This window comes from Hevea brasiliensis, chromosome 10, assembly GCF_030052815.1.
Source record: "Hevea brasiliensis isolate MT/VB/25A 57/8 chromosome 10, ASM3005281v1, whole genome shotgun sequence".
NCBI lineage: Eukaryota > Viridiplantae > Streptophyta > Magnoliopsida > Malpighiales > Euphorbiaceae > Hevea > Hevea brasiliensis.
Window position 1 is genome coordinate 60056060 of NC_079502.1, and position 144179 is coordinate 60200238.

Below are 144179 nucleotides of genomic sequence, written 5' to 3' on the forward strand. Positions count from 1 at the left end.
TCTGATACCAATAAATGTGACAACCCTTACCCGTCTACAGTATAGCCGAGTAAGATATGTCACACAGTGTACTGGAACACCCTTTTTTTTTTCTCAATCATTTTTTATTCATCTTTAATTTATTTTTATCATAGTTATGAAGTACAATACATTTCAATTAAGTCATTTATTGAAATTATATTTTATTTGAGGTTTCGCAAATTTTATAGAAAATCCGGCAGAGTGCCGGCTAAAAATGGATAAAACAGTTCTTCAGAACCTGTAAAAAATACTTCCAAATTTTTGAATCAATCCCAAACTCCATTTCATCATCAAAATCTTAATATTTTTCAACAACATTTCCATTTCTCAATCATCATTTCATATGATATTCGTATACAAGTCATACATAAATATTCAATTTTTTTCATTCATAAACACAATTCTCACTATTTACATTAATACCAAAATACATTACATGAGTTTCAATTGCACATGAGAAAGTAAAAGTTAATTACAAAATATCAAAATAAAATCTAGTGTCCTACCAATGCACTGATGACGGTGAGGTAACACGGACACTATGCAGAGCTGCAGGAGGTCTCAGCCAGTCTGTGGTCTACTGGGCTCTCGGTCGGTCTCTCCAAAACCTACGCGTGGCAAAAAGCAACGCACTAAGCAAAAATGCTTAGTGGTGCTAATAATAAAATAAAAATAAATAACAGTAAATAAATATGCAGTGCATGTCCTGATGTCTTATGCTGACAATTTTTCGATCATTATTGGTAATCTTATTTATTTTGTACTTGTTATATTCATAATTTCATTAAATTTATCCACTTTCATTTTTGGTTGCCCAAGTAACCTATACTGGACGACTAAACTAGATAAATGGGTAAACTGGCACTGGGTATCAAGTACCTCAGGCTATCACACCATCGGTCACAGATGTATCTCCCGGTGTACAACTGAACAGCTAATAAGCTGTAATAACATTAGGCACAAGGCCAAGTATCAACATAATGTCAAAATGGCTACAAATCATGAAATCACATAATGGCATAATGCCATGTGCAGTACTGCTAACTGAACCCTATTGGCATGCCAACCTATCCAAACCAATCTTGCTAGGTGTACTAGGTCATGTTACACTTTTAATTTTTTCAATTCTTGAAATTTAAGTTTAGGTGTTACTATTCATTTCATTAGTCAACTAAAATATTGACTTTTGCATAGAAAATAGGTACATTGGTTCTAATACTCTCAGCATACCACATTTTGCATTCTAAAGTTGTTGGTATTGGTTACCAATACCATTTCTAAGCTTAGTGTTAATTATTCACAATTTTCAGATTTCAAGCCTTATATTTACTATTCCAATGGTCATTTGTACAGTAGGAATTTGGCAAAGTTGTCTTCATGAAAGTTGTTCCTTATTTTGTCTAGTTACATTTTCTTTTTTGAATCACTCCATTTGGAATTTTGCAACTCAAGTTATGGCCTAAAAATCATAACTGGCCGGATTGGACAGAATCCAAAATTCTCTACAAAACTGGTTCTGCCAGAATTGGTAACCTAAGTTTGGTTGGCAATTTGACCAGGTTATGTCAGAATTTGGATGTGTGTTCTTCATAAAAGTTGTAGGTCTATGTCTTAGCTTTCTTCTGGTAAAATTTTAGGTCAATTGGACCTTTCAACACCGAGTTATGACCAAATGAATAAGAACTGTTCATTTAGTCATTTTGCCCAGGCAGAATGCAAGTCACCCTGATTAGGGAAATTTTTAGGTCAGCTTGGTTTGGTTTTCTGGGCAAGGTTGCTTCACTAAAATTGTGCCATTATGTGTCCAGTTTCATGTCCAATTATCCTTGCACCAATTGAACATCTACAACTCCAGTTATTGCTGCCCAAACCTGCTAGACTCATACTCAGTAATATAGGTCAGCCATGGCAGCTCACCTAAACTCAAATCCAACATCCTTACTCACTTCAATTCCTTCTCACACACATTCAAATGGTCACTAATTGACCATTACAAGGTTAATAAACCATTACATGAGCAAACCCTAACTAGCCCTAGCTGCCAAAATTTTTAGAGTGCACATACACACATTTTTATCTTGTTTTCTTATATTTCCTACTTATTTCATGCCATTAAATATGAATTTAATCAAAATAGCAAAAGTTTGGACACTAACCTTGATTTAGCTAATTCCCAAAGCTTGAGAACTCCTTTTTTTCTCTTTCTTTTTGCTACCTAAGACTTGCTCTAGGTGTAAGGGTAAATATTTGTGAAGGGAAGGTAGGGTTTTGGGGTGATTTGGGTGGTGAACTCAAGCTTGGTGAAGCTTTAATGGAGTTTTCCTTCCTCTCTCTCTCTCTCTCTACGTTTTTGGCTGCCCCAAAGGTTGAAGATAGCTGTTTATTTCTTTAATTTTTATCTCCTTTTATTCATTTTTAGGTAGTTTATAATGATGTGTCAAAATTTGGTTGAGTGGGAGGATGTTTAATGACATCATAATGATGTTATAATTCAAATTTCTTTCCTTTTCTTGTCTACTTAATTTCAATTTAATTTTTAGCAATATTTATTCACATTTTGTGTCATAATAATTATTTACTTAACTAGACAAGTCGACCAAGAATCACCTCTGAAGGCGAAATGACCAAAATGCCCTCCGTTTAGCTTAACAGACCAAAATTGTCTGTACCAATTGAAAAAAAATTTTAAGCATTTTCTTGGAATTCTAATGCCATAGGAACCTCAATGACCCTTCTCTGGAGTCCCAAAAATTATTTTATGAATTTTTCCTCGGGTCTAGGACTTCTAGTTGTGAGAACCGCAACTTCCCACTATGTTACCCATCGCTAGGGCACCGGCTCATTTAACTTGTATTTTATTTCTAAAATTTTTCCTAAATTTTTCTTATTAATATTTGAGTTAATTATGGTTCCTCACTTTAGTTTAAATATTTTTCCGAATGTTCTAGCTGTCCGGACCCACATTGGTCACCAGAACAGTAGAATGTACGGAGTTGCTACAGTGAGGGTGTTACATACTTGGTACCTAGTGCCAGTTTACCCGTTTATCCAGTCTAGTCATTCAGTATAGGTTACTTGGGCAACCAAAAATAAAAGTTGATAAATTTAATGAAATAATGGATATAACAAGTACTAAATAAATAAGACTACAAATAATAACCAAAATTTTGTCTGCATGAGACGTCAATATACACATTGCACATTTATTTTCTTTTAGTTCTTTTTATTTTATTATTAGCGCCACTAAGCATTATTGCTTAGCGCGTTGCTTTTTGCTACGCGTAGGTATTAGAGATACGAAGCGCGATCCCAGTAGACCCCAGTCAGGGTGAGAGAGTCAAATCTGCTAGTGTCTTGTGTCACCTCTCAACTACAGTTCATTAGTAGGATGCTAGGCTTCATTTTATATTTTGTGTTTTATATCTTTGTAAACTTTGTAATTAAACTTTTATTTTGTCATGTATATTGAAACTCATGTGATTATGTATTAATGAAAGTATCTATAAATGGTGTTCATAAATGAAAATTAAGTATTTATTTATGATTTGAGTATAAATATGATGTGAATTGAATGATTGGAAAGTTTGAGAAATTATTGAAAATTGTTGAGACCATGTTGATGGTGAGAATATGGATGAATATTTGGGAGTGTTTTTCACAGGTTCTTAAGAACTGTTTTCTCCATTTTTAGCCAGTACTCTGCCGGATTTTTTATAAAATTTTCAGAACCTCAAATAAATTTATAATTTCAATAAATGACTTAAATGAGTTAAATTTCACAAATTGCAATTCATAACCATAAAGAAATAAATTAAGAAAGTTTAAAAAAATAATTGAAAAAAAATATGGTGTTCTGGTACACTGTATGGCATATCTTACTCGACTACACTGTAGACGAGTAAGGGGTGTCACACAAAGTGTCACACCTTACTCCTCCGCAAGGCATAACATGATCCCTTAGTATACCTAGTGAGTTATCGAACTTCACCTATCGATAACCCATTAAATATACTACAAGGGATTTTAAACCAAATTCAATTCATTTTAAAGTGAAAAGTGATGTTAAATCATTACTAAAAAGCCTTTAAATTCAATTTATATCATAAGTTAACTTTTTGGTTAATCCAGCTTTCTGTAAATTTTATAAAAATTTTGGCAAAGTGCCGGCTGTAATTTGAGAAAACAGTTTTTCAAAACCTGAAAAGAAAACACTTCCAACAAAATTTTCTCAATCTCAACTTCAATATTCCTCAATTCAACACAATCTCAATACATTTTCAATATCCATCAATACTCAATTCAACACATTTTAAAATAAATATCAATTTTAATTAATGTATTCAATATAAACGGAAAAGTCTAAATTTTACAGAAAGAAAACAAAAATAATATCATTATAATTTATACTGTACAACTGCTCAACTAGTACAAAAGATACATATGAACAAAAATATTTACATCAAACTAAATTACAAAGGGTATAAATAATATACCCGTACAAAAATCCTCAAACGGTGCTCCCCTATCATTGTAGTAGCTCACTCTGCTACTTTGTCCTTTCCCCTATCTGCGACAGCAATAAAAAGCCATCGCTGAGCAAACACTCAGTGATTCACAATAAAATTTTAAAATAGCTGAACATAAAAAGAATACATCGATAAACACATTTTTAAATCCTTTCACAATCACACTTCATGAAATTGATATCAACTTTTACAATACCATTTTATTAAAATAATTTATAAATCACTATATTGCCAATCAATACACAACTTAGGTTATGACACAAAATTTACAATCAATGTCGTGTTGTACACCATGACAAAGCAATCTCAACCCCATTAATTGAAATCAATAAGGGAGGTAGCTAGCTAGCTATATGAGTACTCATCCAATCTCAACCTCAAACTGGCAAGTCAAAGAGGGAGGAACATAGTCTATCTCAACCCCATAAATGGAGGACGAATATAGTGATATTGCCATGCCAAGTGTGAATCCAAAACCAAATTCAAAATCATAGTGTTCAAACATTTCATACAAAGCACTAATAAATTTTCATTCCAAATTTCCATTTACAAAATAGGCAACACCACATTTCTCAAAGCTATAATAAACAAAAATTGCTCATAATACATCTTAAAATAAATTTTTAAGTAGAAAATGAGAAATCAAAAATTATTGTGCACAAATCTCATATATGAGCTTTTCCTTCACTCCCGTCTAGTTCCTTCTTCGGAAGGCCCTTTCTCCACTGAAATACAATATTAAGGTGTTTTAATATTTATTCAAATTTTTTCTAACCATAATTCTAGTAATTATATTTTGCATTTGAAAGTGACTTATTGAAGGAGCGGAAGCATGAAAATTATTAGATTAGAACATTGAATTAAAAAATTTTCTTCTAGGGTCTCATGCATCATGCAAGATTCAATTTTTACCTATTGATATCAATCTTCAATTGCATATTAAAACTCTTTTAATATGTATGTGGATCTATGTTTGCCATTTAATATTTTAAAATTAACAGATTAATTCATTAGAACCCTAGATTAAATCAGGAACATGTGTACTAACCTTTTGATGCACTGTAGTTGTGTTTGGTACCTTTGTGAAGCACCTAGGACCCTAGATGTTGTCCCTCTAGATTGTCCACACCAAGATCACTAATGGCAGCCCCTTGAACAGCTTCTAAAGTCTTGCCAACCAATTAAAAAATAGGGATTTGCCTTTAGGAAGGTTGTAGATGTATATAGGACACTAGAAACAATTTCTAGCAATTTTAATTCAAGAGAATATTAGCAATTCTCTTTGAATTGATGAGAGATGAAGAAGAAGAGAGGAAGAGAGGCTCAAAGGTGGTGGCACATATGAGAGAATAGCATATTATTCTTTTACTCTTTCATAACATCACATTATATAATTAGGTCATCACTTAAAACCCTTGCCACATGTCATCTTTTGATTGGCCAAAATTTTAATTGACCTAATCACATTAAGCCAAGTGTCAAAGCTAGATTTAATCTTGACTTTGATCATCTTGATTGGAAGACAAATGGCAAGCTTATATGGTGCCATGTGTCACCATCTCATGTTGCCACATGTCACCCTGTGAAATGGCCAAATTACCCTTGTGTTGTAATTTTGAGTTCTCAACCCAAAATAATTATTTCTCCTCTTCTAATCAATTTATATAAAATATAAATTAATTAATTAATCTTTATTAATTAATTTCTCATAATTAAGTTCATATTTAAATACTAAATATAAATTTAACTTATACTATACATCCAATAACCTAGATTTGGTTTCAAGCCATGCTAGGGACTTTGCAATCTTATTACAAACCAAACCTATTTAATTAATCAATTAAACTCTTTAATTAATTAATTAAATCACATTTAATTTAGTAATTACTTGTACATGTGTATGACTCACTAGGCTCATTACTAATTGACAATGAGATATGATATTAACTCTTAATATCATCAGAACTCTTTCTTACCATAAATGATTTCTCTAAATCATTTTAGGCACCTCATAAATCACGGTTAACACCTAGCATAGCATGCCATAGCCACCCAATTAGTAATAAGGAATACCTTAAATGAACCTTTTATCATATGTTATCATGCACTAGAATCTCTCTGTTGCAAAATCCCAATTCGAGCTAGAGTCATGGTTTATGTCAAACCCCATTTGCTATGAATATTATGTTATCTTTTAATTCCAATTCTTGATTAAAAAGATTTTCTCATCAGAAACTTTTTTCTGATTAAATCTATCTGTCCTGGCCAGAAACTTGAAACATCAAGAACAATTAAATAAACATAGGATTTTATCCCTATTTACTTAGGGTAACAGATTCCATCTTGATCAACACCTATCTCCATATATAACTAGTAGGAGCCAACACATGCCCATATACCCATACACAATACAAGTATGAAAGCAGTATCAAACTCAAACCACATATATATAAGAAAACTGTGCTATCTCAGTTCTAAAGATTATATATACTAATGTGATTTATGACAATGCATTGACAAGAGTAAACTCCATGCGCTTGTCATAAGTGTCACTGGTTCAGTCTACCTATCATGCATAAGTGCCTATCATGTTTGTTATATGGCATGAGCTCACCATTCCATCTTATTTACATCTCATATAAGTAACTTGAGAACAAACATGATTACAATCTTTCTGGATAAGTCATGTCCTTATTGTGAAGTATCCTTAATTGTGAACCAATTTATGATACTTTGTGCTAGAAATACTGTCACTCATATTCTTAACAACTTAAGAATAAAATTTCTAACAAAATATCAATGGACCTTTTCTATTACACATAAATATATTATGTAAATGGAAAAGTGAAAATGCCTTTTTATTAATAAAATATGTACAAGATACATACTAAATGATATGCTCTAGGGCATACTACTAACACTTATAAGGCCTTATAAGTAGAGCTCTTTTTATTCTTGGTTATGGAGGTTACTATTCATTTGACCAATTGGGTAAAATGTTGACTTTTTGATACTTAATAGGTATACTAGTTTTAATTGCACCCATATACCACATTTTGGATTACAATTATGTTGGCATTGATTGCAAATGTAATTCTAAACTCCCTAAGTAAAATTCCAAAATTTCAGTTTTGGGTCACTTGGTTCTACTGTTCCGTTGGACCTTCTAGAGTGAAAATTTGACCAACTTTCCTTCATCAAAGCTTTTCCTTAATGTCTTAGCTTTAATTCCCTTTTTGAATCACTCCAATTGTAGTTTTGTATCTTAAGTTATGATATTTTTACCATAACTAGCCAGATTAGTCATTTCCAAATTCTGGGCAATTTAGGATTCTGGCAGTTTTGGTGACCAAACTTATGCTAGCAATTTGATTTGGTTAGAGGCCAAAATGGGTTCTGAGTTCTTCATGAAAGTTGTTCTACTATGTCTAAGCTTTCCATTGGTGTAAAAATCAGGTCATTTGAACCTTCCTACACTAAGTTTTGACCATTTGAACAAGTACTATTCATATGCGCAATTTTATACAGTGGCAGGGTACCTAATTCGGATTCAACTCAATTTTTCACGAACTTGTGGTCAGTTTTAAGGCAAGGTTTCTACATGAAAATTGTTGTTTTGGTCTTAATTTTCATCTCTAATTGGCTTCACACTAATTAGAGTAACAAAATTTCAATTATGGCCATTTAAGTGGACCATGGTCAGGCTATCCAGAATTGGACATTATCATTCACAACTCAATTCCAATTTTGATCATTCCATCACACTCCAAATGACACCAATTGACCTAATTGAGGCAATTGACCAATTTAAGCCTCAATTAGGTCAATTGGCATCAATTCACTAAACTTCCAAATTTTCCCCCAAATTTCCAATTGTCAAGAACCCTAATTATGCATTTACCATAATTCATGAAATTAAAGTAGTCCATTAGCATCTACTCACTCATTTGGACTTATATACATGGTTGATTGAAATAAAACAAATCATCTTCCCCAACATCCCATGGCTACTGAAATTCAAAGAATTCCCTAACACGTCATTTTTATTTCATTTTCAACAAATTCTAACTTAGTTCACTTGCCTAAGCATGAATATAGAGAGAAAATTGGAAGATTCATTACTAACCTCTTTGTTGGATTTTCCCAAGTCTTCAACTCTTCAATTTTCTTCTTCCATTTTGTTCCCAAATTGTCTAGCAAGATCTAAGGATGAGTTTTAGTGTTGGGACTTAGGGAAATTATGGGAGAGAATTGGAGAAATTTAAGCTTGCAAAGCTTTAACAATGGTGAAATTTGGAGAAATGAGAGAGAGAAGAGAGAGAAGGTGACAATAAGGAGAAGAAAAGAAGAAGTAATTTTTGTTTCTTTTAAATTTAATTTTTTATTTGTGTATTTATCTCCATAATTACATAATTAAAAATTAAAATGATTAATTGTGTCATGCTTACCTCACCTTGATGATGTCATAATGCTTTTATTTCTATTTTCTTTTTCTTTTCTTTCCATAATCTCTTCACTTCAAATCGATTTTCCATAAATTTATTTTCCTACTTTTTAATGGACATTTAGGCTAAAAGTCACCTCTAAAAGTGAATTGACCAAATTGCCCCTTACCAGTCTGATCTGTTTCCAATAACACTAGATTGTTTCCTGAATATTTATTCAATTATTTGAGCTTGTTCTCAATTCTTTTCTGTGGTTTTCACATTTCTCCTAGCTTCACAATTATCTCTAGGCCTGGAGTGTCACAGTGTCCCATATAGAATTTGAGTAGCAATTTAGCTCGCAGTCACTTCCCGGCACGGTCATCCATCGCTGTGACTTTGGCTCATTTAACCCATTATGCTTTGTTTTCTTTATTTCCATTTCACCTTCATATAATTTCTATTAATTTTTTTTATGGCTTTTCTAGATGACTTAATTATGGATCTAAGCCTCTTGACTGTCCGAACCAACACTGGTCATCGGAATAGTAGAATGTATGAAACGACTGAACATAGGGGTGTTACACAAAGGTTGCCCGTTGAGGATTCAGGGGTATGAGTTCTCGGTAAACCTAATTGAATTGCCCTTATGTGGGTCCAGTGGCCTATAGGCTAGCTTTACCACTAGAGCTGGACAAGATCTACAATGTATTTCATGTGTTTATGCTGAGAAGATACCGCTCAGACCCTTCACATGTCATCTTTGTAACACTCTCACCGTAGGTAGTCTATACATCCTACTGTTCTGACAACTAATATTTGTTCGGACAGCTAGAATGTCTGGAACTAAACTTAAATTAGGGTGAAGAGACATAAATTGGTGAAATAAAGACCAAGAAAAATTAAGAAAAAATAAAAGAAATGAAATGTAACTAAGTTAAAGGAGCCAGAACCACAACGATAGGTGACCGTACAGAGAAGTCACTGCATAGACAGTTGATGACCCCAGACCTGTGTGGAACCCTAGGAAATAATTTCTGGGACGTAATTAAAGGTTTACTGAGGTATAAATGACATTGAAAATATCGAAGAAAATTTAGTTAATTTGTAATGCCCTCACCGTAGGTAGCCCGTACATTTTACTGTTCCCACAACTAATGTCTGTTCGGACAGTCAGAATGTCTGGAACTACAATTAAACTATAGTGAGGAGACATAAATTGATGGAATAAATATTAAGAAAATATAGGAAAAATTTAGAAAAAATAAAAAAAAATTGGAGAATTTATTAATTGGTACAAAAATAATAAAAATAACCCGATGAGCACCACGAAGGGCATTTTGGTCATTTCACCCCATAGGTGAATTTTGACTTAAATGTCAAATTAAAATTTGAGAGAATAAAATAATTAACATAAGAAAAAAATTTATGAATTTAATTAGGAAGAAGAAGAAGAGAAAAGAAAAAGAAAAGAAAAGAAAAGAAAAGAAAAAGACTTATGACAATTTAAAAATCTAAAGTACAAAAATTATATATATACAAATAGCCACAAGAGACAAAAATTCACCAACCTAACTCATATTCTTTTCCACGTCTTCTCTCTCTCCATGAGTCGGCTGCTTTGGTATTCTTTTCTACAATTTTTGTTCAAGCTTCAAGCTTGAATCTTCCCTCACTCATCAAAACCCATAGTCTCCTTCACTAAAAATCATACTCATTCCATAAGGAAGCTTTAGATACCTTTAAGAAGCAAGAAAGTTGAAGTTTGAGGTTGGGTCATAAGAGGTAAGTGCAAGATACCACTCCCTCTCTTCTCTAAATCTTGTAAGAATGATGAGATGAGTGAGTATCACATGAAAATGAAAACAAATGATAAGAAAATTAAATACCCTAATTTCAGCAGCCATGGAACCCTTGGGTTTTGATGCTTTTAAATGATGAAAATGAGTTCCATAAGGATTGTTTGATAAGTTGATATGATTAGGAGTTGAATGTGTTGTGTTTGTATAAATTGGATAATTGAAACTAGGGTTTGTATACATGATTTGAGGATTTTCTATAATTATTGAGATTGACCTAATTGAGATGAGATTGTTGCTTATAGAAGTGCTATGTGTAACACCCCTATGTTCGGTAGTGTGTTCTACTGTTCCGGTGACCAGTGTTGTCCGGACAGCTAGGATGCCTAGAACTATACTTAAATATTGATGGGGAGACATAAAATAATGAAATACAAGAGAAGAAAATACAAGAAAAATAAAAGAAAAATAATAGCAATGAAATGTAACCAAGTTAAATGAGCCGAGAACCATAGCGATGGGTGACCGCACCGGGAAGTTGCGGCGTGGACCGTTGACTAGCCCTGGACTACGAGGAACCCTGAAAAATATTTTTAGGACTCAAATAAACATCTATTGAAGTATAAATGTCATTAGAAATATCAAAGAAAAATTAAATAATTAGTACAAAGGAAACGAAAAATCGAGAAAACGACAAAACTCGATGTTACCGAAAAATCAGGAATGTAACCCAAACAGGGGCATTATGGTCATTTGATACCCCGAGTTGTCTTTTGACCTAAATTTCCATTAAAAATAAATGATATTACACTTGAAAATGTCATGAAAAATTTAAATGGTGGTACATAATCTAAATAGCAAAAGATAGGAGGAAAATGTGCAAAAATTGGAAATTAAATAAATAATCATTAAAACCTTTACTAGTGCTCCACTAACTTCAGCAAATGGACACCTAAAGGGACACTTGGGAAGTGCAGAATTCATCTTCAACCTTTGGAAGAAAAACAAGCCGAAACCTTGGGAGAAAGCCTCCATGGACGTCCACGCTCCAAGCTCCATGCAAGCATGCTCTAGCTACATTTTCCATTAGGTTCCTTCACTAAAGTTGTTCTATACAACTTGGGCAGTAGATAGGCAGCAAGAAATTTAAGTTTTGGTGAGGTTTTGAAGAATTTCAAAAGTGGTAAGTATGTATTTTTTATTCTTATTTCATTAAACTTTGAATGGATGTTGTGGGTAGTTAATTTGTGGAAGAATTTTTGAAGTTTGATGTTTTAATGGAGATGTACATTTTGGCAGCCATGAAACCTCAATAAGAACAGCTTATTCTTGCATGTAAATAGTGGTTTGAATGATGATTTAAATGTTTGATTGTATTATAGTTGAATTCTATGAGTAAGGTTTGATTTGTAAGCTTGAAAATTGCAAATGGAGGTTGATGGGTATGTGTAAACTTGTGGCAGCCTCATAAAGAAGATTAAAGTATTTGAGTTCATGAAATATTGTTGAATTATGTTGTCATGGATGGCAGCATGTGTGTGTGTTTAATTGTTAGAATTTGAACATGGAAATGAGGTATGTTCATGTGGTTGAATTGTGGTAAATGGGACTTTAATTGTTGTAATTGGGCTTGGAAAAATTCTGAGTTATAAGGTGTATGTTGAGAGTAGTTACAAGCTACCAAAATGACCAAAAATGTGTTGCTAAATGTGTTAATGTTATGGTACAAACTAGAATTGGCATGGAAGAGTGAACTTGGTAAGCATAGGATGTGTAATTGGTAAAGGATGAACAAATTGTAATAGGACAGTGTATGTTTTGGCTTAGAACCTTAAGTGTGTGACTCCAATTGGTATGAGACCAATTGGAGGTGAAACTAGGCACAAAATGTGCTAACTTTCATGAAGGAAGCTTACCAAAATTTTGCTTAGAAGGTAATTTGAAAAATGACTAAATCCGGATTAGTGCTTTGAAAGCCTGAAAATTGACCATTTGGGCAGCAGTTAGTGTTTTAACCATAACTTACTCAAAACAGGTCCAATTGACCTGAAATTTTTAGCATGAATTTGAGACATATATCTACAATTCTTATGAAGACACCAAAGCCCAGAAATGGCTAGAACCAAGCCAAATAGCTTGCACAAGTTCAGGTCCAAAAACTAGCCGAACCAAAAATGACCTAAAAATGACCTAAAGTTACCATTTTGGTGCATTCTGTCCAGCATTGGTAAATTGACCATAACTTGGTCTACACAACTTAGAATGATCTGAAATTTTGCCCCGCGTGTAATAAGACATAGACCTACAAGTTTGTAGTTTGGACTGAAACCCGAAAATTGAGGAAACTAGGTCATCCGGTTAGGTTAAATTAGTATACCGAAATCTGACAAATTGCAATAAAATGCAATATAGATGAAAATGAATTTGGTAACATGTACCAACACTAAAAGGCTATAAAATGTGATATATTGGTAACATTAAACCTAATTCACCTAGAGTGCATCGAGAGACAATATCTTAGGTTGACTAAGGAAAATAATATAATTCAATAAATTAATTATTGAACATTATTGTTAGAGACAGTATAAATGAGTACTGAAACATTTCAAATTGTGTGTTTCAGTTAGCAAAGACTCAGGGAGAGGGAAGGAAACACTGAGTGAGGGCCAAGAGACATTTATCAGAGGTTTGTGCACAACAGTTATTTCTTTTGACTTTTCAATTGAAATAAATTATGAGAATTTTGTATGTTATTGTTTTGAATTGTGAAAAATAATTTGAATGGAAATTTGATGGATACTTATTGTTTGAAAATATTGCAATTGGTTTGAAACCACAGCTATCATGTATATTGATTGAATTCCTCGCTAGCTTGTCTAGTGGGATGAATTAACTTTGAATTCCCTCTCTGGCTGAAGTGTTGAGGTGTGTGCTTGTTGAGGACGAATAGAATGATTACTCATATTATTGCTAGCTAGCTATATTATTCCTCACTAGCCATGGGCTCTTGGGATGAATTGGACTTTGGAATATGATTAAGCTGTGTGTACGATTTATTGATATTTATTGTTATATTGTGAAATGGAGTTTAAATTCTTTATGACATTCACTGTCTTTGAATTTAACTATGGTTTTAAGTATCCACTATTTATATGACTTATGATTTGTGATTTAAAGTTGCATTGTGTTAATGTTGTGCACCACTAAGACATTGGCTCAACAATAGCTTTTCACTGCTATCGCAGGTAGACAGACTGACAGGGCAGTAGACTAGGCTGCTAGTGCTTCATTGAGAGTTCATCGGGTATATTCAGTATACCATATTTTGCATTTTGTATTGTAATGTATGTTCACTGTATGTATATATTGTTCTTGGTTTTGAGCAGTTGTAAATTAAAATTGTACATTAAAGTTGTAAACTAAATTTGTAAATCATTTTGGTTTGTAAATATTGTGATATATTCTTTTGTCTCAGCTTTTGAAAACACTGGAAAATTATTATGGATTTGAGTTGACAATTGTTGAGAAACTTATTGTGTTGATTGAATATTGGAGTTTGGGGAATGAACAAAATAATTGAAGTACTTTTTACAGGTTTTTGAAGAACTGGTTTATTCAAAATATAGATGGCACTCTGCCAAAATTTTTACAGAAATTATTAATTCTTCAAATGTATTATCTGGTTTCACTTCAGTAAAAAAAATTTTTTAACACCTGTAAATAGTGCTCACCACTGTAAAAAGAAGTAAGAAAAGTTTTAAAATCTCTTGTAGTGTATTTAATGGGTTATTAGTAGGCGAAGTTTAGTAATTCATTAGGTATACTACGGGATCATGTTATGCCTTACAGAGGGGTAGGGTGTGACATGTTTTAGTGGTATCAAAGCCTAGTTTTTAAATTCTGTTTTCACCTATAATTTGAATATTCTTTCTTCATAGTACAACTGCTCAATGTCATTGTTTGATACATATAGTACATTACATTATAAATATGCACTAACGGGAGGAAATCTCCTTGTGTTATTTGTTCAGGAGGTCTAAGATCCTCGAATTGATTATGGAAGAGGGTGATCGTTCAGTCGATCAATCAATAGAGGCTGAGGTACAAGGGGATGCCCCAGCCCTACATAATGTCAGTGGATCAGCAGCACCAATTTCAAGATCGCAGCTTTTCGCTCGGCCAGATGGTCGCAATGTTCCAACAGATGGTTGGTAACATGCCTACTCAAGTCCCACTACAAGTCCCACTACAGACACCAGTGGTACAACCACGCCTCTTACAAGCAAGATGACAAATTAATGAAATATGGGGCTACTGAGTTCAAGGGGACAGTAGATCCTCTAGAGGCAGAACAGTGGTTAGAGAGAATGGATGTCACACCTTACCCCTCTGTAAGCTATAACATGATCCCGTAGAATACCTAATGAACTACCAAACTTCACCTACCGATAACTCATTAAGTACCCTACAAGGGATTTTAAAATAAATTTCTTATTTTTGATAAGTGGTGAGCATTTTCCAATAGGTATTTAAAACATATGATTAAAAGTAAATCAAATTAATATTTTTGGTCCATTATGTTTTTACGAAAATTTTATAAAAATTTTGACAGAGTTCCCTCTGTATTTTGAGAAACCAGTTCTTCAAATACCTGAAATAAAAGCACTTCCAATAATTTTCTAACCACTGCTTCAAATTCATACTCAATCTCAACCAATTTCTCAAATTCACAAGTTCAATAATTCTCAAAATACTGTCAATCAATATCATTCATATTTCCTTAGAAACAAAACAATTTAGATACATCATTACAAGAAATTTACATTAAGAAAATTCAAACTAAAATTTATTACAACTTTATACAAACTTTATACAAGCTGCTCAAGACCGATTTTACATGTCCATACAATTACGTGCAATACATACATCAAAATGAATATTTATAGTCAGGGTATAAAATTATACCCGATAACTTCTAGCAGGTAGCTCCCCTATCCTCAGCAGCTCAATCTGCTGCTCCTCTAGTCTCTATATCTCATGACAAAGATAACAAGCTATCGCTGAGTAGTGAACTCAGTGGTACACAAACTAACAATTTAAAACTTAATACAATTTATGCTTGACAATTCATAACAAATAGAATTTTAAAATTTCTAAATTCTTCAAAATCCATGACCTTCAGAAATCAACATTTTCATTCATGCAAATTATTCATTCGAATAACATTTTGATAAAATAGTAACTATTTATTTACATTTCTTTTAAATTCCGAGACAATGCAAAAATTTTTGAATCATTGACAAATTATTTATTTCAATCACAATTTATCAAATCATGCATAATTTAAAGGGCGTTACCAACAATACACACAGTCGAACCCATGACCCAAAATTCGAATAGATGCCGTGTTGTACACCACGACATTTCACATACTCCCAATAACCGAGGCTAAAAGGGAGAAACAAAGACTAGCTAGTATATATGAGTACTCATTCACATCATTCCCCAACTGGCAAGTTAGAGAGGAAGAAACTCGCCCCATCAAGTGGAGGAGTTATCTCACTAGACAAGCTAATGAGAATTCACATCATATTTTGTCATGTCAACTGTGGTTTCAAATCATATTCAAAACAATTTCTATTTAAAAAGCATTTACAAATCAACATTTTTAATCATCATAAATTCATGCTCAAGGTTGGCAACACATCAAATTTAAAATTTACAATCCTCAAAACAATGCAATAATTCCTTAAATGCATAAGAAAATTTGTATTCAAATTATACAATTTCATTCAATAAGTTAAAATTCTCAACACAACAAAAATCATAAATCATACAATAAATTTATTTCAAATCAATTTGGAATTGAAAAATAACAAAAGAGTTAGTTGTGCACAAACCTCAAGCGAGTCGTCTGTTGGCCTTGACTCGACTCCTCGGGTTCTGTCCCGGTATTCTTTTCCACTGAAACACACAATTTTATAGTGTTTTAGTACCATAATTTAACATAAATCCAAAAATAAATTTAACTTCACTTTTACCTAGCTCTAACGTGCTAATTTCAACGTTCTTGAAATTTTTGTGTTTCGGGTTACTATTCACTGCACTATTCAAGTCAAATAGTTGACTTTCTAAGGCTTAATAGGTATGGGAACTCCAACTTCACCCACATACCACATTTTGGTCATTAAACTTGTTGGTTTTGGTCATTTTCTCCAAGCTTAAGTCATTTTGGCAAAATTGCCAATTTTCGGTTTTGGTGCTCCGAAGTTACACTGTTCCATTGGTCAATCTACTGTTGGAATTTGGCAAAACTTCCTTCATAGAAAATGTTCCTTATTGTCTTAAGTGTATTCTCATTTTTGGATCACCCCAATCGGAGTTTTTTAGCTCAAGTTATGGCCAAAATACAATTACTGTTCACTTGCACTGTTCATACTAGTATTTTGGTTCTGGCAGATTTTTTTGTCCAACTTTGTTCAGTAATTTGATCAAGTTAAGTTCATAATTTGGTCTAACTTTCTTCATATTAAATGTTTTACTATGTCTTAGATTTCCATTGGTTCAAGAATCACCTAAATCCGAGTTTCCTAGAGAGAGTTATAGCCCTTCAAACATTACTGCTCAAATGGAATTCTGCAGAATCGCAGGTACAGTAACTCAATTTTGCTCAATAATTTGAGTGGGTTAATGGCATAATTTGGGTTTGTGTTCTTCATAAAAGTTTTAGATCTATATCATATCTAATTTCTGGTAAAATTTCAGGTCATTTTGACCTTCCTAACTCGAGTTATGACCAAATGAACAGTTACTATTTATTTGGTTAGTTTGGTGCAGTGGCAGCCTGCTCTCATTTCACTTTGGTCAATTGGTTCCACCAGTTTTGGTCTGTTTTTGGGCATGGTTCTTTAATGAAAATTGTGCCCTTTTATGTCTATTTTCATCCCCAATTGGTGGCATATCAATTGGGCTTGTAAAAGTCCCATTTTGGTCCTTCAAAGTAGGTTTGGTCATGCTGCCAGCAGCATGACCATTTGACCTACGAATTTGGTTTTCATTTCAACAATTCCCACACATCTCTTTTGGTCATTATTGACCATTTTTCATCTCATAATAGAATAAAGTCACCATTTAAGCATTTCTCCAAAATTTGGTTAGCAAACCCTAGCCTCCTAACCCTAATCTCACTTAATTGTTTCATTTAACCAATTTAATGCCTATATACATGCTTCTTTAACTCTATCAAGCTCATATACACCTTAAAGTCCATCAAATTCATGCACACACATCAAGCCCTAGCTAGCCTAAATTCAGCTTTGATCCCTCACAATTATTTTTGTTTCATTTTAAGTTACTTTCTAAGTTAATTAAACTAAGAACATAGAAATTTAGTAAAAGAATTCAAATTTATATACTAACCTTTGTTTGATTTTCCAATCACTAATTTTCTTCTCTTTTTTCTTCTTTCTTGCTTCTTCAATCTCCTCTTCTAGTAGCCCAACCAAAGCTTAATCATAATTTAATAGAATTTTCGGAGAATTTATGGGGTTGATTCAAGCTTTGAAAGCTTGAATTTCATGGTTATGGAGAAAACTAAGGAGAAAAGAGAGAGAGAGGAGAGATACACGTTTTTGAAGAAGAAGAATGATTTTTTTTTCTTTTCTTTTATGTTTTTATCCCTTTTTGAAGACCAAAATTCCCAAATTAATAAAATAATTTAATTAATCTTTTATGACATAATTCATGATGTCATCACCTTTGACTTTTCTAACTTCTTTCTTTTCTTTTTTTTTTCTATTTTTTTTTTCTATTAGTTCTTTAATTTTATTCTCGATTCCAAAATTTTCTTTTCTCTGATTTTATTTGACAGTTAGGTCAAGAGTCAGCTCTCGGGGTCAATTGACCAAATTGCCCTTTGCCGGTTCAACCCGGTTTGCAAATAATCCAATATTTCTTTCGGCACCCTGACCTAATTATTTGACTGGCTTAACAGTTCTTTTTCGTGATTTTCTCTTTTTCACTGTGTTTATAAAGGTCCTAAGGACCGCAGCGTCACTTTTTACGGTTCGAAATTTGAGTTTAAAACGACTTGTGATGCGTTCGAGGAGGTCACTCATCGCTGTGACTCTCGGCTCGTTTAACTTCTTATGTTCTGTTTTTCTTATTTATAGTTAACTAATTAAACATTACTAATTATTTGTGTTTATGGCTTCTCAAGTTGTCTTAAGTATGGTTCTAATCCCCTTAATTGTCCGGACCGACGCCGGTCACCGGAACAATGAAATATACCAGGCTATACCAATAGGGGTGTTACAATTCTCCCCCCCTTAAAATAATTTTGTCCTCGAAATTCTGTTCACTATCTGCCCTCAAATAGTCATACATATTGTTTTCTCGTGTTTTTCTCACATTTCTGCGTAGCTTCATAATCAGAATAATGGTCTATAGCACTTTAACCAGCACTATTTACTCATCAATTGCTTACCTCGTGTGCCAAGTTTCTTATGAGCTTCTGTCATAAGTTAGATTCAATTTCATTTCAGTTTTAGAGGTAAGCAAATCTGTGTGCTAGTGGATCCACTCTTTCTAGGACCTCGTATGATCCTATGGGTGAGAACTTAGTTTTACTCTTTTCTTATCAAATCTCTTGATCATATGATGCATCCTTCAGTTTAGTTTAAAATATTTTAGTCTTTTCTTGTTGTTAATTTAGCAATTATTTTCCTTTGTAGTTTTTTTTTTCTTAAATAACCATGTTGGTCGTATATGAACTGCTTATCTCTTTCTTGGCCATAGGTCCATAACCATTATCTTACCATATCCATTTATGACCACGACCTATGTGCCATTTTGCACTATCTTGTTTGCTTTTGTTTAACTTATTTCCTTCTTGATAAAATAGTTCGGGATATCGTTACGCATCTTAAGTAAGTTGTTTACCTTAGTAGCAATTCCTCATCTAGTGTTTTCCTTATTTCTTAATGTTCTATTTGTTTCTTTTCATTCCACAACTTAACTTTAATTATTTTATTCCTCAATCTTATCTTCTTCCTTAACTTGGCTGTCAAGTCGTAATTTAGTACCTCTTATCATCCCTAATAAATCCACTATACTTCAATATTACTTGATTTGGTCCTCTGACCATTCTAGTCAACACTTTAACTAATATTCATAATGTTTATTTATTACATTCGCACTAACTATTCTAATTTTTACTTCCACAACTCTTTTATCTATCAATATTTCCGCTGGTTTGTGATCATTACCTATTTTTTTTTTTTTTAACCATAAACAATTCTTTAATCTTAAGAAGGGAGTCTACCGGACTCTCCTGTTTCCCATGCTATTCAAAAGTTCCACTTGAATTCTAATCTAATCCTTATGATCCGCACAATAAAATTGTGCTCTTCCTAAAGAATACCTGGCCAACTAGTTCCTATCGAATTACTGTTGTTAGTAGAATATCATTTCTTAACTGTTTTATAAGTTATAATTGTCATCCATAGCATCCTGTCTCTTCTAGGGAAACAAAATTATATTTTGTGTCTTACCGTTACACAAATAGAATATTGTTCCTTACTAAACTTTGAGCAAAAGATCCATTGCAATATCAAAACAACTATAAACCCCATATCGGAGACTGGATGACTTAGCCCTATAGGTGTTATTTTTAAATTTTTACCATGCTAAAATCTCTAGTCCCATAATAATTCTTGATGTATTGTAATTCGTACTAGGGTAACGGAGTCTTCAATTCTCACTACCGTGCAACCATGATATTTTGATATTCTAATTATAGAGTTTTAAATCCTGAATTAGGATTTTCAAACTCAGTTCTAGTAATAAAACTCTATTCTGGCATATTTATACCAGAGCGAAAATCATTTATAACTATTCTTATCCTTATGTACTATTGGGTAGTACGTAGCTCTACACAATAAATCTCAAGTCAATACTGTAATCTGCAGCTTACAGCACAAACATCAAGAATATTGCATAGTTACTACGATACATCCCAATAGATCAAACTTCCCTATGTCTTATTTCTTTCAAATCCACTAATATCTTAAACTTATTTTGATTATGGTACTTATTGACATCTATCAACAGTAATACCTTTACTTCCATCTAGGGCATATATATTACTATAACTTACTTTTAGGTCATCTTGCCTTACCTAATTAGGTTTACTAATTAATTTTATAATTTATCATAGTCTAGGAGATGTCCCTCACTAGAAACTTTTCCAAAATTAATTCCAATCATGCTTATTATCGCAATTCTTATCCTAAAAGACTAATTACTAACACATTAAAATTTATCTCCATGCAAGGGAATAGCAGTAGAACATATAATTTTGCATTAGCATATAAACAAGTAGAGCCGGAATCAAATAGTACATAATTATTCCTTTCACAAGTTAAGAACATACTGGCAACTACATATGAAGTCTCTACTTCTTCCCCTCGATGCACGGCGTTCCCCCTTTTTAGTGTATTCCTCTGCTCGGGTTGGTCCATTGTACGATGATTACCCGAAGTGTTGTCTCTACTTCTGCCTCTGCCCCTACTGACTATTAATGAGCCTCTAAAATCAGAACCTTGGACTTGTCACACCCCCCACCCGACTACAATGTAGCCGAGCAAAGTGTGCTACATTCGGTGCCGGAGCACCCTATCTTATCTTACTTTATTCCTTTCATAATTTGATCTCATTATATTTTAATATTAATTATTTTTCGACGGAGAAACCAGCGGAGTTTCCCATATTTTATTAACAGTTGACGTATTTTACTATTTACCTATTTGAAAATTTCAATAATATTTTACAAATAAAATCTCATCAATTATTTTCATAACCATCTCATAATTCACATCTCATTCATATATCTCAATTTCATATTCATTTCCATGCATTGTCTATATATTTCAAATATGTCTTCGAATCCATACAATCTCATTTATGCTCAAATCACATAAGTAAAATTTTCAAATTTCTTTAATTTACATAATTTCATAATTTACATGATATATAAATTAATTACATATGAAAAAACTAATTTATTAAATTACATTACATTTCTATTAATTACCTGCTCATAATCTACATTATAATACAATATTTAGCATTTTATACTAAATACAAAATATGATCTATATGGGCCCTATCTGCATGCATTGCTGAGGAGGTGACAACCTTGAATGCTCCAGCCACTTCTGCAGATATGGACTCCAAAAATCTTAGTCAAAGTACCTGCGCGAGGAAACAAATCCATCGCGCTAAGCATTGCTGCTTAGTGGTGCAATAATAGAACAAGAAAATAAAATATACAAATAAAGAAAGAACGAAGCATAATTTGAATATTTAAGAATCTATTTAATTTAATACAAGGTGTCTAATATTAATTATCTTTTATTCTCATTTGTTTCGCTTTGGAAGCGTTTAATTTCGAAATTCACAGTGATAATATACAACATACAGAATTAATAAAAATACTCAGTTTATATTTATATGGCAATAGAAGGTACATTTAAAATATTTAGTTAAGTTATACCTATTTTTGCAACTCTTTTATCATTTTACTTAACAATTTTTTTTTTTTATGTGGTTTGGATCATTTCATAATTCTAACTAATTCTTTTGAAGTCTTATTAACTCATTTATTTGATTTCTAATATTTTTAATTACTAATAGTCTTAATTTATTTCAATAGATTACACTGCCCAAGTAACCTACGACAGGCTGACTAAACTGGATAACGGGTCTTTGGCACTAGACACCGCGGTGCCTCGGGCCGTCATTCCATGGGACGCAGAACGTCAACCACGTATGCAGTCAGTATGGCTAAAAAGCCATGATAACACATAATGGGGCATAAAAGCCATGAATGTTGGCATAAAGCCATGAATACGGGCATAAAGCCATGAATACAGGCATAAAGCCTTTCGCAGTACTGCTAAAACAATACCCTATTGGCATGCCAAACTATCCAATCTGACACACATGTCTAGGCAATACAAGGGCACATAATATCATTAAATATTAATATATTGTATTTTATGAGTTTATTATTTCATGATAAATTTCAATTATAATTCATACATTCATTTGATCATTTATATGATCACAATTCACATCAATTATCCTTTTATATTATTGTGCTCAAAATACTTCTCCTCTCTACAATAATGAGAACTAATGTCTCATTCATACATTAATATGGTTCATTTATTCATTCATTATGTTATTCATATTGATCACAATTCTAAACAATGGTTCACATGTTCCATTGTATTCAAAACATTTTTCCTTTCTCATTTATACATTCAAGAATCTACTTATGTAATTACAAATTTTATATTTCAAGTTGAGTTACTAATATTTTATGAATTCCATTTGTGATGGGCATATAAGCCCTAACTATCTATTCACATCAATTAGGTGACTTATTTTTCATGTTTCAAGTAATCCATGAATATTTCATGGATTTCAAATTTATAGCCTTAATTTCTTTTTAACAAATTTGACTAGGATGCATAGTCCACATTTTTCATACAATTCTAAGCATTTAAGCTTAGAATTGGTTCTAGGTCTTCATCTTAATTTACTAATCATTTTGATTACTATTCACCTTACTAGTCAACTAAAATGTTGACTTTTTTTATACTTAATGGATATATTAATTCTAATTACACCAAGATCCCACATTTTTAGTTTTACATTTGCTAGTATTAATTGCCAATTGCAATTTAAAGTCCCCTAGATGCATTTCTAATTTCAAATTTTGAATTTTCAAGTTTTGGTGTCACTATTCACCTTATTGGTCAACAAAAATGTTGACTTTTGGATAGAAAATAGGTACATTGGTTTAACACACCCAACATACCACATTTTGCATTGAAAACTTGTTGGCATTAAGCATTAATACCATTTCTAAACTTAAACCAAGGGAAGCAGAATTTTCAGTTTTTGAATCCTAACTTTACTATTCCATTAAGCACTGTTGCAGTGGGAATTTGAGGAAATGGTAAACATGAAAGTTGTTCCTTATTTTGTCTAGTTGAATTTATTTTTTTAAATCACTCCATTTGGAGTTTTGTAGCTCCAGTTATGGTCCAAAAACCATAGCTGGCCTGATTGGAAAAACTGCAGAATTACCAAATCTATAGTACCATGAACAGTGACTGCCACTGTCTTGTTGGATAGGTTATGGTCATAATTTGGGGTAGGTTTCTTCATGAAAGTTGTTTGTCTATGTCTTAACTTGTTGCTGTAAAAATTTCAGGTCAATTGACCATATCTACAGTGAGTTATGGCCAAATGAACAGTTACTGTTCATTTAGTCATTCTGCAGAATTGGTTTGCAGGGTACCCGGATTGGGGCCAATTTTTGGTCCTCTTGCTTTGGTCTTTTGGGCATGGTTTCTTCAGTAAAAATGTGCCATTATAAGTCTAGTTTCATGTTCAATTGGCCAAACACCAATTGGACCAACACAGCCAAAGATATGGCAGTCCAAGTGGGCTGGAATCACAGCCATCCTGCTGCACTCACTAGGCAGCATACTCATTCACTTTGCCATGCTATATTTCAGTCCAAATTATGGTCAAATTTCCTCAAATGGTCACTAATTGACCATTAGAATGTTCTTTAACAATTTCATAAGCCAAGTCAAATTTTCACCCCCAAACCCTAGCCCAAATTCAAGGTTCACCCATATTACCTTAGTTTAACTCACTAATTCATTATCCACATGTATATATTCTTTAATCATGATCTTTAGTCCACTTTAAGTCCATCAAAACAATCACTCTTATCGCTTCCTTAGGGCTGCCAAAATTCAGGGCATGCATACACATAAATTTCATTCATTTGGCTTTCAAATTCTTACTCCCTTTTAAGTCTTTAACATGAAAATAAAGAGTTCTAAGTATATATGTGCACTAACCTTTAAGTGGCACTTCTTGGACTTGTATTGTAACACCCCTCACCCAACTACAGTATAGCCGAGCAAAGTGTGCTACATTCGGTGCCGGAGTACCCTATCTTATCTTACTTTATTCTTTTCATAATTTGATCTCATTATATTTTAATATTAATTATTTTTCGACGGAGAAACCAGCGAAGTTTCCCCTATTTTATTACCAGTTGACGTATTTTACTATTTACCTGTTTGAAAATTTCAATAATATTTTACAAATAAAATCTCATCAATTATTTTCATAACCATCTCATTCATATATCTCAATTTCATATTCATTTCCATGCATTATCTATATATTTCAAATCTGTCTTCGAATCCATACAATCTCATTCATGCTCAAATCACATAAGTAAAATTTTCAAATTTCTTTAATTTACATAATTTCATAATTTACATGATATATAAATTAATTACATATGAAAAAGCTAATTTATTAAATTACATTACATTTCTATTAATTACTTGCTCATAATCTACATTATAATACAATATCTAGCATTTTATACTAAATACAAAATATGATCTATATGGGCCCTATCTACATGCATTGCTGAGGAGGTGACAACCTTGAATACTCCAGCCACTTCTGCAGATCCGACTCCAAAAATCTTAGTCAAAGTACTCACGAGAAAACAAATCCATCGCGCTAAGCATTGCTGCTTAGTGGTGCAATAATAGAACAAGAAAATAAAATATACAAATAAAGAAAGAACGAAGCATAATTTGAATATTTAAGAATCAATTTAATTTAATACAATGTGTCTAATATTAATTATCTTTTGTTCTCATTTGTTTCGCTTTGAAAGCGTTTAATTCAAATTCACAGGATAATGTACAACATACAGAATTAATAAAAATACTCAGTTTATATTTATATGGCAATAGAAGGTACATTTAAAATATTTAGTTAAGTTATACCTATTTTTGCAACTCTTTTATCATTTTACTTAACAATTTTTATGTGGTTTGGATCATTTCATAATTGTAACTAATTCTTTTGAAGTCTTATTAACTCATTTATTTGATTTCTAATATTTTTAATTACTAATAGTCTTAATTTATTTTAATAAATTACACTGCCCAAGTAACCTACGACAGGCTGACTAAACTGGATAACGGGTTGTTGGCTCTGGACACCGCGGTGCCTCGGGCCGTCATACCATGAGACGCAGAACGTCAACTACGTATGCAGTTAGTATGGCTAAAAAGCCATGATATCACATAAGCGGGCATAAAAGCCATGAATACGGGCATAAGAGCCATGAATGCGGGCACAAAGCCATAAATACAGGCATAAAGCCTTTTGCAGTACTGCTAAAACAATGCCCTATTGGCATGCCAAACTATCCAATCTGACACACATGTCTAGGCAATACAAGGGCACATAATATCATTAAATATTAATATATTGTATTTTATGACTTCATTATTTCATGATAAATTTCGATTATAATTCATACATTCATTTGATCATTTATATGATCATAATTAAAATCAATTATCCTTTTATACCATTGTACTCAAAACATTTTTCTTTTCTCATTTATACATTCAAGAATCTACTCATGTAATTACAATTTTTATATTTCAAGTTGAGTTATTAATATGTTATGAATTCCATTTGTGATGGGCATATAAGCCCTAACTAATTATTCACATCAATTTGGTTACTTATTTTTCATGTTTCAAGTAATCCATAAATATTTCATGGATTTCAAATTTATGGCCTTAATTTCTTTTTAACAATTTTGACTAGGATGTATAGTCCACATTTGTCATACAATTCTAAGCATTTAAACTTAGAATTGGTTCTAGGTCTTCATCTTAATTTACTAATCATTTTGATTACTATTCACCTTACTAGTCAACCCAAAATGTTGACCTTTTTATACTTAATGGATATATTAATTCTAATTACACCAAGATCCCACATTTTTAGTTTTACATTTGCTAGTATTAATTGCCAATTGCAATTTAAAGTCCCCTAGATGCATTTCTAATTTCAAATTTTGAATTTTCAAGTTTTGGTGTCACTATTCACCTTATTGGTCAACAAAAATGTTGACTTTTGGATAGAAAATAGGTACATTGGTTTTAACACACCCAACATACCACATTTTGCATTGAAAACTTATTGGCATTAAGCATTAATACCATTTCTAAACTTAAACCAAGGGAAGCAGAATTTTCAGTTTTTGAAGCCTAACTTTACTGTTCCATTAAGCAATTTATAAAGTGGGAATTTGAGGAAATGGTAAACATGAAAGTTGTTCCTTATTTTGTCTAGTTGAATTTATTTTTCTAAATCACTCCATTTGGAGTTTTGTAGCTCCAGTTATGGTCCAGAAACCACAGCTGGCCGGATTGGAAAAACTACAGAATTACCAAATCTACAGTACCATGAATAGTGACTGCCACTGTCTTGTTGGTTAGGTTCTGGTCATAATTTGGGGTACATTTCTTCATGAAAGTTGTTTGTCTATGTTTTAACTTGTTGCTGTAAAAATTTCAGGTCAATTGACCATATCTACAGTGAGTTATGGCCAAATGAACAATTACTATTCATTTGGTCATTTCTGCAGGTGCTGTTGCAGGGTATCCGGATTGGGGCCAACTTTTGGTCCACTTGCTTTGGTCTTTTGGGCATGGTTTCTTCAGAAAAATTGTGCCATTATAAGTCTAGTTCCATGTCCAATTGACCAAACACAAATTGGACCCACACAGCCAAAGTTATGGCTGTCTAAATGGGCTGGAATCACAGCCTCATTGCTACTGTCTCTAGGCAGCCTTCCCATTTCAATTTGCCATACATTAGCTCACTTCAAATTATGATTAACTTGCCTCAAATGGTCACTAATTGACCATTAGTATGTCCATTAATCATTTCATAAGCCAAGTCTAATTTTTCACTCCCAAAACCCTAATTTTCCCTTTCAATTCACCCATACACCTAGTTAAGCACTTTCATTCATTCTATATGTGTATATACACCTTAAACATAATCTCTAATTCATTTTAAGTCCATTAAAACCATCAAAAACACTCCATCATTGTTCCTTCCTTAGGGCTGCCGAAATTCATGGTGGACATACACATATATTTGGTTCATTTAATTCACAAATTCTTACTCAATTCAAGTCACTAACATGGAAATAAAGAGCTTAAGGTATATAAGTGCACTAACCTCTTGTAGGGCAGAATTTTCCAAGCTCAAACTTCACTTTACTTCCTTTTCTAGGCTGCCAAACACTTCCCCAAGAGGTATGGACAAGTTTTAATGAAAGGTGTCTAGGGTTTTATAGTGGAAATTCATGGGAAAATGGAAGTGATGCAAGAAATTTTTTTTATGGAGGGCTATGGAAGAGAGGTCACGTTTTGAGGAAGAAGAAGAAGAAGATGACCAGAATTTTTGGTCCATTTTGTATCTTTTAAATGTTTTAAGAATGCTTGTTAACTTGTGATTGGTTGGGAGTAAGATAATGACATCATGTGATGTCATTATCCCTAATTTTCTTTATTTTTCTTTTCTTTTCTTTTCTACTAACTTTAAATTAATTTTTCATCAACCTTAATTCATATTTTATGTCATAACAATTATTTACTCAACTGGACAAGTCGGCCAAAAATCGTCTCTGAAGGCGAAATGACCAAAATGCCCTCCGTTTGGCTTAACGGGTCAAAATTGTCTGTACCAATTGAAAATTTTTTCTAAGTATTTTCTTGGCATTCTAATGCCATAGGAACCTCAATGACCCTTCTCTGGAGTCCCAAAAATTATTTTATGAATTTTTCCCTGGGTCTAGGGCTCCTCGTTGCGAGAACCGCAACTTCCCTCTGGTTACCCATCGCTTGGGCACCGCTGCTTAACTTGGTTGTATTTTATTTCTAAAATTTTTCCTAAATTTTTCTTATTAATATTTGAGTTAATTATGGTTCCTGACTTTAGTTTAAATATTTTTCCGGATGTTCTAGCTGTCCGGACCGACACCGGTCACCGGAACAGTAGAATGTACGGAGTTGCTACCGGGAGGGTGTTACATGTATTCTCCTTAGAATTTCTCCTCTTTGTGGCTGCCTAGAGCTTCCTTAGGGTGTGTGGATAAGTTTTAGTGAAGGTGACTTAGGGTTTTGGGGTGAGGAAAGCATGGAAATTGAAGCTTTAGAAAGTTTGTTAATGGAGGAGTGAGGGAGGAGGTGTAAAACGTTTTGAAGAAGAAGGAAAAGGGCTGCTGTTTTTTTCACTTCAATTTTCTGCCCATTTGACTCATTTTAATTGGTTTATGGACATGTGTCACAAGGTGATTTGGTGAGAGTGCTTAGTGACATAAGCATGAGGCCAAAATTACAATTTTAATTCATTTTCTTTTCTTTTCTTTTCTACTCATTTTCAATTCAATTTTTAGCAATATTTATTCACATTTTATGTCATAATAATTATTTACTCAACTGGACAAGTCGGCCAAAAATCCTCTCTGAAGGCGAAATGACCAAAATGCCATCCGTTTGGCTTAACGGGTAAAATTGTCTGTACCGATTGAAAAAATTTTCTAAATATTTTCTTGGCATTATAATGCCATAGGAACCTCAATGACCCTTTTCTGGAGTCCCAAAAATTATTTTATGAATTTTCTCTCGGGTCTAGGGCTCCTAGTTGCGAGAACCGCAACTTCCCTCTGGTTACCTATCGCTTGGGCACCGGCTCGTTTAACTTGGTTGTATTTTATTTCTAAAATTTTTACTAAATTTTTCTTATTAATATTTGAGTTATTTATGACTCCTCACTCTAGTCTAATTATTTTTCCAGACGTTCTAGCTGTCCGGACCGTCACCGGTCACAGGAACAGTAGAATATGCAGAATTGTTACAGTGAGGGTGTTACAATTCTTCCCCTCTAATTTAAATTTCGTCCTCGAAATTTACTGGGTGTTTTGGATTATGAGATAATTCTTTTAGCTTTCTTTTGCTCCCTCTGTCTACTTCTTTTATATATATGGTACTATTTAGTTTTTTTTTTGAATCTATTATTATACACTTAGGCATATCATAAAGGAAATACTTTACCTCAAATTCACATCTGGGGCTTCTTGTTCCTCTCTGACTTGGGTAACATTTGGAAGTGGTGTTACTGTTGTACTTGGTCCTTCCACGACCTCTGTCTGGGTCCGTGGTAAATTCCTCTTAGGACAATCTTTCAGACGATGGTCTATGGCCCCACATCTATAACAGGCTCCAGTCAATCCCCTACATTCACCTTTATGCCACTTGTTACAATGGCCACATTTTCTTGCTAATCCTGACGCACTCACTACTAGTATTTTTGGTTGATCTCTTCTGGGTATAGGCCTGGGTCTGGATCTCCTACTTTGATCAAATGTCTGACTTAATTGTTCTCTCGGCCTCTTATTACTAGACTGTCCAAATTTCCTCTTTTGCTGATCACCACTCCTCTTCTGTTCCTCTTCATGAACACAGCTAATATATTTCTTTCTAAACTCTATCAGCAAGAATTCCCAAGTTACGTCAGCTGGTGGCACTACCTTGGTTACGACATCCCACCATCGATATGCAGCTTCTTGTAACAATGAAACTGCACACTCCAAACTCTGTTCTGGTGTGCAATGGAGCTGCTGCAGGACTCTTTCAGTCCTTTCTAACCAATACTCAGCTGCTAAAGAATCTTCTTCCTTTTTACCATTGAAATCTACAGCTCCATACTTCTTAATTTTTCCTAGAGGTGATTTTCGCTGAGGCAGTGGTGGAATAACCCCAGTCATCTGTCGAAAGAATTCAGTCATCTACTCAAACAAGGCTGGTTGGGGTTGTACAGGTACCTCTTGCACTGGTAAAGCAGAATCTCCCTGATTTCCAATATCAATCCCAGTCGGAATACGACTTACTACTTCTTCTTCTACTGCCCTCTGCGATTCTGAGTCCATACCTTAACCTAAAATAACCAAGAAAATAGATCTGCATTAGTGTCACCTCAACTCATATGAATGCAATGCATGTTATGCACACAAACTTATTCTATCTATCTATGCCTAGGAACGCCTAAACTGCGCTCTGATACCAATAAATGTAACACCCCTCACCCGACTACAGTGTAGCCGAGCAAAGTGTGCTACATTCGGTGCCGGAGCACCCTATCTTATCTTACTTTATTCCTTTCATAATTTGATCTCATTATATTTTAATATTAATTATTTTTCGACGGAGAAACTAGTGGAGTTTCCCCTATTTTATTACCAGTTGACGTATTTTACTATTTACCTGTTTGAAAATTTCAATAATATTTTACAAATAAAATCTCATCAATTATTTTCATAACCATCTCATAATTCACATCTCATTCATATATCTCAATTTCATATTCATTTCCATGCATTGTCTATATATTTCAAATCTGTCTTCGAATCCATACAATCTCATTCATGCTCTAATCACATAAGTAAAATTTTCAAATTTCTTTAATTTACATAATTTCATAATTTACATGATATATAAATTAATTACATATGAAAAAGCTAATTTATTAAATTACATTACATTTCTATTAATTACCTGCTCATAATCTACATTATAATACAATATTTAGCATTTTATACTAAATACAAAATATGATCTATATGGGCCATATCTACATGCATTGCTGAGGAGGTGACAACCTTGAATACTCCAACCACTTCTGCAGATCTGGACTCCAAAAATCTTAGTCAAAGTACCTGCGCGAGGAAACAAATCCATCGCGCTAAGCATTGCTGCTTAGTGGTGCAATAGTAGAACAAGAAAATAAAATATACAAATAAAGAAAGAACGAAGCATAATTTGAATATTTAAGAATCTGTTTAATTTAATACAAGGTGTCTAATATTAATTATCTTTTGTTCTCATTTGTTTCGCTTTGGAAGCGTTTAATTCCGAAATTCACAGTGATAATATACAACATACAGAATTAATAAAAATACTCAGTTTATATTCATATGGCAATAGAAGGTACATTTAAAATATTTAGTTAAGTTATACCTATTTTTGCAACTCTTTTATCATTTTACTTAACAATTTTTTTTTATGTGGTTTAGATCATTTCATAATTCTAACTAATTCTTTTGAAGTCTTATTAACTCATTTATTTGATTTCTAATATTTTTAATTACTAATAGTCTTAATTTATTTCAATAGATTACAGTGCCCAAGTAACCTACGACAGGCTGACTAAACTGGATAACGGGTCGTTGGCACTGGACACCGCGGTGCCTCGGGCCGTCAGACCATGGGACGCAGAACGTCAACCACGTATGCAGTCAGTATGGCTAAAAAGCCATGATAACACATAATGGGGCATAAAATCCATGAATGTTAGCATAAAGCCATGAATACGGGCATAAAGCCATGAATACGGGCATAAAGCCATGAATACAGGCATAAAGCCTTTCGCAGTACTACTAAAACAATACCTGTGACACCCCTTACCCGACTATAGTGCAGCCGAGCAAGTTATGCCACTCAGTGTACCGGAGCACTCTATTTTATCTTAATTCATTTTTATCATAGTTTTGAAAATAACTTGTGAAATATAATTCATTTATTGAAATTGTAATTTATTTGAGGTTCCGAAAATTTTATAGAAAATCCGGTGGAGTACCGGCTAAAATTGGAGAAAACAGTTCTTCGAAACCTGTGAAAAACACTTCCTATGTTCATATTCAATCAATCCCAACTCCAATTATCAACAAAGTCTCAGAATAATTTCATCAATTTCATTTATTTCTCAATCATTCATCTCATGGTACTCATATACAATTCACATTTTGTATCACATCAAGTTACAGCAATTTCTTAACGATTCCTCTATTTGTCATTTCACATCATCATTAGACTCAAATCATAAATAAATTCTCACATGTGATTTATAATCACAAATTACAAGTACTTACATTAATACAAAAATGATATTACATTTGTTCAAATACATATGATAAAATAAGAGTTTAATTACCAAATTTACAAAAATCTCAAAATACAAAATGGGACCTAGTGTCCTACCAATGCACTGTAGTCTGTGAGGTGACACGGACACTATGCAGACTGTGAACGGCCTTACCCAACTGCGTGGTCTATCGGGCCCTCTGTCCAAATCTTGATTACCTACGCGTTGCAAAAGCGACGCGCTAAGCATAAAGCTTAGTGGTGCAAATAATATAAGAAAATATAATATGCAAATAAAAATAATAATTTCCTTGCTATTGTGTTCATAAGAAATGAATAATTACTAACTTATTGTTTAGTCGAGGGCTAATCATGTTTTATGATATTAACTTCTTCATGCATTTCATTAATTATTTTCTTCATGATCTTGAGCTTCTTTGTATTTTTGTAATCATTCCTGATTCTTAATTTTCGTATTTTCTTTAATAATTAGTTCAATCACAGTTATACTTTTCCATGCCCAAGTAACCTATCTTCGACGATCGGATCGATAACGGTCGTTGGCACCGACACCGCGTGCCTCGGGCCGTCATACCATGGGACGGTAACGCCTACCACATATGCAGTCAAGATGGCTAAAAAGCCATGATATCACATAATCGGGCATAAAAGCCATGAATACGGGCATAAAAGCCATGAATACGCATAAAGCCATGAATACAGCATAAAGCCTTTCGCGATCGCTAAAACAATACCCTATTGGCATGCCAAACTATCCAATCCGACACACATGTCTAGGCAATACAAGGGCACATAATATTATTAAATGTTCATAAGTTTTATTATTTCATTTTATGTTCCAATTATCGTTCATAGTATTTTAATTTTATTTATAGTAGAAGCATAAATCTTCAAATCTCATTTTTATATAATTTATGCATTCATCATACCATTCACGTTAATTGTAATTTACATCAATCGATTTTCATGTACCATTTGTACATCGAAATATTTCCATTTCTCTCATGATGAGAGCAATTAACCCATTTTCACATCCATGTGATTCATCTAATCGTTACAATATTTATATGAATTAGTATTCACATTATTACCTCTCATGTACCAATTTTTGTACAAGGTATTATAATCCTATTTGAAATAAAGACGTAAATCCTAATGATAACTTTATCTCATTTATACTCTAAACAATCCATTTGTGTTAATTACATTTTATATTTCAAGTTGTATTACTTATGTAATATGTGTCATTTTGTTTACTATTCACCTTTCTAGTCAACCAAAATGTTGACTTTTTCATACACAATAAATTTATTGAACCTAAGTTCTCAAAGATACCACATTTTGCATTTAAAACTTGTTGGAATAAGTCACAAATACCATTTCCAAACTTAAAACCAAGAGGGCAGAATTTTCAGTTTTTGTGACCCAAATTTACTGTTCTATTAAGCCCTATTGTAGTGGGACTTTGAGGAAATGGTAAACATGAAAGTTGTTTCTTATTTTGTCTAGTTGAATTTCCTTTTTTGAATCACTCCATTTGGAGTTTTGTAGCTCCAGATATGGTCAAAAAACCACAGCTGGCCGGATTGCCAAACTGTAGAATTGACCATATCTACAGTAACATGAACAGTGATTGTGAGTACATGTTTGAATAGGTTCTGGCCATAATTTGGGGTAGGTTTCTTCATGAAATTGTTTCTCTATGTCTTAACTTGTTGCTGTACAAATTTCAGGTCAATTGACCATATCTACAGTGAGTTATGGCCAAATGAACAGTTACTGTCCATTTAGTCATTTCTGCAGGTGCTGTTGCAAGGTGTCTGGATTGGGACCAACTTTTGGTCCTCTTACTTTAGTCTTTTGGGCATGGTTTCTTCAGCAAAAATGTGCCATTATAAGCCTAGTTTCATTTCCAATTGGCCAAACACCAATTGGACCAACACAGCCAAAGATATGGCAGTCCAAGTGGGCTGGAATCACAGCCTCCCTACTGGTTACCCTAGGCAGCCTACCAATTCAGTTTGCATCACTCTAAATCCCTTCAAATTATGGTGAACTTACCTCAAATGGTCACTAATTGACCCTTATAAGGTTCACTTACCACTTCATAAGCCAAAACCAAATTTCACTCTCCAAAACCCTAGTTTCCCATTGTGATTCACACTAGTTACCCTAGTTAATACACTAACTCATTATCCATGTATATAAATACCTTAAACATCATATTTAGTCCACTCTAAGTCTATCAAAACAATCAATCCTATTCCTTCCTTAGGGCAGCCGAAATTCATGGTATAGATACACATGAGTTTAGTCCATTTAATTTACAATTTCATACTAAGTTCAAGTCCCTAACATAGAAATAAAGAAATATTTGTAAAAGTAAGCACTAACCTCTTGTAGGCAGATTTTTCCCAACTCAAAACTTCACTTTCCTTCACTTTCTAGGCTGCCAAACACTTCCCAAGAGGTAGAGACAAGCTTTTAGTGAAGGGACTTAGGGTTTTATAGTGCAAATTCATGGGAAAATGGAAGTAATTAAAGAAAACTTCCATAGAGGGTTATGGAGGAGAGGATCACGTTTTGAAGAAGAAGATGGCTGCTTGTTTTTGGTCTTCCTTGGTCTTTATTTATCTCTTTTATTAATTATTCAAATGGTTACTTAATTGTGATTGGTGGACAATTTTAAATGACCTCATAATATGTCATAATTGGCATTTTATTGTATTTTCTTTTCTTTTCTCTTCTACTAACTTCAAATTAATTTTTCATCAACATTAATTCATATTTTATGTCATAATAATTATTTACTCAACTGGACAAGTCAGCCAAAAATCGTCTCTGAAGGCGAAATGACAAAAATGCCCTCCGTTTGGCTTAACGTGCCAAAATTGTCTGTACTGATTGAAAAATTTTTCTAAATATTTTCTTGGCATTCTAATGCCATAGGAACCTCAATGACCCTTCTCTGGTGTCCCAAAAATTATTTTATGAATTTTTCTCCTGGTCTAGGGCTCCTCGTTGCCAGAACCGCAACTTACCTCTGATTACCCATCGCTTGGGCACCGGCTCATTTGACTTGGTTGTATTTTATTTCTAAAATTTTTACTAAATTTTTCTTAGTAATATTTGAGTTAATTATGGTTCCTCACTTTAGTTTAAATATTTTTCCAGAAGTTCTAGCTGTCCGGACCGACACCGGTCACCGGAACAGTAGAATGTACGGAGTTGCTACCGGGAGGGTGTTACAATACCCTATTGGCATGCCAAACTATCCAATCTGACACACATGTCTAGGCAATACAAGGGCACATAATATCATTAAATATTAATATATTGTGTTTTATGAGTTTATTATTTCATGATAAATTTCAATTATAATTCATACATTCATTTGATCATTTATATGATCACAATTCACATCAATTATCCTTTTATATTATTGTGCTCAAAATACTTCTCCTCTCTACAATAATGAGAACTAATGTCTCATTCATACATTAATATGGTTCATTTATTCATTCATTATGTTATTCATATTGATCACAATTCTAAACAATGGTTCATATGTTCCATTGTATTCAAAACATTTTTCCTTTCTCATTTATACATTCAAGAATCTACTTATGTAATTACAAATTTTATATTTCAAGTTGAGTTACTAATATTTTATGAATTCCATTTGTGATGGGCATATAAGCCCTAACTATCTATTCACATCAATTAGGTGACTTATTTTTCATGCTTCAAGTAATCCATGAATATTTCATGGATTTCAAATTTATAGCCTTAATTTCTTTTTAACAAATTTGACTAGGATGCATAGTCCACATTTGCCATACAATTCTAAGCATTTAAGCTTAGAATTGGTTCTAGGTCTTCATCTTAATTTACTAATCATTTTGATTACTATTCACCTTACTAGTCAACCAAAATGTTGACTTTTTTTATACTTAATGGATATATTAATTCTAAATACACCAAGATCCCACATTTTTAGTTTTACATTTGCTAGTATTAATTGCCAATTGCAATTTAAAGTCCCCTAGATGCATTTCTAATTTCAAATTTTGAATTTTCAAGTTTTGGTGTCACTATTCACCTTATTGGTCAACAAAAATGTTGACTTTTGGATAGAAAATAGGTACATTGGTTTTAACACACCCAACATACCACATTTTGCATTGAAAACTTGTTGGCATTAAGCATTAATACCATTTCTAAACTTAAACCAAGGGAAGTAGAATTTTCAGTTTTTGAAGCCTAATGGGAATTTGAGGAAATAGTAAACATGAAAGTTGTTCCTTATTTTGTCTAGTTGAATTTCTTTTTTTAAATCACTCTATTTGGAATTTTGTAGCTCCAGTTATGGTCCAAAAACCACAGCTGGCTGGATTGGAAAAACTGCAGAATTACCAAATCTACAGTACCATGAACAGTGACTGCCAATGTCTTATTGGATAGGTTCTGGTCATAATTTCGGGTAGGTTTCTTCATGAAAGTTGTTTGTCTATGTCTTAACTTGTTGCTATAAAAATTTCAGGTCAATTGACCATATCTACAGTGAGTTATGGCCAAATGAACAGTTCATTCTGCAGAATTCGCTTGCAGGGTACCCGGATTGGGGCCAATTTTTGGTCCTCTTGCTTTGGTCTTTTGGGCATGGTTTCTTCAGCAAAAATGTGCCATTATAAGTCTAGTTTCATGTCCAATTGGCCAAACACCAATTGGACCAACACAGCCAAAGATATGGCAGTCCAAGTGGGCTGGAATCACACCATCCCATCGCACTCACTAGGCAAAGATACTCATTCACTTTGCCATGCTATATTTCAGTCCAAATTATGGTCAAATTTCCTCAAATGGTCACTAATTGACCATTAGAATGTTCTTTAACAATTTCATAAGCCAAGTCAAATTTTCACCCCCAAACCCTAGCCCAAATTCAAGGTTCACCCATATTACCTTAGTTTAACTCACTAATTCATTATCCACATGTATATATTCTTTAATCATGATCTTTAGTCCACTTTAAGTCCATCAAAACAATCACTCTTATCCCTTCCTTAGGGCTGCCAAAATTCAGGGCATGCATACACATAAATTTCATTCATTTGGCTTTCAAATTCTTACTCCCTTGTAAGTCTTTAACATGAAAATAAAGAGTTCTAAGTATATATGTGCACTAACCTTTAAGTGGCACTTCTTGGACTTGTATTCTCCTTAGAATTTCTCCTCTTTGTGGCTGCCTAGAGCTTCCTTAGGGTGTGTAGATAAGTTTTAGTGAAGGTGACTTAGGGTTTTGGGGTGAGGAAAGCATGGAAATTGAAGCTTTAGAAAGTTTGTTAATGGAGGAGTGAGGGAGGAGGTGTAAAACGTTTTGAAGAAGGAAAAGGGCTGCTGTTTTTTTCACTTCAATTTTCTGCCCATTTGACTCATTTTAATTGGTTTATGGACATGTGTCACAAGGTGATTTGGTGAGAGTGCTTAGTGACATAAGCATGAGGTCAAAATTGTAATTTTAATTCATTTTCTTTTCTTTTCTTTGCTACTCATTTTCAATTCAATTTTTAGCAATATTTATTCACATTTTATGTCATAATAATTATTTACTCAACTGGACAAGTTGGCCAAAAATCGTCTCTGAAGGCGAAATGACCAAAATGCCCTCCGTTTGGCTTAACGGGTCAAAATTGTCTGTAACGATTGAAAAATTTTTCTAAATATTTTCTTGGCATTATAATGCCATAGGAACCTCAATGACCCTTTTCTGGAGTCCCAAAAATTATTTTATGAATTTTCTCTCGGGTCTAGGGCTCCTAGTTGCGAGAACCGCAACTTCCCTCTGGTTACCCATCGCTTGGGCACCGGCTCGTTTAACTTGGTTGTATTTTATTTCTAAAATTTTTACTAAATTTTTCTTATTAATATTTGAGTTATTTATGACTCCTCACTCTAGTCTAATTATTTTTCCAGACGTTCTAGCTGTCCGAACCGTCACCGGTCACAGGAACAATAGAATATGCAGAATTGTTACAGTGAGGGTGTTACAAGACTGATTCCTTTGGTGTAGTATGTGGCATAACTCGACATGCGCTAGTACAATCTCGGGCGAAATGTCCAATTCCACCACAATTGAAGCAGGCTCCAGTGACCCTATGGCATATACCTCCGTGTAATGTCCCACAAACATCACAGAAACGGGTAGGATAGGAACTTCTGGTTCTTTGACGATGGTTCTTGATTGCTTCCGCCCTGAAGATCTGCCTCTGTCATACTTGAGAGCTCGGGGTCCCTCAAAATCTTTTCTCTTTCCCAAATTACTACTCGAACTTTGACCGATGGGTTTCCCACTTTTCTCTTTTTCATTCTACTCTTGAGGGGGTTGGGTTTGTACTTGGGCCTGGGCTGACAGATTATCAGCCATTTGCTGAAAGAACATGGCCATCTGCTGGGCCGTTTGAGCAGTAATTTGTATAGGAGGGATTGGTGCAGTTGGACCCCCAACGCTCTGTGAAACTGGGGTCTCTCTTTGTACGTTAGCTGTATCGCATCGCTTCTACAATTTTATCCCTCTTGTCCATATCTATTCACAGGATTTTTTTTTTTCAATTTCCTGTACACCCAACACAAGGAGATTTCTCCCCGTTAGTTCATATTCATGATGTAATGCACGGTATGTAACAATTATGGACATTGAGCAGTTGTACATAACAAGGAAAGACACAAATTCACAATTTAAAACATACTTCAAAAACTTGCTCTGATACCACTAAAACATGTCACACCTTACCCCTCTATAAGGTATAACATGATCCCGTAGAATACCTAATGAACTACCGAACTTCACCTACCGATAACTCATTAAGTACCCTACAAGGGATTTTAAAACAATTTTCTTATTTTTGATAAGTGGTGAGCATTTTCCAATAGGTATTTAAAACATATGATTAAAAGTAAATCAAATTAATATTTTTGGTCCAATTTGTTTTTACGCAAATTTTATAAAAATTTTGACAGAGTTCCCTCTGTAATTTGAGAAATCAGTTCTTCAAATACCTGAAATAAAAGCACTTCCAATAATTTTCTAACCACTGCTTCAAATTCATACTCAATCTCAACCAATTTCTCAAATTCACAAGTTCAATAATTCTCAAAATACTGTCAATCAATATCATTCATATTTCCTTAGAAACAAAACAATTTAGATACATCATTACAAGAAATTTACATTAAGAAAATCCAAACTAAAATTTATTACAACTTTATACAAACTTTATACAAGCTGCTCAAGACCGATTTTACATGTCCATACAATTACGTGCAATACATACATCAAAATGAATATTTACAGTCAGGGTATAAAATTATACACAATAACTTCTAGCAGGTAGCTCCCCTGTCCTCAGCAGCTCAATCTGCTACTCCTCTAGTCTCTATATCAGCTACAGCATAACAAGCTATCGCTGAGTAGTGAACTCAGTGGTACACAAACTAACAATTTAAAACTTTATACAATTTATGGTTGACAATTCATAACAAATAGAATTTTAAAATTTCTAAATTCTTCAAAATCCATGACCTTCAGAAATCAACATTTTCATTCATGCAAATTATTCATTCGAATAACATTTTGATCAAATAGTAACTATTTATTTACATTTCTTTTAAATTCCGAGACAATGCAAAATTTTTTGAATCATTAACGAATTATTTATTTCAATCACAATTTATCAAATCATGCATAATTTAAAGGGCGTTGCCAACAATACACACAGTCGAACCCATAACCCAAAATTTGAATAGATGCCGTGTTGTACACCACGACATTTCACATACTCCCAATAACCGAGGCTAAAAGGGAGAAACAAAGACTAGCTAGTATATATGAGTACTCATTCACATCATTCCCCAACTGGCAAGCCAGAGAGGAAGAAACTCGCCCCATCAAGTGGAGGAGTTATCTCACTAGACAAGCTAATGAGAATTCACAACATATTTTGTCATGTCAACTGTGGTTTCAAATCATATTCAAAACAATTTCTATTTACAAAGCATTTACAAATCAACATTTTTAATCATCATAAATTCATGCTCAAGGTTGGCAACACATCAAACTTAAAATTTACAATCCTCAAAACAATGCAATAATTCCTTAAATGCATAAGAAAATTTGTATTCAAATTATACAATTTCATTCCATAAGTTAAAATTCTCAACACAACAAAAATCATAAATCATACAATAAATTTATTTCAAATCAATTTGGAATTGAAAAATAACAAAAGAGTTAGTTGTGCACAAACCTCAAGCGAGTCGTCTATTGGCCTTGACTCGACTCCTCGGGTTCTGTCCCGGTATTCTTTTCCACTGAAACACACAATTTTATAGTGTTTAAGTACCATAATTTAACATAAATCCAAAAATAAATTTAACTTCACTTTTACCTAGCTCTAACGTACTAATTTCGACATTCTTGAAATTTTTGTGTTTTGGGTTACTATTCACTGCACTATTCAAGTCAAATAGTTGACTTTCTAAGGCTTAATAGGTATGGGAACTCCAACTTCACCCACATACCACATTTTGGTCATTAAACTTGTTGGTTTTGGTCATTTTCTCCAAGCTTAAGTCATTTTGGCAAAATTGCCAATTTTCGGTTTTGGTGCTCCGAAGTTACACTGTTCCATTGGTTAATCTACTATTGGAATTTGGAAAAACTTCCTTCATAGAAAATGTTCCTTATTGTCTTAAGTGTATTCTCATTTTTGGATCACCCCAATCGGAGTTTTGTAGCTCAAGTTATGGCCAAAATACAATTACTGTTCACGTGCACTTTTTATACTGGTATTTTGGTTCTGGCAGATTTTTTTGTCCAACTTTGTTCAGTAATTTGATCAAGTTAAGTTCATAATTTGGTCTAACTTTCTTCATATGAAATGTTCTACTATGTCTTAGGTTTCCATCGGTTCAAGAATCACCTAAATCCGAATTTCCTAGAGAGAGTTATAGCCCTTCAAACATTGCTGCTCAAATGGAATTCTGCAGAATCGCAGGTACAGTAACTCAACTTTGCTCAATAATTTGAATGGGTTAATGGCATAATTTGGGTTGGTATTCTTCATGAAAGTTTTAGATCTATATCATATCTAATTGCTGGTAAAATTTCAGGTCATTTTGACCTTCCTAACTCGAGTTATGACCAAATGAACAGTTACTGTTCATTTGGTCAGTTTGGTGCAGTGGCAGCCTGCTCTCATTTCAATTTGGTCAATTGGTTCACCCAGTTTTGGTCAGTTTTTGGGCATGGTTCCTCAATGAAAATTGTGCCCTTTTATGTCTATTTTCATCCCCAATTGGTGGCATATCAATTGGGCTTGTAAAATTCCCGTTTTGGTCCTTCAAAGTAGGTTTGGTCATGCTGCCAGCAGCATGACCATTTGACCTACGAATTTGGTTTTCATTCCAACAATTCCCACACATCTCTTTTGGTCATTATTGACCATTTTTCATCTCATAATAGACCAAAGTCATCATTTAAGCATTTCTCCAAAATTTGGTTCACAAACCCTAGCCTCCTAACCCTAATCTCACTTAATTGTTTCATTTAACCAATTCAATGCCTATATACAAGCTTCATTAACTCTATCAAGATCATATACACCTTAAAGTCCATCAAATTCATGCACACACATCAAATCCTAGCTAGCCTAAATTCAGCTTTGATCCCTCACAATTATTTTTGTTTCATTTTAAGTTACTTTCTAAGTTAATTAAACTAAGAACATAAAAATTTAGTAAAAAAATTCAAATTTATATACTAACCTTTGTTTGATTTTCCAATCACTAATTTTCTTCTCTTTTTTCTTCTTTCTTGCTTCTTCAATCTCCTCTTCTAGTAGCCCAACCAAAGCTTAATCATAATTTAATAGAATTTTTGGGGAATTTATGGGGTTGATTCAAGCTTTGAAAGCTTGAATTTCATGGTTATGGAGAAAACTAAGGAGAAAAGAGAGAGAGAGGAGAGATACGCGTTTTTGAAGAAGAAGAATGATTTTTTTTTTCTTTTCTTTTATGTTTTTATCCCTTTTTGAAGACCAAAATTCCCAAATTAATAAAATAATTTAATTAATCTTTTATGACATCATTCATGATGTCATCACCTTTGACTTTTCTAACTTCTTTCTTTTCTTTTTTTTTTCTATTTATTTTTTTCTATTAGTTCTTTAATTTTATTCTCGATTCCGAAATTTTCTTTTCTCTGATTTTATTTGACAGTTAGGTCAGGAGTCAGCTCTCGGGGTCAATTGACCAAATTGCCCTTCGCCGGTTCAACCCGGTTTGCAAATAATCCAATATTTCTTTCGACTCCCTAACCTAATTATTTGACTGGCTTAACAGTTCTTTTTCGTGATTTTCTCTTTTTCACTGTGTTTATAAGGGTCCTAAGGACTGCAGCGTCACTTTTTACGGTTCGAAATTTGAGTTTAAAATGACTTCGCAGTCGTTCCCAAGGAGGTCACTCATCGCTGTGACTCTCGGCTCGTTTAACTTCTTATGTTCTGTTTTTCATATTTATAGTTAACTAATTAAACATTACTAATTATTTGTGTTTATGGCTTCTCAAGTTGTCTTAAGTATGGTTCTAATCCCCTTAATTGTCCGGACCGACATTGATCACCGAAACAATGAAATATACCAGGCTATACCAATAGGGGTGTTACAATGGATAGGGTGTTCAAGAAGCTACATTATACAGAGGAGCTCATATTTGAATATTCAGTATCTCTGCTACAGGGGGATGCATATGACTAGTGGAAAACCATTCCCCATAGTCTGGTGGAACCTTTAGTGCTAACATGGAATGATTATCTACGGGAGTTCAGATAAAAATATGTCTCTGATGCTTATGTGGACCAGAAGCTGCAAGAGTTCCTAAGTCTGAAATAGGGGAGTAGATCAGTGGCTGATTATGAAAGGGAATTTTCCCACCTGAGTCATTATGCAGTAAGTCTACTTTCTACCAGTAGGGAGAGATTTAAGAGGTTTGAAACTGGCTTGAAGCCCAGTATCAGATTATAAGTGGTCGAATTCAAACATACTAACTTCTCTGAACTTATTTCTCAAGCATTGGAATTAGAAAGAATTGAGTTAGAAGCGGCCCCAGAGAAAAAGAAGTCAGAGAAGACAGAAAAAAGAGGGAAAGTTAGTAGAACAGAGTTCCAGTGGTCCTACTGGAAAGAGGAAGAACCATGGGGGACACAACAGAGGTGGTAAGAAGTCTGGTAGGGGAAGATATTCAGGACAGAAACCTCCTCTATTTGGTCAGCAGAGTATCAGAAGTTCCTACCCTCCCCACCAATGTGAAACTTATGGAAGAAATCATAGTGGGTGTGCTACAAGGGCATAGGAGCCTGTTATAACTGTGGAGGCACAGGGCACTTTGCCAAGGACTGCACCAGTACTCACAGAGTTAGACCACCTCCTACTACTGCTGAAGGGTCAGTTCAGAGTCCTGTCACCAGAGGTTCACAACCACCTAGCAGAGGTAGAGGCAGGGATAGAAGTAGTCCAGCAGGCAACCAAGGCACTATGAATCAATCAGAGCAAGGCAGTGCTCCAGTCAGAGTCTATGCAATGAGACAAAGAGAAGAGGCCGAGACATCTGATGTTGTGGCTGGTATCTTCTCAACTTTTAATCAAGATGTGTTTGTGTTATTTGATCCGGGTTCTACCCATTCTTATGTGAGTGCTAGCATCATTGATTACATTGCTGTTCCATGTACAAAAATGGACTTCGAGGTGCTAGTAACAAGTCTGTTAGGATAGGAGGTCAGGGTCAATAGAATGTATAGGGATTGTCCTTTAGTGATCCAAGGACACACTTTTTCTGTCTGATCTCATTGAAATACCCTTAAGAGATTATGATATCATCTTGGGCATGGATTGGTTAGTCAAGCATCACGCCATGATTGACTGTAGACTAAAGATAGTCACTTTTGGTCTCCCTCAGTACAGTGATGTGGTAATACATGGGGAGAGGCAGCTATTGCCATCAAACGTCATTTTGGCTACACTAGCCAGAAAAATGATCAGAAAGGGGTGTGAAGCATACTTGGCATATGTGGTAGACACCCAAGTGGGGAGTCTAGCATTGAGGGACATCCCTACAGTATATGACTTTCCAGATGTGTTTCTTGATGAATTGCTAGGATTACCTCCAAAAAGAGAGGTGCAGTTTGACATTAATGTTATGCCTGGTGTGGACCCAATCTCCATAACACCATACAGAATGGCACCAGTAGAGTTGAAGGAGTTGAAGGTACAGTTGCAAGAACTACTTGAAAAGGGCTTCATCTGCCCTAGTGTGTCACATTGGGGAGCGCCAGTATTATTTGTTAAGAAGAAGGATGGCACTCTTCGCTTATGTATTGACTACCAACAGTTGAATAAGGTGACAATAAAGAACAGATATCCATTGCCTTGCATTGATGATCTGTTTGATTAGTTGAAGGGTGTAGCTGTATTCTCCAAAATTGATTTGCGATCTGGTTATTATCAGTTGAAAGTGCAAGAGCAGAATATTCCAAAAATTGCTTTCAGAACTCGATATGGCCACTATGAGTTTTTGGTAATGCCATTCGGGTTAACTAATGCTCCAGCTGCTTTTATGGATCTGATAAACATTATCTTCAGACCATATCTCAACCAATTTGTGGTGGTGTTTATTGATGACATTTTAATATATTCGAGGAATGCAGAGGAGCATGACAGACATCTGTGGATTATACTGCAGACTTTAAGGGAGAAACAGCTATATGCTAAATTGTCGAAATGTGAATTTTGGCTAAAAGAAATCTCCTTTTTGGGACATGTTGTGTCAGCTGAAGGGATCAAGGTAGATTCCAGCAAGGTAGAAGCTATCTTTAATTGGAAGTTGCCCAGGAATATCACAGAAATTCATAGTTTTTTGGGTTTAGCTAGATATTACCGTCGATTTGTAAAAGGGTTTTCTATGTTAGCTTCTCCACTGACCAAGTTGCTTCGGAAAGATGTAAAATTTCAGTGGACTGATAAATGTTAGCAGAGTTTTGATGAGTTGAAGAGGTGTTTGACTGAAGCTCCAGTCCTTACTTTACCTATCCTGGGTAAAGAATACACAGTTTATAGTGATGCTTCTCATAATGGGTTAGGCTGTGTACTGATGCAAGATCAAAATGTGATTGCTTATGCATCAAGCCAGCTGAAATCGCATGAGAGGAACTACCCAACACATGATTTGGAGCTTTGAGCTATCGTTTTTGCTCTGAAGATCTGGAGACACTATTTGTATGGAGAGAAATGCTACATTTACACAGATCACAAGAGCTTGAAGTACTTGGGTACCCAGAAGGAATTGAACTTGAGGCAGAGGAGATGGTTAGAACTAATTAAAGACTATGATTGCTTAATAGACTGTCACACCCTACCCCTCTGTAAGGCATAACATGATCCCGTAGTATACCTAATAAATTACCAACTTCGTCTACTAAAAACCCATTAAATACACTACAAGGGATTTTAAAACTTTTCTTACTTCTTTTTATAGTGGTGAGCACTATTTACAGGTGTTAAAAACCTTTTTGAACTGAAGTAAAACAACTAACACACTTGGACTATTAATAATTTCTGTAAAAATTTTGGCAGAGTGCCATCTGTATTTTGGACAAAACAGTTCTTCAAAAACCTGTAAAAAGCACTTTAATATTTTTCTCAATCTCAAACTCCAACATAATTCAACACATTATGTTTTTCAACTCAAATCCACAATAATTTTTCAAAGACTGAGATAAAAGAAATACAGTACAAATTTTACAAGCCAAAATAACTCATAATTTACTTTACAACTTCAATGTACAATTTTAATTTACAACTGCTCAAAATCAAGAACAATATATACATATAGTGAACATACATTACAGTACAAAATGCAAAATGTGGTATATACCCGATGATCTCTCAATGTAGTACTAACAGCCTAGTCTGCTGCCCTGTCAGTCTGTCTACCTGCGATAGCAATGAAAAGCTATCGCTGAGTAAAATTTACTCAGTGGTGCACAATAACAATTTGAAATGTGATATATATAAATCTTTTATTAACAATTCACAAATCAAATAGTTCACAAAATTTACAAAGTTCATATAATACAAATTTGATCAAATAACTGAGTAACACAGTTTTGCCAATCAATAACACAATTTGATCAAATAACTAAATAATACAGTTTTGCCCATCAATAACACAATTTGATCAAATAACTGAATAATATCGTGTTGCCGATCCATATCACAATTTAAGCCATGACACAATTTTTCCACACATGCCGTGTTGTACACCACGACAAGACACACTCACCCTAATAATCGAAATCAATGAGGGAGGAAGCTAGCTGAATAATGAGTACTCATCCACACTCACCTCAGACTGGCTAGTCAAAGAGGGAGGAATATAATCACACTCACCCCAGACTGATAGATCAAAGAGGGAGGAATATATCACACTCACCCATAAATGGAGGAGGAACATAGTAACAGTGTCATGCCAAGTGTGAATCAAAATAATTTCAAATCATAATATTTCATACAAACCATAAATCACATTTTATCTCAAAATTTCCATTTGCAAAGTTGGCAACACAATAATTTCCAAATAATATTCCTAAAACCAAAGCAATCAAAACTTATTCATAACTCATTTCTCCAAATAAATTTGCTAGTAAAAGCAATGAATATAAAAGTATTGTGCACAGACACAATTTAAAACTATAATGTTCAATTAAATTTTTAAGTAGAAAATGAGAAGTCAAAATTATTGTGCACAAGCATAATTTAAAACAATGACATACAAATAATCATAATTTATTTCAATTGAAAAATACAAAAGAAATAACTATTGTGCACAAACATAATTTAAAACAATGACATACAAATAATCATAATTTATTTCAATTGAAAAATTCAAAAGAAATAACTATTGTGCACAAACCTCTGATAACTGTCTCCTGGCCTTGACTCAGTGTTTCCTTCCCTTTCCCTAAGTCATTGCTAACTGAGAAACACAATTTGAGGTGTTTCAGTACTCATTTAAACTGTCTCTGATGATAATGCTTGATAATTAATTCGCTGAATTCTATTATTTGCTTAATCACCTAGTATGTCGACTCTCAATGCGTTCTAGGTAAATTAGGTTTTAATGTTACTAATATGTCACATTCGATAGTCTTTTAGGGTTGGTACATGTTACCAATTTCATTTTCATGTATACTGTGTTTTATTGCAACTTGCTGGATTCCGGGTTACTAGTTTGACCTAGCCGGACGACCTAGTTCCCTCGGTTTTCGAGTTTCAATCAAAACTACAAACTTGTAGATCTATGTCTTATTACACGCAGGGCAAAATTTCAGGTCATTCTGAGTTATGTAGACTAAGTTATGGTCATTTTACTATTGTTGGTCGAAATGCATCAAAATTGGTCACTTTAGGTCACTTTAGGTCAATTTTGGTTCGGCCAGTTTTTGGATCCGAACTTGTGCAAGCTGTTTAACTTGCTTATAGTCATTTCTGGGCTTTAGTGTCTCCATAAGACTTGTAGATATAGGTTTTAACTATTTATGGTCAAAATTTCAGGTCAATTGGACCTGTTTTGAGTGAGTTATGGCCAAAACACTAACTACTGCCCAAATGGTCAATTTTCAGGCCTTATTTGCACTTAATCCGGATTTGGTTATTTTTCAAGCTACCTTGCAAGCAGAATTTTAGCAAGCTTCCTTCATGAAAGTTGGCACATTTTGTGCCTAGTTTCACCTCCAATTGGTCTCATACCAATTGGAGCCACACTCTTAAGGTTTTAAGCCCAAAACACAAACTGCCCTATTACATTTTGTTTATACTCATCAAGATCACCTTTAATACTTACCAAACTTCACCTTCATGCCAATTCTGGTTTGTACCCTAACCTAAACATATTTTACCACATATTGTTGATCATTTTGGCAGCTTACAATCACATTCAACATACACCATAAAGTGCAGAATTTGTCAAACTCATTTATAACAATTTAATCACCTATTCATGCTCATTTACATGTCCAACTTCACACCATCACACATATACCTAAACTGCCATAACAATTAACACAATTCAACATTAATATTCCATAATCCAAATGTGAAATAACATCCTTAAGGTTCACCAAACCAGGCTACTGATTCATGCATTACATTCCCTAAATTTCCAAGCACTCAAATTTCAATACACATTCACATATACTAAGTATACATCACCCAAATAATTTCTTACACACATAAACATTTAATCAATCCTTTAATCCACCATTTACAAGCAAAAGTAAACTGTCTTCAAGGAGTTTCCATGGCTGCCAAAAGTACACATCCCTATTCAACATCAAACCTCAAAAATCTCTCCATAAAACAAATACCCATAACATCCTTACAAACTTTAACAAAACAATAATCAAAAACACAAACTTGCCTATTGATGAGGCTTGTTAAATCTTCACCAAACTCCTTAAATTTAGTATCTACTTCTTCCTTGTGAGGTGGGGATCAAGATTGGTGAAGTGACTTTGGCGTTTGGATGTGAAAATGGAGGAGATTTGGAAGCTTGAATAAATGCGGCAATGGAGGATTTGGAACTCTTCTTTTCAGCATGGAAGAATGGATGAAGATGGTGAAGTGTTTAGTGGAAGTACACCTGCCCATATGATGTTTATTTAATCCCCAAAGTGCTCCACTCACCAATATTTAATTACATTATAAGTTAAATGTGTTAATTACTCAATTTGAATCCCATTTTTGCTATTTATATTAGGTACCCCTAATTTAATGTTTCATTATATTTTTCAAGTGTAATATCATGTATTTTCAATGGACATTTAGGTCAAAAGACAACTTGGGATGTCAAATGACCACAATGCCCCTGTTCAGGTTGCATTCCCGATTTTTCGGTAACACCGGGTTTTGTCCGTTTTTCGATTTCTCACTTTTCCTTGTACTAACTATTTAATTTATATTTAATATTTCTTATGGTATTTATACTTCAATAGGGGTCTATTTAAGTCCTAAAAATATTTTCCAGGGTTCCCCGCAGTCCAGGGCTAGTCAACGGTCCATACCGTGACTTCCCGATGCGGTCACCCATTGCTAGGATTCTCAGCTCGCTTAACTTGGTTACATTTCTTTGCTATTATTTTTCCTTTGTTTTTCTTGTATTTTCTTTTCTTCTATTTCATTATTTTATGTCTCCTCACTCATATCGAAGTGTAGTTCTAGGCATCCTAGCTGTCGGGACAACACTGGTCACCAAAATAGTAGAACGCACTACCGAGCATAGGGGTGTTACATAGACTATCAGCCAGAAAAAGCAAATGTGGTGGCTGATGTCTTAAGTCGTAAGACTATGGTAAGTCTCATAGTTTCTCCTTTGTCCATGGTACATAAGTTGAAAGCACAACATGTTAGTTTGGAGATCGATGATGAGGGACAGACAGTAGTTGCATGGCATGTACAACCAGTGTTGATTGATCAGATCAGAATGATTGCTCAGAATGATGAAAAATATCAGAAGCTACTGAAAGAAGTCCAGCAGGGCAAGAAACCTAAATTCTCTGTGAGAGATGATAGTTTATTACTACATCAGGGCAGAATGTGCGTTCCTAATGATGTTGACTTGAGACAGATCATTATGAAGGAAGTACATGAGTCTCCTTTTGCTATGCACCCTGGTGAAACTAAAATGTACAGAGGGCTGAAAGAACATTACTGGTGGATGGGTATGAAGAGGGATATAGCTGAATTTGTTTCCAAATGCCTAACTTGTCAGCAAGTAAAGGCAGAACATCAAGTACCAGCAGGTTTGTTACATCCATTGCTAATACCAGAGTAGAAATGGGAACGGATAACTATGGATTTTGTGATGGGACTTCTAAGGACACAGAATAGTCATGATGTAGTATGGGTTATAGTTGATAGACTAACCAAGTCTGCTCACTTCTTGCCAATCCGGATGGATTATAGCCTAGAAAGATTGGCCAGATTGTACATAAATGAGATTGTAAGACTGGATGGAGTGCCAGTATCGATTGTATCTGACAGATATCCTAGGTTTGTAAATATTGTGATATATTCTTTTGTCTCAGCTTTTGAAAACACTGGAAAATTATTATGGATTTGAGTTGACAATTGTTGAGAAACTTATTGTGTTGATTGAATATTGGAGTTTGGGGATTGAACAAAATAATTGAAGTGCTTTTTACAGGTTTTTGAAGAATTGGTTTATTCAAAATATAGATGGCACTCTGTCAAAATTTTTACAGAAATTATTAATTCTTTAAATGTATTATCTAGTTTCAATTTAGTAAAAAAAAATTTTTAACATCTGTAAATAGTGCTCACCACTGTAAAAAGAAGTAAGAAAAGTTTTAAAATCCCTTATAGTGTATTTAATGGGTTATCAGTAGACGAAGTTTGGTAATTCATTAGGTATACTATGGGATCATATTATGCCTTACAGAGGGGTAGGGTGTGACACTATGTATGCAAATTGAAGTAAGGAAGTTGGAGGAGAATGAATATTTGGGAGTGCCATATTCTACAGGTTGGGACTCAATGAGTCCAGTGTGTTTGATGAACTATAACTGAAATTATGTGACTCCAATTGGTATGAGGCCAATTAAAGGTGAAACAAAACCCAAATAGCCCATTTTTCGTGAAGACAACATGCCCAAATTTCATCAAATCTGACCAATTTTCTGCCCAAATTCGAATGAGCCTACACAAAACCCAGAAAATGACCAAATAAATAGTACATATTCATTTAGTCATAACTCCCTCTATACTGGTCCAAATAATATGAATTTAATACCATTAGAAAGCTTAGATATAGGGCTACAATTTTCATGAAGACCATTAAACCCAGAAATGCCAAAAATAAAACCAAATTGCTGGCCCAAGTTGGGTCACAAAACTGTCCAGAACTAGGTTGTCCAGAAACTGCTAAACATAAACTTACCCAACCAGTTTTGGCAAAATGGCCATAACTTGGTCTACAAGAACTCAAATGTAATGAAACTAGTGGCAAAATGTCCAAAAGACATAGACCTACAAAATTGGTATTTTGACCAAAACCCAAAAATTAAGAGAACTAGGTCAAATAGTTAGAACAATTCACTGCATCAAAACCTGAAATCTGACAAAACTTCATTTGACCCCAGAATAGTCTTTTAGTCATATCTCCCACTAGAAAAATCTTATTGGGATAAGCCATACCTTTACAGAAACCTAAGAAATAGGGCTCCAACTTTGTTTCAGAAATATCCCTCAAATTATGGCTATAAGAACCTTAAAAATTGACCTGTAATCACTTACCATAACTGAAATCCTGTTGGCACAGGGTACATGAGTCCAGGTTAGTTAATTGGCTATAAATAATTCCAAAAAACTTGAAAAATTGTTATTCAAATTTCTCAATGATCATAAGACATAGGAAAACAATTTTTGTGAAGATCACCATGTCTAAAAGTAAATGCAACATGTTCCATTAATTAGGTAAACTTTAAGTCCAAAAGCTGCCTAGTTAAGGAACCAGAATCTGGAAATGAATCAGTTATGGTTATCTAACCATAACTTGAGTTTTAAACATCCAATTGACATGATTCAAGAAGGAAAATAAAGTCAAGACATAGAGGAACAACTTCCATGAAGAAAGTATGGCCAAACAATGGCTACAAATTGATAAAATGGATAGGTAAATGTTAGTGCAAAAAAAACTGGGAATGGTACAATTGACCATTAAACTCAGCATATTCATTTAAGCATATTTCCCACTAGAAGTATTCAATTGAAATGAGCCATACCAATCTGAAAAGCTAAGAAACAGACCTAAAACTTTGTTTTAGACATCATTCTCAAATTGTAAATGTATGAAGCCTAAATTTAAGGTCAAATCTGTTGACCTAAATGGAAAGCATATTAATATAGGCTATTTGAATTCAAGCCAATAATGTGACTATAAATAATTCCATAAGGCTTGAAAAATTTCAATTAAAATTTCTAAATGACTATAAGACATAGGGCAACAAATCCTATAAAAAATACTAGGCCTAAATGTTACTACAAGCTGTTCAAATTGATTTGCAAAAATTAAGATACAAAAAAAATAAAATAAACTTAAAGAAATGTTCTTGAAATAAATGATTGACTTATTCCTAATAAGTCAATATATGCCAAATCACATAAAATAGTTATGTGGGACTCATTTTCCCACAATACATGGACATATAAATTCTATTAAATAATTATTAATACTTAATTGTCTATAGTAAACCTAGGCTTATATTTATATAGTTGGATCGATTGGTATACCAATTAGGGACTACAGATAGCAGTACTGCCTACAGAGGAAATCATGAACTGACAATATATGTTTGGTATGATTGTTCTACAGGCTATATGCCTACTTATTGGCCATTGTGTCTAACTTTATTTCTGGCTTCACAAGCCTGACAGCTAGCCTCGTGCCTGACAGATTTATATTGGGTAGACATATGGTTGTCTAACCCGTATACTCCTATGTATCCAGCATTATAGTTTGTTATAGGTTACTTGGGCACAAATATACAAATATGACATGAAATACACCGATATGACATAAAATACACTGATATGATTCCAAAGACTGTAATATGAGTTTAAAAAGCCAAAGAATGAAATTAATACAAAGAAAAGATACTGATAATTATTTTATTTCCAAAGTACAAAAAAGTCATAAATGACTTAGACTATATAAGAAATGAACAGAAAAGATACTGTTAAATTTAACTGTTCCCAAAGTATAGGAAATTTATAAATGTCTTAGAATTGATGACAATTTCACTTATATGAGTTTAAAGAGACTAAAAATGAAATATATACATAGATAAGATCCTGAAATATATATTGATTCCAAAGTGCTACAAAATATGCAATTGACCTAGAATTATGAAATTACACGTATTATTGTCATTCTAAATCATTTAGATAAAATGCTTTAAGATTATGCACCACGAAGCAATTTGCTTAGTGCTTTGGATTTTCCATCGCGTAGGTATTGGAGACCAGACCCAACAGACATAGTAGCAGCCACCACAGTAGTGTATCAACTACACGCTGACCAGATCTGCTACAGCTACAGCTCAGTGTCCACTTCAGCAGTGTTTTTTTTTGGTAGGGCCTATGTAACTAGGATTTTGAATTTTGTATCATGTACAGTCTAATGTATATTAGGTTTGAACTCTATAATAAATTGTAATTATATTTTGAGACTGTAAATGTATGTATATAAATTTCCATATGAATGAATGAATGAAAAGTATATCCACTTGAAATTGTATGAGTAAGAAAATATATGTTATATGACAATATGAATAGATATGAAATTGTTTTTAACAGGTAGCTAGTAGAACTCGCCAGATGTTAATAAAACAGAGGAGACTCTGCTCGGGTTTTCACAGAAATAAATTGTGATATATAAAAAAAAAATTTCACATGTTTTTTATAAAGTTAAAAATTAACAATGGATATGACAGGATAAGATAGGGTGCTTCGGTACTGAATGTTGCACTTTTCGCTAGGTTACACTGTAGACGAGTGAGGGGTGTCACATTTAGTGGTATAAGAGCAAAGGTTTAGGCGGTCCTAGACCTAGATAGTTGGAAATAGATAGAGTGCATCACATGCATGGGCCTTTAAATAGAGTTGAGGTGACACTAATGCAGATCTGTACCTTGTTTGTTTTATAGGATCGATGGCATCTGATCCATCAGAGCACGGGTCTCCAAGACAGACAGAGGAAGAGGTAGAGAGTCACACACCTGCATTGTGACACCCCTTACCCGTCTACAGTATAGCCAAGCAAGATATGCCACACTGTGTACCAGAACACCATATTTTATCTCAATTATTTTTATTCTTCCTTAATTTATTTCTTTATGATGATGAAATGCAATTTGGGAGATTTGACTCATTTAAGTCATTTATAGAAATTATAAATTCATTTGAGGTTCCAAAAATTTTATAGAAAATTCGACAGAGTACCAGCTAAAAATAGAGAAAACAGTTCTTCGGAACCTGTGAAAAATACTTCCAATAATCATTTTATTCTACAACTCCCAATTATCACATTAATTTTCAACAATTTATCAGCAATTTCTCAAACTTTCCAATCATTCAATTCATATCATATTTATACTCAAATCATAAATAAATCCTCAACTTTCATTTATGAACACCATTTACACATAATTTCATTAATACATAATCACATAAGTTTCAATATACATGACAAAATAAAAGTTTAATTACAAAATTTACAAAAAAATACAAAACACAAAATACAAAATGTAGCCTAGCATCCTACCAATGCACTGTAGCTGAGAGGTAACATAGGACACTAGCAGATCTGACTCTCACCCTAACTGGGGTCTACTGGGATTGTGTTCCGTATCTCCAGTAACTACGCATAGCAAAAAGCAGCGCGCTAAGCAATAATGCTTAGTGGTGCCAAAATAAAATAAAAAGAACTAAATAAAATAAATATGCAGTGTGTATATTGATGTCTCATGCAGACAAATTTTTGATAATTATTTGTAGTCTTATTTATTTGATACTTATTATATCCATTACTTCATTAAATTTATCAACTTTCATTTTTGGTTGCCTAAGTAACCTATACTAGATGACTGGACTGGATAAACGGATAAATTGGCACTGGATACCAAGTACCTCGGGCTGTCACACGATTGGTCACATATGTATCTCCCGGTGTGCAACAGAACAGCTAATAAGCTGTAATAATTATTAGGCACAAGGCCAAGTATCACTACATTATCAGAATGGCTAAAAGCCATAAAATCACGGAATGGCATAATGCCATGTGCAGTACTGCTAATTGAACCCTATTGGCATGCCAACCTATCCCAACCAATCTTACTAGGTGTACTAGGGCACATTACCAAGTTATTGATTGAATTTTCATGCTTTACATGTAAGGTTACTATTCATTTTACTATTTTGGTCAAATTATTGACTTTACAATGCATAATATCTACACAAGTCCTAATCACATAAATTTACCACATTTTGGTTTCCAAAAGTGTTGGTATTAATTACCAATCCATACTTCTAACCAATGGTGAATAAATCAGAAATTTCAGTTTTTGGTGCTAGAGTTCACTATTCTATTAGGCCATTCTACAGTGAGAATTTGGCCAAATGTTCTTCATCAAAGTTGTTCCTTATTGTGTCTAGTTAAATTTCACTTTTTGAATCACTCCATTTGGAGTTTTGTAACTCTAGTTATGGCCTAAACACCATAGCTGGCCTGATTGTAATATTTCCAAAATTTCTGAGTAGAATCAATTTTGCAGTTTTTATACACTGACTGTAGGTCAGTTTTTGGACATGTTATGGTGAAAATTTGGGTTTGTTTTCTTCATGAAAGTTGTAGGGCTATGTCTCAGATTTCTATTGGTATAAAATTTAGGTCAATTGGACCTTTCTACACTGAGTTATGACCAAATGAATGAACACTGTTCATTTGGTCATTTTGCCCAGGCAAAATGCAAGTCACCTGGATTTGGTCAATTTTTAGGGCATCCTATGTTTAGTTTCTGGACAGAGTTCCTTCACCAAAATTGTGGCATTATGTGTCTAATTTCATATCTAATTGGCCTTGCACCAATTGAACGTACAAAACCCAAGTTATAGCTGCCCAAACATACTAGACTCACATCCAGACCTGTAGAGCACTCAAGGCAGCACAACCAACCTCAAATCCAAAGCTACAATTGACTTCAAGTCCTCATCATACATATCCAAATGGTCACTAATTGACCATTAAAACATCAATCCCTCATTAATTACATAAACCCTTAAATTTTGAGTTTAAAATCCTAACCACAAATTCTCAATTGCACATGTCACATGTTATTGATTTAATTCTTCCATTCTAACTCATTTATGTGCAATCTCCATCATCTATAATATGTTTAAGCCTATCAAACACATCAGCCCAACCACACACCAAGGCTGGCTGAATTTAGGATTACACATACATGAAGATTTTAGTTCATTTTTTTTTTGCAATTTATAGCTTAAATCAAGTACCTAAACAAGAATTTAGAAGAAGAATGGAAGAATTTGGCACTAACCTTGCTTGAGTCAATTTCCAAGCTTGTAAAACCTCTTTCCCTGCTCTTCTTTTTGCTGCCCCAAGTTTTCCCAAGATGCAAGGAGTGTTTTTAATAAAAGGAGCAAGGGATTTATGGTGTAATTAAGTGGGAAGGAACCTTGGTTGGGATAACAATGGTGGAGTCTCTTTGGTGTGTGGTTCCGCCAAGGAAGAAAATGGGTAAGGGAGCAAATTTCTTTTGTTCATTTTTGTCTCATTTATACCATTTTAATGAGTTTGCTTAATTGTGATTGGTGGAGAGTTATTTAATTACCTCATGCTTATGCAATATTTAAGTTTAATTTCATTTGTTTTCTTTTTCTTTCTTCCATCTTTTACTTATTGTCAATTAAATTTTTATCAATATTAATTCACATTTTATGTCATAATAATTATTTACTTAACTAGACAAGTCGGCCAAAAATCATCTCTAAAGACGAAATGACCAAAATGCCCTCCGTTTGGCTTATCGAGCTAAAATCGTCTGTACTGATCTCAAAAAATTTTCTAAGTATTTTCTTGGCATTCTAATGCCATCGAAACCTCAATGACTCTTCCTTGGAGTCCCAAAAATTATTTCATGAATTTTCTCCCGAGTTTAGGGCTTCTAGATGTGAAAACCGCAACTTCCCATTGGGTTACCCATCGCTAGGGCACCGGCTCATTTAACTTGGTTGTATTTTATTTCTAAAATTTTTTCTACATTTTTCTTGTTAATATTTTAGTTAATTATGGCTCCTCACATTCGTCTAAATATTTTTCTAGACGTTCTATCTATCCAAACCGACACTGGTCACCTGAACAATAGAGTGTACGGAATTGCTACAGTGAGGGTGTTACATGCACCTACGTCTAGTCGGGGGCATAGTAGCAGTAGAGCAGAACCATCGTTGGGTACTTTAGTAAGGACACAGCAGGCCTTCCTAGAGCAGATGACTCAATTGCTCTGTCAGGTCACCAAAGCTATGCCACCACCTCCCCAGCCAGTATATAGGACCCCAGTAGAGAGAGTTAGAAATGATGAGCAGTTCAGGAGGGATAGGCAACGCAAGAGAGGGTCTGGACCTGGCAAGTCCAGCACAGTTTCTATAGAGAGCAAGATACCCAAGGCGTCTCGGGGTCAGATTCAGAGCAGAGAACAGAGGTAGAGGTTCCGGTTTGCCCTGAGGAGAGGAGGTCAAACGGCTGTATCAGTTGGCAGCTCTACAGGTCCTATAGCATGGAGATCAACCTCGGTGCTAGTTTATACACATTGTGGGAAGAACCACAGAGGAAAGTGTAGACTGCTGATGGGTGGATGTTTCAGATGTGGGTCCACAGAGCATTTTTTTTGATAGATTACCCACAAAGGAGTGCTCCCACAACTCCACCACAGACTCAGAGGTCTGCCCCAACAGTATAAAGGGGTAGAATACTGATGAAACCAGAGACAGCTGGTACATCATAGAGGGCTTCTGAGACTATAGAACAGCCCAAGGTTGAAGTAGCACCCCGAGTGTATGCTATGGCTTGGGAGGAGCCAAACCTGGTAGATGTTGTCAGAGGTACATTTTCTAATTATAATACCTTTAAATATGTATTGATAGGCCCTAATTATATTCACTCCTATATATGCATTGTAAATCCTGTTGGAAGAGGATAAAGATAGATGGGTTAAAAGATGACATACTTGTCACCAACCCTTTAGGTCATCAGGTAATTGTAAATTATCAACCGAAAAGGATCGTGTTAAAAATAATGGATGGAAATAAGAAAGAGACTGTATATGAGATGAAAGTGGATGAGTGCATAACTGATTGAGGATAAGTATAAAAAAAAAATCTGATCTATTGGGATATACCATTGTAACTATGCAATATTCTTGATATTTGTGCTATAAGCTGCATATTACAGTACCAACTTGGGACAATTATGTAGAGCTACATATTTTCGATAGTAAATCAAGATAGTGATAAGATTATAGAGTTAGATCTAGTAAGACAAACTAAGGATTAGTAGAGATCTACATAGCTGAGATAGTGCAGTTACACTGAGTGTCGATATCTCTCATATCTGATCAAGACCTGAGAATTACTTTGACAGAAGTTACAGGGATCATTGGGCACTCAACTGCACTTCAGTATGGCTTTTTATCCCCAAACGGATGGACAGTCTAAAAGGGTGATATAGGCAACCCTTAGAACTTATTAAATTTATTATAGATGTTAAAGACATGATAGTAATGATATGGCATGAATTATATGATAGGTGTTGGAAAATATGTTAAGAAGTTGTGTCATCAATTGCGAAGGGAATTGGGAGAAATATCTTCCTTTGGTAGAATTCACTTACAATAACAACTACCAAGCCAGTATAAAGATGACTTCATATGAAGCATTGTATGCAGAACTCCCTTATGCTAGAGAGAGATAGGTGAAGAAAAAGTAGTGGGCCCAAACCTGGTGAGACAGACAAAGGAAAAAGTGATACTTATCAGAGATAACTTGAAAGTTGCCTCAAACAAACAGAAGTTCTATGCTGACCTGAAAAGAAAGGACATAGAGTATAAGGTCAGAGATAAGGTGTTTCTTAAGGTATCACCTTAGAAGAAAGTGTTAAGATTCGGCAAGAAGGGTAAGTTAAACCTTAGGTTTATTGGTCCATACGATGTCATTGAACGTATGGGTCTAGTAGCCTACAGGCTAGCTTTACCACCTGAGCTGTACAAGATTCACAATGTATTCTATGTGTCAATGCTCAGGAGATACAGATCAGATCCTTCACACATCATTTCAGTAGAGGAGATAATTGTGCAACCTGATTTGACATATAAAGAAGAACCAGTCAGAATCTTAACGCGGGAAGTGAAAGAACTCAGAAACAAAAGGATCCCATTAGTGAAAGTCTTATGGAGACACCACAACATAGAAGAAGCGACATGGGAGAGCGAGGAAACAATGAGGCAGCAGTTCCCTCAGCTCTTCACATCAAGTAAATTTCAAGGACGAAATTTTTATTTAAAGGGGAAGAATTGTAATGCCCTCACCGTAGGTAGTCTTTACATTTTACTGTTTCGATAACTAATATTTGTTCGGACAATTAGAATGTCTGGAACCACACTTAAACCATAGTGAGGAGACATAAATTAATGGAATAAATGTTAAGAAAATATAGGAAAAATTTAGAGAAAATAAAATAAAATTTAGAGAATTTATTAATTGGTACAAAAATAATAAAAATAATTCGATGAGCACCACAAAGGGCATTTTGGTCATTTCACCTCCAGAGGTGAATTTTGACCTAAATATCAAATTAAAATTTCAGAGAATAAAATAATTAACATAAGAAAAAAAATTTATGAATTTAATTAGGAAGAAGAAGAAGAGAAAAGAAAAAGAAAAAGAAAAGAAAAGAAAAGAAATGGACTTATGACAATTTAAAAATTTAAAGTACAAAAATTATATATATATATATATATATATATATATATATATATATATATAGCTACAAGAGACAAAAAATTCACCAACCTAACTCATCTTCTTCTCCACCTCTTCTCTCTCTCTATGAGCCAGCTGCTTTGGTCTTCTTTTCCACCATTTTTGTTTAAGCTTCAAGCTTGAATCTTCCCTCATTTACTCATCAAAACCCATAGTCACCTTCACTAAAAATCCTCCCCACTCCAGAAGGAAGCTTTAGATACCCATAAGAAGCAAGAAAGTTAAAGTTTGAAGTTAGGTCACAAGAGGTAAGTGCAAGATACCACTCCTTCTCTTCTTTAAATCTTGTAAGAATGATGAGATGAGTGAGTATCACGTGAAAATGAAAACAAATGATAAGAAAATTAAATACCCTAATTTCGATAGCCATGGAACCCTTGGGGTTTGCTACTTTTAAATGATGAAAATGGGTTCCATGAGGATTATTTGATAAGTTAATATGATTAGGAGTTGAATGTGTTGTGTTTGTATAAATTGGATAATTAAAACTATGGTTTGTGTACATGATTTGAGGATTTTTTGTAATTGTTGAGATTGACCTAATTGAGATAAGATTGTTGCTTACAGAAGTGCTATGTATACAAATTGAAGAAAGGAAGTTGGAGGAGATTGAATATTTGTGAGTGCCATTTTTTGCAAGTTGGGACTCAATGAGTCCAGTGTGTTTGATGAACTATAACTGAAATTATGTGACTCCAATTGGTATTAGGCCAATTAGAGCTAAAACTAGACCCAAAATAGCCCATTTTTTGTGAAGACATAATGGACAAATTTCATCAAAATCCTGACCAATTTTTCTGCCCAAATCTGGATGACCCTGCACAAAAGCTAGAAAATGACCAAATGAACAGTACATATTCATTTGGTCATAACTCCCTCTAAAAGGGTCCAAATAACCTGAATTTGATACCATTGGAAAGCTTAGATATAGGGCTACAATTTTCATGAAGACCACTGAACCCAGAAATGCCAAAAAACCAAACCAAATTGCTGGCCCAATTTGGGTCATAAAACTGTCCAGAACTAGGTTGTCCAGAAACTGCTGGACATAAACTTATCCGACCAGTTTTGGAAAAATGGCCATAACTTGGTCTACAAGAACTCAAAAGTAATGAAACTAGTGGTAAAATGTCCACAAGACACAGACCTACAAAATTGGTATTTTGACCAAACCCAAAAATCAAGAAAACTAGGTCAAATAGTTAGAAAAATTCATTGTATCAAAACCTGGAATCTGACCAAACTTCATTTGACCCCAGAACAGTCTTTTAGTCATATCTCTCACTACAAAAATCCAATTGGGATGAGCCATACCTTTCCAGAAACCTAAGAAACAGGGATCCAACTTTATTTTAGAAACCTCACTCAAATTATGCCTATAAGAACCTTAAAAATTGACCTACAATCACTGACCTGAATTGAAATTCTGTTGGCATAGGGTACATGAGTCCAGGTCAGTTAATTAGCTCTAAATAATTCCAAAAAACTTGAAAAATTGAGATTCAAATTTCTCAATGATCATTAGAAATAGGAAAACAATTTCTATGAAGATCACCATGTCTAAATGGGCTTAATTTGATTTTAAGAAGTCTTTTATGTAATATTCATATCATGCTGATACTATTTTCATACTTTAATAAAATTAGTGTTTCAAAAATGGTAATAAAAATTTGGCAAGGTGCCGTCTGTATTTTGGACAAACTGTCTTTCCAAACCTGTTAAAAATAGTTCAATATGATAATATCAAAATCTCAACTATTTCACAGTCTCAATATTTCAATACAGTCCATTGATTTTTACAATCATCAAAACACTATCCATAGGAGTTTAATATATACAAATTATTACAAACTTTAAAGTTTTATGATATCTATACATATTACATAACAAAATGTCAAAATACATCTGATAGCCATTACACAAGATCCTAAGTCCTACCATGTATGCAGTATAGTGCAGATGATTCTGGACTCCTGTGTAGATCTGATGTCTCACCCGATCGTAGGTCTGCTGGGCTCTCCAGCTATGTCTCCAATACCTACGCGTTACAAAAGCAACGCGCTAAGCAATTTTGCTTAGTGGTGCCAAATATAAAGAAACATACACTAAAATAAAGTAAATGAATTTATGACATCGGTATTCTTTACAATTGTTGATTCTACCTTTATTTGCTAATATTTCAATATTTGCTAATTTTGGTAGTGCTGTATGTCAAAAGACTAGATTTAGCTATTTGAATTTAATAGTACTTTAATTACTGCCCGTGTAGCCTATATACTGACTAGACTGGATAAACGGATATACTGGCACTGGGTACCTAGTACCTCGGGCCGTCACACCATCGGTCAAAAAGTGTCTCCCAGGGTGTAACAGTGTGGCTAAAAAGCCATATAGTCAATCTGGCAATAAGCCAAGTATAAATACACAATATGTATAGTCGTAGGCTATTAAAGTCACAGTGCGGCATAATATGCCGTAAAAAAACAGTTTGGCATAAAGCTATTTACAGAACAACTGTCAGAATCCTATTGGCATGCCAACCTATCCAAACTAGACAACTAGGCAAACTAGGGCACATTATAAATCAATTGTTTAATTCTTCAATTTTTAGAGTTTACTAGTTATTATGTAATTCATAAGTCAATGCATATGTTTACCTCTTTAGGTACTATGGATAAGTTGTTTCTAGCATCAACGTGTCACAAATTGTAATTCAATATGCTGCCAATATAGTACAATTTACCATTTTTACAAGTTGGCATTCATTGCCAAATTGCTTCAAGCATCATTGTATGTAAATGTCAAATTCTCAATTTTTGTGTGCTAGATTAGTCTAGCTTAAAGTCCTATTTCTCTTGGTTTTTAGCTTCTGGTCAAAGAAGAAAAATTGTAGCTCTATGTCTCATTGCACTCGGGGAATATTTTCAGGTCATTCTGAGTTGTATAGACCAAGATATGGTCAATTTACTAAAGCTGGACAGATTGCACCTTTAGTGCAAAATTTAGTCAATTTTAGGTCACTTTTAATTCTGGCAGTTTTGGTACCCGAAATTGTGCAAGCTATTTGACTTGGTTCTGGCCATTTCTGGGCTTTTGTGTCTCTCATAAGAATTGTAGCTCTATGTCTAAGCTATCCATGGTAAAAATTTCAGGTCAATTGGACCTGTTTTGAGTGGGTTATGGTCATCCTAATGATTACTGTTCATATGGTCAAAAATCTGGGTTGCAAGGTTGCTATTCCGGATTTGGTCATTTTTAAGGTCAGTTTCTAGGTAGAATTTTGGCAACATTTCTACATAAAAGTTGGCCTATTTGGTGTCTAGTTTCACCCCTCATTGGCCTCATACCAATTGGGTTTACAGTTTGGCACTTATGACCTAATTTAGGTACTACCATCAATACACAACCTGCATGAAACACTTACACTTCCAATTTGACATTCCTTCTCCTCCTCATTACTTCATTATTCATGCATAGCACTTCTACAAATATTAAACACAATTCCAGCAAGCAATTTTGAGTAGAACATTCAAGTGCTCAATACACACAATTCACCATTAAAGTCCAATATTCAATGCCATCGAAATACAACATGCCTCAACACTAATATTTCACATATACATCCATGACAACTACACATGCTGCCCACTATTTAACACCATTACATTTCATCTATAATTCAATAAACTCACATACGAATTCATGATTTATTAGGCTACCAAACATGGCAGTTTACCAAAGTATTAAGACCCATTTTCAAACCCTTAATTCAAGGACTAACATGCACGTCATTGGATATTAACTTACTACAACTTCCATTTGAGTTAATCAACCTTAATTTCCGTCCATTAGAAGTAAGAAAAACTCAAACACTACAAACCTTTAGGGTTCCAAAAATGGCTCAATTCCAATACTCAACATTTCTATATATTTTCTTCACCAAACAACATCCCTTAACTCAAGCATCACTTTCACTAAAGAAAGTAAAAGAATTGGACACTCACTTCTTTTTGTAGTTTGCTCAAACCTCACTAAACTTCTTCTTTTTTTGCTACCAATGTCTTCCCCAAGCTGAGTATGCAAGGTTTAATGAAGGAACCAAGTGGAAAGAGTGGCTAGATCAAGGTTGCATGGAGCTTGGACAATTTCGGCCATGGGAGCTTTCATGGAGGACAATTCGGCTGGTTTTTGCTTGAGGTTGAAGATGATGAGAATGAGTGGAACCTGCTGTCCCAAAGCTTGTTTTGGTGTCCCAATATTCAAGTTAGTGGAGCACTAAGTTCATTTTAATGTTTAATTAGTTAAAGTTTCCTTATTTGCTCATTTATCTCAATTCTTTCACTATTTACATAATGTATCTCATTTTAATTTTTTATGATATTTTCTAAGTGCAATATCATTTATTTTTAATGTACATTGAGGTCAAAAGGCAACTCTAGGTGTTAAATGACCAAAATGCCCCACTTCAGGTTATATTTTCGATTTTTCGGTAACACTGATTTTTGTCTATTTCTCGATTTTTTATTTTTCTTTGTACTAATTTATTAATTTTTCTTTGCTAATTCTAGTGTCAATTATATTTCAATAAACCTTTACTTATGTCCTGAAATTTAATTTCGAGGGTTCTCCATGATCCTGGGGTCGACAACGGCCTTCCCGATGCGGTCACCCATCGCTACGGTGCCAGCTCGTTTAACTTAGCTTCATTTTCTCTCTTTCATTTTTCTTTGATTTTTCTTGTATTTTCTTTTTATTTAATTCATCATTATATATCTGTTCACTATCACCGAAGTGTAGTTCCAAACATCCTGACTTACCTGGACAGATATTTGGCCACTGGAGCAACAGAATGTACAGAACACGTACAGTGGGGATGTAACAATATATGTCTGGTATGATTGCTCTACAGGCTATATGCCTACTTATTGGCCATTGTGCCTAACTTTATTTCTGGCTTTACAAGCCTGACAGCTGGCCTCATGCCTGATAGCTGGCCTCGTGCCTGACAGATGTATACCGGGTAGACATATGGCTGTCTAACCCGTATAATCCCGTGTATCCAGCATTATAGTTTGTTATAGGTTACTTGGGCAAAAATATACAAATATGACAAGAAATACACCGATATGACATAAAATACACTGATATGATTCCAAAGACTCTAATATGAGTTTAAAAAGCCAGAGAATGAAATTAATACATATAAAAGATACTAATAATTAATTTATTTTCAAAGTACAGAAAAGTCATAAATGACTTAGACTATATAAGAAATGAACAGAAAAGATACTGTTAAATATAACTGTTCCCAAAGTGTAGGAAATTTATAAATGTCTTAGAATTGATGACAAATTCACTAATATGAGTTTAAAGAGACTGAAAATGAAATATATGTATAGATAAGATCCTGAAAAATATATTGATTCCAAAGTGCTATAAAATATGCAATTGACCTCGAATTATGAAATTACACATATTATTGTAATTCTAAATCATTTAATTATTATACTTTAAGATTATGAACCACTAAGCAATTTGCTTAGCGCGTTGGATTTTCCATTGTGTAGGTATTGGAGACCAGACCCACCAGACATAGCAGCAGCCACCACAGTAGTGTATCGACTACACGCTGACCAGATCTGCTACAGCTACAGCTCAGTGTCCACCTCATCAGTGTTTTATTTTGGTAGGCCCCATGTAACTAGGATTTTACATTTTTTATCATGTACAGTCTAATGTATATTAAGTTTGAACTTTGTAATAAATTGTAATTATATTTTGAGACTGTAAATGTATGTATGTAAATTCCCATATGAATGAATGAATGAAAAGTATATTCACTTGAAATTGTATGAGTAAGAAAATATATGTTATATGACAAGATGAATAGATATGAAATTGTTTTTAATAGGTAGCTAGTGAAACCCACCAGATGTTAACAAAACAGAGGGGACTCTGCCCAGGTTTCCAAAAAAAATAAATTGTGCTATAAAAAAAAATTTACATGTTTTCTATAAAGTCAAAAATTAACAATGGATATGACAGGATAAGATAGGGTGCTCCGGCATCGAATGTGGCACTTCTCGCTCGGTTACACTGTAGACTAGTGAGGGGCATTACATAATTGTTATAGGTAAAAATAAAAATAAAAATGAAATAAATAGTATAAAATTAAAGGAATCATCGGGTCAGAAATTTACTCTGTATTACTGAAAAAAAAAAATTAACTATAACCCGAAGAGGGGCATTTTGGTCACTAGACACCTAGAGTCGAGTTTTGACCTAAATGTCCATTAAAATGAGTGATATTAAAAATTTTGAAAATCCCATGAAAACATGAAAACTATATGTAATGTAATTAAAGGAAACATGAGGGGAATTATTAGAATTATTAACACTTTAATTATTATAATGAATAAACAAATTGTAGTGGAGTGTAAATAGGCATAAGGTGACAAATTTATCCACTCAAACTTCATCTTCTTCTTCAACATTCTTCCATAGCTGAAATCAATGCCCCCATTCTCCTCCATGGATTTCTTCTCACAGTTAGTGGTTGCAACTCTCAATGTGGAGAGAGTACAATGTGATGAGCAGTGTAGGAGGGACAGACAGTGTAAGAGGGGTTCTGGAAAGGGCCAGTCTAGTACACCAGCTATTGATAGTAAGAGGCCCAAGGGTTCTCAAGGCCAGAGAGGCCAGTCAGGCATATCTATGGCCAGTTCTCCTGGTATCCAATAAGGGAATCAGTCCTAGTGCCAGAGTGTACACACTGTAGGAGAAGGCACCAAAGAGAGTGCTGACTATTGACTGGGGGATGCTTCAGATGTGGATTTATGAATCACTTTTTGAGAGATTGTCCATAGAGGACTGCTTCCATTGCCCCACCACAGACTGAGAGATCTACCCCTGCAACACAGAGGGGTAGACGACCTGCGAGAGTAGAGACAGCCAGTACATCACAGAGACCTACTACAGAAACTATTGAGATGTCCGAGGCCAGAGTAGCACCTCGTTTATACACTATGAGGACTCAAGAGGAGCTAAATTTGACAGATGTTGTCAAAGGTACATATTCTAATTATAGTACCTTTGTATATGCATTGATAGACCCTGATTCTACTCATTACTATATGTGCATTGTACCCCTGTTGATAGAGAGATATAGATAGATGGGTTAGAAGAGGACATACTTGCCACTAACCCTTTAGGCCATAGGGTGATGGTAGATTATCAACTGAAAGGGATCACATTAAAGATAGTGGATGTAGATGAGGAGACTATTTATGAGATGAAAGAAGATAAGTATAGAACTGGTTGGGAATAAGATTGTAGAGCTAGATCTAGTAAGATAGACTAAGAAGAAAGTGAAGCCTTATAACATGGAAAAGTGGAGAAGCAAGGAGATAGTAGTTCCTCAACTATTTACACAGGGTAAATTTTGAGGACGAATTTTTTATTTAGAGGGAGAGGATTGTAATGCCCTCTCTTTAGGTAGTCCGTACATTCTACTGTTCCGATGACTAACGCCTGTTTGGACAGCCAGGATGTCTGAAACTACACTTAAACTAGAGTGAGGAAACATAAATTGACTGAATAAAGACTAAGTAAAACTAAGGAAAAATAAAAGAAGCGAAGTGTAGCTCGGTTAAATGAGCTGGAGGTCACGGCGATGGGCAACCCTAACTGGAAACGACTGTGAAGACAGTTGCCAACCCCATACTCATGGGGAAATCTTGTAAAATAAATATTGGGACTTAATTGGGGGATTTATGAAGTTTAGATGACAATAAAAAAATGTCAAAGGAATGCAAGGAAATAAAGCCAATCGGCACAAACAATTGTAACCCAATGAACCCAACAAAGGGCATTTTGGTCATTTCACCCTCAAGGTTGAATTTTGACCTAAATGTCAATTAAAATGAGAGAGATTAAAACACATAAAATAAATTAAAGTTATGAATTTTGTAATGGAAATGGTAAAAGAAAGAAAAGGAAATGAAAATAGAATTATTACATAAGCATTACTTCATGATGACCTAAGCATGACTTAGGCATGATGACAAAAATGACTTCATTAAAATTTTATATAATTACCATAGGATAAATATATGTATATGAGACAAATTAACATTAATTAAAAAGCTATCTTCTTCCTCTTTATATCCTCTTGGCCGAAACTCCATGGAAGGCACCTCGACCATATTTTCAAGCTTTCTAACTTGAATTTCTTCCTCACCTCACACCAAAAATCCATACCTCCCTTCACTAAAAATTGATCTTGCACCTTAGAGAAGTGATTGGCTGCCAAGAAAGTGGAGGAAAATTTAAGTATAGCAATTCAAAGAATTGTTCTATCAAGGTTAGTGCAATATACAACCTTTTCCTTTCTTTAAGCATTGTTAGCTCATTGAATTGAGTTGAAATTTTATGAAATTGAAAGAAAATGATGGGGGTATGAAAAAACTAAATTTTGGCATACATGGGGAAATTAGGGTTTGATGGTTTTCAATTGTCCTAAACTTGCTTAGCAATAGTACTAAATGTGTATATGTTAATTTTGTATGAGTTAGTATGAGTTTGCATGAAAGATGATTACGGGAGTTAGGGTTTTGCATGAAATTTGGGAATTTTGTGTATGGCATGAAATTGATGATGTTGAGATCAATTTTTTACTATTAGAAGTGCCATGAATGTGAATTGAAGTTTGGGAGCTGGATGGAATTGAAAATTGGGAGTGTTACTTTCATATAGGACTTTTAGACCTACGAGTCCAATATGGTTTTAAGGCTATAAGTAGAGTTGTGTTGCTTCAAACGGTATGAGGCCAATTGGAGATGAAACTAGGGTTATAATGCCACATTTTTTATGAAGAGACCATGCTAAAAAACTGACCCTAACTTGGCATAAAATTGGCTTGAATCTGGGTTACCAAAGGCTGGACCTGGAAAAATGACCATATGAACAGTAAATGTTCAAATGGCCATAACTCACTCTAGGAAGGTCAGAATGACCTGATTCTTAAACTCTTGGAAAGGTTAGACATAGGAGCACATTTTTCATGAAGAACATAGAACCCAGCTCTACCTCTAACCCAACCAAATCGCTAGTAAAATTTAGGTCAAGAATTATGACCAGAACCAAAACTGACCTGAAATTCTAGGTTTAGACCTACCCGACCAATTTTAGCAAAAATGCCCTAACTTGGTCCACAAAACTAAAAATGTAACACTTCTATTTGCATAGCCTGGAACATTTCACTGTTTCGGTGATCGGTGTCAGTCCGGACAATTAAGGGGATTAGAACCACGTCTAAGACACCTAGTTAAGCCTTGAACACAAATAATTAGTAATTGTCAGATAGTTAAGTATAAAGTGTTAGTAGTATGCCTTAGAGCATATCATTTTAGTATGTATCTTATACATGTTTTTATTAATAAAAGGCATTTCCACTTTTCCATTTACATAATATATTTATGTGTAATAGAAAATGTCCATTGATATTTTGTTAGAAATTCTATTCTTAAGTTGTTAAGAATATGAGTGATAGTATTTCTAGTACAAATTATCATAAATAGGTTCATAATCGAGGATACTTCATAATAAGGACATGACTTATCCAGAAAGATTGTATTCATATTTATTCCCAAGTTATTTATATGAGATATAAATAAGATGGAATGGTGAGTTTCATACCATATAACAAACATGATAGGCACTTATACATGATAAATAGGCTGAACCAGTGACACTTACATTAAGCACATGGAGTTTACTCTTGTCAATGTTTTGTCATAAATCATATCAGTGCATATAATCTTTAGCCCTGAGATAGCATAGTTATCTTGTATATAGGTAGTTTGAGTTTGATACTGCTTTCATACTTGTACTGTGTATGGGTATATGGGTATGTGTTAGCTCCTACTAGTTATATATGGAGGTAGGTGTTGATCAAGATGGAATCTGTTCCTCTAAGTAAATAGAGATAAAATCCTATGTTTATTTAATTATTCTTGATGTTTCAAGTTCCTGGCCAGGACAGATAGATTTATTCAGAAAAGAGTTTCTGACGAGAAAATCTTTTTAATCAAGAACTGGAATTAAAAGAGAACATAATATTCATAGCAAATGGGGTTTGACATAAACCATGACTCTAGCTTGAGTTGGGATTTTGTAACAGAGAGATTCTAGTGCATGGTAACATATGATTATAGGTTCATTTAAGGTAAACCTTATTACTAATTGGGTGTCCATGGCATGCTATGCTAGGTGTTAACCATGGTTTAAGAGTTGCATAAAATGATTTAGAGAAATTATTTATGGTAAGAAAGATTTCTGATGATATTAAGAGTTGATATCATGTCTCATTGCCAATTAGTGATGAGCATAGTAAGTCACACACATACACAAGTTATCACCTATTTAAATATGATTTAATTAATTAATTAAAGAGTTTAATTGATTATTAAATAGGTTTGGTTTGCAATTAGATTGCAAAGTCCCTAGCATGACTTGAAACCAAATCTAGATTATTGGATGTATAGTATAAGTTAAATTTATATTTAAAGTGTTTAAATATGAATTTAATTAATGAGAAATTAATTAATAAAGATTAATTAATTAATTTATATTTGATATAAATTAATTAGAAGAAGAAAAATAATTATTTTGGGTTGAGAACTCAAAATTAAGACACAGGGGCATTTTGGTCATTTCACAGTATGACACGTGGCACCATGAGATGGTGACACATGGGATTACACATAAGCTTGCCAAATGTTTTTTAATCATGTAAGATGATTAAAATCAAGATTAAATATAGGTTTGACACTTGGCACAATGTGATTGGGTCACTTAAACCTAGAGCTAATCAAAGGGTGACATGTGGCAAGGGTTTAATGTGTTAACCTAGCTATATAAGTGTTGTTATGAAAAAAAAAATACAACTAGAAGCCACTCGTCCTTTGTTACGCCATTTTTAGGCTCTCCATCTATTCTTCTTCATCTCTCATCAATTCAAAGAGATTAGCCATCAACCTCTTGAATTAAGAACACTAGAAATTGTTTCTAGTGTCCTGTTTACATCTCTAATCTGTTAAAAGGCAGAACTTGAATTTCTAATTAATAGAAAAAGCTTTAGAAGCTGTTCTGTAACACCCCCGTTGTATAGCCTGGTATATTTCACTGTTCCGGTGACCGGTGTCGGTCCGGAAAATTAATGGGATTAGGGCCACACTTAAGACAACTTGAGAAGCCATAAACACAAATAATTAGTAATGTTTAATTAGTTAACTATAAATAAGAAAAACAGAACATAAGAGGTTAAACGAGCCGAGAGTCACATCGATGAGTGACCTCGTCGGGAACGACTGCGAAGTCATTTTAAACTCAAATTTCGAACCGTAAAAAGTGACGCTGCGGTCCTTAGGACCCTTATGAACACAGTGGAAAAGAGAAAATCATGAAAAAGAACTGTTAAGCCAGTCAAATAATTAGGTCAGAGAGCCGGAAGAAATATGAAATTATTTGCAAACCGGGATGAACCGGCGAGGGGCAATTTGGTCAATTGACCCCGACAGCTGACTCCTGACCTAACTGTCAAATAAAAACGGAAAAAAAAAATTTCAGAATCAAGAATTAAATTAAAGAACTAATAGAAAAAAATAAATAGAAAAAAAAAAGAAAAGAAAGAAGTTAGAAAAGTCAAAGATGATGTCATAAAAGATTAATTAAGTTATTTTATTAATTTGGAAATTTTGGTCTTCAAAAATGGATAAAAATAAAAATTCAAAAACATTTTTTTTGCTTCTTCTTTTGCTTTTCCCGTAGCTCTCTCCTCTCCCTCTCTTCTTATGTTGTTCCACCATTTTTAAGCAAGAAAAGCTTAGAATTCTTGGTTCCTTTCCATAAATCCTCTAAATCCCAACCTAGAAATTTTATTTACCAACCTTAAACCTTGTTGATTTCCCTTGAAAGGAAGTTTGAGCAAGATTAGGAAAGAAAAAAAAAAAGGAGAAAATTGAGGAAGAGGAATTTCAAGTGAGGTAAGCAAGCTAAATTGCAAATTTTAGTTTATTGGTTATCTTTGTGGTTTGAGTAATCTAGAAATAAAGAAATGAAATAAAAAAAAAAAAATTGTGAAGGACAAACTGAAATTTGGGCAGCTTGAGAGGAGTATGATTTACATGAATTTGATGCATTAGAATAAGTTTAAAAGCTTTGATTAGTGAATGGTTAAGGTTAAGTGCACTAGTTGTGATTTAATGCATGAGATGGAAGAGCTAGGGTTTGAATGTTAGGGTTTTGAGGCAAAATTTAGGAGAAATGCATAAATGGCATGTTTAACCTATTGTGAAATGAAATAATGGTCAATTATGACCAAATAAGTTGTGTGGGAATTGTTGGAATAAAAATCAAATTCGTAGGTCAATGGTCATGCTGCTGGCAGCATGACCAAACCCACTTTGAAGGACCAAAACTCAAATTTTACAAGTCCAATTGATATGCCACCAATTGGAGATGAAAATAGACATAAAAGAGCACAATTTTCATTAAGGAACCATGGCCAAAAACTGACCAAAACTTGGTGAAACAATTGACCAAAGTGGATTGATTGCAGGCTGCCACTGCACTAAACTGACTAAATGAACAGTAACTGTTCATTTGGTCATAACTCGAGCTAGGTAGGTCAAATTGACCTGAAATTTTACCAGCAATTAGATATGATATAGACCTAATACTTTCATGAAGAACACCAACCCAAATTAGGCCATTAACCCTTTCAAAATCATTGAGCAAAATTAAATTACTGTACCTGCAACTCTGCAGATTTTCAGTTGAGCAGTAAGGTTTGGATGGCTATAACTCTCTCTAGAAAACTCGGATTTAGGCGATTCTTGAACCGATGGAAACCTAAGACATAGTAGAACATTTCATATGAAGAAAGTGAGACCAAATTATGAACTTAACTTGATCAAATTACTGACCAAAGTTGGATCAAAAATCTGCCAGCACCTAAATTGCAGTATGAACAGTGCACGTGAACAGTAAACTTATTTTGGCCATAACTTGAGCTACAAAACTCTGATTGAGGTGATCCAAAAATGAGAATACACTTAAGACAATAAGGAACATTTTCTATGAAGGAAGTTTTGTTAAATTCCAACAGTAGATCGACCAATGGAATAGTGCAACTTCGGAGAACCAAAATCGAAAATTGGCAATTTTGCCAAAATGACCTAAGCTTTAAACAAATGACCAAAACCAACAAGTTTGGTGACCAAAATATGGTATGTGGGTGAAGTTGGAGTTCCCAAACCTATTAAGCCTTAGAAAGTCAATAATTTGACTTGAATAGTGCAGTGAATAGTAACCCGAAACACAAAATTTCGAAAACGTCGAATTTAACACGTTAGAGCTAGGTAAATGTGAAGTTAAGTTTATTTTGGATTTATTTTAAGTTTTAGTACTGCAACATTGGAAAATTTCGTGTTTCATTGGAAAAGAATACCGGGACAGAACCCGAGGAGTCAAATCAAGGCCAACAGGCGACTCGTTTGAGGTTTGTGCATAATGTATACTTTTATAATCATCTTTTGCATAATGTTTTGAATAATGTGAAATATTGGATTATAGCATTTTTATGATGTTTGATTTAAATTGTGAAAGTTATCGTGTATATTTGAAATGACAATGTTTAGCAAATTGTTAAGATAAGTTTTGAAACCACAGTGTCATGACCATATATTTGAACACCTCACTAGCATGACTAGTGGGGGTAATTAGTTTCGAATTTTGATTCCTTCTCTGGAGAAGTGTTGAGGTGTGCCAGTAGAAGAGGATGTGAATGGATATCCATATATTTGAGCTAGCTAGCCTTGTGATATGATTTCTCTTTAGCCTCTGGCTATTGAGATTCTATTTGTTTCGAATGGCGTGATCTAACTGTGGGTTTTATAAAATGTGTTTTGATACTTTGAAATGAACTTGGTTTACATGTAAAATCTCACAATGCATGATTGTATTTAATTTTCATGTTTAGCCAAATTTTTGAATGAATGTGCTTTAAGTTTTGCATAAAGATTATTTTAGTATATTGTGTACCACTGAGTCCTAGTACTCGTGATAGCTTTATTCTTTGTCGCAGATACTGAGACTAGAGGAGCAGCAGATCGAGGCTTGAGGTGTGAGAAGCTACTGACCTAAAGTTTTCGGGTATAATTTATACCCTAACTGTAAATATTTCTTTTGATGTATATATTGCACATAAATGTATGGACATGTACATGGGTCTTGAGCAGCTTGTACAAAGTTTGTATAAAAGTTGTAATAAATTTTAATTTGGACTTTTTGAATGTAAATTTTAGTATGATGAATATATAAATTGTTTATCTTGAATGGAATATGAATAAATGATATTGATTGACAGTATTTTGAGAATTTTTGAACTTGTGAATTTTGAGAAATTGGTTGAGATTGAGTATGAATTTGAAGCAGTGGTTAGATAATTATTGGAAGTGCTTTTATTTCAGGTATTTGAAGAACGGTTTTCTCAAAATACAGAGGAAACTCTGTCAAAATTTTTATAAGATTTGCGGAAAACTAAAATGGCGAAAAATATTAATTAGTTTTAATTTCAACTAAATGTTTTAAATACTTATTAGAAATGCTCACCACTTGTCAAAGATAAGAAAATTGTTTTAAAATCCCTTGTAGGGTACTTAATGAGTTATCGGTAGGTGAAGTTCGGTAGTTCATTAGGTATTCTACGGGATCATGTTATGCCTTACAAAGGGGTAAGGTGTGACATGTTCAATGGCTGCCATAGGTGTTCTTGGTGTGGACAAGCTAGAGGGACAACATCTGGTGTCATGAAGACGAATCTCAAAGGAACAGACACACTGCAGTGCATCAAGAGGTTAGTGTAATCGTTCTTGATTTAATCTAGGGTTCTAAAATTAATCTGATTAATTTAAAAATCTTCAATGGAAAATACAGATCCAAAAACATATTAAAAGAGTTTTAATATGTTGTTTATCATTGAAATCAAATACATAAAAATAAATCTTGCATGATGCATGTGATCCTAGGTGAAAATTTTTGAATTCAATGGTATAAACTTGTGTTTTTCATGCTTCTGTTCCTTCAATTGGTATCAGAGCCACTATATTTGCCATTTAGATTGTTGATTATATGATTTAATTGTGTGTTGTGATCATGAGATTATTTATCCATTGCTGGTTGCAATGGAGGTTTGGCGGCATGCTTGAAAAACACCATCAATGTTGCGCATGGTTTGGCTTCCATGGGTGGTTCAAGGTTTGGCTTTTAATTCTACAATTGTTGCATGATCTAAGGCCTATTCTTTGACTAATTAAAGTGTTTAATTAGTAGTTTTAATCACACAATTAAATTATGATTCAAATCAGAATTTTAAAAATTGTTTGAATGTGATTCAAATCTGAATTTTTAAAAGTTGTTTGAATGTGATTCAAATCTGAATTTTTAAAGTTGTTTGAATCATATTTGAATTTGATTTTTTAAATTTGATTGAATAATATTCAGATCTGATTTTTTAAAAAATGTTTGAATGTGATTCAAATCTGATTTTTTTAAAAATGTTTGAATGTAATTCAAATCTGAGTTTTTAAGGTTGTTTGAATGTGATTCAAATCCAAATTTTTAAATTTGTTTGAATGAGATTCAAATCTGAATTTTAAATTTATTTGAATCATATTCAAATCTGGATTTTTAAGTTGAATATGAGATATTCAATTTAATTTAAGTATGTATGTTTTATTTAATTATTAAATAGTGATATGCATGATGGATGATCATGGACTATAAAAGACCAATGTGATTGGATTTATTTCTTTTATGTTTCTTTGAGATTGTAAATTAATTAATTTATTTTAATTTATTTTGAGCATGTATTATTAAGTTTGTAATAATTTTTGGGTTGTAATTTCATTTATTTAAGTTCTTGTAAATTCGCCTTGGTATGCCAAGAATTACTATGTAGTATTGGATTGCAAGAAGTTCAAGGAGGTCAAGAGCATTGGTGGGACTAGTGGGAGGAATTCAAGATCAAGTGTTGATTATGTACTCCTTCAGCAACTCTTGTAAAATGAATGAATGAAATGCACCTAGGAATGCCCTGATTCAATTCTTGGTGGCTCAGAATTGAATCCCTTCGAAAGTCCATGATCATACCATATTTACTGTTTATCCATGAATGTATGAGATGTATGGGAATGTATGCAATTATATGATATATGCATGCTAAATGGATAATGTGCAAAGTGAGACCTAAATAGTAATTAGGATGACCATAAAATCTTTCAAACAAATGATTAAGTTGGAAATGCTATAATTAAAGTAATTATAACATAGGCCCTCTATTGGGGCAATTATTTTAAGAAATTTTAAATAGTTGCATAAGATGCAATTAATTTAAGAGATTTTCTTAAGAATAATTGTTAAGCATGAGATGTTGTAAATATGTAAATGGTTTGGTGGCCAATATTAGATGTACCTGAGGACATTAAAATTATTTGCATAATTACTGGCTCAATGGGATCAACTTAACTAATGCAAGATAAGTCAATAATGGATGTACCTGAGATTTTGAGCATTAGGGACTAAGTAAAGGATTGAACCTCACATGAGATGTGATGGGCAAGGAGTTGCTCACTTATAGTTTATTGTAATTCCAATAATGGATGTACCTAAGGATGATCAACAGAATTATAAGAATTTAATCACCCACTAGAAATCCATCCAACTAGGATTTCTGTTTTCTACTTTGGAAGTGTAGGATTCGCTAAGTTAGTGGGAGGACCAATTTGATTAAAAGACCATAATCATTTTGGTTAATTACATGATACATTTACTAATTAATATAGTTATTTTCTGCAGTTAATTTTCTGATAAAAATGAGCACAGAACAACCACCACCATCCAATATCCTTGCAAGCATACTTGATCGCAACAGGTTGACAGGACCTAATCTGTCTGATTGGCTAAGAAATTTGAAACTTGTCCTGAACCTTGAAAATATAGGATATGTTCTATATTCATTTGTTCCTAGTCCCTTACCTCCAGAGGCCACACAAGAGGAACATGAAACTTTGGACAAGTGGAAGGAGCATGATATGAGAGCTAAGTGTTACGTGCTTGCTTCCATGAGTAATGAGTTACAGAAGCAGCATGAGAACATGTTGAGTGCGAGTGAGATCCTCCTTCACCTACAAGAGTTATATGGTGAGCATAGTAGGAATGCTAGGTATGAGATATCTAGACAACTATTCCGTATAAGGATGTCTGAGGGACAAAATGTTGGGGATCATGTCCACAAGATGATTCGGCTGATTGAGTAGTTGGAACATCTTGACTTTAACATGGATTTCCAACTACAGACGGATTTGATCGTTCAGTTCCTTCCTGAGTCTTTTGGGAATTTTGTGACAAATTTTCATATGACTCAACAGGAATGCACCTTAGCTGGTTTACTAAACATGCTGGTTATTGTCCAAAAGAATATGCCGGGCAATAAAGGAAAAGAGGTAGCTTCGATTGCATCTTCTTCTGCTGGAAAGTCCAACAAGAAGAAGGGCAATAAGAAAAAGAAACCTCAGAATCTTGGTCCTTCCAAGAAAATAGCTAAACAGAAAAGGAAGACTAAAGCTGATGGAGGCAAAGGAAAGTGTTTCCACTGCCAAAAGGATGGGCACTGGAAAAGGAACTACCCAGTGTATCTTGCTTCTCTGAAGGACAAGAAGGATACACCTTCGGAATGTATGTCCATATCTTGTTATTTAGATTCTGATGATACTCATAGTTCATCTATAGCTTGGGTTTTAGATATTGGTGCCAGTTCTCACATGTCTAATGATATGCAGGAACTAGAAAATAGTAGTAGCTTGCATTCTCAAGATGTTAGAGTTCGGATTGGCAATGGCTCACTGTTGAAGCTTTAGCCATAGGATCTAAATCTTTTTACATGTTTGGACATGTTTTGTGTTTGGATAATATTTTATATGTACCTGATGCTTTTAAGAACATCATTTCTATATCTAGTTTGACTAGAAATGGCTATGAATTTTAGTTTACAGATGATGTTTGCAATATTTATTTTGGAAATAAATATGTTGCTTTGGGTTATATGAATGATAGTCTTTATTTTTTGGATAATAACGACAAACACAAATTGAATGCAAGTGATCTAAAAGAATGCAATACCATAGTGAAAACCAACTCAAGTTCAAAATATATTTGGCACTTAAGGTTATGTCATGTTGCAGAAGATAGGATTGCAAAATTGGAGAAAATGGGGATTCTATCCTCATTGGGCTCTGAGCCTACTCCAACTTGTGAATCTTGCCTTCAGGGTAAAATGACTAAATCACCCTTTGTTGGACAAGGGCTAAGAGCTAAAAATATTTTGGAGCTAATACATAGTGATGTATGTGGTCCATTTAAAGAAATGGCTAGAGGGGGCTTTCATTATTTTATTACCTTTACTGATGATAAATCAAGGTTTGGGTATTTGTATTTGATGAAATACAAACATGAATCCTTTGAAAAGTTCAAAGAATTTAAATCTGAAGTAGAAAATCAAATAGGAAAGAGTATTAAAGCTCTTCGATCAGATCATGGAGGTGAATATTTGAGTACTGAATTTGATGAATACTTGAGAGAGCATGGCATTGTTTCCCAGCTGACTCCTCCAGGAACGGCACACCTGAATGGTGTATCTGAAAGGAGAAATTATACCCTATTGGATATGGCACGTAGTATGATGAGCTATATTGATATGCCAATCTCCTTTTGGGGATTTGCATTAGAATCAGCTTTGTATATTCTGAATAGAATTCCATCAAAATCAGTTTCTTCCACACCTTATAAGATATGGCATGGAAGAAAACCAAGTCTTAAGCATGTTAAGATTTGGGGTTATCCAGCTTATATCAAAAAGCTGAACACTGATAAATTGGAGACCAGATCAGAAAAGGGTCGATTTGTTGGATATCTAAAAGATAGTTTTGGATATTATTTTTATTTACCTACTTCACAAAAGGTTGTGATAAGTAGAGATGCCACATTTCTTGAATAACAATTTGTTCAAGAAGGAGGCAAAGGAAGGCAAATACATTTAGAATTGGAGAATTTTGACCAACCAACAGATCAGATGGATATAGATCCATCTAGTCAACCTATACCCGTTGATGAAACATCTAAAGCTGTTCCTCGTAGAACAACCAGTGAGATATGGTTTCCTTCATGAAGAAGAACAAGAGTTGTCTACTCATGAAGAAGTAGATCATGGAGATGATCCACTTACCTATGAAGAAGCTATATCAGATATAGACTCTTCAAAATGGATTGATGATATGAAATCCGAGATTGATTCCATGTATAAGAATCAAGTTTGGGATCTTGTTAACCCACCTGAAGGTATTGTACCTATAGGGAACAAATGGGTTTTCAAGAAGAAAATTGGTTCTGATGGAAAGGTAGAGACCTATAAGGCAAGGCTAGTAGCGAAAGGGTTTTGCCAAAGGCAAGGAATCGACTATGAGGAGACTTTCTCGCCTGTTGCCATGCTTAAATCAATTAGGATTTTATTAGCAATAGCTGCATACTATGATTATGAGATTTGGCGGATGGATGTCAAAACAGTTTTTCTCAATGGATGCATTGAAGAAAACATTTTCATGGAACAACCTAGGGGTTTTGAATCCCAAGATGGTTCCAAGGTATGCAAGCTAAAGCAATCCATTTATGGGTTGAAACAAGCTTCGAGGAGTTGGAACATCCGTTTTGATGAAGCCATTAAATCCTTTGGTTTTATAAAAAATAAGGATGAGCCATGTGTATATAAGAAGGTTAGTGACAGTGCTATCACTTTCCTTGTCTTATATGTGGATGACATACTATTGATGGGTAATGACACAAGTATGTTGATAACTGTAAAGGTATGGTTGTCAAATACATTCTCCATGAAAGACTTAGGGGAAGCAACCTATATTCTTGGGATTCGCATCTATAGAGATAGAGCGAAAAGAATAATTGGTTTATCCCAAAGTCTATATTTGGAAAATGAGATGTCTCCAAAGACACCTGAAGAAAGAGATAAGATGGCCAGAATTCCATATGCTTTGGCTATTGGAAGTTTAATGTATACAATGTTGTGTACTAGGCCGGATATCGCATATACTGTTAGTTTGACTAGCAGGTATCAATCCAATCCAGGTTTGGAACACTGGATAGCTGTCAAGAATATCCTTAAGTACATGAGAAGAACTAAGGATTTATTCTTGATATATGGAGGTGGAGACTTGCAATTGGATGGTTATACTGATTCTGATTTCCAATCAGATATCAATGATAGAAAGTCTACCTCTGGATATGTGTTCATTTGTAATGGAGGTGCAGTCAGTTGGAAGAGTTCCAAACAGAGCATGACTGCAGATTCCACTACAGAGGCTGAGTATATTGCTGCATCAGATGCTGCAAAGGAAGCTGTTTGGATAAAGAAGTTCGTGACAGAACTTACAGTAGTTCCTTCCATTGAGTCAACAGTTCCACTACACTGTGACAACAATGGAGCAGTCATACAGGCTAAGGAACCAAGGTCTCACCAGAAATCCAAACACATAGAAAGGCGCTACCACATTATCAGGGAAATAGTTGGACGAAGCGATGTAGCCATGCAGAAAATAGCATCAGTTGAAAATCCAACTGATCCATTCACTAAGCCTATGTCACAGACTCAGCTAGACCGACATCTTGAGAAGATAGGTATAAGATATTGTAATGAATGGCTCTAGTGCTAGTGGGAGATTGTTAGTGGTATGCCTTAGAGCATATCATTTAGTATGTATCTTGTACATGTTTTTATTAATATAAGGCATTTCCACTATTCCATTTACATAATATATTTATGTGTAATAGAAAAGGTCCATTGATATTTTGTTAGAAATTCTATTCTTAAGTTGTTAAGAATATGAGTGACAGTATTTTTAGTACAAAGTATCATAAATAGGTTTATAATCGAGGATACTTCATAATAAGGACATGACTTATCCAGAAAGGTTGTATTCATGTTTGTTCCCAAGTTATTTATAAGAGATATAAATAAGATGGAATGGTGAGTCTCATCCCATATAACAAACATGATAGGCACTTATACATGATAAGTAAGCCGAACCAGTGACACTCATGACAAGCACATGGAGTTTACTCTTGTCAATATTTTGTCATAAATCATATCAGTGCATATAATCTTTAGACCTAAGATAGCACAGTTATCTTGTATATAGGTAGTTTGAGTTTGATACTGCTTTCATACTTGTACTATGTATGGGTATATGGGCATGTGTTGGCTCCTACTAGTTATATATGGAGGTAGGTGTTTATCAAGATGGAATCTGTTCCTCTAAGTAAATATAGATAAAATCCTATGTTCATTTAATTGTTCTTAATATTTCAAGTTCCTGGCCAGGACAGATAGATTTATTCAGAAAAGAGTTTCTGATGAGAAAATCTTTTTAATCAAGAATTGGAATTAAAAGAGAACATAATATTCATAGCAAATGGGGTTTGACATAAACCATGACTCCAGCTTGAGTTGGGATTTTGTAACAGAGAGATTCTAGTGCATGGTAACATATGATTATAGGTTCATTTAAGGTAAACCTTATTACTAATTGGGTTTCCATGGCATGCTATGCTAGGTGTTAACCATGGTCTATGAGTTGCATAAAATGATTTAGAGAAATCATTCATGGTAAGAAAGAGTTCTGATGATATTAAGAGTTGATATCATGTCTCATTGCCAATTAGTGATGAGCCTAGTAAGTCACACACATACACAAGTTATCACCTATTTAAATATGATTTAATTAATTAATTAAAGAGTTTAATTGATTAATTAAATAAGTTTGGTTTGCAATTAGATTGCAAAGTCCCTAGCATGACTTGAAACCAAATCTAGATTATTGGATGTATAGTATAAGTTAAATTTATATTTAAAGTGTTTAAATATGAATTTAATTAATGAGAAATTAATTAATTGAGATTAATTAATTAATTTATATTTGATATAAATTAATTAGAAGAAGAAAAATAATTATTTTGGGTTTAGAACTCAAAATTAAGACATAGGGGCATATTGGTCATTTCACAGTATGACATAGTACCATGAGATGGTGACATATGGGATTACACATAAGCTTGCCAAATGTTTTTTAATCATGTAAGATGATTAAAATCAAGATTAAATATAGGTTTGACACTTAGCACAATGTGATTGGGTCACTTAAACCTAGAGCTAATCAAAGGGTGACATGTGGCAAGGGTTTAATGTGTTAACCTAGCTATATAAGTGTTGTTATGAAAAAGAAAAATACAACCAGCAGCCACTCCTCCATTGTCATGCCATTTTGAGGCTCTCCATCTATTCTTTTTCATCTCTCATCAATTCAAAGAGATTAGCCATCAATCTCTTGAATTAAGAACACTAGAAATTATTTCTAGTGTCCTGTTTACATCTCTAATCTTTTAAAAGGTAGAACTTGAATTTCTAATTAATAGAAAAAGCTTTAGAAGCTATTCAAGAGCTGCCATAGGTGTTCTTGGTGTGAACAAGCTAGAGGGACAACATCTAGTGTCCTGAAGATGAATCTCAAAGGTACAGACACGCTGCAGTGCATCAAGAGGTTAGTGTAATCGTTCTTGATTTAATCTAGGGTTCTAAAATTAATCTGATTAATTTAAAAATCTTAAATGGCAAATGCATATCCAAAAACATATTGAAAGAGTTTTAATATGTTGTTTATCATTGAAATCAAATACATAAAAATAAATCTTGCATGATGCATGTGACCCTAGGTGAAAATTTTTGAATTCAATGGTATAAACTTGTGTTTTTCACGCTTCCTTTCCTTCATAAAGAAGAAAAACAAAGCATAAGAAGTTAAATGAGCCAGGAGTCACAACGATGGGTGACTTTCTCAGAAAATGACTGCGAGGTCAATCTTAACTCAAATTTTGAACTGAAAAATGTGACACCGCAGTCCTTAGGACTATTGCGAACACAGTAAAAAAGAGAAAATCACAAAAAAGAATTGTTAAGCATATCAAATAATTAGATCAGGGATCCAAAAGAAATATCGAATAACTTGCAAATTGGATTGAACCAGCGAGGGGCAATTTGATCAATTCACCCCTAGAACTGACTCTTGACCTAACTGTTCAATAAAATTGGAGAAAGAAAATTTCGGGACCAAGAATTAAATTAAAGAAGTATGGGAAAGACAAAAGGAAAAGAAAATTAAATTAAAAAGACTTATGACATCATCATGGTGATGTAAGCATGACCTCATTCTTATTATAATTGTAAAATATGAAAAAGTGAGGATAAATATTAAAAAAATAAGATAAAAAAATAAAAAGAAAAATTGGTCTTCTTCTTCCCAAAAAGTTACCACCCACCTCTCTCACCTCTCTCTTTCATTTTGTTTTCTTTCCACCATTGTTACACATTTTCAAGCTTTTAAAGCTTGATTTTGTCTTCTAAACCCTAATCAAACTCCATAGAAAACCTCTAATTAACCCTAGATTAGAAGATTGGGAGAAGAAAAGTGAAGAAATTGAAGAAGAATTTGAAGATTGGAGAGCTCAAGTAAAGGTAAGTTCTTCTAAGCATGATTAATTGTATATTAGTTAAGTTTGAGTGAAATTGAGTAGAGATAACATGAAAAATTAAGAACATAATGTATGAGAACAAAGGTATAAATTTTGGCCAGCCATGGGGTTGTGAAGCATTGATATGTTCTAGTTCAATTAAATGTGTATGCAAGCCTAATTGAGCATGCAGATGTGATTGGCACACTTTGATTTGATGAATTTTGATAAATTAGAAATTAGGATTTATGGCACTTAGGGTTTGGGTGAAAAATTGTAGAAAATGGTCAATTGATGCAAATGACCTTATTTGAGTTGAAAAATAGTCAATTGTGACCATTTGTGGTGTGTGTGAATTGTTAGAAATAAGTTTCAATTCAGATTGGTTAGGGTTAGTCTGTAGGTAGCTTGACCTAGGTCCTTTTCAGGGACCAAAACTGAAAATTTACCAACCCAATTGGTGTGAGGCTAATTGAGAATGAAACTAGACACAAAATAGCACATTTTTCATTCAGGAATCATGTCCAGAAAATGACCATAACTTAGTAAACAATTAGGCCAAATCCGGAATTGGGCACACTGACCTATACAAAAATGACCAAATGAATAGTAGCTACGTAAATGACCATAAATTGGTCTAGGAAGGTCCAAATGACCTAAATTTTATACCGATAGAAAGTTGAGACATAGCCCTACAACTTTCATGAAGGAAACAAAACTAAATTTTGACCATAACCTGTCCAGAAACTCACCTGCAGTCAATGTACAAAAATTGCCAAAATCCAGGAAATGCCCAGAATTCTGGGTCACCAAATCCAGCCAGCCATATTCAAATGGCCATAACTAGGGCTAAAAAACTCCAAATGGAGTGATTTAAAAAGGGAAATAAAGTTAAGAAAATAAGGAACAACTTCTATGAATAAAACTTAGCCAAATTACCACAGCAACTTGACTAATGGAACAATGTAAAATAAGGCAACAAATCTGAAATTTAGAGATTTCACCTAAGAGACTTAAAATTTGAGGAAACAACCAAAACCAACAAATTAGGTAACCAAAATATGGTATGTGGGTGAAATTAAAATTCCCATACTATTAAGCATTAGAAAGTCAACAAATTGACTTGAATAGTGTCATCAATAGTAATCCCAAAATACAAATTTTAAAGAACGTTAAGTTAAGCGTATTAAGCTAGATATAAATAGATTTGAATTTATTTTTGGACTTATGATAAATTATGATGCTTAAACACTGTAAAATTGTGTGTTTCAATTGAAAAGAATACCGGGAAAGAACTCAAAGTATCGAGTCAAGGCCAAGAGGGGACTCGCGTAAGGTTTGTGCACAACATAAATATCCTTTAAAATTCCTTTGCAAAGTGCATGAAATGATTTGTGTTTACTTATATTGCAAAATGATGATTGAAATGTACACTGTGATTTTGATCTAAATTGTTGGAAATTTGATGATATGTGATTTGATTGTCAGTAAATGTTTGATAAATTGTTAAGATAGTTTTGAAACCACAGTGTCATGACCATATCTTTGAATACCTCACTAGCATGACTAGTGGGAGGAAATAGTTTTGAATTTTGATTCCCTCTCTGGTTAAAGTGTTGAGGCGTGTGCCAGTAGAGGAAGAAATTTGAATGGGTACCCATAGTTTGAGCTAGCTAGCCTTGTGATTTCTCATAAGCCTTCGGCTATTAAGATGAATATTATTCTGAATAGCATGATATAACTGTGTTTTTATGAAATTCTCTTTGAGATTTCCTAAATGAGATTGTTTGGACTAAAAATTTACAAATCACATTTTGTATCTATTTTTCATGTTCAGTATCATATTTGAATAATAGTGATTTGAATTATGCATAAAATGTTATTTTAGCATGTTGTGCACCACTGAGTCATAGTACTCAGCGATGGCTGTTATTGCTGTCGCAGATATAGAGACTAGAGGAGCAGCAGAGTGAGCTGCTGAGGATCTTGGAGCCACATCCCTGAAATTTTATCGGGTATATTTTATACCCTAATTGTAATATTTATTTTGGTATATGTAAATGTATGTACATGTGTAAACTAGTCATGAGCAGCTGCATAGAGTTTGCAATAATATTATTTTGGATTTGCTAATATAAAGTTTGGTTGATGAATGTAAATTGATTTTACTTTAATGAAATATGAATAAAATTATTTAGTATTATTTTTTATGATAATTGAATTGAGAATTATTTGGAATTTTGGAGTTTGGAAAAAAAAATTTGTGTTGATTGTGTTAGTTGTGATGGATTTTGATGAAAAGAATTATAAGAAGTGTTTTTACATGTTTTTGAAGAACTGTTTTCTTAAAATACAGACGGCACTCTACCGAAATTTCTCCAAAATTTTCAGACAAATAAAAATGAATAAAAATTTTAACTAGCTTTTAAACTTCTATTAAATGTAAGAAAATGCTCACCACTTCCAAAAAGTAAGAAAATGGTTTTAAAATCCCTTGTAGGGTACTTAATGAGTTATCAGTAGGTGAAGTTTGATAGTTCATTAGATATTCTACGGGATCATGTTATACCTTACAGAGGGGTAAGGTGTGATAGAAAATGCAGTAAACCCAAAACCAAAATCTCCATAAGACCTAGAACTACAGTTTTTGTGTTTTGACCAAAACCTAGAACCTAATGGAACTTAGCCAAATTATTAGAAAATATCAGCCACCCAAATCCTGAAATTGAACGAAATAACCACTTGACCCCGGAACAGTATTTAAACCATCTCTCCCACTAGGAAACTCCAAATGGGAAGAGCCAAACTGTTATTGAAACCTAAGAGACAAGGCTCCAACTTTTATTTATGAACTTTCCCCAAATTTTGAGTGTGAGGACCCTAAAATAGGAACTAAAGGCACTGACCTGAACTTGAAATCTTAAAAGCACAGGGTTCATGAGTCCAAGTCAATTAATTAGCTATAACTTACTCTACATAACCTAAGAAATTGTGATTCTTGAACCTGAGTGACCCTAAGACACAGGGTAATAACTCATATGTAGGATATTAGGCCTAAAAATGACTGTAGCATGCCCAAATGACTAGACAAAATTTAATTCCAGAATCTGCCTGGTTCTGGAACCAGAAAAAAGCACTAACTAGTTTTAGTTATTTAACCATAACTTGAATTATAAAACTCCAAATGTCATGATTCAAAGAGGAAAACAAAGATAAGACATAGAGGTACAACTTTTGTAAAGGAAGTGTGGCCAAACAGTGTCTACATCTTGGCCAATTTGATAGGTAAATTTAAGGCACCAGTTTTGAACCTAAAGAAAGGTTCATGAAATCATTTAATATATAAAATGTAAATTACCTAAATGGTTTGATAAACACATAAGTCATATGAAATTACACTTGGGACCTATGTTCCCATTATAATGACATGAAAATGGTATAAAGCATAGATAGTACATGAAATGAAATAATAACATGATATGAACTCTTAATAGTACATAGCATGAAATAATAAAACGATAAGTGCTTAATAATACTAATTTGCCCAAAGTATACCTAAACTTATGTATATAGCTTGGATCGATTGATATACTAATTAGGTACTTCAGATTGCAGTACTGCTCACAGGAATAATTATTGACAGACAATATATGTCTGATATGGTTGTTCTATAGGCTTTATGCCTGCTTGTTGGCCATTGTGCCTATTATGATTTCTGGCTTTATGCTTGCCCGCTGGCCTTGTGCCTGACATGGCTGATGTATACATGATAGACATACGGATGTCTAACTAATATACTCCCGTGTATCCAGTCTTTATAGTTTGTCATAGGTTACTTGAGCACATATATGAGTAATAAGCTTTAAAATTGAATAAGTACATAAAGAGATGACTAATATGAGTAATAAGACTGAATATGGAATAAGTGAACAGAAAAGATCCTGATTGACTTAATTGGTTTCAAAGTTCAATAAACTTTTAAATGACTCAAAATTTTTAAAATTATACATGGAATAATTATTTTAATTATTTAGTTATTTTTATTTTAATTTATGCACCACTAAGCAATTCGTTTAGCGCATTGATTTTTACTATGCGTAGGTACTAGAGACTACCACCAGCAGCAGCAGCAGTAGTAGAGACAGATAGGGATTGCATCAGATCTGCTTAGTGTGGATGTCACCTCAAACATTTATTTTTGGTAGGGCCCATATGCATGTTTAGATTTTGCATTTTGTTTATTGTACATAAGTAAATGATGTAAATCATTTTGAGACATGTAATTAAATTTTGGGATTATACATAATTTGTAAAGTATTGTACATAAATTTTATATGAATGAATGAAATATGTTTTCTTGAAAATTTATGTGACCAAAGATGATATGATATGATACATGAAAAGGTGAAACGGATATGAACTGCTTTAACAGGTGAATAGTAAAATCCACCAAACACTAATAAAAATAGAGGAGACTTTATCCGGATCTCCATAAAAATCAAATGTGACAAAAAAAATTATACACCTGGGATGATATAAGTAAATAGACATTAAATTAATAATGTATATGAAAAGACAAGATAGGGAACTCCAGCACCAAATGTGACATATCTTGCTTAGCTACACTGTAGACGGGTAAGGGGTGTTACTGGAACAGTGGAATGTACGGACTACCTAAAGTGAGGGCATTACAGAAATAGTGGAAGATTGTCTTAGTGAGGTAAGTTGTAACGCCCTAACTTTAGGTAGTCCATACATTCCACTGTTTCGATGACTAATGTTTGTTCAGATAGCCAGAATGTCTGGAACTACACTCAAACTAGAGTGAGGAAACATAAATTGACTAAATAAAGACTAAGTAAAATTAAAGAAAAGTAAAAGAAGTGAAGTACATCTCGATTAAACGAGCCGGGGTCACGGTGATGGGTGACCGTACTGTGAAGCGACAGTTGCCGATCCCAGACCCATGAAGAACCCTAAGAGATAATTTTGGGACTTAATTAAATGTTTAATGGGGCATAAATGACATTAGATATGCCAAAGAAAATTTAGGAGAATTTATTTATCGGTACAGACAAAAAATAACCCGATAAGCCTAATGAAGGGCATTTTGGTCATTTCAACCCCAGAGTTGAATTTTGATCTAAATATCAAATAAAATAAGAGAGATTAAAACACATAAAATAAATTAAATCAGAAATTATGGTATGGAAAATGAGAAAAGAAGAGGAAAAGAAAAAGAAATGCATTATTGCATGGACATGATGTCATAATGACATCATTTAAAGTATTTAGCCAATGGGAAATTGACAAAGGGGTAGTAAGAGATAAGAAGAGTTAAAAGAAGACAAATAATTCAATTGAAATCATCTTCTTCTTCCTCTTGCTCCCATGGCCGAACCACACTCTCCATAGCTCTCTCTCCATTTTCTTCTTTCAAGCTCAATTTTCCTAAGCTTTCCCACCTCAAAACCCTAGTTTACCTTCACTAAAATTCATCCCCACATCACAAGGAAGCTCTAGGCAACCACAAGGAGTAGAAATTTCAAAGTTTTAACAAACCCAAGAAAGTGATCAAAGAGGTTAGTGCACTAAACAAGTTTCTTTTCTTCTTTAACTAGTATAAGCATGCAAAATTAAGTATAAATTTCATGAAATTAAAAGAAAACCTTGAATATATGGAAAATTGAATTTCGAAAGCCTTAGGAAGTGAATGGAATTCATGGTCTTGATAGTTTGATTTGGTTAGTGAAGTTGATTAATGAAGTTTAAAGTAGTAGAAATTGATTTGCTTGGATGAATGCATGAGATTGAAACTTTGAAATTAGGGTTTATGATCATGAATTGGGGATTTTGTCTTATGCTTGAAATTGACCTAATTGAGATGAATTGTTGCTTATAGAAGTGCCATGAATGCCATGTGTAGTTTGGGAATTGGAGGAAATTGAAAATTGGGAGTGCTTTCTTATGCAGGTTGTGGGACTCAATGAGTCCATTTTGGTTTTTAACTTATAACTGAAATTGTATGGCTCCAATTAGTATGAGGTTAATTGGAGGTGAAACTAGACTAAAAAAACTCCATTTTTCATGAAGAAACCATGCCTAAATTCTGTCCAAAACTTGACCAAATTACTATTCCAATCCGGCTGACCATACAATGAACTCAGAAAAATGACCAAATGGACAGTACATATTCATTTGGCCATAACTCCCTCTAGACATGTCCAAATGACCTGAATTTTATACCATTGGAAAGCTTAGACATAGGAATACAACTTTCATGAAGACCATCCCATAAATGCCTCTAACTAAACCAATTTGCAGGCCCAAGTTTGGACATAAAACTGTCTAAAAACATATTTTCCAGAAATTACTAGACATAGGCTTACCTGATCAGTTTTGGCAAAAAGCCCATAACTTGGCCTAAAAAAATCCAAATGCAATGAAACCAGTGCAAAATTTTCCACAAGACATAGATCTACAATATTGGTATTTTGACCAAAACTCAAAAATTAAGGGAACTAGGTCAATTGGCTAGGTAAAATTAGCATACAAATTCTGGAAATTGCCTAAGTGACCACTTGACCCCAAAACAGTCTTTTAGTCATATCTCCCACTAGGAAAATCCAATTGGGATGAGCCAAACTGTTATGGAAATCTAAGAGATAGGGATCCAACTTTGATGTAGAAATTTGCCTCAAATTTAGAGTGTAAGAACCCTAAAATAGGAGTCAAACCACTAACCTGAACCTGGAATCCTGTAGATACAAGGTACCTGAGTCCATGCCAATTAATTGGCTATAACTAATTTTAAAAAATTTGAAAAATTGCAATTCAAAATTATAAGTGACCAAAAGACATAGGGAAACAATTTTTATGAAGAACACTAGACCTAAATGTGGCTGAAACATGTTCAATTAAATTGGTAAATTGTAACTCCAAAATTTGCCTAGCTAAGGAACTAGGATTAGGAAATGAATCAATTATGGTTATTTGACCATAACTTGAGTTCTTAAAATCCAAACGACATGATTCAAAAGGGAAAACAAAGACAAGACATATAGGAAGAGCTTCCATGAAGGAAGTGTGGCCTAATAGTGGTCCCATCTTAACCAATTTGCTAGTTGAATTTAGGACACCAAATCTGGACCTTGAGAAAGGTTCATAAAATGACTTGGCATATGACATGGAATGAACTAAAATAATTTGTTAAACATAAGAATAACATGAATGGGCATGTAGTGGTATGAAAATGCTATGGAAACACAATTAGTACATACTATGAAATTATAAATACTTAATAATTCTAATTTGCCCAAAGTACACCTAGACTTGTTTATATAGCATGGATAGATTGGTATACTAATTAGGAACTACAGATTGTAGTACTGCCCATATAAATAATCATTGACAGACAGCATATGTCTGAGATGGTTGTTCTATTGGCTTTATGCCTTCCCGTTGGCCATAGTGCCTATTATCATTACTTGCTTTATGCCTACCTGCCGGCCTAGTGCTTGACATGACTTTGGTATACTTGATAGACATATGGATGTCTAAGTACTATACTTCCATGTATCCAGTCTTTATAGTCTGTCATAGGTTACTTGGGCATAATATGAGTAATACATTTTAAATTTAAATAAGCACATGAAGAAAGTACTAATATGGGTATAATAAGATTGAATATGTAATATATGAATAAAAAGATCCCGATAAATCATTTTCACCCAAAGTTACATAAATATGTAATTACTTCAAAAAAATTAGTAAAATTTCATATGGAATAATTATATCAATTATCAATTTTTTTTTTTAAATTATTGCACCACTAAGCAGAAATGCTTAGCGCGATGGATTGTTTCCTCGCTTAGGTACAAGAGACTACCACCAGTAGTCACCACAGCAGCAGTAGACTCTAGCTCAGATCTTGACCAAATCTGCTACAGTATCAGTTTCACCTCAGCAGTCCATTTTGGAAGGGCTCATGTGTATTTAGATTTTGCATTTTGATCACTGTACATAAGTCGTAAATCACTTTGAGATATGTAATTAAATTTTTGGATTGTATATAATTTGCACATTATTGTATGTAAATTTTATAAGAATGAAATGAAATGTATTTTCTTGAAAATTTATATGAGCAATGATGTGATGTATGAACATATGAAATGGACATAAATTGTTTTTAATAGGTAAATAAAAAAACCCGCCATGCACTGATAAAATAGAGGAAACTCTGTCTGGTCTCTATAAAAATAAAATGGCATAAAAAATTTTCTACACGTAAGATAATCTAATTAAATAGACATTAAATTAATATTGTACACAACAAGATAAGATAGGGCGCTCCGACACCGAACGTAGTACACCTTGCTCGACTACACTGTAGACAGGTGAGAGGTGTTACATAAGTCATCCTTCTAGCTTAATTAATTGTGTATGCATTGAATTAAGTTTAATTATGGGAAATTACATGAAAGATGATAAAAATCATGCTTGAAAGGGGGGGGGATTATGAATTTCGGCTGGAATAAGGGAGTTAGAGTTTTGATGATTTGATGCAATTAAATGTGATTTCTAAGGTTGAATAATGATATATACATGGAATATGTAGTTGAAATTAATTGAAATTGTTGGACTAAGAAGATATGGAATTAGGGTCTTGGAAAATTAGGTTTTTTATGGTATGTTGTTCAATTAATGTTTGTAAGGTCAGATTATGGTCATTTAGTGTGTTTTGGTTGAGAATGAAGCTGAATTGATGAAGGAATTAGTAATAATGCAATTAAACATTTGGTGCTAGAATCTGGACACTGAAGTCCAGTGTGTTTAGAAGCTCATAAATTGAGCTACATAACTCCAATTGGTGTGAAACTAATTAAAAATGAAACCTAAGACATAATGCTCTAACTTTCATGCTGGACACTTGCCCAGAAAATGACCATAGGATGCCTTAATGGCTTGAATTTGGGCCACCAATTCTGGACTGGAGAAAATGGCTATATGAATAGTACTTATTCAATTAGTCATAACTCACTCTAGAAAACTCCAATTTAGGTGATTCTTAAATCTATGGAATCTTGAGACATAGGAGAACAGTTCTTATAAAGACCATGATATCAAATTATGACTCTAACTTGATCAAATTGCTAGACAAAATTAGTTCAGCAAATCTGCCTTGATTCTGGACTAAACCTGGAAAATGTGAAGGATTAGGCATCCGACTAATTTTGGAAAAATTGCCATAACTAAAGCTATACAACAGCAAATTAGGTGACTCAAAAGCTAAAATACTCATAAGACATAGAACTACAAATTTCATCTTTTAACCTGAACCCAGCTCTCAGGGAAAAGTAGGGGAAATGTTGAGGAAATTCAGGAATGCCAAATCTGGAATTCCTACTGTGTAGTCAATTTCCCTTGTGACCTCTGAATGGTTATCAGGCCATAACTTCCTCTACAAAACTCCAATTAAAGTAATTCAAAATGATTTGGAAACCTAAGATAAAGGTCTAAAACATTATTTTAGGGACCTAGTCCAAATTCAAAACATAAGATGCTTAGAAATAGAATGCAAATTTAAGGTAAAAATATGGAAAACATAGAGTTACAGGGTATGACACCTAGAACAATCTTTAGTAAATTAAGTATAACTAGAGCTACAGAACTCCAAATTGAGTGATTCAAAAAGGACAATAAACCTAAGACATAGAAGAACAACTTTCATTGAGATCATCTTCCCAAATTATGAATGGAACTAGGTTAGAATTGGGTTCTAAAGTTAGGTCTTAAAACTGGCCTAAACCTAGAAACTTTTAAATTTCATGGTAACTTAGGGAATTATTTAATTAGTTATTGGTTATAGTTAGAAAGAGTATTGAGACATTGCACTTATGTAATTTCAGTGGAAAAGGAGCCTTCTAAGGAAGGGAAGGAATAAGCCGAGGAAAGAGAATTCAAAAAGGGTTTATGCACAACTAGCTTTTTCCTTTGTTTTCAAAATTGTAATTGATTTGTATGAGCTTTATAAAAATGAGTTATGATTTTCCTTTGCATTTGAGAACTTTACATTGTGAAATGAACTTATATTATGGAAAGGTGGATGTTAGCTATCAATTTTATTATAGTAAGGGGGTGAGCCAGTTTTGAATGCTTTTAGAAGTGTTTTGAGAAATTATATGCTGCCAACCTGATAAGGGGAATTTGATAAATGAAATGCAATTATTTGATTTACAATGTGATTATTTGAATGGAAATTGTAACACCCCTCACCCGTCTACAGTCTAGTCGAGCAAAGAGTGCTACATTCGGTGTCAGAGCACCCTATCTTGTCTTGTCGTGTACAATATTAATTTAATATCTATTTGATTATATTATCTTACATGTAGAAAAAAAATTTTTTTATCACATCTTATTCCTGTGGAGAACCAGATAAAGTCTCCTCTGTTTCATTAGTGTATGGCGGGTTTCCTTATTTACCTGTTAAAAACAATTTATGTCCATTTCTTATGTCCATACATCATATCATTGCTCATATAAATTTCAAGAAAATACATTTCAATTCATTCATATAAACTTCACACATTCATAAAAAATTTGTATACAATAACTTACCATTTATTTACATTCACAAAATGATTTATATCGTTTGCTTACATACAATAACCAAAATGTAAAATTTAACTATACATGAGCCCTACCAAAATGGACTACTGAGGTGATATCTACACTATAGCAGATCTTATCAAAGTCCTGTCTAAACTCTATTGCGGCTGTTGGTGGTCTCCTGTACCTACGTGATGGAAAAACCAACGTGCTAAGCATAACGCTTAGTGGTGCATAAAATAAAGGAAAAATAACTAAATAATTAAAATAATTATTCTATGTGTAATTTCATAAACTTCTAAGTCATTTACATATTTTATAAAATTTTGGGAGCAAATAAATTATTAGGATTTTCTTTGTTCATTTATGTTATTTTTTAATCTTATTGTTCATATCTATAATCTCTTTTTGTAATTATATAAATTTAAGACTTATTACTCATATCTGTGCCTAATAACCTATAACAAACTATAAAGTTTGGATACACGAAACTATACTAGTTAAACATCCATATGTCTAACATGTATACATTTGTCATGTCAGGCACAACGCCAGCGGGCAGGCATAAAGCCATAAATAAAATTAGGAACAATAGCCAGTAAAACAACCATCTTAGACATATATTGTCTATCAATGATTATTTCTGTGGGCAGTACTGCAATCTGTAGTCCCTAATTGGTATACCAATTGATCCATGCTATATAAATAAGTCTAGGTATACTTTGGGCAAATTAATGTTATTAAGTATTTATAGTTTCATATCATATTCTAGTTGTATTTAATAACATTTTCATGTTACTTATGATGGGAAATATAAGTCCCACATACATATTTATGTCACTTTTATGTTTAATAATTCATTTTGATTAACTTTATGTCATATAACAAGTCATTTTGTGAACCTTTTTCAAGGTCCAGATTTAAAGTCTTAAGTTTACCAAACAAATTGGTCAAGGTGTGGCCACTGTTTGGCCACACTTCCTTCATGAAAGTTGTTCCTCTATGTCTTGTCTTTATTTTTCTTTTTGATTCATGTCATTTGAAGTTTTGGAACTCAAGTTATGATCAAATTATCATAACTGATTCCTTAACACTCTAGTTTCAGAACCAGGCAGATTTTGGAGTCAATTTTTCCCTAATTATTTGGACATGTTACAGCTACTTTTAGGCCTAATGTTCTGCATAAAAGTTATTACCCTATGTCTTATGATCACTCAAAAGTTTGAATTACAATTTTTCAATTTCTATAGAATTAGTTATAACCAATTAATTGGCCTGGACTCAGGTATCCTATGTCTATAGGATTCTAGGTTCGGTTAGTGGTTTTGATTCCCATTTTAGGGTTCTTACACTCAAATTTTGAGAAAAGTTTCTAAATCAAAGTTGAATTCCTATATCTTAGGTTTCCAAAATAGTTTGGTTCATCCCATTTGGGATTTCCTAGTGGGAGATATGCTATAAACACTATTATGGGGTCAAGTGGTGTTTTAGTCAAATTCCAGGTTTTGATGTGTTGATTTATTCTAGCAATTTAGCCTAGTTCCCTTGGGTTCTGGGTTCTAGTCAAAACATTAATATTGTAGATCTATGTCTTATTGAAAATTTTCCACTAGTTTCATTGCATTTGGATTTTTATCGACCAAGTTATGGCCTTTTTTCCAAAACTGGTTGGGTAGCCTATGTCCAACAAATTCTGGGCAGTTTGGTTCTTGACAGTTTTGTAACCTAACTTGGGCTAGCAATTTGGTTTGGTTACAGGCATTTATGGGCTCTGTGTTCTTCATGAAAATTGTAGTCCTATGTCTAAGCTTTCCAATGGAATAAAATTAAGGTCATTTGGACCTATCTAGAGAAAGTTATGGCCAAATGAACATATACTATTCATTTGGTCATTTTTCTAGGTTTAGGGTATGGTCAACCGGATTGGAACAGTAATTTGGTCAAGTTTTAGATAGAATTTAGGCATGATCTCTTCATGAAAAAATGGGGCATTTTGTCCCTAGTTTTATCTTCAATTGGCCTCATACCAATTGGATCAACACAATTCAAGTAAAGGCAGTTCAAATATGCTGGACCCATAGGTCTAGAATTCCTGCATGAAAAATGAACACTCCCAATTCAATTTCTCTCAACTCCCAAATTTCAATTGACATCCATAGCACTTCTAATAGTAAAAAATTCATCTCAACATCATCAATTTCAAGCCATATACAAAATTCCCAAATTGAGATCAAAACCATAACTTCCATGTTCATTTTTCATGCAACTCATACCAAACTCATACTAGATTAACATATCTATCATATATGGTTATCAACAACACCCATAGACAATTTAATTCAATCAAAATTCATCAAATCCTAAACACCCTCATAGCTGCCGAAAATTAGGGTTTCAAATTCCTTATCTCTTTCTTTTAATTTCATGCCATACCAACTTTTTTCCACATGCTCACAACAAGTAGAGAAGAGAGGTAAGAAAATTCTTGCACTAACCTTATGTTGACCATTTTCTTAACTTGTAAATCTTCAATTTCCTCTACTTTCTTGGTAGCCACTAGCTTTCTCAAGATGCAAGATCAATTCTTTTTGAAGGAAACTATAGATTTTAGGGTGGAAAGGGGAGGGATTCAAGCTTTAGTAGCTTGAAAATAGTGGAAGGGAGAGGACCAATTGGTTTGGCCAACAAGAGGTGAAAGGAAGAAAAAGACTATTTTCTCTCTTTTAAGTTTCTTCTTATCCTTTTATAAATGGTTGTTCAATATTATTGGTTACAAATTTTAATTGCATCATCTTGATGTCATGCTTGCATTATAATTCAATTTAATTTTTATTTCTTTCTTTTCCTTTTCTTTTCCCCTTTTCCGTTACATAAATTCATGTTTTAAATTCATTTTATATATTTTAATCTCTCTCATTTTAATTGACATTTAGATCAAAATTCAACTCTGGAGTTGAAATGACCAAAATGCCCTTCATTAGGCTCATCGGGTTATTTTTAATCTGTACCGATTAACTAATTTTCCTTAATTTTCTTTAACATTTTTAATGTCTTTTAATCTTCATAAATCTTCTAATTTAGTCCTAAAAATTATTTCCTAGGGTTCCTTGTGAGTCTGGGGTCAGCAACTGTCTTCACAGCCACTTCCCAGTACGATCATCCATCGGCTTGTTTAACCGAGTTGTACTTCGCTTCTTTTACTTTTCTTTCATTTTACTTAGTCTTTATTCAGTCAATTTATGTTTCCTTACTCTAGTTTGAGTATAGTTTCAGATATCCTGGCTATCCAAACAGACATTAGTCATCAGAACAGTAGAATGTACTGCCTACCTAAAGTGAGGGTATTACAATTCTCTCCCTCTAATAAAAATTTCGTCCTCAAAATTTACCTAGTGTAAACAGTCGAGGAACTGCACCTATCTTCTTTCATCTCATATACTGGGTCTATCAATGCATATACTAAAGCATTATAAAAGAAAATATACCTCTGCTAACATTTGCTGGATCTGGTTCCACCCGAACCATAGCATATACTAGAGGTGCCACTAGGGCCTCGGGTCGCTCAATAGTCTCAAAAATTGGTCTCTGTGAGGTACCCATCACCTCTGACCTCGTGGGTCATCTACCCCTCTGAGCTGCCAGGGCAGATCTCTCGGTCGGTGGTAAAACAGTGGAAGTACCCCTCTGTGGGAAATCTCTCAAAAGGTGATCCATAGATCCACATCTAATACATACTCCAGTCAATAATCGGCACTCTCTTCTATGCCTCCTCCCACAGTGAATACACTCTGGCACTGGGTCTAATCCCCTAGTTACTGTGCCAGGAGAACTAGCCATAGACACTCCAGATTGGCCTTTCTAGCCCTTGGACTTCTTACTACTAATAGCCAGTGCACTAGACTAGCCTGGTCCAGGACCCCTCTTATGCTGCCTCTCTCTCTGAGTTTGCTCATCATTTCATACTCTCTCTACATTGAGAGCTACAGCCACTAATCAGGAGAAGTCGGTAAGTCCAAGTGCCATCACAAAAAGTCTAATATTATCATTCAGTCCATCTTCAAACCTACGACCCCGGTCTGCCTCAGTAGGCATTGTCTCCCATGCATACCTACTGAGTCTTACAAACTCCCTCTCATACTTAGAGACCATGAGCTGTCTCTGCCTTAATGTCAGAAACTCTCTCCTTCTAGCCTCTAAGTACACATGACTAATATATTTCTTCTTGAACTCAGCCAAGAAGAAATCCCAGGTAAGAGCTGTTGGCTGTACCGCTCTGGACACCGTATCCCACCACTAGTAGGCTTCCTCCTATAGTAATGACAGAGCGCACTCTAGTTGCTGCTCTGGTGTGTAGTGTAACTGCTTTAACACTCTCTAAGTCTACTCTAGCCAATGCTCAGTAGTGGCTGGGTCATCCTCCATTTTACCCATAAAATCGACGGCCCCATATTTTCTCAACTTCTCTAGTGGGGACCGCTATGCAGGCTGTGGCTATGGGGTGGCTCTGATAAACTGGCGGAGCATCTGAGTCATCTACTCCAAAAATATTTTGCTACGCTCTACCCGCAGCATCACATGACTCCTCTCTCCTGTCTCGCCCCTGACTGTGGATAAGTGCATGGCTACTAATCTCCTTCTCCTTAGGTCTGTATGACCTTTCCTCTGAAGGATCGGACTCCATCAATCCTATAGAACAAACAAGAACATATTTGCATTAGTGTCACTTCAACTCCTAAATAAAGGCTCATGCATGTTATGCACACTATATCTTTCTGTCTACCTATGCCTAGGAATGCCTAAACCTTTGCTCTGATACCAAAAAAATGTAACAACCCTCACTCATCTATAGTGTAGTCAAGCAAGGTGTGCTACATTTTGTGCCGGAGCACCCTATCCTGTCTTATCGTGTATAATATTAATTTAATATCTACTTGATTATATTATCTTACGTGTAGAAATTTTTTTTTTTATCACATCTTATTCTTGTGGAGACCCAGATAAAGTCTCCTCTGTTTTATTAGTGCATGGCGAGTTTCCTTATTTACCTGTTAAAAACAATTTATGTCCATTTCATATGTCCATACATCATATCATTGCTCATATAAATTTCAAGAAAATACATTTCATTTCATTCATATAAACTTCATACATTTATATAAAATTTGTATACAATAACTTACAATTTATTTACATTCACAAAATGATTTATATCGTTTACTTACATACAATAACCAAAATAAAAAATTTAACTATACATGAGCCCTACCAAAATGGACTACTGAGGTGACAATCTACACTGTAGTAGATATGATCAAAGTCTTGTCTAAGCTCTACTACGGCTACTGGTGGTCTTCTGTACCTACGCGATAGAAAAATCAACGCGCTAAACATAATGCTTGGTGGTGCATAAAATAAAGGAAAAATAACTAAACAATTAAAATAATTATTCTATGTGTAATTTCATAAACTTCTAAGTCATTTACATATTTTATAAAATTTTGGGAGAAAATAAATTATTAGGATCTTCTTTATTCATTTATGTCATTTTTTAATCTTATTGTTCATATATATAATCTCTTCTTATAATTATTTAAATTTAAGACTTATTACTCATATTTATGCCCAAGTAACCTATAACAAACTATAAAGTCTGAATACATAGGACTGTACTAGTTAAACATCCATATGTCTAATATGCATACATCTGTCATGTTAAGCACAAGGCCAGTGGGCAGGCATAAAGCTAGAAATAAAATCAGGCACAATGGCCAATGGGCAGGCATAAAGCTAGTAGAACAACCATCTTAGACATATATTGTCTATCAATGATTATTCCTGCGGGCAGTACTGCAATTTGTAGTCCCCAATTGGTATACCAATTGATCGATGCTATATAAATAAGTCTAGGTATACTTTGGGCAAATTAATCTTATATAGTATTTATAGTTTCATATCATATGCTAGTTGTATTTAATAACATTTTCATGTTACTTATGATGGGAAACATAAGTCCCACATATATATTCATGTCACTTTTATGTTTAACAATTCATTTTGATTAACTTCATGTCATATAACAAGTCATTTTGTGAACCGTTTTCAAGGTCCAGATTTAAAGTCTTAAGTTTACCAAACAAATTGGTCAAGGTGTGGCTACTGTTTGGCCACATTTCCTTCAGGAAAGTTGTTCTTCTATGTCTTATCTTTGTTTTCCTTTTTGATTCATGTCATTTGAAGTTTTATAACTCAAGTTATAGTCAAATTACCATAACTAATTCCTTAACTCACTCTAGTTCCAGAACTAGGCAGATTCTGGAGTCAATTTTTCCCTAATTATTTGGACATGTTACAGCCACTTTTAGGCCTAATGTGCTTCATAGGAGTTGTTACCCTATGTCTTATGATCACTCAAAATTTTTAATTACAATTGTTTAAGTTTTATAGAATTAGTTATAACCAATTAACTAGCCTGGACTCAGGTAACCTGTGTCTACAGGATTCCAGGTTGAATCAGTGGCTTTGACTCCCATTTTAGGGTTCTTACACTCACATTTTGAGAAATGTTTCTAAATCAAAGTTGAATTCCCATCTCTTAGGTTCCATAACAGTTTGGTTCATCCCATTTGGAATTTCCTAGTGGGAGATATGCTATAAAAACTCTTCTGGGGTCAAGTGGTATTTTAGTCAAATTCCAGGTTTTGATGTGCAGAGTTGTTCTAGCAATTTAGCCTAGTTCCCTTAGGTTCTGGGTTCTAGTCAAAACATCAATATTATAGATCTATGTCTTATTGAATCCACTGTTTTCATTGCATTTGGATTTTTATAGACCAAGTTATGGCATTTTTTCCAAAACTAGTCCGATAGCCTATGTCCAGCAAATTCTGGGCAGTTTGGTTCTAGACAGTTTTGTGACCTAACTTGGGCTAGATATTTGGTTTAGTTAGAGGCATTTCTGGGCTCTATGTTCTTCATGAAAGTTGTAGTTCCATATCTAAGCTTTCCAATGGAATAAAAGTAAGGTCATTTGGACCTGTCTAGAGAAAGTTATGGCCAAATGAACATGTACTATTTATTTTGTCACTTTTTTAGGTTTAGGGTATGGTCAACCAGAGTGGAATAGTAACTTGGTCAAGTTTTAAACAGAATTTGGGCATGGTCTCTTCATGAAAAATGGGGCATTTTAACCCTAGTTTCATCTCCAATTGGCCTCATACCAATTGGAGCAACATAATTCAAGTTATGGCAGTTCAAACATTCTGGACCTATAGGTCCAGAATTCCTGAATGAAAAATTAACACTCCCAATTCAATTTCTCCCAACTCCCAAACTTCAATTGACATCCATAGCACTTCTAATAGTTAATAATTCATCTCAATATCATCAATTTCAAGCCATACACAAAATTCCCAATTTTGTAGATCTGTCTTACTGAAATTTTGCCACTTGTTTTATTACATTTGGATTTTTATAGACTAAGTTATGGCCTTTTTGCCAAAACTAGTTAGGTAGCCTATGTCTAGCAAATTCTGGGCAATTTTGGTTCTGGACAGTTTTGTGACCTAAGTTGGACCAGCAATTTGGTTTGGTTAGAGACATTTCTGAGCTCTGTGTTCTTCATGAAAGTTATAGTCCTATGTCTAAGCTTTCCAATGGTATAAAATTCAGGTCATTTGGACCTATCTAGATAAAGTTGTGGCCAAATAAACATGTACTGTTCATTTGGTCACTTTACTAGGTTTAGAGTATGGCCAACCGGATTGGAGCAGTAATTTGGTCAAGTTTTAGACAGAATTTGGGCATGGTCTCTTCATGAAAAATGGGGCATTTTGACCCTAGTTTCATCTCTAATTGGCTTTTCCTGCATGAAAAATTAACGCTCCCAATTCAATTTCTCCCAACTCCCAAACTTCAATTGACATCCATAGCACTTCTAATAGTCAATAATTCATCTAAACATCATCAATTTCAAGCCATACACAAAATTCCCTCTATTGTAGATCTATGTCTTATTGAAATTTTTCCACTGGTTTCATTGCATTTGGATTTTTATAGACTAATGGCCTTTTTGCTAAAACTGGTCGGGTAGCCTATATCCAGCAAATTTTGCACAGTTTGGTTCTGGACAACTTTGTGACCTAAATTGGGCTAGCAATTTGGTTTGGTTAGAGGCATTTTTAGGCTCTTTGTTCTTCATGAAAGTTGTAGTCCTATATCTAAGCTTTCCAATGGTATAAAATTTAGGTTACTTGGACTTGTCTAGAGAAAGTTATGGTCAAATGATATTCATTTGGTTATTTTTCTAGGTTTAGGGTATGATTAACTAGATTGGAACAGTAATTTAGTCAAGTTTTAGGCAGAATTTAAGTATGGTCTCTTCATGAAAAATGGGGCATTTTGACCCTAGTTTCATCTACAATTAGCCTCATACCAATTGGAGTAACACAATTCAAGTTATGGCAATTCAAACATGCTGGACCCATAAGTCTAGAATTCCTGCATGAAAAATAAACACTCCCAATTCAATTTCTCTCAACTCCCAAACTTCAATTGACATCGATAGCACTTCAATAATCAACAATTCATCTCAACATTATCAATTTCAAGCCATACACAAAATTCCCAAATTGAGATCAAAACTATAACTTCCATGTTCATTTTTCATGCAACTCATACCAAACTCATACTAGATTAACATATCTATCATATATGCTTATCAACAACACCCATAGACAATTTAATTCAATCAAAATTCATCAAATCCTAAACACCCTCATAGCTGCCAAAAATTAGGGTTTCAAATTCCTTGTCTTTTTCTTTCAATTTCATGCAATACCAACTCCTTTCCACATGCTCACTACAAGTAGAGAAGAGAGGTAAGGAAATTCTTGCATTAACCTTATGTTGACCAATTTCTTAACTTATAAATCTTCAATTTTCTATGCTTTCGTAGTAGCCACTAGCTTTCTCAAGATGAAAGATCAATTTTTTGTGAAGGCAACTATAGATTTTGGGGTGGAAAAAGGGAGGGATTCATGCTTTAGTAGCTTGAAAATGGTGGAAGGGAGAGGACCAATTGGTCCAGCCAACAAGAGGTGAAAGGAGGAAGAAGACTATTTTCTCTCTTTTAAGTTTCTTCTTATCCTTTTATAAATGGTTGTTCAATTTTTATTAGTTACAAATTTTAATTGCATCATCTTGATGTCATGTTTGCATCATAATTCAATTTAATTTTTATTTCTTTCTTTTCCTTTTCTTTTCCCTTTTTTCATTATATAAATGTATATTTTAAATTCATTTTATGTATTTTAATCTCTCTTATTTTAATTGACATTTAGGTCAAAATTCAACTCTAGGGTTGAAATGACCAAAATGCCCTTCAGTAGGCTCATCGGGTTATTTTTGGTCTGTACCGATTAACTAATTTTCCTGAATTTTCTTTAATAGTTTTAATGTCATTTAATCTTCAAAAATCCTCTAATTTAGTCCCAAAAATTATTTTCTAGGGTTCCTCTTGGATCTGGGGTCAGCAGCTATTTTCACAGTTACTTCTCAGTACGGTTACCCATCTTCGTGACCCCGACTAGTTTAACTGAGTTGTACTTCGCTTTTTTTTACTTTTGTTTAATTTTACGTGGTCTTTATTCAGTCAATTTATGTTTTCTCACTCTAGTTTGAGTGTATTTCTAGACATCCTAGCTGTCCGAACAGACATTAGTTGTAACATCCCCACTGTACGTGTTTTGTACGTTCTGTTGCTCTAGTGGCCAAATAACAGTCCAGGCAAGTCAAGATGTCTGGAACTACACTTCGATGATAGTGAACAGGCATATAATGATGAAATAAATAAAAAGAAAATACAAGAAAAATCAAACAAAAATGAAAGAGAGAAAATGTGAATAAGTTAAACGAGCCAAACCCGTAGCGATGAGTGACCGCACCGGGAAGTTACGGCGAGGATCGTTGACTAACCTTGGACACGGGGAAAACCCCGAGAAATATTTTCGGGACATAATCAAAGGTTTATTGAGGTGTAATTGACATTGAAAATGTCAAAGAAAAATTAGAAAGTTAGTATAAACCAAAAAAATATAAATTAAAGAAATCGGCGGTACAAGGAGTAAATCGGTGTTACCGAAAAAAGTCCGAACGTGACCCGAAGAGGGGCATTTTGGTCAATTGACACCTAGAGTTGACTTTTGAATTAAATGGCCATGAAAAATAAGTGGTATTATATTTTAAAAATCCCATGAAAAATGAAATTCAAGATAACATGTAATTTAAGGGAATTGGAGGGCATAATTGCAATTAAAGAAAATCATGAATTAATGTAATTTTTAATTGTGATTAGTGGGGCATTAGTGGAGTATATAAGGACCACTAGGACAGATTTTTTCACTATTCATCTTCTTCCTCATTATTCTTCTTTGCCAAATTGAAATTTCTCCAAGCTTCATCCATGGCCGCCCCATATACAAGCCTTCATGCACCATTGATCAAGCCATGATTCCATGCAAGTATCTTCATTAAACTTGGTCTACACATCATGGGCAGCATGTAGGAAGCAAGAAAGAGGAGTTTTGGTGAAGTTTAATCAAGCCCAAGTTGAGGTTAGTGCTTAATCTCCCCATTTTCTTTCATTAGATCTTGTTTTGAGCTTTGAGTGAGTTGATTTGTGAAGAAATTGAGTAAATTAATGTATATTTGGTGAGCCCTTCATTTCGGCAGCCAAGACATTCATGGGATTTTGATGTGTTTAAATGATGTAAATGAGTTTAAAGATGATGTTTGATATGGGTATATGTATGGGAAGTGATAGGACTTGAATTGATTGAAATTGAGAAATTTAAATTATGGTTTGAAACAATTATTGGAGATTTGTGTTGTTGCTTCATTTTGGGCAGCCATGAACCCTTGTTGAGCTTGAGTTATTTTTAATTCTAATGAATGAAAATGACGGTTGATTAATTCAAATGAAAGTTGTAGTAAGTTTGTATTTAAGTATGTGCATGTAGTGTTTAAATTAAGGGTGTGAAATGGAACCTTGATGCCTTGAGCAAACTGCCATGTTTGGCAGCCCCTAGTAGCATGAATTTGTGTGTGAACATGTGATTATTAATGGTATATGCTAATATTAAATTTTGGGCTGCAAGTGTAAGTGACATTGAAGTATGAAAATGTTGAAATGTATGTGTAATATTGACATTGAAGTATGTTGAATTTTGGTGGAAGTGAATGTTGAACTTAATGATGAATTGTGTGCATTGAGCACTTGAACATTTTGCCCAGAATTATTGCTGGAATTGTGTATAATAGATGTATGGAAGTATTGTTGATTGAATATTGTAGTAATGAGGAGGAGAAGGAACATTAAATTGGGAGTGTATGAATTTTGTGCAGGTTGTGTATTGAAGGTAGCACCTAAATTAGGCCATAAGTGCCAAACTGTGAACCTAATTGGTATGGGACCAATGGGGGGTTAAACTAGACACCAAAGAAGCCAACTTTCATGCAGAAAGGTTGCCAAAATTCTGCCTAGAAACTGACCTTAAAAAGTGACCAAATCCGGATTAGTGCATTTAAGGCCTAAAAACTGACCATTTGGGCAGCAGTTAGTGTTTAGGCCATAACTCACTCAAAACAGGTTCACTTGACCTGAAATTTTGACCATGAATAGTTAAGACCTATATCTATAAGTCTTATGAAGACACCCAAACCCAGAAATGACAATAAGCAAGTCAAAAAGCATGCACAAATTCGGGTCCAAAAACTGGCCGAACCTAAAATGACCTAAAATGACCTAAAGTGACCAATTTTGATACATTTTGACCAGCAATAGTAAAATGACCATAACTTGGTCTACATAACTCAGAATGATCTGAAATTTTGCCTCGCGTTCCATAAGACATAGACCTAGAAGTTTGTAGTTTGGACCGAAACCCAAAAACTGAGGGAACTAGGTCGTCCAGCTAGGTCAAGATAGTAGACCGAAATCCGGTAAATTACAATAAAATGCAATACACTTGGAAATGAAATTGGTAACATATACCAACACTAAAGGGCTATAAAATGTGACATATTGGTAACATTAGAATTGACTCACGTAGAGTGCATCAAGGGTCAACATTATAGGTTGACTAATGAAATGAATAGAAGGGAATAGTACCAAGAGAAATAAGACTTTAAGCTAGACAAATCTAGCAAGCAAAAATTGAGAAATTGACCAAATTTTGCACTAAAGGTGCAATCTATCCAACTTTAGTAAATTGACCATATCTTGGTCTATACAACTTAGAATGACCTGAAATTTTGCCCCGCGTTCCATAAGACATAGACCTACAAGTTTGTTGTTTGGACCGAAACCCAAAAACTGAGGGAACTAGGTCGTCCGGCTAGGTCAAAATAGTAGACCGAAATCTAGTAAATTGCAATAAAATGCAATACACTTGGAAATGAAATTGGTAACATATACCAACACTAAAGGGCTATAAAATGTGACATATTGGTAACATTAGAATTGACTCACGTTAAGTGCATCAAGGGTCAACATTATAGGTTGACTAATGAAATGAATTGAAGGGAATAGTACCAAGAGAAATAGGACTTTAAGCTAGACAAATCTAGCAAACAAAAATTGAGAAATTGTCCAAATTTTGCACTAAGGGTGCAATCTGTCCAACTTTAGTAAATTGACAATATCTTGGTCTATACAACTTAGAATGACCTGAAATTTTGCCCCGCGTGCAATAAGACATAAAGCTACAATTTTGCTTCTTTGACCAAAAGTTGAAAACCAAGAGAAATAGGACTTTAAGCTAGACAAATCTAGCACACAAAAATTGAGAAATTGACCAAATTTTGAAGTAAAGGTGCAATCTGTCCAGCTTTAGTAGATTGACCATAACTTGGTCTATACAACTCGAAATGACCTGAAATTTTGCCCCGCGTGCAATAAGACATAGAGCTACGATTTTGCTTCTTTGACCAGAAGCTAAACACCAAGGGAAATAGGATTTTAACCTAGACCAATCTAGCACACTAAAATTGAAATTTGGTAATTACATAAAATGATGCTTGAAGTGATTTGGCAATGAATGCCAACTTGTGAAAAGGGTAAATTGCATTATATTGACAACATATTAAATTGTAAATTGTGACATGTTGATGCTAGAATCAACCTATCCATGATGCATAAAAAGGTCAATAATTTTATTGACTAGTGAAAGGCATAAAGATGTATAAACCCTATGAATAAAGAATTAAATATGTAATATTGTAATATGCCCTAATTTGCCTAGTTGACTAGTTTGGATAGGTTGGCATGCCAATAGGATTCTGACAGCTGTTCTGTAAATGACTTTACGTCATACTGTGTTTTATGGCTTATTATGCCATACTATGATTTTAATAGCCTATTGCTATACAGTTTGGGTTATTATACTCGGCTTAATACCTGATTGATTAAATGGCTTTTTAGCCACACTGTTTGCACACCGGGAGATACTTTGTGACCGATGGTGTGACGGCCCGAGGTACTAGGTACCCAGTGCTAGTATATCTGTTTATCCAGTCTGGTCAGTGTATAGGCTATATGGGCAGTCATTTAAAACATTATTCAATTCGGGAAGCTAAGTTAAGTTAAGTATAATGAAATTTTATTACAATTAAATTAAGTATAGAATGAATGAGTAAAAAAAAAATTAGCAAAAGAAACATAACAAAAATATAAATTGCAGAATTGTAGAGACTTGAAATACAATACAGTGAGAATAATTTGTATACTGGGTAGTATTACTGAAAAGTTGTAAACTAAGCACTTCCAAAGAGGAACAAACTAGTATATAAGATCGTTGATACTAGAAATACCATACCAAATTAAATTGATTCTTGAGTATCTGAATTATGATTTATTTATATCTTTAATTGTATATATTATTTCTTGTTATACTATTGCACTAGTAAGCAGAAATGCTTAGCGCGATGGAATTGCTTTCTCATGCAGGTACTGAAGGTAAAACCAGTAGACTGTCGACTGAGATTTTTGGAGTCCAGATCTGCAGAAGTGTCAGAAGAATTGAAGGTTGTCACCTCCTCAGCAATGCATGTAGATAGGGCTCGTATTTATACATGTTATGTATTTTGTTCATTCTAAGTATAATGTAAATTATTTGTACATCCTGTACTTGACAAATTTATGTAATTAGTTGGCAAATTATGCAAAATAATAAAATGTAAGAATTTTGATATATGAGTTAAGTATCTGATCATGATGATTCTGATTGAGATTGAGTATGAAAAATTTTGAGACTGATTCTGAGTTGTGAATTTGAGTATATATTGAAATTGTTTTTGGCAGGTTCAGAAGAACTGTTAGTCCAAATTAATGCTAGTACTCTGCTGGATTAGCATTGAAATTTTTGAATTTTCTAAATCAGTCAGATTTTGATAAAAGTAAAAATAGCCTAAACCTCAGATAAAGTTTTTGAACAAGTAAATCTAGAACTATAATGAAATCAGATAAGATCAGGTGCTCCGGCACGCCGTGTAGCACGTTTTGCTCGGCTACACTGTAGACGGGTGAGGGGTGTTACATTTAGTGGTATCAGAGCACGGTTTAGGCGTTCCTAGGAACATATAAGTAAAAAGAACTCGTGTGCATACATGCATTGCATTCATAAGTGTCGAGGTTACACTATGCAGATCTGTTTACTTTTGATTATTCAAAGTTAAGATATTGACTCAGAGTCGCAGAGGGCATTAGAAAAAGAAGTAGAAAACCTAGATCATGAGGTTATAACGTAGTGACTATGTAATGTTCTTGATGTTTATATTGTAAGCTGCAGATTACAGTACCGACATGGGATTATTGTGTAGAGCTATGTGCTTCCTCATGGTATAATAAACTAAGAATATTTGTAAGTAATCTATAATTTGATACAGTTATGCCCGAATATAGTACTATTACGGGAAATAAATGTGAAAAAAAAATTCTAGTCAGAAATTTAAAACTTCAGAACTAGCCTATCGAAAGACTACACTTCTAAGGTAGCTAGAGTCAGAGACTCAGTTACAGTAATGTGGACTGCCATTAGCACAAAAATTGCTATGCGCTTAGAGAATCTAGTATGGCTATAAATTAGAAAGAACACTTTGAGGATGAAGATATCTAGACATTGATATGGAGTCTTATCAGTATTTTAATATTTTTGACAGAAAGGAATGATGTAGGTATTTGAGAATACATTTAGAAATTGTATTGATGCTCTCTCAGGAAGCAAGAATAGATACCTTCCATTGATGGAGTTATTTTGGCTGAGTTGCAAGTGAAGCCGAATCTGTTACAACAGATACAGGATGGGCAAAAGATAGATGGGAAATTAATGGCTGTTATGGGCAAAATCACTGACGGGAAGGAAACTGAATATGAAGTGAAAGAAAATGGGTGCCTGTACTATAAAGATGGAATATGTGTACCAGATGATAAAGAGTTGACAACCAGTATTCTGAAAGAAGCACATAACAGTGTGCATGCTATGCACCCAGGAAGCACAAAAATGTACCATGACCTGAAACTCCGATACTGGTGGCCAGGTATGAAGAAGGACATAGTTGACTATGTAACTAGATGCTTGACATGTCAGCAAGTCAAAGCAGAACATCAAGTTCCATCGTTTGTTATTCTCATAAACATACCTGAATGGAAATGGGACCAAGTCACTATGGACTTTGTCAGTGGTTTACCTCTCACTCAGAAGAAGCATGATGCAGTATGGGTGATTGTGGGTAGGTTGACCAAATCAACACATTTTCTGCCAGTTAGAACTGACAACTCACTGGAAAAGCTAGCAGAATTGTACATCAGTGAGATAGTTAGACTACATGGAATCCCACTTTCCATTATATCTGATAGAGACCTGAAGTTTACATCTAGATTTTGGAAGAAATTACAAGAATCCTTGAGCACACAACTCCATTTTAGTCCGGCTTTTCATCCTCAGACGGATGGACAGTCAGAAAGAATAATCCAGGTAAATTTTGAAACTCATTGAGTTATTGTAAATAATAATTAAACTGATAATGATAATAATAACCGAACATAGGTGATAGGTCCTTGAGGATATGCTGAGAAGTTGTGTTATTGAGTTTGAGGGAAGTTGGGACAGATACCTTCCACTGGCAGAATTTGAATACAATAATAGCTATCAAGCTATCATACAAATGGCACCCTGTGAAGCACTGTATAGGAGAAAATGCAGAACACCTGTATGTTGGACTGAATTGGGTGAAGATAAGCTAGTAGGGCCAGACCTGATAAAACAGACAGAGGAAAAGGTGAAACTGATAAAGGCCAATTTGAAAGTTGCCTCGCATGATGTAAATCTTATGCTGACTTGAAAAGAAAGGACATTGAGTATGAAGTTGGCGAGAAAGTATTTCTCAGAGTATCACCGTGGAAGAAAGTGTTGAGATTCAGGAAAAAGGGAAAATTGAGTATGAAGGTTGTCACCTCCTCAGCAATGCATGTAGATAGGGCTCATATTTATACATGTTATGTATTTTGTTCGTTCTAAGTATAATGTAAATTATTTGTACATCCTGTACTTGACAAATTTTTGTAATTAGTTGGCAAATTATGCAAAATAATAAAATGTAAGAATTTTGATATATGAGTTAAGTATCTGATCATGATGATTCTGATTGAGATTGAGTATGAAAAATTTTGAGACTGATTCTGAGTTGTGAATTTGAGCATATATTGAAATTGTTTTTAGCAGGTTCAGAAGAACTGTTAGTCCAAATTACTGCTAGTACTCTGCTAGATTAGCATTGAAATTTTTGAATTTTCCAAATTAGTCAGATTTTGATAAAATTAAAAATAGCCTAAACCTCAGATAAAGTTTTTGAACAAGTAAATCTAGAACTATAATGAAATCAGATAAGATCAGGTGCTCCGGCACGCCGTGTAGCACGTCTTGCTCGGCTACACTGTAGACAGGTGAGGGGTGTTACATTAGTCATCGGAACAGTAGAATGTATGGACTACCTAAAGTGAGGGCATTACAGAAATTATTTGAATTTGTTTTGAAACCACAGTTGGCATGGCAATTTGATTTGTGTCCCTCATTATTTGAGTTGATATTTATTATGTTTCCTCCCTCTCTAGCATGCCTGTTGAGGTTGAGTTCGGATGAGTACTCATATTGCTAGCTAGCCACCTCCCTTATTAATTTTGATTAGTGAGGTTGTAGATTACTTTGTCGTGGTGTACAACACGACATGATTGAAAATTTTGGGCCATGGCCCTAACTGTGTGATTGTTGGCAACACAACTGATTTGTGAATGCTTTGAATAAGTGTGATTGAAATAAATGATTTGTATGATTGAAAATTATAACATGGGTTTTATGACTTATGGAAAATTTGGATATTTCAAATTCTTTGTTATGCATTGATAAAACATGTTCTATATTAAGTTTAAAAATTATAGTTGTGCACCATTGAGTTCAATGCTCAGTGATAGCTATTTTATGCTATCGCAGGTAAAGAAAATGATAACATTGCAGAGTAAGAAGCAGCTGAGCAGTATTTTGATTTGATTCTGGGTATATATTAGGTATACCATTTTGTAATTTCATTTTGGATGTATTGTAGCTATATGTATATATGTAAGACAATGAGCAGTTTGTGCATAAACTTTGTAATATTATTTTCCCATTTCAGCTTGATGTAAATTTTTGTAATATTAATTTTGTTACTTTCAATGAATGTAAATTTGTAATTAAACGTTTCTTTTGAGATGTAAATAAAGAAGTAATATTCTTTTGGTCTTGAATGAATGAAAAGGAATGATTTGAGCTTGATTTGAATTCAATTTATGCATGATATTATTTACAAGTTGTTTTCAACAGGTTTTAAATTTTAGTTTATTGAAATTACAGCCGCCACCACGTGGATTTTTCATAGAAATTTTCTTGATTTTTAAAAATATTTAATTTGTTCCTTAACTAAAAATGTATTAGATTTGTTTAAAATCCCTTGTAGTATATTTAATGATTTATCAGTTGATGAAGTTCGATATTACATTAGATATACTATGGGATCATATTATACCTTACAGAGGGGTAAGGTATGACACCTTAAAGTTTGTTGAAGTGTGTTTTTCTTTCAATATTTGCAGAAGAAATATAAATTGCTTACTTTTTTCTTGTCGATGGATAGAATATATACACATACGGGCCAGTGACAGGAATGGATCGCTATTAAGATCATGGCAATTTTATCCTTGTTCCTATATAACTTGAGTTGAAAATAAAAGACTGGAATTAAAACTGATGCTAGACTAAAAAAGTAAAAGATTATTGAAATATAAAATAAAATGAATGAACTAGACAAAAATAATAGCTAAGTCATTATGGCTATCCTTTAAACCCAGCACATCTATTTATAAACAAAGTTCCTTGTTAGCCAAGTCTTTTGCACTAAAAAATGATTAATTGCATCAACATTTTAACTCTTTGCATCAACTTCTACACCTTGATTCAGTTGCTACACTAAGTTTTCTTCCATAAAAATCATGTCATTTTATCTGTCTATTTCTTTGAACCATTATCTCCACTTGTTGCAACCATCTAACCACCCTCATCCAGAAAACTTGCTTTTAGGAAACCACTAGCCACTATCTCCACTATTTGATACCCATGATCTTTCTTTGTCACGCCTTACCCCTCTTTTAGAAGTAACAAGCCTCCCGTAATATGTTCAACCGATACCGAGATCGAATCATTAGAACCTAGTGAACAAATTACTAGGGATTGGGTACAATTTTAAAATCATATTTTTAAAATCTTTTTTTTTTAAACATAATATAGTAAGAAACATTTAACTACTAAACTTCAGACTACACAAAGATTATCAAAACAGCTATAAATCAGAAATTAGCTGTCACTCATTTTAATATATTTTAAAAGTACTTTGCAATTTTATATTTTGTTTTGAAATCAGTTGCAATACACCTTCCAGAGAAAATGATATTGTTTCAAAATATAAGTTTCCCTATAGAAAAGCTTTAAACTAGATAACTTTAAATTCTAAAATTGTTGTATTTCAGTTAAAACAGTTCAATATAATACTTTAAAATAACACCTGTGGAAACCTGTAGCAAGTCTATAACCCAACAGTCCCAAAGGTATCAGAATTGCATACTAGTTTTCTTTGCTGAAATAACTTATAAATCATTTCATTATGTTTATATTTATAAATAGATAACAAAATATTATCCTGCTCTACTCAGATAGTTAAATTAGAATATCTTGTTGCAAATGGTTAAAATCATATATATATGCAAAATCAAGGAGTCAAGTTTCCTATATCAAGTTGGCTCCTGATCATTACAGTAATCGATGCTGCTCCTACTCGCTTGAAACCTTTTCCTTTCTTTTATCTGTAACACCCCTCACCCGTCTATAATGCAGCCGAGCAAGGCATGCTACATGTGGTGCCGGAGCAACTAGTCTGATATTATCTTATTTTCTGAATATTCAATTTGGGTTTAAAAAGCCTTTATAAAAAAATTCACATCATATTGGTTATTATTGTAAATTTTAATAAAATTGAGTGTTGCAAAATTTTTAATAGAAATCTGGCAGAGTGCTGTCTATAATTTGGACAAACAGTTTTTCTATACCTGTTAAAAATAGTTTCAATATAGTATTCTCAAAATTTCAAACTCATTCACAGTCTCAATTTCTCAGAAATGTCAATAGACTAATAACAACTCAATTTGTTCAGTCACCTTAATTTAACAATTCATACAGTCCATCATAATTTTAAATACATCCAAAAATACTCCATATTGTTTAACATATACAAATTATTACAAACCTTATAATCTCATAATATTACAAAATATAGGATAAATTCCAAAATACAACAGAAGTACAAAATACAAGATATCCTAAGTCCTACCATGTATGCAATGCAGTACAGATGACTCTGAACTCCTATGCAGCTCTGATGTCTCACCTGATCGTAGGTCTGCTAGGCTCCCTAGCTGTGTCTCCAATACCTACGCGTAGCAAAAGCAACGCGCTAAGCAATTCTGCTTAGTGGTGCCAATTATAAAGAGAAATACATTAGAATAAAATAAAATAATTGTTTATGAATTTTATGATGTCGATATTCTATGCAATTACTGTTTCTACTTTTATTTGCTAACATTTCATTTTTGCTTATTTTGGTAGTACTGCATGTCAATAAACTGAATTTAACTGTTTGAATTTAATAATGCTTAAATTAACTGCCTGTGTAGCCTATACACTGACTAGACTAGATAAACGGATATACTGGCATTGGTTAATAGTACCTTGGACCGTCACACCATCGGTCACAAAGTATCTCCTGGTGTGCAAACAGAGTGGCTAAAAAGCCATATAGTCAATCAGGCGATAAGCCGAGTATAATAACACAATCCGTATAGCCGTAGGCTATTAAAATCATAGTGTGGCATAATAAGCCGTAAAAACATAGTATGGTGTGAAGCCATTTACAGTACAGCTGTCAGAATCTTATTGGCATGCCAACCTATCCAAACTAGTCAACTAGGCAAACTAGGGCATAGTATAAGTTTAATTATTTAATTCTTTATTTTTAGGGTTTACTGGTTATTATGCAATTCATAGGTCAATGAAAATTTTGACCTTTTTAGACATCATGGATAAGTTGATTCTAGCATCAACATGTAACAATTTGCATTTCAATATGCTGCCAATATAGTGCAATTTACAATTCTCACAAGTTGGCATTTATTGCTAAATTATTTCTTGGCTTCATTGTATAATATTGTCAATTTTTCAGTTTTAGTGTGCTAGATTGATCTAGCTAAATATCCTGTTTCTCTTAGTTTTTAGCTTCTGGTCAAAGAAGAAAATTTATAGCTCTATGTCTTATTGAACTTTTGGCACTAATTTTTGGTCATTCTGAGTTGTATAGACCAAGATATGGTCAATTTACTAAAGCTGGACAGATTGCATTTTCAATGCAAATTTAGGTCATTTTTAGGTCAAGTTCAATTCTGGCAGATTTGGTACTCTAACTTAGGCAAGTAATTTGACTTGGTTTTGGTCATTTCTGGGCTTTGGTGTCTTCCTAAGAGTTATAGCTATATGTCTAAGCTTTCCATTGACATAAATTTCATATCATTTGGACCTGTTTTGAGTGAGTTATGGCCAGTTGAATGACTACTGTTTATATGGTTAAAAATCTGGGTTTTGAAAGTTGCAATTCCGGATTAGGTCATTTTTTTATGTCACTTCTAGGCAGAATTTTGGCAACATTTCTACATGAAAGTTGGCCTATTTTATGTCTACTTTTGCCTCCAACTGGCCTCATACCAATTGGGGTCACAAATTTGCACTTATAGCTCAATTTAAGTACTGCCAACAACAATACAACCTGCACATGAAAAATACACTTCCAATTTGGCAATTCTCTTCCTCCCAATACTACAATATTACATTCATGGAACTTCTATACCATTCATCACAACTCAATTAAGGCAATTTGGGTAGAATACACAAGTGCTCAATGAACACATTACACCCTTAATTCTCAAAGTTTAATTCAACTCAATATCAATACACTTGATCACTTAATTTTATACATACACTTCCACTGACATTCACATACACTGCCCTCAATTCATCATCACCATAATTCATCAATGAAATTCATGAAATCAAACATTAATTCATGAATTTAAAGGCTGCCAAAAGTAGCAGTTTGCTAAGGTATTCAATTTGCTTTTCAAACCCTTAAATTCAAGTACTCAATGTACATATACATGAAAATTAATTTGCTACAATGTTAAATTGACTAAATCAACATTAACTTCCATCCATTAGAGATAAGAAAAACTCAAGCAACTTATGTTTTCATGGTTCCCAACAATGGCACAATTCAATTGCTCAACAATTTCTCAAAATTTCCTTCACCATTCAACACACCTCAACTTAAACATGAAGTTTACTAAAGAAAGGGAGGGAATTTGGACACTTACCTATTGAGAGTTTTCCCCAAACCTCACCAAATCCTTCCTTTCTTGCTCCCAAAAGCTTCCTCAAGTTGAGTGTGCAAGCTTTAATGAAGAACTTAATGTGAAAAGTGGCTTGAACATGGGAACATGGAGGTGGAGTAAGGTATGGCAATGGAGGTTCAATGGAGGACCAATTCTGCTGGTTTTGTTCTTAAGGTTAAAGATGACTAATTCTGCCCAATTTAGCTTTTATATGTCCCATATTTTAAGGTTAGTGGAGCACTAAACTTTAATTTAATGTTTAATTATTTAAAGTTTCTTAATTTATATTTTATGCCTCAAACTTCCATTATTTATATTATGTACCACATTTCTCATTTTCATGAAATTTTCAAAGTGTAATATCACTTATTTTTAATGGGCATTGATGTCAAAAGTCAACTCTAGATATCAATTGACCAAAATGCCCCTCTTTGGGTTGTATTCCTGATTTTTCAATAACACCGATTTTTGTTAGTTTCTCGATTTTTCGTTGTTTTCTTTGTACTAATTTATTAATTTTCTTTGATATTTCTAATGTCAATTACACCTCAATAAACCTTTAATTATGTCCCAAAATTTAATTCTGAGGGTTCTTCGTGATCCTGGGGTCGGCAATTGCTTTCGCCGTAACTTTCCAGTGCGATCACCCATTGCTATGGTGCCGGCTCGTTTAACCTAGTTTCATTTTCTCTCTTTTATTTTTCTTTAATTTTTCTTGTATTTTCTTTTTATTTATTTCATCATTATATGTCTGTTCGCTATCACCGAAGTGTAGTTCCAGACATACTAACTTACCTGGACTGACATTAGGTCACTAGAGCAACAGAACGTATAGAATACGTGCAGGGAGGATGTTACATTATCTGCATTAGTTAGAAAACAAATAATGCTTAGTACAAATTTACGCAGTGGTGCGCAACAAATATTAATCCATAAACCAAATAAATCATCAAGTAATAAATCATGAAAACAATATTCAAAACAAGTCATGAAAATAGATATTCAATTATACTCACTGGGTGAATATATAAGTATGGGTCACATATAGAAAATAGTTTCTCATAAATCACTTACTTACAAGGTACTATCTTTAAAACAGATTTGCACATTTCCAATTCTATTTTTAATCTCACCAGCCTAATGCAAGACTAATCCAAAAGGGCTATCTTCAAATCACATCTCACCTCATACATAAGGGAGACCATATCATAACAATGTCCACATGCCATCCATAACACCACATTTATGTATATAATCCGAAAGGGCCAATGTAACACCCATATTTGCATAGCCTGGTACATTTTACTGTTTCGGTGACCGGTGTTGGTTCGGACAAGTAAGTCTAAGACACCTAGTTAAGCCTTGAACACAAATAATTAGTAATTGTCAAATAGTTAAGTATAAATAAGAAAAAATAGAACACAAAAAGTTAAATAAGCCAAGAGTCACAGCAATGGGTGACCTTCTTGGGAAGTGACTGCGAGGTCAGTCTAAATTCAAATTTTGAACCATAAAATGTGACACCACGGTCCTTAGGACCATTGCAAATATAGTGGAAAAGAAAAAATCACAAAAAGAATTGTTAAGCAGGTCAAATAATTAGGTCAGGGATTCGGAAGAAATATTGAATTACTTGCAAACTGGATTGAACTAGCGAGGGGCAATTTGATTAATTCAACCCTAGAGCTGACACCTGACCTAATTGTCCAATAAAATCGGAGAAAATAAAATTTTGGGACCAAGAATTAAATTAAAGAACTAATAGAAAAATAAATACAAAAGAAAAAGAAAATTAAAAAAGTTTATTTACATCACTTGGATGACATCATCATGATGTCAAAACTAATTTTAATTTTCTTACAAATATTGACCAAGTCAACTAAGACTAAAAGACTTAAAAATACATAAAAAAGAATAGAAAATCAGATTTCCTTCTTCCCTTACCCAAGTGTGCTGCCCACCTCTCTTTCACTAGCCACCATGAAAAACTCCATTAAAGCTTGAAAACAAGCTTTCTTCCAACCACTTCAACCTGCTTTGACTCCAAATTAAACCATAAAAACTTGTTAGTTCAACTTGAGAATGCCTTAGAGGAAGGAAAGAAAAGAAGAAAAGGAAGAAATTAAAGAGTTGAACTTCAAAGTTAAGGTTAGTGGTTTGAATTGAAAATTTGTTGTTTAATACTTATGTTTTTAGTGTAAGTAGCTTAGGAATTAACTTAAAATCAAAAGAAAACAATTGTTGAGGGACCAAACAAGAAATTCAGCCAGCTAGGGTTAGGGTTTGATATGAATGAGTTTGATGGTTTTGAATGGTTATTTGAAGTGAATTAGGTGTGTAGATCATGAATGTACACTTTGAAATGCATTAGATTGAACTTTATGTGTAGCTAGGGTTTTGAGCTTGTGAAAAATTGGAGAAAAAGTTGAGAAATGGTCAATTGATATTATTAACCTTATTTGAGTTGAGAAATGGTCAATTGTAACCATTTGTGGTGTGTATGAATTGTTGGAACCAAGTTCCAATTCAGATTGGTGAGGGTCAATCTGCAGGCAGCTTGACCTAGGTCCCTTTCAGGGATCAAAAATGAAAATTTACAAACCCAATTGGTGTGAGGGCAATTGGGAATGAAAATAGATAAAAAATGACACATTTTTCATTTAGGAATCATACCCAGAAAGTGACCATAACTTAGTGAACAATTAGACAAAATTCAGAATTGGCAAACTGACCTGTAAAAAAATGACCAAATGAACATTAGTTACATAAATGACCATAACTTAATCTAGGAAGGTCCAAATGACCTGAATTTTATACCGATAGAAATTTGAGACATAGCCATACAACTTTCGTGAAGAAAACAAACCCAAATTTTGACCATAACCTATTTGAAAAACCACCTGCATTCAATGCACAAAAACTGTCATAATCCAGGAAATTGCCCAGAATTCTGGGTAACACCAAATCCGGCCAGCCATGTTTAAATGGCCATAACTAGGGCTACAAAACTCCAAATGGAGTGATTCAAAAAGGAAAATAAATTTAAGATAATAAGGAATAACTTCTATGAAGAAAACTTAGCCAAATTACCATTGCAACAAGACCAATGGAACAGTGCAAAACAGGACACCAAAACTAAAATTTTGAAATTTGTGCCTAAAAGACTTAAGATTTGAGAAAACAACCAAAACTAACAAGTTAGGTAACCAAAATGTGGTACATGGGTGAAATTAGAATTCTCATAACTATTAAGGATTAGAAAGTTAACAAATTGACTTGAATAGTATTATGAATAGTAACACCGAAATACAATTTTTAAAGAACTTCAAGTTAAGTATATTTAAGTTAGATATAAATAGATTTCAAATTATTTTAGAATTTATGATAATTTATGGTACTGAAACACTATAAAATTGTGTGTTTCAGTTGAATAGAATACCAGGAAAGAACCCGAAGCATCTAGTCAAGGGCAAGAGGCGACTCGCATAAGGTTTGTGCACAATATAGAAATTTCTGTAAATTTTCTTCTGCAAATTGTTTTGAATGAATTGTGATATTAAATTATGACTTAATTGTATTGAAATATTTATTATGCTTTTAACTTAGATTGTGAAAAGTTCACTTCTATATGTTTGAAATGGCAGTAAATGTTTAGTAAATTGCTAAGACAGTTTTGAAACCTATCACACCCTACTCCTCTGTAAGATGCAACATGATCCAGTAGTACACCTAATGAATTACCGTACTTCGCCTACCAGTAACCCATTAAATATACTACAAGGAATTTTAAATCAATTTTTGTGAAATTTAAATCATCGATTAAAATCTGGTGTTATAAAAATTTGTCGAAATTTCGGTAGAGTGCCAGCTGTATTTTGAGAAAATAGTTCTTTAAACCTGAAAAGGAAAACACTCCCAATATGTTTTCTCAAATACAACTCTAATAAACTTCATTTCATCACACAATTCAATCTCATTAATCAAATCATTTCATTTTCAAACGAACCTCATCATAAAAGAAACATTTCATTGATTACAAGACTCAAAAATTAATATTACAAAACTATTCAGGTAAATGAAATCTCAAATTTACATTTACAATAATTTACATTTAATTACATACCAAAATATTTTATAAGAGTTTTTATACAACTGCTCAAATAATTTACATGCATATTATTACATGCATACATCAAAGCCTATGTGCATGCGTATACCTATGATATACCTGGAACTGATCTGAAGTTGTCTTCAAAGAAGGTTACTCAACTGCTCTATGCTCTTTTCACCTACGACAGCATACAAAGCTATCACTGAGTGGTGAACTCAGTGGTGCACAACTATAATTTAAAATCTAATACCATATATATGTTGACAGAATTATAGCAAATAATTTGGAAATCTTCAACTTCATAAAAATTGCAAAGGTCAAAATAATCATTGCCAATAATATAATCATTTGTTAAAATAACCTTGATCAAGAATTTCAATTTGTCAAATCAAAATTGAACAATTAAAGTAATTCAAGCAATCATGGAAATAAAGATTAATTCTAACAAAATCAATTATGCATAAATCCCATTTGAAATCAAAATTTTTTACTATTTAAAAATCATTCTTTATCTCACTAACTATGCAAGACTAATCCGAAAGGGCCATCTTCGGGGTGATTATAACTCCCTATGGTCGGGGAGGTCAAATCGGATTCTAACTCCCTATGGTCGGTGAGGTCGAATCATCGTGCATAGTACACAACACAATAATGAAACTTCTAAATGGGCCATAACAAAAAACTTAGATCTAACCTCCAATAAGAGGAGAATCTAAGCTTGTGCACATACCATGGTAATCAAAACAAAGCTAATTCCATTGTCTCCTCAACAAAAGAGAGAGATGGGTAATAACCTAGTCAAGCATCTATAGTGAGATATAAAACAATATCATAAATCTCTTTGTCCTTTTTGTGAGCATAAATCACAACACAATTCGATTCAAAGTCAATTCCAACATCCAATAATTTTTATGCTCATCACAATTCAAAACATAAATTTGCATTTTTCCATGCAAATTGCCCATCACAATTCAAAATATATTCTATCACAATTTTCCAAAATATAATTTATTCAATCCACAACAATGCTTAATACTTGTTGATACCATTTCACAAAGCTAAATTCATACCTACTATAACAACTTCAATAATCATTGAATTAAATACAATACTTGATAAACATAATACATAAGCAAAATACGTCATTTAGTCATATGAAATATTCTGAACAAAAGCAATTAAAAACTAGTTGTGCACAAACCTCTGATGAGTCGCCTCTTGGCCTTGACTCAGTGGGTCTTTTCCCTTCCTAGTGTCTTTTCTAACTGAAACACACAATTTAAAGTGTTTCAGTACTTATTTAAATTGTTTCTAATAATAAGGTTCAATAATTAAATTTTATTAATACTATTCCTTTCATTAATCAACCTATAATGTTGACCTATAATGCACACTAGGTGAATTAGTTTAATGTCACTAATATGTTCCATTTTTCATTCCTCACATGTTTACATATGTTTCCAATTTCATTTCAAAGCTTATTGCATTTTATTGTAATTATTCAGATTTCATGGCCAATGTTTACTGTCTATTGGCCTAAGTTACAGTGTAAATTTAATAAATCTCTCTTCATTAAATTGTTTCTCATTGTGTCTTCTTTAATTTTCTTTTTGAATCATGTCATTTGGATTTGTATAACTCAAGTTATGGTCAATTGACCATAACTAGGTCAATTCTGAATTTTGGTTTCCTTACTAGGCAGTTTTAGTATTACACTTTGCCAGCTTTATTTGAGTAGGTTACTGCCATAATTAGGTCTATTACTATTCATAGGATATGTTATCCTATGTCTTATGGTCACTAAGAATTTTTTTTTTGTAATTTTTCAAGTCTTGTAGAGTTACTTATGGTCAAGTTGTTGGACTGGACTCAATGGTCTTGTAGTGACAGGATGTTCAACTAGGGCAGTAGCTTTGACCCAACATTTGAGCTTCTTACATTCATAAGGTGAGGGAGAGGTCCAAAACAAAGTTGAAGGTCTATTTCTTAGCTTTTCAAAATGGTATGGCTCATTTTGTTTGAAGACTTCTAGTGGAAGTTATACTTAAAATACTTTGCTGGAGTTAATGGTCATTTGAACCATTTCCAGATTTGGTATGCCAACTTAATCGAGTTAATTGACCTAGTTCCCTAAGTTTCTGGGTTTTTGTCAGAATAACATTATTGTAAGCCTATGTCTTAGTCAAAATTTGGCACTGGTTTCATGTCATTTGGAGTTCTATGGACCATGTTACGGTCATTTTACTATTACTGGTCAAATTGCACTTATATTGCAAAGTTTAGGTCATTTTTAGGTCAAAGTCAATTCGGCCAGTTTTTGTAATCCAAATTTTGCAAGTATTTTGTCTTGGTTCTGGTCATTTCTGGCTTTGGTGTCTTCATAAGAGTTGTAGCTCTATCTCTAAGCTTTCCATGGTATAAATTTCAGCTCATAAGAGTTATAGCCAAAATACTAACTACTGTTCATATGGTCAAAATTCTGGGTTTTCATGTCATGCAATTCCGGATTTGGTTATTCTTTTAGGTCACTTCTAGGCAGAATTTGGACAAGCTCTCTACATGAAAGTTGGCCTATTTTATGTCTAGTTTCACCTTCAATTGGCCTCATACTAATTGGAGTCACAACTTTACACTTATAACCTAATTTAATCACTGCCAACAATCACAACTTGCATAAGAGAATTTACACTCCAAATTTGGCAATCCTCCTCCTCCCAATACTTCAATATTCTTTCTTGGCACTTCTATATTTATTCAACACAATTCTAGCAAAGTAAATTGGATAGAATACTCAAATAATATAGGCTCCCATGGCTGCCTAAAATTGGGCAGTCCAATAACTCAACAATTCCATCAATTTTCATCACTAATCAACTCATCTCAAGCTAAACATAAACTTTACTTAAGAAAGGAAGTGAATTGGACCCTTACCTCTTTTTGGAGCTTGGTTAAACCTTAACAAAACTCCTTCTTTTGCTCCCAATATGCTGCTCAACGTATGAGGATAAAGTTTAATGAAAGAACCCTAAAGATTTCATGGCTTGATCTTGGTGAAAGAGAGCTTGAAGCTTTGGCCATCCATGGAGTTTTTGGGAGGATTGGATTCTGCTTGAAGATGAAATGAAGAAGAAGAAGTGGCTGAAGTGGGATATGCTATCCACTTAATCAATATACAAATCCATAGTGCTCCACTAAGATGGATTAAATGTTTAATAATCCAAATTTTCCCTTAATTGTAATTATGCCCCAAATTCCTCACTATTTACATTTTATGTCAAATTTTCTATTTTCATGACATTTTCAAAATTTAATACTACTAATTTTTCTTGGACATTTAGGTCAAAAGTCAACTCTAGGTATTAATTGACCAAAATGCCCTTCTTCGGGATGTATTTCAGATTTTTCGGTACTATCGATTAATTCCTTGACCCGCCGATTTCTTTAATTTTCATTTTTCTTTGTACTAGTTAATCAAATTTTCTTTGAAATTTTCTAAGTCAATTATACCTCAATAGATGTTTATTTAAGTCTTCAAAACATTTTTCAGGGTTCCCTACGGTCCAGGGCTAGTCAAATTTCTTTGCCATAACTTCCTAGTGCGGTCACCCATCGCTACGGTGTCGGCTCATTTAACTTACTTTCATTTCATCTCTTTATTTTTTTTCTTAATTTTTCTTGTATTTTCTTTTTATTTATTTCTTTATTTTATGCCTGTTTATTATCACTGATGTGTAGTTCTAAACATCCTAACTTGTCAAGACCAATATTATGTCACCAGAGTAGTCGAATGTACGGAATACATAAAGTGAGGGCATTACAATTCTTTCTCTCTAGGTCTTGAAATGTACCTAATGTATTTGTTGCTTCCTTGCTTCTTCATTTCTTTGTGTTGTTTCATCAATATCTAGGTTTGGCTCCTCTTAGCCTTCGTGGCATACACCAGTGGTGTCACCCTGACTTCGGGCCTTTTGACCATCTCAGAAATAGCCTTCTGTGAAATCTCAGTCGTCTTTACTCTAACTGCACCTCACTGGATACTGTGTCCCACCATTTATACGCATCATATTGGAGTAGAGACATAGCACCCTTCAGGTTTTGTTCTGACCAATTCTCATACTTACTTTCCTATTTACTTCTCTTTCCATTCCACAACTTAACTTTAATTAGTTCATTTCTCGGTCTTATCTTCTTTCTTGACTCAATTCCTTGACTCGACTATCGAGTCAAAATTTAGCACCGCTTATCACCCCTAAGAAATCCACTATACCTCGATATTACTCTGATTTGGCCCTCTAACCATTCTAGTCAACCCATTTACTAATATTCGTAACATTTCTTTATTACATTTGAACCAGCTATTCAAATTTTCACTTCCACAACTCTTTGATCTATCAATGTTCTATAACTTACTTCCATTTGTACAGAACTATAACCTTTCGATATTCTAACTTTTGAGTTTTAAATCCCTAAGTAGGATTTCTAAACTCATTTTCGATAATAAAATTCGGTCCTGGCATAACTATACCAAAATAGATGCCGTTGGCAACTATTCTCATCTTGGTGTACTATCGAGTATTATGTAGCTCTACACAATAATCTCAAGTCAGTACTGTAATCTGTAGCTTACAGTACAAACATCAAGAACATTGTATAGTTACTACGATACATTCCAATAGATCAAATTTTCTTATATCTTATCCTTCTTGAGTTCACTTATATTCTAAACTTATTCTAATTACAATATCCATTAATAATTACTAACTGTAACATCTTTACCCTCTTCTAGAGCAAGTCTATTACTGCAACTTACTTTTAGATCCTCTTGCCTTACATTAAGTAGGCTTGCCAATTATCTTTATAATTTATGGTGTGTTAGAAAATACTTTTAACTGAAAATTCTTTCAAAATTAATGTCAATCATACTTGTTATCGTAGTTTTTATCCTAAAGGACTAGTCACTAATGTATCAAAATTTATTCCCCTGTAAAGGAATAGTAACAAAATATATAATTCTTACACTAACATATAAATAAGTAGTGCTGGGATCAAACAATAACTAATTGTTTCCTCCAAAATTAAGAACTTACCAACAACTACATCTGAAGTTTTTGCTCTTTCCCCTTGGCACATAGTGGACGCTCTGGCTAGTGCGCTACTATATTCGGGTTGATTCACTGTGTTATGGTTGTGAGGAGTACCAACTCTATTTCTATCTCGACTCTGACCGACTTTATGTGAACTCCGGAGAGTAGATCGAGGTGCTCTAGTACAATCTCTAACGAAATGTCCATGTTTACTACAATTATAGCAGGCTCCAGTAGCCTTACGATAAATACCCCGAGTAACTTGCCACAAACATGGCAGATAAGGGCAGAATAGGCACTTCTGATTGTTCGACGACTAGACCTTAGTGGCCTTTGCCCTGAAGATCCGCATCTAACAGATCCATAACCACTAAGCTCTCCAGTGTTCTTCCTTTTTCCCAATTTACTATTTGAACTTTGATCACCATGTCTTTCATTCTTCTCTATTTCATATTGCCTTTGTGGGTGTTGGGTTTGTACTTGGGCTTGGGCTGACAAATTATCAGCCATTTGTTAAAGTGGCTATTTGCTGGGCCATTTGTGCAGTAATTTGTACAGGTGGGGCTAGTAAAGTCAAGCTTCCGACTCTTTGAGGGCCTGGGGCCTCACCTTGTACTTCCGCTGTCACAGACTATTCTATTGTCTCATCCTTCTCTTCCATATATTTTCACAGGATTTTCGATTTCCTATACAACCAACATAAGGAGATTTCTCTCCATTATTTCATATTTATGATGTAAATGTACTATATGTATCAAACATTTGAGCAGTTGTATTTATCGATAAAAAGATTTCAAATTCAGAGTTCAAAATTTACTTTAAAACTATTGCTCTAATACCACTAAACATGTCACACCCTACTCCTCCGTAAGATGTAACATGATCCCATAGTACACCTAATGAATTACCGTACTTCGCCTACTTGTAACCAATTAAATATACTACAAGAGATTTTAAATCAATTTTCGTGAAACTTAAATCATCGATTAAAATCTGGTGTTATAAAATTTTTTAAAATTTCGGCAGAGTGCCAGCTGTATTTTGAGAAAACAGTTCTTCAAACCTGAAAAGGAAAACACTCCTAATATGTTTGCTTAAATACAACTCCAATAAACTTCATTTCATCTCACAATTCTATAACACCCCAAAGTTCGGTAGTGCGTTCTGCTGCTCCGGTGACTAGTGTTGTCCGGACAGCTAGGATGCCTAGAACCGTACTTCGATATGAGTGAGGAGACATAAAATAATGAAATACAAGAAAAGAAAGTACAAGAAAAACAAAGGAAAAATGATAGTAAATAAATGTGATCAAGTTAAACGAGCCGGGAAACCTAACGATGGGTGACCGCACTGGGAAGTCACGGCGTGGACCGTTGACTAGCTACTCGGATCATGGAACCCCGAAAACATTTTTAGGACATAAATAGACCCTTATTGAAGTATAAATCTCATTAGAAAGATTAAAGAAAAATTAAATAATTAGTACAAAGAAAAGTGAGAAATCGAAAAACAGACAAAATACGGTGTTACCGAAAAATCGGGAATGCCACCCGAACAAGGGCATTATGGTCATTTGACATCCCGAAGTGTCTTTTGACCTAAATGTCCATTAAAAATAAATAATATTACACTTAGAAAATGAAATGAAAAATTAATTTGGTGGTACCTAAAGTAAATAGCTAAAATCATGGGTTAATGTGGGATTAAGTGAACAATTAGATTATTATATGATTTAAACCTAGTTAGTGGACCACTATAGGATTAATTAAACACTAAATGGGGCTGATGTAAGTCCACTATCTCCAGCAGCAACTTCATCTTCCCCATTTTCCCATCCAAGCCGAAATGAAGAGGTGAAGAATCCATCATTAACGTTTTCATGCAAGCTCTCATAACTCTCCATTTTCAACTCCAATCCCTTAAGTGGCTTCATGAAAGTTTGTCTATTCATCACAAGGAAGAGTTTGATACCAAATTTGAGAGGTTTAAGCAAGGTTTAACAAGCTCCAACCATAAGGTAAGTTAGTGTTTTTGAAGATAGCTTTGTTAAGTTTTGTGTGCATGTTATGGGTGTTGGTTTTGTGAAGGAAAATTTTGAGTTTGAAGAGTTATTGTTGTTTTCATTTTGGACAGCCATGGAGTCATGTTTTTAATGAGATATTTGTGCATATATTTGATGAGAAATGGTGTTGATCATGATGATTTAATAACCTAGTGAATTACTTCATGTTTATATGATGATTTTGGCACTTGGATGAGAATTGATGGATTGTAGGGCAATGTGGTGTTGAAGAAGGTTTTTGGCAGCTTGGGGACCCTTGAATAATTGTATGTATTGATGGAAGTGTTGGCAGAATATTGACATAGAAGAATTGATGAATGTATATGTAAATTAGTAGTGGAGATTATATGTAATGATTAGGTGTATTTATGTACATATATTGCTAAATTTGGACTTTGTGGTTTAGGGTTGTATTTGATGTATTGAGAATGTTTGTATTCTATCCAAATTGACCATAGTAAGAAGTGATAAATGAATATGGAATGGTATAAAATCAGAATTAGGTATGGGGATTTAAAGTAGAGCAAGTTAAATGTGTGTTTGAATTGGGGTTTGAAAGACATATAGAGGGCAGTGTGTAAATAGACCTATAACTTTAAATGTGTAACCTCAATTGGTATGAGACCAATTGGAGGTGAAACTAGGCACAAAATGTGCCAACTTTCATTGAGAAAACATACCAAAATTCTGCTTGCAAGGTGACCTAAGAAAATGACCAATTCGGATTAGGTGCAATTAGGACCTGAAAAATGACCAATTGGGCAGCAGTGAGTGTTTAGGCCATAACTCACTCAAAACAGGTCCAATTGGCCTGAAATTTTAACCATGATTAGTTAAGACCCATACCTACAAGTCTTATGAAGACACCAAAGCCCAGAAATGACCATAAGCAAGTCAAAAAGCTTGCACAAGTTCGGGTCCAAAAACTGGCCGAACCAAAGTTGACCAAATTGACCTAAAATTGACCTAATTTGATGCCATTTGACTAGCAATAGTATAATGACCATAACTTGGTCTACTTAACTCGGATTGACCTAAAATTTTGCCCCGCGTGCAATAAGACATAGATCTACAAGTTTTTAGTTTTGATCGAAACCAAAAACCGAGGGAACTAGGTCGTCCGGTTAGGTCAAACTAGTATCCCGGAATCCAGCAAATTGCAAGAAAATGCACTAAACAAGGAAATGAGTTTGGTAAAACGTACCAACCCTAAAACCCTATCGAATGTGACATATTAAGGACACCAAAACCTAATTTACCTTAAATGCATCGAGGGTCAGTATATTAGGTAATTGAGCAAATAATAGCCTTCAGTGAATTACTTATCGAACATTATCGTTAGAGACAGTTTAATTTAGTATTGAAACACTTCAAATTGTGTTTCTCAGTTACCAAAGACTCAGGAAAAGGGAAGGAAACATCGAGTCCGACAGAGACAATTATCAGAGGTTTGTGCACAACTAGTTTTTAACTGATTTTGTTTTGAATATTTCATATGATTAAATGACATATTTTTCTTATGTATTATGTTTAACAAGCATTGGATTTAATTCAATGATTATTGAAAATTGTTATAGTATGTATGAATTCAGCTTTGTGAAAGGGTATTTCCACAAGTATTAAGCATTGTTATGGATTGAACAAATTATGTTTTGGAAAATTGTGATAGAACATGTTTTGAATTGTGACGGTAATTTTCATGGAAAAATGCAAATTTATGATTTGAATTGTGATGAGCATAAAAATTATTGGATATTAGAATTGACTTTGAATCGAATTATATTGTGATTTATGTTCAGTAAATGGATTGTAATATTGTTTTATATCTCACTATAGATGCTTGACTAGGTTATTACCCGTCTCTCTCATTTGTTGAGAAGACAATGGAGTTAGTTGTGTTTTGATTACCATGGTACGTGCACAGGCTTAGATTTTCCTCTGATGTGAGGTTAGATCTAAGTTTATTTTATCGTTATGGCCCTTGCGGAAGATTCATTATTGTGATGGTACTGTGCACGATGATTCGACCTCCCCGACCATAGGGAGTTAGAATCTGATTTGACCTCCCCGACCATAGGGAGTTAGAATCACATCGAATATGGCCCTTTTGGATTAGTCTTGCATATTAGTGAGATAAAGATTGATTTTTGAGATACAGAATGGCTTTTGAATGGTAAGAAATTGTGATTTCAATTATGGTTTATGTATAATTGATTTTGTTGGAATTACTTAAATGGTTAGTCATGATTTGATAAATTGAATTTTGTGATCAAAGTCATTTATACAAATGATTTACATTATTGGCAACGAATATTTTGAGTTTTGAAATTTGATGAGTATTGATTCCCAATTTATTTATCGTAGAATTTTGTCAATGTATATTATACTATGTTTTAAATTATAGTTGTGCACCATCGAGTTCACCACTCAATGATAGCTTTGTATCTTGTCGCAGTAAGAAAAGCATAGAGCAGTAAGTAAATTTCCTTGAAGATATATTCAGATCAGCTCCAGGTATATCATAGGTATACCCATGTACATAGGTTTTGATGTATGCATGTAATAATATGTATGTAAATTATTTGAGTAGTTGTATAGAAACTCTTGTAAAATATTTTGGTATGTAATTAAATGTAAATTATTGTAAATGTAAATTTGAGATTTCATTTACTTGAATAGTTTTGTATTATATTTCTTGTATCTCAGTCTTTGAAAAATCACTGCGGATTTGAGTTGAGAAAAATGTTGTGTTGAGAAATATGTTGGAGTTGAGATTTGCAAATACATATTGAAGTGCTTTTACAGTTTTTCAAGAACTGTTTTATCCAAAATACAGAGGGCACTCTGCCAAAATTTTTACAGAAATTCCAAATAATTCAAATGTGTCAATTCTATCACTTCAGTTCAAAAAGGTTTTAACACCTGTAAATAGTGCTCACCACTGTAAAAGAAGTAAGAAAAGTTTTGAGAATCCCTTGTAGTGTATTTAATGGGTTATCAGTAGATGGAGTTGGTAATTCATTAGGTATACTACGGGATCATGTTATGCCTTACAGAGGGGTAGGGTGTGACAAATTCAATCTCATTTATCAAATAATTTCATTTTCAAACCAACCTCATCATAAAAGAAACATTTCATTCATTACAAGACTCAAAAATTAATATTATAAAACTATTTAGATAATGAAATCTCAAATTTACATTTACAATAATTTACATTTAATTACATACCAAAATATTTTACAAGAGTTTTTATACAACTGCTCAAATAATTTACATATATATTATTGCATGCATAAATCAAAACCTATGTACATGCGCATAACTATGATATACCTGGAGCTGATCTGAAGGTGTCTTCAAAGAAGCTTACTCAACTGCTCTATGCTCTTTTCACCTGCGACAGCTTACAAAGCTATCGCTTAGTGGTGAACTCAGTGGTACACAACTATAATTTAAAATCTAATACCATATATATGTTGATAGAATTATAACAAATAATTTGGAAATCTTGAACTTCATAAAAATTCCAAAGGTCAAATTAATCGTTGCCAATAATACAATTATTTGTTAAAATAACCTTGATCAAGAATTTCAATTTGTCAAATCACAATTGAACAATTAAAGTAATTCTAGCAATCATGGAAATAAAGATTAATTCCAACAAAATCAATTATGCATAAATCTCATTTGAAATCAAAATTCTTTACTTTTCAAAAATCATTCTTTATCTCACTAACTATGCAAGACTAATCCGAAAGGGCCATCTTCGGGGTGATTCTAACTCCCTATGGTCGGGGAGGTCGAATTGGATTCTAACTCTCTATGGTCGAGGAAATCAAATCATCGTGCACAGTACACAACACAATAATGAAACTTTCGAAAGGGTCATAACAAAAAACTTAGATCTAACCTCTAATAAGAGGACAATATAAGCTTGTGCACGTACCATGGTAATCAAAACAAAGCTAACTCCATTGTCTCCTCAAAAAAAGAGAGAGACGGGTAATAACCTAGTCAAGCATCTATAGTGAGATATAAAACAATATCATAAATCTTTTTGTCCTTTTTGTGAGCATAAATCACAACACAATTCGATTCAAAGGCAATTCCAATATCCAATAATTTTTATGCTCATCACAATTCAAAACATAAATTTGCATTTTTCCATGCAAATTGCCCATCACAATTCAAAACATATTCTATCACAATTTTCCAAAAAATATTTATTCAATCCACAACAATGCTTAATACTTATTGAAATACCATTTCACAAAGCTAAATTCATACATACTATAACAATTTCAATAATCATTGAATTAAATCTAATACTTGATAAACATAATACATAAGGAATTTATGTCATTTAGTCATATGAAATATTTTGAACCAAAGTATTTAAAAACTAGTTATGCACAAACCTCTGATGAGTTGCCTCTTGGCCTTGACTCAGTGGGTCTTTTCCCTTCCCAGTGTCTTTTCTAACTGAAACACACAATTTAAAGTATTTCAGTGCTCATTTAAATTGTTTCTAATAATAAGGTTCAATAATTAAATTTTATTAATACTATTCCTTTCATTAATCAACCTGTAATGTTGACCTTTAATGCATACTAGGTGAATTAGTTTTAATGTCACTAATATGTTCAATTTTTCATTCCTCACATGTTGACATATGTTGCCAATTTTATTTCAAAGCTTATTGCATTTTATTGTAATTATTCAGATTTTATGGCCAATGTTTACTATCTCAGTGCTCATTTAAATTGTTTCTAATAATAAGGTTCAATAATTAAATTTTATTAATACTATTCCTTTCATTAATCAACCTGTAATGTTGACCTTTAATGCATACTAGGTGAATTAGTTTTAATGTCACTAATATGTTCCATTTTTCATTCCTCACATGTTGACATATGTTGCCAATTTTATTTCAAAGCTTATTGCATTTTATTGTAATTATTCAGATTTTATGGCCAATGTTTACTATCTATTGCCCCAAGCTACAGTGTAAATTTAACAGATTTCTCTTCATTAAATTGTTTCTCATTGTGTCTTCCTTAATTTCTTTTTTGAATCATGTCATTTGGATTTATATAACTCAAGTTATGGTCAATTGCGATAACTAGGTCAATTCTAAATTTTGGTTCCCTTACTAGTCAGTTTTAGTATTACACTTTGCCAATTTTATTTGAGTAGTTTGCTACCATATTTAGGTCTATTACTCTTTATAGGATATGTTACCCTATGTCTTATGGTCACTAAGAATTTTTTTTTTTTAATTTTTCAAGTCTTGTAGAGTTACTTATGGTCAAGTTGTTGGACTGGACTCAATGGTCTTGTAGTGACAGGATGTTCAACTAGGGCAGTAGCTTTGACCCAATATTTGAGCTTCTTACATTCATAAGGTGAGGGAGAGGTCTAAAACAAAGTTGAAGGTCTATTTCTTAGCTTTCCATAATAATGTGGCTCATTTTGTTTAAGGACTTCTAGTGGGAGTTATACTTAAAATACTTTGCCATAGTTAATGGTCATTTGAACCATTTCCAGATTTGGTTTGCCAATTTAATAAAGCTAATTGACCTAGATCCCTAAGTTTTTGGATTTTGGTCAAAATACCATTATTGTAGGCCTATGTCTTAGTCAAAATTTGGCACTAGTTTCATGTCATTTTGAGTTATATGGACCAAGTTATAGCCATTTTTGTATTGCTAGTCAAGTTGCACTTATATTGCAAAGTTTAGGTCATTTTTAGGTCAAAGTCAATTCGGCCAGTTTTTGTAATACAAATTATGCAAGCATTTTGACTTGGTTCTGGTCATTGCTGGGCTTTGGTGTCTTCATAAGAGTTGTAGCTCTATGTATAAGCTTTTCATGGTATAAATTTCAGCTCATTTGGACCCTGTTTTGAATGAGTTATGGCCAAAATACTGACTACTGTTCATATGATCAAAATTCTGGGTTTTCATGTCATGCAATTCCGGATTTGGTCATTCTTTTAGGTCACTACTAGGCAAAATTTGGACAAGCTCTCTACATGAAAGTTGGCCTATTTTATGTCTAGTTTCACCTTCAATTGGCCTCATACCAATTGGAGTCACAACTTTACACTTATAAGCTAATTTATACACTGCCAACAATCACAACCTGCATAAGAGAATTTACACTCCCAATTTGGCAATCCTCCTCCTCCCAATACTTCAATATTCATTCTTGGCACTTCTATATTTATTCAACACAATTTTAGCAAAGTAAATTAGGCAGAATACTCATATAATATAGGCTCTCATGGCTGCCTAAAATTGGGCAGTCCAATAACTCAATAATTCCATCAATTTTCATCCCCAATCAACTCATCTCAAGCTAAACATAAACTTTACTTAAGAAAGGAAGTGAATTGGACATTTACCTCTTTTTGGAGCTTGGTTAAACCTTAAAAAAACTCCTTCTTTTTGCTCCCAATATGCTGCCCAGGGTATGAGGATAAAGTTTAATGAAATAACCTTGAAGATTTCATGGCTTGATCTTGGTTGATGAGAGCTTGAAGCTTTGGCCATCCATGGAGTTTGTGGGAGGATTGGATTCTGCTTGAAGATGAAATGAAGAAGAAGAAGTGGCTGAAGTGGGATATGCTGTCCACTTAATCAATAAACAAATCCATAGTGCTCCACTAAGGTGGATTAAATAGTTAATAATCCAAATTTTCCCTTAATTGTAATTATGCCCCAAATTTCTCACTATCTACATTTTATGTCAAATTTTCTATTTTCATGACATTTTTAAAATTTAATACTACTAATTTTTCATGAACATTTAGGTCAAAAGTCAACTCTAGGTATTAATTGACCAAAGTGCCCCTCTTCAGGTTGTATTTCAGATTTTTCGGTACAACCGATTAATTCCTTAACCCGCCGATTTCTTTAATTTTCATTTTTCTTTGTACCAATTAATTAATTTTTCTTTGACATTTTCTAAGTCAATTATACCTCAATAGATGTTTATTTAAGTCTTAAGAATATTTTCCAGGGTTCCCCGCGATCTAGGGCTAGTCAACGGTCTTTGCCGTAACTTCCCGGTGCGGTCAGCCATCGCTACGGTGCCGGCTCGATTAACTTACTTTCATTTTGTCTCTTTTATTTTTTTTCTTAATTTTTCTTGTATTTTCCTTTTATTTATTTCATCATTTTATATTGTTTATTATCACTGAAGTGTAGTTCCAAACATCCTGACTTGTCTGGACTGACATTAGGTCACTGGAGTAGTCGAATGTATGGACTACGTAAAGTGAGGGTGTTACAAAATCACAGTATCGTGACCATATATTTGAATACCTCACTAGCATGACTAATGGGGGAAATTAGTTTTGAATTTTGATTCATTCTCTGGCTGAAGTGTTGAGGTGTATGCCAGTAGAAGAAGAAATTTGAATGGGTACCCATATATTTGAGCTAGCTAGCCTTGTGATTTCTCATAAGCCTCTGGCTATTGAGATGAATATTGTTTCGAATGGCATGATCTAACTGTGTAGTTTTATGAAATTTGTTTTGAGACTTCCTAAATGAAAGTGTTTAAACTAAAAATTTATAAATCATGTGTTGTATCTGTTTTTCATATTCAGTTCAATATTTGAACAAATGTGATTTGAATTATGCATAACTGTTATTTTAGTATGTTGTGCACAATTGAGTCATAGTACTCAGCAATGGCTGTTATTGCTGTCGCAGATATAGAGACTAGAGGAACAGCAGAGTGAGCTACTGAGGACTTTGGAGCCACATCCCTAAAATTTTATTGGGTATATTTTATACCCTGATTGTAATATTTATTTTGATGTATGTACATGTATGTACATATATAAACTGGTCATGAGCAGTTGTATAGAGTTTGTAATAATAATATTTTAGATTTGTTAATGTAAAGTTTGGTTGATGAATGTAAATTATTTTTACTTTAATGAAAAATGAATAGAATTATTGAGTGTTATTTTTTTATGACAATTGAATTGAGAAATGATGTTGAATTGTGCTGAGGTAGTAGTGAGTTTGATGAAAAAGAATTATTGGAAGTGTTTTTACAGGTATTTGAAGAACTGTTTTATTAAAATACAGACGGCACTCTGCCAAAATTTTTCTAAAATTTGCGAAAAATAAAAATGGTCAAAAATTTTAACTAGTTTTCAAACTCTAATTAAATATTTTTAATACCTATTAGAAAATGTTCACCACTTCTAAAAAGTAAGAAAATTATTTTAAAATCCCTTGTAGGGTATTTAATGAGTTATCGGTAGGTGAAGTTCCGTAGTTCATTAGGTATTCTACGTGATCATGTTATGCCTTACAGAGGGATAAGGTGTGACATGTGTAACAGCCCTTACCCGTCTATAGTGTAGCCGAGCAAGGCATGCTACACGGCGTGCCAGAGCACTTAGCCTGTTGATTATCACATTTTCTGAACTCAATTTGATTTAAGAAGTTTTTATGTGCTATTCATAACATATTGGTTCTATTTTCATACTTTAATAAAATCAGTGTTTCAAAAATGGTAATAAAAATTTAGCAAGGTGCCATCTGTATTTCGGACAAACTGTCCTTCCAAACCTGTTGAAAACAATTTAATATGATAATATCAAAATCTCAAATATTTCACAGTCTCTATTTCTCAGTAAAGTTAATAGACTTTTACAATCATTAAACAATTCCATAATAATTTAAATATATCCAGAAAATCTCCATGTTATTTAATATCAACAAAATATTATAAACTTTAGAGCTTTCATAACATTACAAAATACAGGGCCGAATTTCAAAAATACAACAAAAGTACAAAATACAAGATATCCTAAGTCCTACCATGTATGCAATGCAGTGCAGATGACTTTGGACTCCTGTGTAGATCTGATGTCTCACCTGGTTGTTGGTCTATTGGGCTCCCCAGGTGTGTCTCCAATACCTACGTGTTACAAAAGCAACGCACTAAGCAATTTTGCTTAGTGGTGCCAAATATAAAAAAATATACGCTAAAATAAAGTAAATGAATTTATGACATCGGTATTCTTTACAATTGTTGATTCTACTTTTATTTGCTAACATTTTAATATTTGCTAATTTTGGTAGTACTGTATGTCAGAAGACTGAATTTAGCTATTTGAATTTAATAGTACTTGAATTAACTGCCCGTGTACCCTATATACTGACCATACTGGATAAATGGATATACTGGCACTGGGTACCTAGTACCTCGGGCCGTCACACCATCGGTCACAAAGTGTCTCCCAGTGTGCAAATAGTGTGGCTAAAAAGCCATATAGTCAAACTGGCGATAAGCCAAGAATAAATACACAATATGTATAGCCGTAGGCTATTAAAGTTATAGTGCGACATAATAAGCCGTAAAAATACAGTATGGCATGAAGTCATTTACAGAACAGCTGTCCGAATCCTATTGCATGCCAACCTATCCAAACTAGTCAACTAGGCAAACTAGGGCACATTATAAATTAATTGTTTAATTCTTTAATTTTTAGAGTTTACTAGCTATTATGTAATTCATAAGTCAATGCATATGTTGACCTTTTTAGGTACCATGGATAAGTTTTTTCTAGCATCAACATGTCACATATTGGAATTCAATATGCTTGCTAATATAGTGTAATTTACCATTTTTACAAGTTGGGATTCATTGCCAAATTGCTTCAAGCATTATTGTATGTAAATGTTAAATTCTCAATTTTTGGTGTGCTAGATTGGTCTAGCTTAAAGTCTTATTTCTCTTAGTTTTTAGCTTCTGGTCAAAGAAGCAAAATTGTAGCTCTATATCTTATTGTACTCAGGGAAAAATTTCAGGTCATTCTGAGTTGTATAGACTAAGATATGGTCAATTTACAAAAGCTAAACAGATTGCACCTTTAGTGCAAAGTTTGGTCAATTTTAGGTCACTTTTAGTTCTGGTAGTTTTGGTACCCGAATTATGCAAGCTATTTGACTTGGTTCTGGCCATTTTTGGGCTTTGGTGTCTTCATAAGAATTGTAGCTCTATGTCTAAGCTATCCATGGTAAAAATTTTATGTTAATTGGACCTGTTTTGAGTGAGTTATGGTCATCCTAATGATTACTATTCATATAGTCAAAAATCTGGGTTGCAAGGTTGCCATTCCGGATTTGGTCATTTTTAAGGTCAGTTTCTAGGCAGAATTTTGGCAACATTTCTTCATGAAAGCCTATTTGGTGTCTAGTTTCACTCCCCATTGGCCTTATACCAATTGGGCCCACAATTTGAGACTTATGACCTAATTTAGGTACTGTCATCAATACACAACCTGCACAAGACACTTACACTTCCAAAATGACATTCCTTCTCCTCCTCATTACTTCATTATTCATGCATAACACTTCTACAATATTAAACACAATTCCAGCAAGCAATTTTAGGCAGAACACTCAAGTGCTCAATGCACACAATACACCATTCAAGTTCAACTTTCACTTCCACTAAAATTCAACATATTTCAATATTCAATATTACACATACACTTCCATATACTCATACCTCAATATCAATTATACATGCTGGCCATAATTTAACACTGTCATATTTCATTAATAAACTTCATATTCACACACAAATTCATGATATTATGGGTTGCCAAACATGGCAATTTGCCAAAGCATCAAGGTTCAATTTCAAACCCTTAATTCAAGCATTACATACACATACTTAGATTTTAACTTACTACATCTTCTATTTGAGTTAATCAACCATAATTCCCATCCATTAGAGGTAAGAAAAACTCAAATACAATAAATATTCATGGCTGCCGAAAAATGGACAATTACATATCTCAATATTTTCTTCATTTCTCTTCATCAAAATACTCACCTCAACCTAAACACAAGATTTACTAAAGCAAGGGAGAGGTTTTGGACACTTACCACTCTTGAAGCTTATCAAAACTTCACGAAATCTTGTTTTTCTTGTTGCCAATATCTTCCCCAAGGTAAGTAAGCAAGCTTTAATGAAGGAACCAAGTGGAAATGGTGGCTTGATCATGCACCAATGAAGGTTGCATGTGGGGCGGCAATGGTGGTTTCCATGGTGAGAGTTTCGGCTGGTTTATGGAGCAAGGTTGAAGATGATGATTCAGCTGTCCCATGGCTAGAGTTAGTGGAGCACTAAGTAATAGTTTAATGGTTAATTAGTTAAAGTTTCCTTATTTGCTCATTTAGCTCCATTCTTTTACTATTTACAAATTGTATCCCATTTTAATTTTTCATGACATTTCCTAAGTGCAATATCATTTATTTTTAATGGACATTGAGGTCAAAAGGCAACTCTTGGTGTCAAATGACTAAAATGTCCCACTATGGGTTATATTTCCGATTTTTCAGTAATACCGATTTTTGTCTGTTTTTCGATTTTTCGTTTTTCTTTGTACTAATTTATTAATTTTTCTTTGATAATTCTTGTCACACCCTACTCCCCCGTAAAATGTAACATGATCCCGTAGTACACCTAATGAATTACTGTACTTCACCTACCGATAAGCCATTAGATATACTACAAGGGATTTTAAAACAATTTTCGTGAAATTTAAATCATCGATTAAAATCTGGTGTTATAAAATTTTTTTCAAAATTTCGGCAAAGTGCCGGCTGTATTTTGAAAAAACAGTTCTTTAAACCTGAAAAGCAAAACACTCCCAATATGTTTTCTCAAATACAACTCCAATAAACTTCATTTCATCTCATAATTCAATCTCAATAATCAAATCATTTCATTTTCAAACCAACCTCATGATAAAAGAAACATTTCATTAATTATAAGACTCAAAAATTAATATTATCAAACTATACAGGTAAATGAAATCTCAAATTTACATTACAATAATTTACATTTAATTACATACCAAAATATTTTGCAAGAGTTTTTATACAACTGCTCAAATAATTTACATACATTTTATTACATGCATATATCAAAACCTATGTACATGGGTATACCAATGATATACCTGGAACTGATCCGAATGTGTCTTCAAAAAAGCTTATTCAATTTCTCTATGTTCTTTTCACCTGCGACAGCATACAAAGCTATCGCTAAGTGGTAAGCTCAGTGGTGCACAACTATAATTTAAAACATAGTACAATATACATTGATAAAATTTCCAGCAAATAATTTAGAAATCTGAATACTCATCAAATTCCAAAACTCAAAATATTCATTGCCAATAATATAAATCATTTGAAAAAAATGACTTTGATCACGAAATTCAATTTATCAAATCATAACTAACCATTTAAGGTAATTCCAACAATTTATTGGAAATAAAGATTAATTCCAACAAAATAAATTATACATAAATAATAATTGAAATCACAATTCTTTACTATTTAAAAACCATTCTTTATCTCAAAAACCATTCTTTATCTCACTAACTCTGCAAGACTAATCCGAAAGGGCCATCTTCGGGGTGATTCTAACTCCCTATAGTCGGGGAGGTCGAATCGGATTCTAACTCCCTATGGTCGGGGAGGTTGAATCATCGTGCACAGTACACATCACAATAATGAAACTTCTGAAAGGGCCATAACATAAAAAACTTAGATCTAACCTCTAATAAGAGGAGAATCTAAGCCTGTGCACGTACCATGATAATCAAAATACAACTAACTCCATTGTCTTCTCAACAAATGAGAGAGACGGGTAATAACCTAGTCAAGCATCTATAGTGAGATATAAAACAATATCACAATCCTTTTAGTGAGCATAAATTACAATACAATTCGATTCAAAGTCAATTCCAATATCCAATAATTTTTATGCTCATCACAATTCAAATCATAAATTTACATTTTTCCATGCAAATTGCACATCACAATTCAAAACATGTTCTATCACAATTTTCCAAAGCATAATTTATTCAATCCACAATAATGCTTAATACTTATAGAAATACCATTTCACAAAGCTAAATTCATACATACTATAACAATTTCAATAATCATTGAATTAAATCCAATGCTTGTTAAACATAATACATAAGAAAAATATGTCATTTAATCATATGAAATATTCAGAACAAAATCAGTTAAAAACTAGTTGTGCACAAACCTGATTTGAGTCGCTCCTAGGCCTTGATTCAATGTTCTTTATGCTTCTCAATATCCTTGTCAACTGAAACACACAATTTAAAGTGTTTCAGTACTCAATGAATTTGTTTCCAACCATAAAATCCAATATGTAAATTTTCTTGGTACTGTTCCCTTCAATTCATTTCATTAGTCAACTTATAATGTTAACCCTTGATGCACTCTAAGTGAGTCAATTCTAATGTTACCAATATGTCACATTTTATAGCCCTTTAGTGTTGGTATATGTTACCAAATTAATTTTCAAGTGTATTGCATTTTATTACAATTTACCAGATTTCGGTATACTATTTTGACCTAGCCGGACGACCTAGTTCCCTTACTTTTTGGGTTTTGGTCCAAACTACAAACTTGTAGGTCTATGTCTTATTGCACGTGGGGCAAAATTTTAGGTCATTCTGAGTTGTGTAGACCAAGATATGGTCAATTTACCAATGCTGGACAGAATGCACTAAAATGGTAGGCTTAGGTCATTTTTAGGTCACTTCTGGTTCGGCCAGTTTTAGTACCCGAATTTGTGCAAGCTATTTGGCTTTCTTTTGGCCATTTCTGGGCCTTGGTGTCTTTATGAGAATTGTAGATCTATGTCTAAACTATTCATGGTAAAAATTTCAGGTCATTTGGACCTGTTTTGAGTAAGTTATGGTCAAAATACTAACTACTGCCCAAATGGTCAATTTTCAGGCTTTCAAGTCACTAATCCGGATTTGGTCATTTTTCAAGTTACCTTCTAGGTAGAATTTAGGTAAGCTTCCTTCATGAAAGTTGGCACATTTTGTGCCTAGTTTCACCTCCAATTAGTCTCATATCAATTGGAGTCACACACTTAAGGTTCTAAGCTAAAACATACACTGCCCTACTACACGCTCCTCATCACTTACCAATTACATATTCAACACTCACCAAATTACTTCCTTCATGCCAATTCTAGTTTGTACCTTACCATTAACACATTTAACAATACATTTTGGTCATTTTGGACAGCTTGTAACCATTCTCAATATGCACACTATAACACAGAATTTTCCCAAGTCCATTTACACCATTTAACCACATGAACATACCCCATTTACATACCCAATTCCAAACCATTATACACATATACATGCTGCCATCAATAACAACATAATTCAATAATAATTTCATGAACTTAACACTTCAATCTTCTTCATGAGGCTGCCACAAGTTTACACACACCCATCAACTTCCATTTTATCTTTTCCAAGCTTACAAATCAAACTTTACACATGGGATTCAACTTTAATACAATTAAACATTTAAATCAACATTCCAACAGCCATTTACATGCAAGGACAAGCTATTCATGGTGAGGTTTCATGGCTGCCAAAATAGCTCAACTCCAATAAGTCATCAAATATAAAAAATTCTTCCATAAAACAACTACCCACAACATCCACTCAAAGTTTAAGGAAGCAAGATTGAAAAATACACACTTACCACTTTTGAACTTCTTCAAAACCTCACCAAAACTTAACTTTCTTGCTCCAAGTATGCTGCCTAAGGTATGTAGAACAACTTTAGTGAAGGAACTTTAACAAATGGAAGCTTGGATCACAGAGAGAGAAAGCTTGGTTGGGACATCCATGGAGTTTTCCTTTGAGAGAGAAATATAATTCGGCAATGTGGTGACTCAAGGTTGAAGATGAGTTTTTGCTTTCCCATTTAGCTTAACTAGGTGTCCCAAATCTGCCTTAGTGGAGCACTAAACAATAATCAAATGTTTAATTATACAAGGTTTCCAAAATTTGCAATTTGGCCACCACACTTTCACTAATTATACTAGGTACCACAATTTAATTTTTTTATGACATTGTCAAAGTTTAATATCATTTATTTTTAATGGAAATTTAAGTCAAAAGGCAACTCGGGATGTCAATTGACCACAATGCCCCTATTCGAGTTGCATTCCCGATTTTTCAGTAACACCGAGTTTTATCATTTTCTTGATTTCTCGTTTTTCTTTGTACTAATTAATTAATTTTTCTTTGATATTTCTAATGGCATTTATACTTCAATAGATATTTATTTGAGTCTTAAAAATATTTTCCAGGGTTTCTCGCGGTCCAGGGCTAGTCAAGGGTTTACGCCGCAACTTCCCAGTGCGGTCACCCATCGCTATGGTTCTCGACTCGTTTAACTTGGTTACATTTCATTACTATTAGTTTTCCTTTATTTTTCTTGTATTTTCTTTTTTTGTATTTCATTATTTTATGTCTCCTCACCCATATCTAAGTGTAGTTCTAGGCATCCTAGTTGTCCGGACAACACTGGTAACTGGAATAGTAGAACGCACTACCGAACATAGGGGTGTTACAATTCTAGTGTCAATTATATTTCAATAGACCTTTACTTACATCCCGAAATTAAATTTCGAGGGTTCCTCGCGGTCTTGGGGTCGGCAACGGCCTTCCTAGTGCGGTTACCCATTGCTGCGGTGCCGGCTCGTTTAACTTAGCTTCATTTTCTCTCTTTCATTTTTTTTTATTTTTTTTTGTATTTTCTTTTTATTTATTTCATCATTATATGTCTGTTCACTATCACCGAAGTGTAGTTCCAGACATCCTGACTTGCCTGGACCGTTATTTGGCCACTAGAGCAACAGAACGTACAAAATACGTACAATAGGGATGTTACAACATGTTTTAGTAGTATCAAAGCAAATTTTTTTGAAATATATTTTGATTTGTGAATTTGTGTTTTTTCTTTGATAAGTACAACTGCTCAATGTCTTTATTTGTTACATACAGTGCATTCCATCATAAATATGAACTAACGGAGGGAATATCCATGTGTTACTTGTTCAGGAGATATCCTAACTCTATACTGAAATGGAAGAAGGGGATCGCTCTATTGAGCAGTCTATAGAGGCTGAGGCCCAAGGGGAAGCCCCAGCTCTCCAAAATATCAATGGGTCGGTGGCACTAGCCCCACAAATGCCGCAGTTTCTT